The 144179-nt window shown below is 48.8% G+C and overlaps 4 protein-coding genes and 1 long non-coding RNA gene across 9 annotated transcripts in view; all 5 read right to left on the minus strand.

Annotated features, from left to right (window-relative positions):
• Positions 1 to 7238: 7238 nt before the first annotated feature.
• On the minus strand, positions 7239 to 10169 carry LOC142908007 (uncharacterized). Its single transcript, XR_012931549.1, has 2 exons — positions 9893 to 10169; positions 7239 to 9463 (listed from the first exon to the last, which is right to left on the minus strand). It is a non-coding gene; the product is annotated as an uncharacterized LOC142908007 (long non-coding RNA).
• A 9453-nt stretch (positions 10170 to 19622) lies between these two features.
• SPARC (secreted protein acidic and cysteine rich) lies at positions 19623 to 56630 on the minus strand. 2 transcript variants are annotated; one of them, XM_076058130.1, is made up of 10 exons: positions 56495 to 56630; positions 41642 to 41720; positions 40184 to 40240; positions 39574 to 39661; positions 39073 to 39203; positions 37329 to 37449; positions 32680 to 32807; positions 30319 to 30467; positions 24694 to 24842; positions 19623 to 21635 (listed from the first exon to the last, which is right to left on the minus strand). In XM_076058130.1, the coding sequence occupies exons 2-10, from the start codon at positions 41696 to 41698 to the stop codon at positions 21607 to 21609; spliced, it is 909 nt and encodes a 302-aa protein (XP_075914245.1). In that variant the 5' UTR covers positions 41699 to 41720; positions 56495 to 56630; the 3' UTR covers positions 19623 to 21606. The 2 variants fall into 2 exon arrangements, with proteins under 2 accessions (XP_075914245.1, XP_075914246.1); XM_076058131.1 differs by lacking the exon at positions 56495 to 56630 and adding an exon at positions 44705 to 44729.
• A 32246-nt stretch (positions 56631 to 88876) lies between these two features.
• Positions 88877 to 103422, minus strand: LOC116937515 (uncharacterized). The gene is made up of 2 exons (XM_032944646.2): positions 102451 to 103422; positions 88877 to 95392 (listed from the first exon to the last, which is right to left on the minus strand). Exons 1-2 carry the CDS (start codon positions 103036 to 103038, stop codon positions 95099 to 95101), a joined length of 882 nt encoding a protein of 293 aa, XP_032800537.2. The 5' UTR covers positions 103039 to 103422; the 3' UTR covers positions 88877 to 95098.
• An 11097-nt stretch (positions 103423 to 114519) lies between these two features.
• LOC142908008 (uncharacterized) lies at positions 114520 to 143105 on the minus strand. 4 transcript variants are annotated; one of them, XM_076058134.1, is made up of 3 exons: positions 139163 to 142239; positions 134289 to 135311; positions 114520 to 134233 (listed from the first exon to the last, which is right to left on the minus strand). In XM_076058134.1, exon 1 carries the CDS (start codon positions 141343 to 141345, stop codon positions 139234 to 139236), a length of 2112 nt encoding a protein of 703 aa, XP_075914249.1. In that variant the 5' UTR covers positions 141346 to 142239; the 3' UTR covers positions 114520 to 134233; positions 134289 to 135311; positions 139163 to 139233. The 4 variants fall into 4 exon arrangements, with proteins under 4 accessions (XP_075914249.1, XP_075914250.1, XP_075914248.1 ...); XM_076058135.1 differs by having other exon boundaries at positions 114520 to 133773; positions 133829 to 135311; XM_076058133.1 differs by having other exon boundaries at positions 114520 to 131315; positions 131371 to 135311.
• Positions 143106 to 143123: 18 nt separating this feature from the next.
• The window catches only part of LOC116937514 (uncharacterized), a 41552-nt gene continuing 40496 nt past the window's right edge, over positions 143124 to 144179 (minus strand). The window contains exon 6 of the mRNA XM_076058132.1: positions 143124 to 144179. This exon is cut by the window's right edge and continues 3187 nt beyond it. The gene's annotated coding sequence lies outside the window, so the exon portion shown is untranslated.

Genomic DNA, 144179 nt, shown 5'->3' on the forward strand with positions numbered 1-144179 from the left:
TGTGCCAACTTGCTGTGTTTTACCCGCCCGGCGCTCCGCTCGTTGTTGTGAGCGTCGCTCCTCCGCCCTCCGTTGTTGTTGGAGGGCGACTGCCTCCAACTGCCCAGTAGCAGCGTCCTTCACGAGCCTCCTCCACAGAGGCCGATCTTGACACCGCTGCTGCCGATCATCGGCAAGTCCACTCAGCTCCACGTCCTCCTGTACCACGTCACTCCATCTCTTCTCCAGCCCCTGCCACGTCCGTTTAGCCCCCCTCTATCCAGCTAAACAAAAGCTGTTTCGGCATGCGGTGGCTGGGCATGCGGGCTACATGACCCAGCCAACGCACCCTTGCCTGCTGGAGGAGCTCTCCGATGAAGGGGAGTGTGTCCAGATCTGTCAATGATGTGTGCGCTCCTCACATAATTCAGCCTGGTTATGTATGTTTGGATGTTGAACTTATTTCGCACCGCACAAAGCCAACCGCGCTAATCTGTTGGTCTATCTATGGGTATATGTATGGGTCTCTATGGGTCTATATATGGGTCTCTATGGGTATATGTATGGGTCTCTATCTATGGGTCTCTATGGGTTTATCTATGGGTCTATCTATGCGTCTATCTATGGGTCTATCTATGGGTCTCTATGGGTTTATCTATGGGTCAATCTATGGGTCTCTATGGGTCTATCTATGGGTCTCTATGGGTCTCTCTATGGGTCTCTATGGGTCTCTATGGGTCTCTATGGGTCTCTATGGGTCTCTATGGGTTTATCTATGGGTATATCTATGGGTCTATCTATGGGTCTATCTATGGATCTCTATGGGTCTCTATGGGTCTATCTATGGGTCTATCTAAGGGTATATCTATGGGTCTATCTATGGGTCTATCTATGGGTCTATCTATGGGTCTCTATGGGTCTCTATAAGTCTATCTATGGGTCTCTATGGGTCTATCTATGGGTCTCTATGGGTATATCTATGGGTCTATCTATGGGTCTATCTATGGGTATATCTATGGGTCTATCTATGGGTCTATCTATGGGTCTCTATGGGTCTCTATAAGTCTATCTATGGGTCTCTATGGGTCTATCTATGGGTCTCTATGGGTATATCTATGGGTCTATCTATGGGTCTATCTATGGGTTTATCTATGGTCCAATCTATGGGTCTCTCTGGAGTATCTATGGGCCTGGGTGTCTGTGGGTGGCACGTCCAGCCTGAATGCTTCTAACCGGGTCGCAGATGTTCCACTTAGAGGAATCAAAATGTTGTCACAAGCACTCACAGCGACAACCATCACTTCTCACCCCCCCTCCCCAACCATCCTCACATAGCCTTAGTAGAATATCTGGGGTGGTGGCGAGTTTCTGTTAGCGAGGCCACGCTCGTGAGAAGTCAACCAGGCACACGGCTGGGCCCGGTGGTCGATCCCAAGGCAATTGCCTCCGGGGAGATGCTCCCCTTGAACCCTCCCCCCACTTTCTTTTGCCGACTGTGAATCTCAAATACTCACGAAATCGGAAGGGACATCGTGGTGGTGGTGGTGGTGGTTTTTGTGTGTCTCGTATTTTTCGTTTCGTTTGTCTTTAGTGATTGCGTGTGTCTCTTGTGTGTGTCTTCAGTTAGTGTCTTTAGTGTGACTTAAGACACGTGCTAAATACACACACACTAAAGACACACACTCACTAAACCCACATACTCACTAAACACACTCACTAAACCCACACACTCACTAAACACACAATCCCACACACTCACTAAACACACAAACCCACACAGACAATCACTAAACACACACACTCACTAAACACACAATCCCACACACTCACTAAACACACAATCCCACACACTCACTAAACACACACACTCACTAAACACACAATCCCACACACTCACTAAACACACAAACACACACACTCACTAAACACACAATCCCACACACTCACTAAACACACAATCCCACACACTCACTAAACACACAAACCCACACAACTCACTAAACACACACACACACTCACTAAACACACAATCACTAAACCCACACACTCACTAAACACACAAACCCACACACACAATCACTAAACACACATACGCACACTAAACACACAATCACTAAACCCACACACTCACTAAACACACAAACCCACACACACACTCACTAAACACACAATCCCACACAATCACTAAACACACAATCCCACACAATCACTAAACACACAATCCCATACACTCACTAAACACACAATCCCACACAATCACTAAACACACAATCCCACACACTCACTAAACACACAAACCCACACACACAATCACTAAACCCACACACTCACTAAACACACAATCCCACACACTCACTAAACACACAAACACACACACTCACTAAACACACAATCCCACACACTCACTAAACACACAATCCCACACACTCACTAAACACACAATCCCACACACTCACTAAACACACAAACACACACACTCACTAAACACACAATCCCACACACTCACTAAACACACAATCCCACACACTCACTAAACACACAAACCCACACAACTCACTAAACACACACACACACTCACTAAACACACAATCACTAAACCCACACACTCACTAAACACACAAACCCACACACACAATCACTAAACACACATACACACACTAAACACACAATCCCACACAATCACTAAACACACAATCCCATACACTCACTAAACACACAATCCCACACAATCACTAAACACACAATCCCACACACTCACTAAACACACAATCCCACACACTCACTAAACACACAATCCCACACACTCACTAAACACACAATCCCACACACTCACTAAACACACAAACCCACACAACTCACTAAACACACACACACACTCACTAAACACACAATCACTAAACCCACACACTCACTAAACACACAAACCCACACACACAATCACTAAACACACATACACACACTAAACACACAATCCCACACAATCACTAAACACACAATCCCATACACTCACTAAACACACAATCCCACACAATCACTAAACACACAATCCCACACACTCACTAAACACACAATCCCACACACTCACTAAACACACAAACCCACACAACTCACTAAACACACACACACACTCACTAAACACACAATCACTAAACCCACACACTCACTAAACACACAAACCCACACACACAATCACTAAACACACATACACACACTAAACACACAATCCCACACAATCACTAAACACACAATCCCATACACTCACTAAACACACAATCCCACACAATCACTAAACACACAATCCCACACACTCACTAAACACACAATCCCACACACTCACTAAACACACAATCCCACACACTCACTAAACACACAATCCCACACACTCACTAAACACACAAACCCACACAACTCACTAAACACACACACACACTCACTAAACACACAATCACTAAACCCACACACTCACTAAACACACAAACCCACACACACAATCACTAAACACACATACACACACTAAACACACAATCCCACACAATCACTAAACACACAATCCCATACACTCACTAAACACACAATCCCACACAATCACTAAACACACAATCCCACACACTCACTAAACACACAATCCCACACAATCACTAAACACACAATCCCACACAATCACTAAACACACAATCCCACACACTCACTAAACACACAAACCCACACAACTCACTAAACACACAAACCCACACACACAACTCACTAAACACACACACACTCACTAAACACACAATCACTAAACCCACACACTCACTAAACACACAAACCCACACACACAATCACTAAACACACATACACACACTAAACACACAATCCCACACACTCACTAAACACATAATCCCACACAACTCACTAAACACACAAACCCACACACACAACTCACTAAACACTGTGGGGGGCCGATCTCCGCCCCCCTCCACCCCCCCTCCCCTCCTCCTCGTCGGCCGCCTCTTCCCGGGCCCCCCGCCTCTCGGGTGATCGCCCCCCCCCCCCCCCCCCCATCTTTAGCTCCCTCTCTCAGAGACATGGCGAAGTGGCTGGCTCACCACCGCCCGGGGTTACCCCGCACACTCCCACGTACACCACCTCCAAACCGACCGCGGTGGCGTGAACGCGCGCGCCGCTGCCACACAGACACACGCACACACACACATTAGCAACACCACGCCGAGGTTCTACAAAGATAAAGACAAAGATCCCCCGTGTAGCCTGTAACAGACTGTAGGGGCAAGTGCTGTTAGCGAGCGGCACCTATGAAGGCCGGGAACGGTACACGAGGGGGTGGGTTGGCTACCAGCACCACGCCCGACCGCCTTTGTCTCCCCCAGTGGCGATGTTTACTACACACCGCACCAGGGTACTCATTTGAGGCTGAGTCGACCTAGGGGAGGCCCGGGACCGGTTCAGATAATCGTCACTGGTGTTGGCCGTGAGCGGGAATCGAACCCGGGTCGCCAGGTTCATAGCAGCGTAGCGCTAACCGCTACACTATCGCTCCCCACTAGGTTCTACAAAGACAAAGACAAAGATCCCCCGTATAGCCTGTAACAGACTGTAGGGGCAAGTGCTGTTAGCGAACAGCACCTATGAAGGCCGGGAACGGTACACGAGGGGGTGGGGTGGCTACCAGCACCACGCCCGACCGCCTTTGTCTCCCCCAGTGGCGATGTTTACTACACACCGCACCAGGGTACTCATTTGAGGCTGAGTCGACCTAGGGGAGGCCCGGGACCGGTTCAGATAATCGTCACTGGTGGTGTTGGCCGTGAGCGGGAATCGAACCCGGGTCGCCAGGTTCATAGCGCAGCGTAGCGCTAACCGCTACACTATCGCTCCCCACTAGGTTCTACACACACACATACACACACACAAATTAGCAACACCACGCCGAGGTTCTACACACACACACGGGCAAATAGCGCTGTCACGATACTCTGAACTGAAGTTCATTAACGGCACGTTTAATGCAAAAAACAAAAATCCCTGTATGGGCCGGAGCAAATATTCTACTACCCAATCCCTTAGGTGTGCCCCTACTCTATCACTCACCTTGAGAAGGCGACGATCAGAGAGGGCTTTGCCTAGGGTCGTGGCCTACCACAACATTCACACTAAAGACGCACGCACACACACACACACTCAACACAAACACTAAAAACACACATTCACTAGAGACACACACACACACTAACTAAAGACACACACACTAAAGACACACACACACACTCTCAACAAAAACACTAAAAACACACATTCACTAAAGACACACACACACTAAAGACACACACACACTAAAGACACACACACACTCAACACAAACACTAAAAACACACATTCACTAGAGACACACACACACTAACTAAAGACACACACACTAAAGACACACATACACTCAACACAAACACTAAAAACACACATTCACTAAAGACACACACATTCACTAAAGACACACACGCTAAAGACACACACACTCAACACAAACACTAAAAACACACATTCACTAAAGACACACACACACTAACTAAAGACACACACACTCACTAAAGACACACACACTAACTAAAGACACACACACTAACTAAAGACACACACTAAAGACACACACACACACTCAACACAAACACTAAAGACACACATTCACTAGAGACACACACACTAACTAAAGACACACACACTCACTAAAGACACACAGTCAACACAAACACTAAAGACACACATTCACTAGAGACACACACACTAACTAAAGACACACACACACTAAAGACACACACACACACTGAAGACACACACACACTAAAGACACACTCACTAAAGACACACACACACTAAAGACACACACACTAAAGACACACACACTAAAGACACACACACACTAAAGACACACACACTCACTGAAGACACACACACACACTAAACACACACACACACACTAAAGACACACACACTAAAGACACACTCACTAAAGACACACACACACACTAAAGACACACACACTAAAGACACACACACTAAAGACACACTCACTAAAGACACACACACACACTAAAGACACACACACTAAAGACACAGACACACTCACTAAAGACACAAACACTAAAGACACACACACTAAAGACACACAGACACACTAAAGACACACAGACACACTAAAGACACACACACTAAAGACACACACACACTAAAGACACACACACTAAAGACACACACACACTAAAGACACACACACTAAAGACACACACACACTCACTAAAGACACGAACACTAAAGACACACACACTAAAGACACACTCACTAAAAACACACACATTCACTAAAGACACACACTCACTAAAGACACACATTAAACACACACACACACTAAAGACACACACACTCACTAAAGACACACACTAACTAAAGACACACACATTAAACACACACACACACTAAAGACACATACACACACTAAAGACACACACACACATTAAACACACACACACTAAAGACACACACTAACTAAAGACACACACACTCACTAAAGACACACACACAATCAAGACAAAAACACTAAATACACACACACTAAAGACACACACATTAAAGACACACACACTAAAGACACGAACACTAAAGACACACACTAAAGACACACTAAAGACACACACATTCACTAAAGACACACACTCACTAAAGACACACATTAAACACACACACACTAAAGACACACACACACTCACTAAAGACACACACTAACTAAAGACACACACATTAAACACACACACACTAAAGACACATACACACACTAAAGACACACACACACATTAAACACACACACACTAAAGACACACACTAACTAAAGACACACACACTCACTAAAGACACACACACAATCAAGACAAAAACACTAAATACACACACACTAAAGACACACACACTCACTGAAGACACACACACACTAAAGACACACACATTAAAGACACACACACTAAAGACACACACATTAAACACACACACACTAAAGACACACTAAAGACACACACACTAAAGACACACACACACTAAAGACACACACACATTAAAGACACACACACACTAAAGACACACACACATTAAAGACACACACTAAACACACACACACACTAAACACACACACATTAAAGACACACACACTAAACACACACACACACAAAAGACACACACTACAGACACACACACTAAAGACACACACACACACGATCTCCCGCTTTGCGTGTATTTGACATCAAAAGTCGGCATCAGAACGGCGCGCGGCGAAGAGACGAAGCCAGGAGGGAGAGGACCGGAGGAGATCAGACCGAGAGGGACGAGGTCAAGAGACTGACGGGGTTCAAGGGAGGATGCATCCCTCGGGGTTAATTGCCTTGAGCTTCACTCTGCGCAGCTGATGAGGAGCCAGAGACACCCCGAGAGAGGGAGGCGTCTCGGCACGACGAGCGACCGCCGTGCGAGTGTGCGTGGATTCTGAGGATTCGCTCCAAATTCACACCGCTGTGGATTGAGTCAGTTGTGAATCCTGCAGATCCACTCCACCGTGAATCCTGCAGAGTCACTCCACCGCAGATTCACTCCACCCCAGATTCACTCCACCGTGAATCCTGCAGATTCACTCGGATGTGAAATCTGCAGATTCACTCCACTCCAGATTCACACCACCGTGGAATCCCACAGATTCACTCCACTGCGGATTCACTCCACTCCAGATTCACTCCACCCCAGATTCACTCCACTGCAGATTCACACCACCGTGGAATCCCACAGATTCACTCCACTGCAGATTCACTCCACTCCAGATTCACTCAACTGCAGATTCACTCCACTGCAGATTCACTCCACTGCAGATTCACCCCACTCCAGATTCACTCCACCGTGAAATCCCACAGATTCACTCCACTGCAGATTCACCCCACTCCAGATTCACTCCACCGTGGAATCCCACAGATTCACTCCACTCCAGATTCACTCCACTCCAGATTCACTCCACTGCAGATTAATTCCACCCAGGATTCTGCAGATTCACTCCACTGCAGATTCACACTCCACCGTGGAATCCCACAGATTCACTCCACTGCAGCACGCCGAACCCGATGGGTTGTGAATGGACGCATCCCTCAGAAAGAGCACCATTGGGTCTGGAGCTCCTCGCAAGGAGCCACTTGCCCTGACAAACGCCGAGGGAGACTTCCTCCTTGCCCGCTCATTTGCACCGTGGACTTTTGGAGGAAAGTATTTATTGGTCCTTAATCCACCTACAGAGGATTTTCCTTGGCAGGAAAGTGCGCGCGCGCGTGTGTGTGTGTGAGTGAGCGAGTGTGTGAGTGAGCGTGTGAGTGAGTGAGTGAGCGTGTGAGTAAGCGAGTGAGTTATGTGTGTGAATGAGTGCGTGAGTGAGTGAGAATGTGAGTGAGCGTGTGAGTGTGTGTGTGAGTGAGCGAGTGTGTGAGTGAGCGTGTGAGTGAGTGAGTGAGCGTGTGAGTGAGCGAGTGAGTTATGTGTGTGAATGAGTGCGTGAGTGAGTGTGTGAGTGAGGGTGTGAGTGTGTGTGAGCGCCTGAGTAAGTGTGTGAATGAGTGCGTGAGTGAGTGAGTAAGTGCGTGAGTGAGAGTGTGAGTGAGTGTGTGAGTGTGTGTGTGAGTGCGTGAGTTAAGTGTGTGAATGAGTGCGTGAGTGTGTGAGTGTGTGTGAGCGCCTGAGTTAAGTGTGTGAATGAGTGAGTGAGTAAGTGTGTGAATGAGCGCCTGAGTTGTGTGTGAATGAGTGCGTGAGTTTGTGTGTGAGTGAGCGCCTGAGTTAAGTGTGTGAATGAGTGCGTGAGCGTGTGAGTAAGTGCGTGAGTGAGTGTGTGAGTGAGCGCCTGAGTTAAGTGTGTGAATGAGTGCGTGAGTGAGTGTGTGAGTGAGCGCCTGAGTTAAGTGTGTGAATGAGTGCGTGAGTGAGAGTGTGAGTGAGTGTGTGAGTGTGTGTGTGAGCGCCTGAGTTAAGTGTGTGAATGAGTGAGTGAGCGCCTGAGTAAGTGTGTGAATGAGTGCGTGAGCGTGTGAGTAAGTGCGTGAGTGAGTGAGTAAGTGCGTGAGTGAGTGTGTGAGTGAGCGCCTGAGTAAGTGAGTGAGTGTGTGAGTGAGTGCGTGAGTGAGTGTGTGAGTGAGCGCCTGAGTTAAGTGTGTGAATGAGTGCGTGAGTGAGTGTGTGAGTGAGCGCCTGAGTGAGTGTGTGAGTGAGTGTGTGAGCGCCCGTGCATACGAACGTACGTTGCGCATGTCAATAGTTACGGAGTGCGCGTGTGCCTTTGTGTTGAAATACTTGTGTACAAGTGCGTGTCAATGTATGCATTGTGGGCATGCGTGCGGGTGAGTACGCCTTGCAATGGGAGTTCTATATCCCTCTTCTCGTGTCTCCTCCTACATCAGCAGGTCTTCGCTCACATCCTCTGTACAGACGACGGGACGGGGCGGGGAGACAGACGAAGCGGAGACGTTAGTCATATAGCGGACGTGGCAATCGGTGTTATTCAGGGCCACTGTTTTGATGCTGGGATGGGAGGCTGCCTCCAATCGCCCAGTAGCGTCCTTCTTCCTCCGTCACGGCCACAACCACCATCACCACCACCACCATCACCACCACCCACCACCACCACCATCACCACCACCACCATCACCACCACCCACCACCATCACCACCACCACCATCACCACTACCCACTACCACCACCACCACCATCACCACCACCACCATCACCACCACCCACTACCACCATCACCACCACCACTACCACCACCACTACCATCACCGCCACCACCACCACCACCGCCACCACCACCATCACCACCCACCACCACTACCACCACCACCACCGTACCGGGCTTGACTCCGAAGCACGTCGCCCACTCCGCGAGGGAGACGAAGGCGTCCGAGTCGGCGTCGCACGACAGGAAGAATCGCGTGGTGCAGTGCTCCATAGGCACCAGAGGGGCCCTCAGCGGGGCCAGCTCCGAGTGGGAGAGGTACCTGAGGGTGTGGCAGAGTCAGCGGAGAGTCAGCGGAGAGTCAGAGTCAGTGGAGAGTCAGCGGAGAGTCAGCGGAGAGTCAGAGTAGAGTCAGCGGAGAGTCAGTGGAGAGTCAGTGTAGAGTCAGAGTCAGTGTAGAGTCAGAGTCAGTGCAGAGTCAGTGGAGAGTCAGTGTAGAGTCAGTGGAGAGTCAGCGGAGAGTCAGTGGAGAGTCAGTGTAGAGTCAGAGTCAGTGTAGAGTCAGTGAAGAGTCAGTGTAGAGTCAGTGGAGAGTCAGAGTCAGTGTAGAGTCAGTGGAGAGTCAGTGTAGAGTCAGTGGAGAGTCAGAGTCAGTGTAGAGTCAGTGGAGAGTCAGTGGAGAGACAGTGGAGAGTCAGTGGAGAGTCAGAGTCAGTGTAGAGTCAGTGGAGAGTCAGTGTAGAGTCAGAGTTTCTACACAAACTCACTCACCCACTCACACTCACTCACACACTCACACTCACTCACCCACTCACACTCACACACTCACCCACTCATCCACTCACACACACACTCATCCACTCACACACACACTCACATGCTCACCTACTCACACACACATACTCACCCACTCACACACACCCACTCATCCACTCACACACACACACCAACAACAACAACCGCCATTCACCACTAAGTGGCGGTGACGTCACCACGACGCTTGTGCCAGGCTATGTGCACCCTGAGGCCACGTGAAGTGTCGAACGCCCGCTGGCAGGAGGTCTCGGGGCAGACCCAGGTGCCACGGGTCGACTGACTGAGATGACTGGCTGATGCACCACCTGTGCCCCCTACTGTGCGAACCTGCTGTGCTTTAACCACCCGGCGCTCCGCTCGTTGTTGTGAGCGTCGCTCCTCCGCCCTCCGTTGTTGTTGGAGGGCGACTACCTCCAACTGCCCAGTAGCATCCTTCACGAGCCTCCTCCACAGAGGCCGATCTTGACACCGCTGGTACCAGTCATCGGCATATCCACTCAGCTCCACGTCCTCCTGTACCACATCACTCCATCTCTTCTCTAGCCCGTGCCGCGCCCGTTTAGCCCTCTCAATCCGGCCGAACAAAAGCTGTTTCGGCATGCGGTGGCTGGGCATGCGGGCTATATGACCCAGCCATCGCAGTCTTGCCCGCCGGAGGAGCTCACCAATGGGACCTTGCCTAGATCTTTCAAGGATTTGTGAGCTCCTCACACAATCCAGTCTGGTTAAACCCAGGATGGATCGTAGGCAGGCCAGCCAAAATGTTTCTAACCAGCGAATATGTTCCATTAGGAGGATCCACGTTTCGCAAACATAGAGAAGGGAGGGAATGACCGTGGCCGAGAAGACCTGAAGCTTAGTGCGGAGCGACAGACCAGGTAGCTTCCACACAGCGTTATGCAACCGATGAAAAGATATTACCGCTCGACTGATTCGGAGTGAGACCTCTGCTGTTAAACTGGAGCCGGTCATAAGCACACTGCCCAGGTATGGGAAACTCTCCACTCGCTCCACAACTGCCCCATCACCGATTTTGGAGTTGTGGGGGTGGAGTGTCCGATGGTACAAAATATCCAGGCAGGTGCTTAGTTTTGGTGGGGCTGATGGTAAGGCCCCACCTCTTAGTGGCACGCTCCAGTCTCAGCAGCAGCGTCTCCAACTCCTCCTTTGAATGAGCAGCTATTACCAAATCATCAGCATACATAACGTGGTTGAGCAATAGGGAGCGATCCCTTGACCGCACCCGGGCATCGATCAGCCTCCCATTATATCTGTACCATATGGAGATTCCCCCGGTACAGCTATTGAAGGCTTCACGAACTACGTGGTCAAAATAGATGTTAAATAATGTGGGAGCCAGAGGACATCCCTGTCGCACCCCAAGGTATACAGGGAATGGCTCTGACTTCCGGCCACGTAGTTTTACCCGGGCCCGCTCACCATCATGAAGGTCCTTAATGATCGTGAGCAGAGTGTCAGGTACTCCAAAAGCACAAAGAACAAGCCAGAGCCCAGGCCTACTGATGGTATCATAGGCCTTTACCAGGTCAATAAAGCAGAGATGTAGGTCTTGTTGGAATTCCCTACACCTCTGCTGTAGCAGACGGACAGAAAATATGGCATCTGTGCAGGACCGCCCTTTCCTGAAACCGCATTGGGGCTCCGCAAGCCTCTCCTCGGCGTGCCTGGCAAGGCGATGTTGAATAATCCTTGACAGGACCTTTCCCGGCACACTGAGGAGTGAGATGCCCCTGTAGTTGTTACAGTCTGTGCGGTCCCCCTTCTTAAAAAGGGGGACCACCAGGGCATCCTTCCAATCCTGCGGAACCCGTCCAGTGGTCCAGACTGTTGTTATGATGTCATATAGGGCAGTCTGTGCACAAACGCCACCCTCCCTCAGCATTTCGCTTGGGAGATCATCTCTGCCTGCTGCCTTTCCTAGTCTCAGACTCCGGATCGCCTTCAGTACTTCCTCAACAGATGGCACCTCAGCCAGCCACTCACAGGGGGTGACTTCTTCCAATATTTGAGGCACCGCAGCCTCAGCAGGGTCATCCTCACTTTGTGCCAAGATGTTTTCCTGGCTGAGGGATTTTCCCTCCCCCAGGACCTCACAGAAATGCTCAGAAAATCTGCAAACCTGTTCCTGGGGGTCGGAGATTGGATCACCGTTTTTTCCCCTAATGATGGTAATAGGTGTGGCGCTGCAGGTTACTTTTTGATGGAGTTAAATAGAGATTTGTGATCACGGGCCACTAAGGCAGACTCCATCTCCTCAGCAACCCGCGACCACCACCCATCCTTGCAGCGCCTCACGGCTCTCCAAACCTCCGAGCGAAGGCTGCGGTCAGCCTCCTCATTCTCTGACGTGGGATTCTGTAGCCGATGACAGTGGGCCTGTCGCTTTTTCTCAACCATCCTGAACACCTCATCTGTCAGCCAGGGTCTCTGGGGAGGTCTGGACCGCGTACCCAAAGCAGCCATTGCAGCTGCATGAGTCACAGTCCTAAACCTCGCCCATTTACCCTCGACATCAGGAGGAGTCGGGGACGATGCCAATCCCAGCCGCAAGCGATGATGAAATTCTCGCTTGCAACTTTCATCAGATAACTGAGACCAGGCCACTTTAGGTTGGAATAGGGTCCTGGGTGTACACCCACCACCGGAGTGGAAGAATGGCAGGCGCATCTTACAGATGACTAGTCGATGGTCAGAGGGCAGATCAGCTCCATGGTAGGTCCTGGTGTCCAGGACATGGGCTCGCATCCGCTGCTCCGTCACTATGTAGTCCAGCAGATGTTCTTGCTTGGACCTGGCATGCATCCATGATGTTGTGTGGATGCGCCGATGCCGGAACAGCGTGTTGGTAATTACAAACATGCACTCACCCACTTACACACACACACACACTCACCAATATCCTCACCCATAGACTCACACAAATACAAAGACACACACTCAACCACTTACCCACACTAATTCCAACACCCGCCATTCGCCACTAAGTGGCGGTGACGTCACCACGGCGCTTGTGCCAGGCCATGTGCACCTTGAGGCCACGTGAAGTGCCGAACGCCCGCTGGCAGGAGGTCACGGGGCAGACCCAGGTGCCACGGGTCGACTGACTGAGATGACTGAGATGACTGGCTGATGCACCACCTGTGCCCCCCTACTGTGCCAACTTGCTGTGTTTTAGCCGCCCGGCGCTCCGCTCGTTGTTGTGAGCGTCGCTCCTCCGCCCTCCGTTGTTGTTGGAGGGCGACTGCCTCCAACTGCCCAGTAGCAGCGTCCTTCACGAGCCTCCTCCACAGAGGCCGATCTTGACACCGCTGGTGCCGGTCATCGGCAAGTCCACTCAGCTCCACGTCCTCCTGTACCACGTCACTCCATCTCTTCTCCAGCCCCTGCCACGTCCGTTTAGCCCCCCTCTATCCAGCTAAACAAAAGCTGTTTCGGCATGCGGTGGCTGGGCATGCGGGCTAAATGACCCAGCCAACGCACCCTTGTCTGCTGGAGGAGCTCTCCGATGAAGGGGAGTGTGTCCAGATCTGTCAATGATGTGTGCGCTCCTCACATAATTCAGCCTGGTTATGTATGTTTGGATGTTGAACTTATTTCGCACCGCACAAAGCCAACCGCGCTAATCTGTTGGTCTATCTATGGGTATATGTATGGGTCTCTATGGGTCTATATATGGGTCTCTATGGGTATATGTATGGGTCTCTATCTATGGGTCTCTATGGGTTTATCTATGGGTCTATCTATGCGTCTATCTATGGGTTTATCTATGGGTTTATCTATGGGTTTATCTATGGGTCTATCTATGGGTCTCTATGGGTCTATCTATGGGTCTCTATGGGTCTCTATGGGTCTCTATGGGTCTCTATGGGTTTATCTATGGGTATATCTATGGGTCTATCTATGGGTCTATCTATGGGTCTCTATGGGTCTCTATGGGTCTATCTATGGGTCTCTATGGGTCTATCTATGGGTCTCTATGGGTATATCTATGGGTCTATCTATGGGTCTATCTATGGGTTTATCTATGGTCCAATCTATGGGTTATCTATGGGTCTCTATGGGTCTGGGTGTCTGTGGGTGGCACGGCCAGCCTGAATGCTTCTAACCGGGTCGCAGATGTTCCACTTAGAGGAGTCAAAATGTTGTCACAAGCACTCACACGACAACCATCACTTCTCACCCCTCCCCCTCCTCACCCATCCTCACATAGCCTTAGTAGAATATCTGGGGTGGTGGCGAGTTTCTGTTAGCGAGGCCACGCTCGTGAGAAGTCAACCAGGCACACGGCTGGGCCCGGTGGTCGATCCCAAGGCAATTGCATCCGGGGAGATGCTCCCCTTGAACCCTCCCCCCACATTCTGTTGCCGACTGTGAATCTCAAATACTCACGAAATCGGGAGGGACATCGTGGTGGTGGTGGTTTTTGTGTGTCTCGTATTTTTCGTTTCGTTTGTCTTTAGTGACTGCGTGTGTCTCTTGTGTGTGTCTTCAGTTAGTGTCTTTAGTGTGACTTAAGACACGTGCTAAATACACACACACTAAAGACACACACTCACTAAACCCACATACTCACTAAACACACTCACTAAACCCACACACTCACTAAACACACAATCCCACACACTCACTAAACACACAAACCCACACAGACAATCACTAAACACACACACTCACTAAACACACAATCCCACACACTCACTAAACACACAATCCCACACACTCACTAAACACACACACTCACTAAACACACAATCCCACACACTCACTAAACACACAAACACACACACTCACTAAACACACAATCCCACACACTCACTAAACACACAAACCCACACACACAATCACTAAACCCACACACTCACTAAACACACAATCCCACACACTCACTAAACACACAAACACACACACTCACTAAACACACAAACCCACACAACTCACTAAACACACACACACACTCACTAAACACACAATCACTAAACCCACACACTCACTAAACACACAAACCCACACACACAATCACTAAACACACATACACACACTAAACACACAATCCCACACACTCACTAAACACACAATCCCACACAATCACTAAACACACAATCCCACACACTCACTAAACACACAATCCCACACACTCACTAAACACACAATCCCACACAACTCACTAAACACACAAACCCACACACACAACTCACTAAATCCTGTGGGGGGCCGATCTCCGCCCCCCTCCACCCACCCCCTCTCCTCCTCGTCGGCCGCCTCTTCCCGGGCCCCCCGCCTCTCGGGTGATCGCCCCCCCCCCCCCCCCCCCCCATCTTTAGCTCCCTCTCTCAGAGACATGGCGAAGTGGCTGGCTCACCACCGCCCGGGGTTACCCCGCACACTCCCACGTACACCACCTCCAAACCGACCGCGGTGGCGTGAACGCGCGCGCCGCTGCCACGCAGACACACGCACACACACACACTAGCAACACCACGCCGAGGTTCTACAAAGATAAAGACAAAGATCCCCCGTATAGCCTGTAACAGACTGTAGGGGCAAGTGCTGTTAGCGAGCAGCACCTATGAAGGCCGGTAACGGTACACGAGGTGGTGGGTTGGCTACCAGCACCACGCCCGACCGCCTTTGTCTCCCCCAGTGGCGATGTTTACTACACACCGCACCAGGGTACTCATTTGAGGCTGAGTCGACCTAGGGGAGGTCCGGGACCGGTTCAGATAATCGTCACTGGTGGTGTTGGCCGTGAGCGGGAATCGAACCCGGGTCGCCAGGTTCATAGTGCAGCGTAGCGCTAACCGCTACACTATCGCTCCCCACTAGGTTCTACACAACAACAACAACAACCGCCATTCGCCACTAAGTGGCGGTGACGTCACCACGACGCTTGTGCCAGGCTATGTGCACCCTGAGGCCACGTGAAGTGTCGAACGCCCGCTGGCAGGAGGTCACGGGGCAGACCCTTGCAGGTGCCACGGGTCGACTGACTGAGATGACTGGCTGATGCACCACCTGTGCCCCCTACTGTGCCAACCTGCTGTGCTTTAGCCACCCGGTGCTCCGCTCGCTGTTGTGAGCGTCGCTCCTCCGCCCTCCGTTGTTGTTGGAGGGCGACTGCCTCCAACTGCCCAGTAGCATCCTTCACGAGCCTCCTCCACAGAGGCCGATCTTGACACCGCTGGTACCAGTCATCGGCAAGTCCACTCAGCTCCACGTCCTCCTGTACCACATCACTCCATCTCTTCTCTAGCCCGTGCCGCGCCTGCTTAGCCCCCTCAATCCGGCCAAACAAAAGCTGTTTCGGCATGCGGTGGCTGGGCATGCGGGCTACATGACCCAGCCATCGCAGCCTTGCCTGCCGGAGGAGCTCACCGATGGGACCCTGCCCAGATCTTTCAAGGATTTGTGAGCTCCTCACACAATCCAGTCTGGTTAAACCCAGGATGGATCGTAGGCAGGCCAGCCTAAATGTTTCTAACCGGCGAAGATGTTCCATTAGGGGGGTCCACGTTTCGCAAGCGTAGAGTAGGGAGGGAATGACCGTGGCCGAGAAGACCTGAAGCTTAGTGCGGAGCGACAGACCAGGTAGCTTCCACACAGCGTTACGCAACCGATGAAAAGATATTGCCGCTCGACTGATTCGGAGTGAGACCTCTGCTGTTAAACTGGAGCCAGTCATAAGCACACTGCCCAGGTATGGGAAACTCTCCACTCTCTCCACAACTGCCCCATCACCGATTGGGAGTTGTGGGGGTGGAGTGTCCGATGGTACAAAATACCCAGGCAGGTGCTTAGTTTTGGTGGGGCTGATGGTAAGGCCCCACCTCTTAGTGGCACGCTCCAGTCTCAGCAGCAGCGTCTCCAACTCCTCCTCTGACTGAGCAGCTATTACCAAGTCTCACACTAAAGACGCACGCACACACACACAACACAAACACTAAAAACACACATTCACTAAAGACACACACACTAAAGACACACACACTAAAGACACACACACTAACTAAAGACACACACACTAAAGACACACACACTAAAGACACACACACACACTCAACACAAACACTAAAAACACACAATCACTAAAGACACACACTAACTAAAGACACACACTCAACACAGACACTAAAAACACACATTCACTAAAGACACACACACACTAAAGACACACACACACACACTCAACACAAACACTAAAAACACACATTCACTAAAGACACACAAACACTAACTAAAGACACACACACTAAAGACACACACACTCAACACAAACACTTAAAACACACATTCACTAAAGACACACACTAACTAAAGACACACACACTCACTAAAGACACACACACTCAACACAAACACTAAAAACACACATTCACTAAAGACACACACTAACTAAAGACACACACACTAAAGACACACACACACAACAAAAACACTAAAGACACACATTCACTAAAGACACACACTAACTAAAGACACACACTAAAGACACACACACACACTCAACACAAACACTAAAAACACACATTCACTAAAGACACACACATTCACTAAAGACACACACACTCACTAAAGACACACACACTCAAGACAAAAAACACTAAAGACACACATTCACTAACGACACACACACTCACTGAAGACACACACATTAAAGACACACACACTAAAGACATACACACACATTAAAGACACACACACTAAAGACACACACACATTAAACACACACACACTAAAGACACACACTCACTACAGACACACATTAAAGACACACACACTAAAGACACACACATTAAACACACACACACACTAAAGACACACACACACACACATTAAAGACACACACATTAAACACACACACACTAAAGACACACACTCACTACAGACACACATTAAAGACACACACACTAAAGACACACACATTAAACACACACGCACACATTAAAGACACACACACTAAAGACACACACATTAAACACACACACACACACATTAAAGACACACACACTAAAGACACACACACACTAAAGACACACACACTAAAGACACACACACACTAAAGACACACACACACATTAAAGACACACACACACTAAAGACACACACACATTAAAGACACACACACATTAAAGACACACACACACATTAAAGACACACACACTAAAGACACACACACACTAAAGACACACACACTAAAGACACACACACATTAAACACACACACTAAAGACACACACACACATTAAAGACACACACACTACAGACACACACACCCACACATTAAACACACACACTAAAGACACACACACATTAAAGACACACACACACTAAAGACACACACACACTAAAGACACACACACATTAAAGACACACACACTAAAGACACACACACTAAAGACACACACACACATTAAAGACACACACACATTAAAGACACACACTAAAGACACACACACATTAAAGACACACATTAAAGACACACACACACTAAAGACACACACATTAAACACACACATTAAAGACACACACACACATTAAACACACACACACTAAAGACACACACACTCACACACTAAAGACACACACACACACACTAAAGACACACACACTAAAGACACACACACACTAAAGACACACACACTACAGACACACACACTACAGACACACACACATTAAACACACACACACACACACACTAAAAACACACACACATTAAACACACACACACTAAAGACACACACACTAAACACACACACACATTAAAGACACACACACTACAGACACACACACATTAAAGACACACACACACTAAAGACACACACACATTAAACACACACACACTAAAGACACACACACTAAAGACACACACACATTAAACACACACACACACTAAAGACACAAACACTAAAGACACACACACACATTAAACACACACACACATTAAACACACACACACACATTAAACACACACACACACTAAAGACACACACACTAAACACACACACACACATTAAAGACACACACACACATTAAACACACACACACTAAAGACACACACACACACACGATCTCCCGCTTTGCGTGTATTTGACATCAAAAGTCGGCATCAGAACGGCGCGCGGCGAAGAGACGAAGCCAGGAGGGAGAGGACCGGAGGAGATCAGACCGAGAGGGACGAGGTCAAGAGACTGACGGGGTTCAAGGGAGGACACAACCCTCGGGGTTAATTGCCTTGAGCTCCACTCTGCCCAGCTGATGAGGAGCCAGAGACACCCCGAGAGAGGGAGGCGTCTCGGCACGACGAGCGACCGCCGTGCGAGTGTGCGTGGATTCTGAGGATTCGCTCCAAATTCACACCGCTGTGGATTGAGTCCGTTGTGAATCCTGCAGATCCACTCCACCGTGAATCCTGCAGAGTCACTCCACCGCAGATTCACTCCACCCCAGATTCACTCCACCGTGAATCCTGCAGATTCACTCCACCGTGAATCCTGCAGATTCACTCGGATGTGAAATCTGCAGATTCACTCCACTCCAGATTCACTCCACTGCAGATTCACTCCACCGTGGAATCCCACAGATTCACTCCACTGCAGATTCACTCCACTCCAGATTCACTCCACTCCAGATTCACTCCACTGCAGATTCACCCCACTCCAGATTCACTCCACCGTGGAATCCCACAGATTCACTCCACTCCAGATTCACTCCACTGTGATTGAGTCCGTTGTGAATCCTGCAGATCCACTCCACCGTGAATCCTACAGATTCACTCGGAAGTGAAATCTGCAGATTCACTCCACTCCAGATTCACTCCACTGTAGATTAACTCCACTGCAGATTAATTCCACCCGGGATTCTGCAAATTCACTCCACTGCAGATTCACACCCCACCGTGGAATCCCACAGATTCACTCCACTCCAGATTCACTCCACTGCAGATTCACACCCCACCGTAAAATCCCACAGATTCACTCCACTGCAGCACGCCGAACCCGATGGGTTGTGAATGGACGCATCCCTCAGAAAGAGCACCATTGGGTCTGGAGCTCCTCGCAAGGAGCCACTTGCCCTGACAAACGCCGAGGGAGACTTCCTCCTTGCCCGCTCATTTGCACCGTGGACTTTTGGAGGAAAGTATTTATTGGTCCTTAATCCACCTACAGAATATTTTCCTTGGCAGGAAAGTGCGCGCGCGCGTGTGTGTGTGAGCGAGTGTGTGAGTGAGCGTGTGAGTGAGTGAGTGAGCGTGTGAGCGAGCGAGTGAGTTATGTGTGTGAATGAGTGCGTGAGCGAGTGAGTGAGAATGTGAGTGAGCGTGTGAGTGAGCGAGTGAGTTGTGTGTGAATGAGTGTGTGTGTGAGCGTGTGAGTGTGTGTGAGCGTGTGAGTAATTGCGTGAGTGAGTGTGTGAGTGAGCGCCTGAGTTATGTGTGTGAATGAGTGCGTGAGTGAGTGAGTGAGAATGTGAGTGAGCGTGTGAGTGAGCGTATGAGTTATGTGTGTGAATGAGTGCGTGAGTGAGTGTGTGTGAGCGTGTAAGTGCGTGAGTGAGTGTGTGAGTGAGCGCCTGAGTTAAGTGTGTGAATGAGTGCGTGAGTGAGAGTGTGAGTGAGTGTGTGAGTGTGTGTGTGAGCGCCTGAGTTAAGTGTGTGAATGAGTGAGTGAGTGTGTGAGTGAGCGCCTGAGTAAGTGTGTGAATGAGTGCGTGAGCGTGTGAGTAAGTGCGTGAGTGAGTGAGTAAGTGCGTGAGTGAGTGTGTGAGTGAGCGCCTGAGTAAGTGAGTGAGTGTGTGAGTGAGTGCGTGAGTGAGTGTGTGAGTGAGCGCCTGAGTTAAGTGTGTGAGTGAGCGCCTGAGTGAGTGTGTGAGTGAGTGTGTGAGCGCCCGTGCATACGAACGTACGTTGCGCATGTCAATAGTTACGGAGTGCGCGTGTGTGCCTTTGTGTTGAAATACTTGTGTACAAGTGCGTGTCAATGTATGCATTGTGGGCATGCGTGCGGGTGAGTACGCCTTGCAATGGGAGTTCTATATCCCTCTTCTCGTGTCTCCTCCTACATCAGCAGGTCTTCGCTCACATCCTCTGTACAGACGACGGGACGGGGGGGGAGACAGACGAAGCGGAGACGTTAGTCATATAGCGGACGTGGCAATCGGTGTTATTCAGGGCCACTGTTTTGATGCTGGGATGGGAGGCTGCCTCCAATCGCCCAGTAGCGTCCTTCTTCCTCCGTCACGGCCATCAACCACAACAAGTGGTGGTGACGTCACCACGGCGCTTGTGCCAGGCTATGTACACTTTAAGGCCACGTGAAGTGTCGAACGCCCGCTGGTAGAAGGTTATGGGACAGACCCAGGTGCTATGGGCTCACTGACTGAGATGACTGGCTGATGCACCACCTGTGACTCCTACTGTGCCAATTTGCTGTGCTTTAGCCACCCGGCGCTCCGCTCGTTGTTGTGAGCGTCGCTCCTCCGCCCTCCGTTGTTGTTGGAGGGCGACTGCCTCCAACTGCCCAGTAGCATCCTTCACGAGCCTCTTCCACAGAGGCCGATCTTGACACCGCTGGTACCGGTCATCGGCAAGTCCACTCAGCTCCACATCCTCCTGTACCACGTCACTCCATCTCCTCTCTAGCCCGTGCCACGCCCAATGAACCCCCCCTCTATCCGGCCAAACAAAAGTTGTTTAGGCATGCGGTGGCTAGGCATGCGGGCTACATGACCCAGCCATCGCAGCCTTGCCCGCCGGAGGAGCTCACTGATGGGACCTTGCCCAGATCTTTCAAGGATTTACGAGCTCCTCACACAATCCAGCCTAGTTAAATCCAGGATGGATCGTAGGCAGGCCAGCCTGAATGTTTCTAACTTACGAAGATGTTCCATTAGGGGGGTCCACGTTTCGCAAGCGTAGGGAAGGGAGGGAATGACCGTGGCTGAGAAGACCTGAAGCTTAGTGCGGAGCGACAGACCAGGTAGCTTCCAAACAGCGTTACGCAGCCACTCGACTGATACAGAGTGAGACCTCTGTTGTCAAACCGGAGCTGGTCATGAGCACACTGCTCACATATAGAAAACTCTCCACTCTCTCCACAACAACCCCACCAATGGGGAGTTGAGGAAGTGGAGTATTTAATGATACAACATACCCAGGCAGGTGCTTGGAGGGGCTAATGGTAAGACCCCACCTCTTAGTGGCATGCTCCAGGTCTAGCAGCAGCATCTGTAATTCCTCCTCAGAGTGAGCATCAATTACCAGATCATCGGCATATGCAACATGGTTGACCAATAGGGAGCCATCCCTGGACCACACCTGGGCATCGATCAGCCTCCCATTATAACTGTACCAGATGGAGATTCCCCCGGTACAGCCATTGAAGGCTTCACGAACTAAGTGGTCGAAAAATATATTAAATAATGTGGGAACCAGAGGACATCCCTGTCGCACCCCAAGTTGTACAGGGAACGGCTCCGACTCCCGGCCACGTAGTTTTACCCGGGCCCGCTCACCATCATGAAGGTCTTTAATGATCGTGAGCAGTGAGTCAGGGACTCTGAAAGCACGAAGAACAACCCAGAGCCCAGGCCCACTGATAGTATCATAGTGCCTTGACCAGGTCAATAAAGCAGAGACGTAGGTTGGAATTCCTCACACCTCTGCTGTAGCAGATGGACCATCGTACCACTACCACCATCGCCACTACCGCCACCACCGCCACCACCACCATCACCACCACCCACTACCACCATCACCACTACCCACTACCACCATCACCACTACCGCCACCATCGCCACCACCACCATCACCACCACCCACCACCACCATCACCACTACCGCCACCACCGCCACCACCACCACCATCACCACCACCCACTACCACCATCACCACCACCCACTACCACCATCACCACTACCCACTACCACCATCGCCACTATGGCCACCATCGCCACCACCACCATCACCACCACCCACTACCACCACCACCGCCACCATCACCACCACCCACTACCACCATCACTACCACCCACTACCACCGTCGCCACTACCCACTACCAACATCGCCACTACCCATCACCACCATCACCACCACCCACTACCACCATCACCAGCATCGCCACTACCACCATCGCCACTACCACCATCACCACCACCCACTACCACCATCACCACCGCCACCACCACCACCACCACCCACTACCACCATCACCACCACCCACTACCACCATCACCACTACTACCACCATCACCACCACCCACTACCACCACCCACTACCACCACCACAACCCACTACCACCACCACCACTACTACCACCACCACCACCACCATCACCACCACCATCACCACCACCATCACCACCACCCACTACCACCACCACCATCACCACCACCACCCACTACCACCACCACCCATCACCACCACCACCACCACCACCCACCACCACCACCATCACCACCACCATCACCACCACTACCATCACCACCACCACCACCACCATCACCACCACCACCACCCACTACCACCGCCGCCACCATCACCACCACCACCACCACCCACTATCACCATCACCACCACCATCACCACCACCACCACCATCACCACCCATCACCACCACCCACTATCACCATCACCACCACCATCACCACCACCCACTACCACCACCCACTACCACCATCACCACTATCACTACCACCACCATCACCACCACCCACCACCACCACCACCCACAGCCGCCACCACCACCATCACCACCATCACCACCACCACCACCACCATCACCACCACCCACCACCACCATCACCCACTACCACCACCATCACCACCACCCACCACCACTACCACCACCACTACCATCACCACTACCACCACCCACCACCACCATCACCACCAACACCACCACCGCCATCACCACCACCACCACCACCGCCATCACCACCACCATCACCACCACCCACTACCACCACCACCATCACCACCACCCACCACAACCATCACCACCACCACCCACTACCATCACTACCACCATCACCACCACCACTACTACCACCACCACCATCACCACCACCCACTACCACCACCACCACCACTACCATCACCACCACCCACTACCACCACCACCACCCACCACCACCACCGTACCGGGCTTGACTCCGAAGCACGTCGCCCACTCCGCGAGGGAGACGAAGGCGTCCGAGTCGGCGTCGCACGACAGGAAGAACCGCGTGGTGCAGTGCTCCATAGGCACCAGAGGGGCCCTCAGCGGGGCCAGCTCCGAGTGGGAGAGGTACCTGAGGGTGTGGCAGAGTCAGTGGAGAGTCAGCGGAGAGTCAGAGTCAGTGGAGAGTCAGCGGAGAGTCAGCGGAGAGTCAGAGTAGAGTCAGGGGAGAGTCAGTGGAGAGTCAGCGGAGAGTCAGAGTCAGTGGAGAGTCAGCGGAGAGTCAGTGGAGAGTCAGCGGAGAGTCAGAGTCAGTGTAGAGTCAGTGGAGAGTCAGCGGAGAGTCAGAGTCAGTGTAGAGTCAGAGTCAGTGGAGAGTCAGCGGAGAGTCAGTGGAGAGTCAGTGGAGAGTCAGTGTAGAGTCAGAGTCAGTGTAGAGTCAGTGGAGAGTCAGAGTCAGTGTAGAGTCAGTGGAGAGTCAGCGGAGAGTCAGCGGAGAGTCAGAGTCAGTGAAGAGTCAGTGGAGAGTCAGTGGAGAGTCAACGGAGAGTCAGAATCAGTGGAGAGCCAGCGGAGAGTCAGCGGAGAGTCAGTGGAGAGTCAGTGAAGAGTCAGTGGAGAGTCAGTGGAGAGTCAGTGTAGAGTCAGAGTCAGTGTAGAGTCAGTGGAGAGTCAGTGTAGAGTCAGTGGAGAGTCAGTGTAGAGTCAGTGGAGAGTCAGTGTAGATTCAATGGAGAGTCAGTGGAGAGACAGTGGAGAGTCAGTGGAGAGTCAGAGTCAGTGTAGAGTCAGTGGAGAGTCAGTGTAGAGTCAGAGTTTCTACACAAACTCACTCACCCACTCACACTCACTCACACACTCACACTCACTCACACACTCACCCACTCACACTCACACACTCACCCACTCATCCACTCACACACACACTCATCCACTCACACACACACTCACATGCTCACCTACTCACACACACATACTCACCCACTCACACACACCCACTCATCCACTCACACACACACACCAACAACAACAACCGCCATTCACCACTAAGTGGCGGTGACGTCACCACGACGCTTGTGCCAGGCTATGTGCACCCTGAGGCCACGTGAAGTGTCGAACGCCCGCTGGCAGGAGGTCTCGGGGCAGACCCAGGTGCCACGGGTCGACTGACTGAGATGACTGGCTGATGCACCACCTGTGCCCCCTACTGTGCGAACCTGCTGTGCTTTAACCACCCGGCGCTCCGCTCGTTGTTGTGAGCGTCGCTCCTCCGCCCTCCGTTGTTGTTGGAGGGCGACTACCTCCAACTGCCCAGTAGCATCCTTCACGAGCCTCCTCCACAGAGGCCGATCTTGACACCGCTGGTACCAGTCATCGGCATATCCACTCAGCTCCACGTCCTCCTGTACCACATCACTCCATCTCTTCTCTAGCCCGTGCCGCGCCCGTTTAGCCCTCTCAATCCGGCCGAACAAAAGCTGTTTCGGCATGCGGTGGCTGGGCATGCGGGCTATATGACCCAGCCATCGCAGTCTTGCCCGCCGGAGGAGCTCACCGATGGGACCTTGCCTAGATCTTTCAAGGATTTGTGAGCTCCTCACACAATCCAGTCTGGTTAAACCCAAGATGGATCGTAGGCAGGCCAGCCAAAATGTTTCTAACCAGCGAATATGTTCCATTAGGAGGATCCACGTTTCGCAAGCATAGAGAAGGGAGGGAATGACCGTGGCCGAGAAGACCTGAAGCTTAGTGCGGAGCGACAGACCAGGTAGCTTCCACACAGCGTTATGCAACCGATGAAAAGATATTACCGCTCGACTGATTCGGAGTGAGACCTCTGCTGTTAAACTGGAGCCGGTCATAAGCACACTGCCCAGGTATGGGAAACTCTCCACTCGCTCCACAACTGCCCCATCACCGATTTTGGAGTTGTGGGGGTGGAGTGTCCGATGGTACAAAATATCCAGGCAGGTGCTTAGTTTTGGTGGGGCTGATGGTAAGGCCCCACCTCTTAGTGGCACGCTCCAGTCTCAGCAGCAGCGTCTCCAACTCCTCCTCTGAATGAGCAGCTATTACCAAATCATCAGCATACATAACGTGGTTGAGCAATAGGGAGCGATCCCTTGACCGCACCCGGGCATCGATCAGCCTCCCATTATATCTGTACCATATGGAGATTCCCCCGGTACAGCTATTGAAGGCTTCACGAACTACGTGGTCAAAATAGATGTTAAATAATGTGGGAGCCAGAGGACATCCCTGTCGCACCCCAAGGTGTACAGGGAATGGCTCTGACTTCCGGCCACGCAGTTTTACCCGGGCCCGCTCACCATCATGAAGGTCCTTAATGATCGTGAGCAGAGTGTCAGGTACTCCAAAAGCACAAAGAACAAGCCAGAGCCCAGGCCTACTGATGGTATCATAGGCCTTTACCAGGTCAATAAAGCAGAGATGTAGGTCTTGTTGGAATTCCCTACACCTCTGCTGTAGCAGACGGACAGAAAATATGGCATCTCTGCAGGACCGCCCTTTCCTGAAACCGCATTGGGGCTCCGCAAGCCTCTCCTCAGCGCGCCTGGCAAGGCGATGTTGAATAATCCTTGACAGGACCTTTCCCGGCACACTGAGGAGTGAGATGCCCCTATAGTTGTTACAGTCTGTGCGGTCCCCCTTCTTAAAAAGGGGGACCACCAGGGCATCCTTCCAATCCTGCGGAACCCGTCCAGTGGTCCAGACTGTTGTTATGATGTCATATAGGGCAGTCTGTGCACAAACTCCACCCTCCCTCAGCATTTCGCTTGGGAGATCATCTCTGCCTGCTGCCTTTCCTAGTCTCAGACTCCGGATCGCCTTCAGTACTTCCTCAACAGATGGCACCTCAGCCAGCCACTCACAGGGGGTGACTTCTTCCAATATTTGAGGCACTGCAGCCTCAGCAGAGTCATCCTCACTTTGTGCCACGATGTTTTCCTGGCTGAGGGATTTTCCCTCCCCCAGGACCTCACAGAAATGCTCAGCAAATCTGCAAACCTGTTCCTGGGGGTCAGAGATTGGATCACCGTTTTTTCCCCTAATGATGGTAATAGGTGTGGCGCTGCAGGTTACTTTTTGATGGAGTTAAATAGAGATTTGTGATCATGGGCCACTGAGGCAGACTCCATCTCCTCAGCAACCCGCGACCACCACCCATCCTTGCAGCGCCTCACGGCTCTCCAAACCTCCGAGCGAAGGCTGCGGTCAGCCTCCTCATTCTCTGACGTGGGATTCTGTAGCCGATGACAGTGGGCCTGTCGCTTTTTCTCAACCATCCTGAACACCTCATCTGTCAGCCAGGGTCTCTGGGGAGGTCTGGACCGCGTACCCAAAGCAGCCATTGCAGCTGCATGAGTCACAGTCCTAAACCTCGTCCATTTACCCTCGACATCAGGAGGAGTCGGGGACGATGTCAATCCCAGCCGCAAGCGATGATGAAATTCTCGCTTGCAACTTTCATCAGATAACTGAGACCAGGCCACTTTAGGTTGGAATAGGGTCCTGGGTGTACACCCACCACCGGAGTGGAAGAATGGCAGGCGCATCTTACAGATGACTAGTCGATGGTCAGAGGGCAGATCAGCTCCATGGTAGGTCCTGGTGTCCAGGACATGGGCTCGCATCCGCTGCTCCGTCACTGTGTAGTCCAGCAGATGTTCTTGCTTGGACCTGGCATGCATCCATGATGTTGTGTGGATGCGCCGATGCCGGAACAGCGTGTTGGTAATTACAAGCACATGGGCTGCACAAAAATCTAACAGCCTCCTTCCGTTGTTATTGAGCTGATCTGGCCCATGCCCTCCAATCACTCCAGACCAGGTGCCAGCATCATGACCAACTCGGGCATTGAAGTCACCTAACATGATGACTCTATCCCGAGGGGCCACTTTAGCCAGCACCTGTGACAGGAGGTCATAGAAGGCATCTGACTCATCGGCTTTGCCTGCATTCCTCCACGGATGTTCATCTTCGGTGGGGGCATACGTAACCACGACCACCATTCCTCGCCTCCGGTTGATTGGAAGGTGAGCCCAAAGTAGCCTGGGGCTTACAGCTTCCCACACCTCACCGCCACGCTCCCACGCCCCCTGCATTCTTTTGTTCAAAAGAAGAGCCACACCCTGTTGTTTGGCAGTCTGCTGCCCCGAGTAGAGGACTGTCCACCCCTCATGGTGGTAGGAGCCAGAACCGGTTCACCGGACCTCCTGAATGCCACATAGATCCAGGCGGTACCGGTCCAGCTCCCGACAGAGGAGTGGCAGCCTCTCCTCCGCAGTGAGCGTTCGAACATTCCACGTGGCCACCCGTAGTGGTTTTTCGTTGTTTCTGGAGGAGCCCCGAGGGTAGATATTCAATCTCCTGGCTCCGCCAATTGGGGTTTGGCCAGGAGACGTCATAGACGCCTGGCCCCCCGGGGCCTCCGGCACAAGCTTATTAGTTATATACTTAATTCGCGGTTTAGTGGTAATTAATTGAAGGTGGAGGGGTTACCAGCCCCTCACACCCATCCAGAGCCCCCGTTAAGCCCCTGTGGTGGACACAGATGCCATGAGGGGAGGAGCCAATCGAAATTGGACCTCCCCCCACAGCACTGTCCACGACAGAGTTGCCCGTCCAGCACCTCGAGGAGGTAGGGGGTTGTTTTGCCACCCACTCACACACACACTCACTCACACGCACCCACTCACACGCACTCACACACTCACCCATTCACACACACACTCACCCACTCACACACTCACCCACTCACACACACACTCACCCACTCACACACACACACTCACCCACTCACACTCACCCACTCACACACACACACCCACTCAGCCACTCACACACACACTCACCCACTCATCCACTCACACACACACCCACTCACACACTCACCCACTCACACACACACTCACCCACTCACACACACACTCACCCACTCACACACACACACTCACCCACTCACACTCACCCACTCACACACACACACCCACTCATCCACTCACACACACACTCACCCACTCATCCACTCACACACACACTCACCCACCCACCCACTCACACTCCCACACACACACACTCACTCACCCACACACACACCCACCCACACACCCACTCACCCACCCACTCCCACACACACTCACTCACACACCCACACACCAACCCACTCCCACTCACACACACCCACCCACTCCCACACCCACTCACACCCTCACCCACCCACTCACTCACCCACTCACCCACTCAGACACACACACCCACTCATCCACTCACACACACACTCACCCACTCATCCACTCACACACACACTCACCCACCCACCCACTCACACTCCCACACACACACACTCACTCACCCACACACACACCCACCCACACACCCACTCACCCACCCACTCCCACACACACTCACTCACACACCCACACACCAACCCACTCCCACTCACACACACCCACCCACTCCCACACCCACTCACACCCTCACCCACCCACTCACTCACCCACTCACCCACTCACTCCCACACTCACCCACTCACCCACACACTCACTCACCCACTCACCCACCCACTCCCACACACACACACTCACTGGTCTCCCGGCGTGCCGTCGAGCTGAGCGAACTGCCAGTGCACCGGGTAGACGAACATCTTGTAGTTCTTCACGAAGTCGCGCCGCAGGATCTCCACCGAGTGGTCGCCGGCCTCCAGACGTTTCCCGTTCTCGACCATCTTCTTCACCTGCTCACCGACGAGACGAGAGGCGGGAGACAGAGACGCAGAGAGACAGAGAGACGAGAGAGAGACAGAGAGACAGAGAGACGACAGAGAGACAGAGAGACGGCGAAGTGAGTTGGTGGTTCCTCCAACGTCACTGTAGATTTGTTAGCGGAGTGTTGGGTGGTAAGAGCTGGGAGCGGCTGCTGCTGTAGACCTGCACCAGCTACACTTCACCACTACACATTACACTACACTATACACTACTATACTATACATTACACTATACACTACACTATACACTACACTATACACTACATTATACACTACACTATACACTACACTATACATTACACTATACACTACACTATACACTACACTATACACTACACTATACACTACTATACACTACACTACTATACACTACTATACACTACGCTATACACTACTATACACTACACTATACACTACTATACACTACACTATACACTACTATACTATACACTACACTATACACTACACTATACACTACATTATACACTACACTATACACTACTATACACTACACTATACACTACACTATACACTACTATACACTACACTACTATACACTACACTATAAACTACTATACACTACACTATACACTACTATACTATACACCACACTATACACTACACTATACACTACTATACTATACACTACACCATACACTATACACTACACTATACACTACACTATACACTACACATTACACTACACTATACACTACACTATATTACACTATACACTACAATGTACACTACACTATACACTACACTATACACTACTATACTATACACTACTATACTATACACTACTAAACTATACACTACACTACTATACTATACACTACTATTCTATACACTACACACTACTATACTATACACTACACTACTATACTATACACTACACTATACACCACTATACTATACATTACACTATACACTACTATACACTACACTATACACTACACTATACACTACACTATACACTACACTATACACTACACTATACACTACTATACACTACACTACTATACACTACTATACACTACACTATACACTACTATACACTACACTATACACTACTATACACTACACTATACACTACTATACACTACACTATGCACTACACTACTATATACTACACTACTATACACTACACTACTAGACACTACACCTACTATACACTACACTACTATATATAACACTATACACTACTATACACTACACTCTTCACTACTCTGTATACTACATTATACACTACACTACTATACACTACACTACTATACACTACAATATGCACTACTCTATACACTACACTACTATACACTACACTACTATATATATAACACTATACACTACTATACACTATACTACTATACACTACACAACTATACACTACAATTCTAGACACTACACCACTATACACTACACTATACACTACACTACTATACACTACACTACTATACACTACACTACTACACACTACACTACTAGACACTACACTAGTATACACTACACTACTCTATATAACACTATACACTACTATACACTGCACTATTCACTACTCTGTATACTACATTATACACTACACTACTATACACTACACGACTATAAACTACAATATGCACTACTCTATACACTACACTACTATACACTATACTACTAAATATAACACTATACACTACTATACACTGCACTATTCACTACTCTGTATACTACATTATACACTACACTACTATACACTACACTACTAGACACTACACCTACTATACACTACACTACTATATATAACACTATACACTACTATACACTGCGCTCTTCACTACTATGTATACTACATTATACACTACACTACTATACACTACACTACTATACACTACACTATACACTACACTACTATACACTACACCTACTATACACTACACTACTATACACTACACTATACACTACACTATACACTACTATACACTACACTATACACTACTATACACTACACAGACTATACACTACACTACTATACACCACATTATACACTACACTATACACTACACTACTATACACTACACTACTATACACTACACTACTATACACTACACTATACGCTACACTACTAAATATAACACTATACACTACCATACACTGCACTATTCACTACTCTGTATACTACATTATACACTACACCATACAGTACCCGGCTCTGCTGCTTGTCGGTGAGCTGGGAGGGGTTGTTGTTGTAGGTCTGCACTAGGACGTTCTTGAGCCAGTCGCGCATGCGCAGTGGGAATTCGGACAGCTCAGCATCATCACAAGGGGTGATCTCTGTACGCACAGACACAGACAGATACATCACGTGGTCACCCACCCACTCACTCACTCACCCACACACACAACAACAACAACCACTGCCATTCAACACTTAGTGGCGGTGATGTCACCAAGGCGCTTGTGCCAGGCCATGTGCACGTTAAGGCCACGCGAAGTGTCGAATGCCCGCTGGCAGGAGGTCACGGGGCAGACCCAGCAGGTGCCACGGGTCGCCTGTCTGAGATGACTGAGATGATGGCTGATGCACCACATGTGCCTTCTACTTTCCCAACTTGCTGCGTTTTAGCCACCCGGTGCTCCGCTCGTTGTTGTGAGCGTTGCTCCTGTGCCGTCCGTTATTGCTGGAGGGCGACTGCTTCCAACTGCCCAGTAGCAGCGTCCATCACGAGCCTCCTTCTCCACAGAGGTCGATCTTGACACCGCTGGTACCAGTCATCGGCAAGTCCACTCAGCTCCACATCCTCCTGTACCACGTCACTCCATCTCTTCTCTAGCCCGTGCCGTGCCCGTTTAGCCCTCTGTATCCAGCCGAACAAAATCCATTTAGGCATGTGGTGGGTGGGAATGCGGGCTACATGACCAAGCCAACTCAGCCTTACCTGTCGGAGTAGCTTATCGATGGGACTTTTTCCATATATTTCAAGGATTTGTGAGCTCCACACACAATCCAGCCTGGATACACCCAGCATGGATTGTAGGCAGGCCAACCCATATGTTTCTAACCAGCGACGATGTTCCATGAGGGGGGTCCACATTTCGCAAGCATAAAGAAGGCCTTGGCCAAGAAGACCCAAAGCCTCGTGTCGAGTGACAGACCAGGTAGCTTCCACACAGCGTTACGCAGCCGATGAAAATATAATGCCGCTTGATTGATTCGGATTGAGACCTCTGCTGCTGTCAAACTGGAGCCGGTCATGAGCACACTGCCCAGGTATGGAAAACTCTCCACTCTCTTCACAACTACCCAATCACCAATTGGGAGTTGTGGGGGTGGAGCATCTAATGGTACAGGCAGGTGCTTAGTATTGATGGGGCTGATGGTAAGGCCCCAACTCTTAGGGGCACACGCCAGGTTCAGCAGCAGAGCCTCCAACTCCTCCTGTGAGTGAGCAGCAATCACCAGATCATTGGCATACGTGACTTGGTTGATGATTAGGGAGCCATCCCTTTACCGCATCCGGGCATCGATCAGCCTCCAATTGTATCTGTACCAGATGGAAATTCCCCTGGTAAAGGCATCAAAGGCTTCAAGAACTACGTAGTCGAAATATATGTTAAATAATGTGAGAGCCAGAGGACAGCCCTGTCGCATCCCAAGGTGAACAGGGAATGGCTCCGAATCACAGCCACATAGTTTTACCCGGACCTGGTCACCATCATGAAGGTCCTTAATGATTGTGAGCAGAGGGTCAGGGACTCCGAACGCACGAATAACAACCCAGCGCCCAGGCCTACTGATGGTATCATAGGCCTTAACCAGGTCAAAGAGAGATGTGGGTCCTGTTGGAATTCCCTACACCTCTGCAGTAACAGACATACAGAAAATATGGCATCTGTGCAGGACCACCCTTTCCTGAAACCGCATTGGGGCTCCGCAAGCCTCTCCTCAGCGTACCTGGCAAGGCGATGTTGAATAATCCTTGCCAGGACCATCCAGGCACACTGAGGAGTGAGATGCCCCTGTAGTTGTTACAGTCTGTGCGGTCCCCTTTCTTAAAGATGGGGATCACTAGGGCATCCTTCCAATCCTGCGGAACCCTTCCAGTGGTCCAGACTGTTGTTATGATGTTATATATGGCAGTCTGTGCACAAACGCCACCCTCCATCAGCATTTTGCTTGCGAGATCATCTCTGCCCGGTGCCTTTCCCTGGATCGCCGTCTGTACTTTCTCAACAAATGGCACCTCAGCCAGCCACTCACAGGGGGTGACTGCTTCTTTCAATATTTGAGGCAGGCAAATACATCACACACTCACCCACCCGCTCACTCACCCCCCCTCCCCCCCCACATGCCAACAAAGACAAACAAAGATCTCCCGTGTTGCCTTAACGGACTGTTGGGGCAAGTGAAATTAGCGAGTGGCATCTAGGAAGGCCGGCAAGGCAGACGAGGGGGTGGGTGGACAACACAACGCTCCCGGCCGCATTTGTCTTGCCAGTGGCACGTACAGATATACACACATACGCTCACCCAAATGCAAAGGTGCCCCGTGTATGCTTTGACAGACTTTAAGGGCAAGTGCTCGGTGAGCATGTCGACCAAAATTGGATGTTTCGTCTCAATCCAAAATGCAACAAGTACGTTGCCGTGAAGATTCTGGCAGGTCCGTGAAGATGTGCGTACAATGTTTAACTTATTTTGCACCCACCGTACGTAGCCAATCGTGGTCGTTTGTGGATCTCTGTAGGTCTCTACATACTGTGTATCTGTGGGTCTCCTATGGGTCTCTATGGGTCCGGATGTCCGTGGGTCGCTTTGTATGTATGTGTAGAGTAGGAGGAGTTAGTGACGTCATGGCACGCTCGCCCTCTGGTACGATGACGTCACGGATGGTGACGTCACGCACAGGGCGACGGGACGGTGACGTCATGTTCCCCCCTGGGGGATTTAAGCCGGAACCCGTCACGGATTCAGGGTCATCTGGAGAGTTTCCGGGAAGGTGAAGGGTGAAAGTCGGGACTCAGGGTAGGGGGAAATTGGCACCAGGCTAGGGTAGCCTGTGGGTGTGCTAGGGACCTCCCCCAGTACCCTTCTCCCGGGGTAGCGATGGGACCCCAGGGTAGGAGGAAATTAGCACCAGGCTAGGGTAGCCTGTGGGTGTGCTAGGGACCTCCCCCAGTAACCTTACACTGGGGGAGCGATGGGACCCCGGGTAGGGGGAAATTAGCACCAGGCTAGGGTAGCCTGTGGGTGTGCTAGTGACCTCCCCAGTAACCTTCCCCCGGGGTAGCGATGGGACCCCGGGGGTAGGGGGAAATTGGCACCAGGCTAGGGTAGCCTGTGGGTGTGCTAGTGACCTCCCCCAGTACCCTTCCCCCGGGGTAGCGATGGGACCCCGGGGTAAGGGGGTAATGAGCACCAGGCTGGGGTAGCCTGTGGGTGTGCTAGGGACCTCCCCCAGTACTCTTCCCCCGGGGTAGCGATGGGACCCCGGGGTAGAGGGAAATTAGCACCAGGCTAGAGTAGCCTGTGGGTGTGCTAGTGACCTCCCCAGTACCCTTCCCCCGGGGTGGCGATGGGACCCCAGGGTAGGGGGAAATTAGCACTAGGCTAGGGTAGCCTGTGGGTGTGCTAGGGACCTCCCCCAGTAACCTTTCCCCCGGGGTGTGGAGTGTAGGCAGTGAGCGTGCAGCACACGGAGTCGCGTGCGAAGAAGGGGTCTTTAATAAAAACAACTGGCGCAAGCCCCTACACGAAGATCTGCCTCGGAGTCATCATTTACGCCTCAACATATGTACAATGTTGATCTTCTTTCACACCACTCGTGCTAATCGGAGGTGCGGGGGGAAGGACAACAAACTAAACACGCGGTGATGATGATGATGCTTCTGATGCTGCTGATGATAATGATGCTGCTGCTGCTGCTGAAGCTGAAGTCGCAACTCATCGAGACGCTGATCTTCCTCAAAAGATGCCGCGATCATAAGCTTAAAGGTCGCGATCTGAGCGTGGCTCCTTCCACTCCAGCGCTGTCCTCCAGACAGTCTCGTCCCTTCACCTGATGAAGGCCGCATGTGTTGTGGCCGAAACGTCGTGATTTATTGTTAATTTTTTTGTTATTTTATTTTCACCTACGTGACTTTACCCAATAGAACCAAAGAGTATGGATCCTAGCAGTCACGAAAGCTTTAAATCTAGAATTGATGATGTATTTTTAACTTCTTTCACACCGTAAGTAGCCAAACGTGGGAATTTGTGCATCTCTTTAGGTCTCTATGGGTGTTTCTGTGGGTCTCTGTGGATCTCTATGGATCTGGGTGTCTGTGGGCCGCTTTGTATGCATGTTGAACTTCTTTCGCACCGTACGTAGCCAACCATGCTAATTGGAGGTGTAGGGGAAGGACAATGAACTACAAACACATGATGATGATGCTGCTGCTGCTTCAGCTACTGCTGCTGAAGCTGCTGCTGATGATGACGATGATGCTGATGATGATGCTGCTGATGCTGATGATGATGCTGACTATTTCGCCGATACTGATGCTGCTTCATCTGCTGCTGCTGATGACGATGATGCTGATGATGATTTTGCTGATACCGCTGCTGCTGAAGCTGCTGCTGCTGCTGCTGCTGCTGATGATGCCGACGACATTACTGACGCTGCTGATGATGCTGCTGCTGATGATGATGACGATTTTGCTGATACCGCTGCTGCTGAAGCTGCTGCTGCTGCTGCTGCTGCTGATGATGCCGACGACATTACTGACGCTGCTGATGATGCTGCTGCTGATGCTGCTGCTGCTGCCGACGACGACGACGACGCCGAAGAAGCTTCTCCTGCCGCCGCTCCTTACCCTTGCAGGGCCCCAGGTAGTCGAGGTGCAGTCTGCGTCCTTTCTTGGTACCCTCCAGGGTGCACTTGTGAGCGTGGAAGTGGCAGCTGCTTCCGTAGGTGGCGTTGTCGGTGCCGCACACCTGCTCTCGCGCTCACGCGCCCGCAGCACAACAGAGGGGGCGGCGCGCACGTGCCACGTGTAGCCTCGGCCAAAGAGCTGCCGGTGCCAGTGCCGGTCAACGGCAAGGAGCGGCACCGCCTGACAAGGCCGCGTGGGGCACTGCTGCACTCAATTGTTGGGGTTCGACCAATGGGTAAACTCCTCCCCCCCTCCCCCCATCGCCGACCGGCGTGTTCAACCCGCGTGGGGGCACCGCCTCTAACACCGCTCGTCGTGCTAAGTCGGCCAATCGAATGGTGATTTTTTTGTTTACGCTCATTCCTTTGTCAAGGCACGTTAATTCCTCTCGCACAGCTTAAAGGTCCGCGGTCTGAGCTTGGCCGAAACGTCGTGAGGATTTAACTTTGATCATGTTTTATTACTTTATTATTTCCCCTTCTTCTACGTGGTGACTTTTACCGAAAGAGCATGAATCCCTGCAGTCACGAAAGCTTTAAATCGAAATTCAGCTTGAGGGTCGCGATCTGAGCTTGTGGCTTTTTCACTCCAGCGCTGTCGTCTTCGAGACAGCCTGGGGTCCCTTCACCTGATGAAGGCCGCTTGTGTTGTGGCCGAAACGTCGTGAGAATTTTTGTTGTTTTATTTTTTACCTACTACGTGGTGACTTTACCGAATAGAACCAAAGCGTATGGGGGTGGATGGGTGGCCGGCACCACACCCGCCCGGCCGCCTTTGTCTCTGCACCAACATGGCGATTGTGTGCCTCACTGACACGGCCATCGTGAACCCACCTACCAGACACGGACATTATGAACCCCAACCCACCCACGCGGCCATCGTGAACCCCACCCACCGACATGGCAATTGTGAACCCCACCCACACGGCCATCGTGAACCCCACCCACCCACACGGCCATCGTGAACCCACCCACCCACACGGCCATCGTGAACCCACCCACCAACACGGCCATCGTGAACCCACCCACCAACACGGCCATCGTGAACCCCACCCACCGACATGGCAATTGTGAACCCCACCCACACGGCCATCGTGAACCCACCCAGCCACACGGCCATTGTGAACCCCACCCACCAACACGGCCATCGTGAACCCACCCACCGACATGGCAATTGTGAACCCCACCCACACGGCCATTGTGAACCCCACCCACCGACACGGCAATCGTGAACCCCACCCACCAACACGGCCATCGTGAACCCCACCCACCCACACGGCCATCGTGAATCCCACCCACCCACACGGCCATCGTGAACCCCACCCACCGACACGGCAATCGTGAACCCCACCCACCAACACGGCCATCGTGAACCCCACCCACCCACACGGCCATCGTGAATCCCACCCACCCACACGGCCATCGTGAACCCACCCACCAACACGACCATCGTGAACCCACCCACCCACACAGCCATCGTGAACCCACCCAGCCACATGGCCATCGTGAACCCCACCCACCCACACGGCCATCGTGAACCCACCCACCAACACGGCCATTGTGAACCCACCCACATGGCCATCGTGAACCCACCCAGCCACACGGCCATTGTGAACCCACCCACCAACACGGCCATCGTGAACCCACCCAGCCACATGGCCATCGTGAACCCCACTGACACGGACCTTCTCGAAATCGTTGAGAGCCTTGGGGCAGGTCGAGGGGTCTTGGCAGATGCACATGGGCTGGTTGGTTTCGTCCACCTCGCACACCTTCCCCTCTTTGCAGTGGTACGACCCACACGGCCCAGAGGCGTCTGTGGGGGCGAGAATTCGGACCACACCATTAGCACCACGACAAACAGGGGGGTGGGGATTATCATTAATTCAAGAAACGTGCACAATTTCGTATCCGTCAACAACTTGCCCCCGTAAGGCTAGGAGATGTTAACTACCTCGCCTGGTTATGCAAATCACTCTAAATACGTGCTGTTGATTCTAAATGCGGAGTGGGTGGGGTACTGGAGTACCCGGACAAAAATCCACGCAGTGACCATAACAGGGAGAGAGAAAGAGAGACTCAGACTCCCAATATACAGCAGCAGGCGTCATCAGAGTTGGGATCGAACCCACGATCTCCTGTATACCAGGCGAGGTAGTTAACATCTCCGATATGTGACTCCCTACCATCTCTGGTCTCCTCCTTCCCCTCCGCCCAAGACTCATCCTCAAACTCCACCTCCTCCTCCCCTTGCACGGGATTGCCTCCTTCCATCTGAGAGAGGGCGGGATGAATGGGGGGAAATCATAAATTATGTTAATTAGTCATAAAGCCAACATTGTCATTGGTTGGCTTGAAAGTATTGGCGGTGGGCGGGGCCCAAAAACCAAATATGTTCTTGGTTCGCATTGAGTAGGCCAGTGAATGAGCGGGTGGATGAGTGGGTGAGTGGGTGAGTGAGTGGGTATGTGAGTGGGTGAGTGAGTGGGTATGTGAGTGGGTGGGTGGGTATGTGGGTGGGTACGAGGGTGAGTGAGCAGGTGGGTGAGTGAATGATTGCGTGACTGCGTGAATGAGTGAGTGACTGGGTGAGTGACTGTCTGAGTGGTTGGATGGGTGAGTGAACAGGTGAGTGAGTGGTTGGTTGGATGAGTGAGTGATTGCGTGACTGGGTGGATGCGTGAGTGACTGGGTGAGTGACTGTGTGAGTGGTTGGGTGGGTGAGTGAGTGGGTGAGCGTCACCAATCCATACATGCTAATATATGCATGTATTGTGCTAATTAGTTGCTACTTACTGGCAATTCCTCAACGACCTCGCCATCAGCTTCCAAAGCACTCTCCAGGTAACTCTCCTGTCACACGTCCAGGGAAAAGTTCAACATCAGGGCTGGTTGGAATTGTAATTCAGCACTTACACTCAACACTAACACCATAGACTCAACACTGCACCATAGACTCAACACTGCCCATAGACTCAACAATGCACCATACACTCAACACTGCCCATAGACTCAACACTGCACCATAGACTCAACACTGCACCATAGACTCAACACTACACCATAGACTCAACACTGCACCATAGACTCAACACTGTCCACAGACTCAACACTACACCATAGATTCAACACTGCACCATAGACTCAACACTGCCCACAGACTCAACACTGCACCATAGACTCAACACTTTCAATAGACTCAACACTGCACCATAGACTCAGCACTGCCCATAGACTCAACACTGCCCATAGACTCAACACTGCACCATAGACTCAACACTGCCCATAGACTCAACACTAACACCATAGACTCAACACTGCACCACAGACTCAAACTGCACCATAGACTCAACACTGCACCATAGACTCAACACTGTCAATAGACTCAACACTAACACCATAGACTCAACACTGCCCACAGACTCAACACTGCACCATAGACTCAACACTGCACCATAGACTCAACACTTTCAATAGACTCAACACTAACACCATAGACTCAACACTGCCCACAGACTCAACACTGCACCATAGACTCAACACTGCCCATAGACTCAACACTGCACCATAGACTCAACACTGCCCACAGACTCAACACTACACCATAGATTCAACACTGCACCATAGACTCAGCACTGCCCATAGACTCAACACTGCCAATAGACTCAACATTGCACCATAGACTCAACACTGCACCATAGACTCAACACTAACACCATAGACTCAACACTGCCCACAGACTCAACACTGCACCATAGACTCAACACTGCACCATAGACTCAACACTGCCCATAGACTCAACACTGCACCTAGACTCAACACTGCACCATAGACTCAACACTGCCCACAGACGCAACACTGCACCATAGACTCAACACTGCCAATAGACTCAACACTAACACCATAGACTCAGCACTGCCCATAGACTCAACACTGCACCATAGACTTAACACTGCCCCTTAGACTCAACACTACACGTAGATTCAACACTGCACCATAGACTCAGCACTGCCCATGGACTCAACACTGCCCATACTCAACACTGAACCATAGACTCAACACTGCATCATAGACTCAACACTGCACCATAGACTCAACACTGCACCATAGACTCAACACTGCACCATAGACTCAACACTGCACCAGACCAGGCACTGCCCACAGAGCCACACAGAGACACACAGACTCACACGGAGACCACAGACTCTCATCAACACACAGGCCAGGAGTTTAACCGAGGTATGTGGTACTCACGGGCAAGGCCAGAGCTGTCCCGACGAGCCCCATGCAGAGGATGATCCACAGCTTCATTCTGATTTGTCACTGAGTCAACCTAGGTGCGAGACGGTACGGGGAGACGGGACGACGTCAGTTATGAATGCAATAGGATGCAGGTTTGGGCTATAACAGAGTCATCAGCACCATCGTCATCGCCATGCCAGCAGCATCATAACCCTCATCATCATCAACAACAACAACAACCGCCATTCGCCACTAAGTGGCGGTGACGTCACCACGACGCTTGTGCCAGGCCATGTGCACCTTGAGGCCACGTGAAGTGTCGAACGCCCGCCGGCAGGAGGTCACGGGGCAGACGCAGCAGGTGCCACGGGTCGACTGACTGAGATGACTGAGATGATTGCTGGCTGGTGCACCACCTGTGCCCCCTTACTGTGCCAAACTGACGTGCCTTAGCCACCCGGCGCTCCGCTCGTTGTTGTGAGCGTCGTTCCTCATCATCATCACCACCACCACCACCAACACAACCATCACTACCACCACCATCATCGCCATGACCATCATCATCATCATCACCACCAACACAATCATCATCACAAATATCACCACCATCATCGCCATGACCATCTTCATCATCATCATCATCACCACCACCACCACAATCATCATCACAACCATCACCACCATCATCGCCATGACCATCTTCATCATCATCACCACCAACACAATCATCATCACAACCATCACCACCATCATCGCCATGACCATCTTCATCATCATCACCACCAACACAATCATCATCACAACCATCACCACCATCATCGCCATGACCATCTTCATCATCATCACAACCATCACCACCATCATCGCCATGACCATCATCACCACCACCACCACCACCACAATCATCATCACAACCACCACCACCATCATCGCCATGACCATCATCATCACCACCACCACCACCAACACAATCATCATCATCACCACCACCACAATCATCATCACAACCATCACCACCATCATCGCCATGACCATCTTCATCATCATCACAATCACCACCACCATCATCGCCATGACCATCATCATCACCACCACCACCACCAACACAATCATCATCATCACCACCACCACAATCACCACCACCACAACCATCACCACCACATCCTGCAGCCTCACTGCGTGCGACTGCGTTTTTTGCCGAGTCTCGGTCGTGGGAATGAGTCCGAGCAGAAACAAAGACAAAGACCCCACCCTCCCCCGGGTAGCCTTCAACAGACTACTGGGGCAAGTGGCTGTGAGTAGTAGCGAGTAGCATCAGCAGCAGCAGCAGCGCCTATGAAGCCTACCGGCACCGTGGCACACGAGTGAGTGTGCGTGGTAAACCAGCAACCACGCCAGGCCGCCTTTGTCTCCCCCGGCGGGGATGCTGCACACCACGCACCACCCGGCACTTATTTGAGTCTGAGTCGACCTAGGGGAGGACTCGAACTCGGCTCGTAGCCGACGGGGGTTGGGGGTTCGCAGCGCTAACCGCTGCGCCACCGCTCCCCCACACAAAGGCTCTCTCATACTCACGCACAGCCCATCTACTCCTGCGTGTGATTGCCAGCGAAACGTCACAGTACAACTCAAACTGTAAATGTTGTAGAGATTCACTCTTCAACAACAACACCGGCGAGGAGCTAAAGTAGTGAACTATTTGTGTCTTTTTGTCAACGTGACACTTTTTTTTATTTGGCTGATTGGCCGTGTCGGGTGGTGGAGGGTTACGACACATTTATAAATAACGCGATCTAACCCCCCCAAAAAACACCTTTATTATGAATAATATTGGTCGCGAAAGCGTGCTACGTGTTAAACTGAGGCTCTCTCATACTCACGCAGAGCCAATCTCCTCCTCGCACACTTGGTCACATCACACAACATACTCTTTGGTTCTATTGGGTAAAGTCACCACGTAGGTAAAAAAATAAAATAACAAAAAATCACGACGTTTCGGCCACAACACGAGCGGCCTTCATCGGGTGAAGGGGACGAGACTGTCTGGAGGACAGCGCTGGAGTGAAAAAGCCACAAGCTCAGATCGCGACCCTCAAGCTGAATTTCGATTTAAAGCTTTCGTGACTGCAGGGATTCATGCTCTTTCGGTAAAAGTCACCACGTAGAAGAAGGGGAAATAATAAAGTAATTAAACATGATCAAAGTTAAATTCTCACGACGTTTCGGCCACAACGCAAAACAGCCGTCCAAATAGAGGACGCTGTCTTTCCGGCAGCTATGTTTCTCCACCTGAGGACGGTGCTGTGGCCGAAACGTCGCGAGAATTGTATTTTGTTATGTTTGAAGACAAACCACGCAACAGGCAAACAAGCAAAAAATGGGCCCCCTCCCCTCCCCCAGTGTAGCCTTCAACAGGGGCTTGTCGGGGCGAGTCCCGTTCGCCAGTGGGTTCGTGGGTTTGGTCAAAACCACGCCTGCGACCCGGCTGGCCTTTGTCTTCCCCAGCGCCGATGTTAGGGCGCTGCGCTGGGGCTAGGAGATGTTTACTACCTCGCCAGTTACACAGGAGATCAAAAAGGGGTGAAAGTTATTTCTTACGTAATTTCAGCCAAAACGTTTTTGTTTTTTTGTGTTACTTCACCAAGGTAAGCAAGCTCTCTTTCAGATGCGACCTGGCCATCACGAACGATAGCAGCTCAACAAAATGGCAGATAACATCATCATCATCATCATGTGGAAGAAATGTACAGCCAGAAGTCCAAACACCCCAAGCGAAACGACGTTTCGAAACGAAACGTCGTGATTTAATTTATTTAAAATTTTTATTATTATATTTTTTCCCCCCACTTACGTGACTTTACCGAAAGAACCAAAGAGTACGGATCCTTGCAGTCACGAAAACTTCAAATCTAGAATGAGGGGTAACAGACTTGGTGCATTTCCTGCGGTGCCAGGGAGGATCTGCCCCACCAGAACTTACGCTGCCAGCGGCTCAAACCAACCTTCAGGCAACTGGGGGTGCCCTTCTACAACAGCGGCAGTTTCGTATATGGGGTGGTGGTGGTGGTGCCTTACCTGGCTAACAAGCGCCACGACCTCGCCAACTTCGCCTGCGCTCGGGCGAAGTTTGGCGGTGTTACAGAACGAGGTAAAAGACGCTGCAAGAGGTGACACTGGACGGCTGCTCTTGTACTGCTTCCAGTGTTCAGGGGGGGCCTGCTCAAGGCGCGGCTCCGGCCGGAGCACGCCACGTACCACACACACACGCGTGTCGGTGATGGTGCAAGAGCGTCTTCCTCGAACGCTGGGGGGTCCGGAGAAGCCCCTCTCTGTTACCAGCGTGGACGGCACCACCCCACGTGTTCACCTTCTGAAGCGCTCGCTCGTCAACGTGGCGTGCGTGAATGACCACCACCACCACCACGTGACTTTTCTTTTGAGTTGTGCGCGACGCATTTACCGCGTGGATTTATAGTATTTTATACTGGTCGGAACGAAGATTGTAAACTGAGTGTACCAGCCTGCAATAGATGAATGTGTCCGTCCGTCCGTCCCCTTTCAATGCTTTAACGAAGTGAAATCTCGTGCTGTTGGGTGTATAAAATCAGCAATAGACAGCGCAGAGACTTGATATTATGTCTTATTGCACCCAACATTTGGAAGTAACAATGTCATAAAATTGCGCAAAATTCCAATGTTCCTACCAGCCCACCCTGCAGGGACCTGTTATTTGTGTTGCTGGTGACTTGTTTTGTATTTCGCACCGGAATCGCCTCTGGCGCTGTTGCTGCTGGCGGCAATGAAAGTTGTTTTAAAAAGTCAAAAAGTCTTCGTGTCTCTTGCTCGGTCTCTATCTCTGTGTGTCTCTCTCTCTCTGCGTCTCTCTCTCTCTCTGTGTGTCTCTCTCCCTGTCTAAGTGAGGTTTGTGCCACTGCGCGTCACCGCTCCGAATTCACTCGAGCGAGGGCTTCGTCGTTCTGGCTCTGATACTCGCCACGTTCAGAGTTGGCGAATTCCTTTTTTTGTGCTTTTCTTTTCCACTCGCAAATGGAATTTTCCTCCCCGAGTGAAGTCGTAATAATAATAAAAGTAATAATGAAAGCGAAAAGAATGATGGATTCGAAAGCCTGGCCAGAATCAACAGCGAGATGTACAAATAATATATTTATAAATACGTATTTTAATATGTTATGGAATTTGTTGAGTATGCATATCAGCCTGTGGTTATATGTGTGAGTCTGTGGGTTTCTGTGTGAGTCTGTGGGTGTCTGTGTGAATCTGTATGTCTCTGTGTGAGTCTATGGGTGTCTGTGTGAGTCTGTGGGTGTCTGTGAATCTGTATGTCTCTGTGAGTCTGTGGGTGTCTGTGTGAGTCTGTGGGTGTCTGTGTGAGTCTGTGGGTGTCTGTGAGTTTGTGGGTCACTGTGTGAATCTGTATGTCTCTGTGTGAGTCTGTGGGTGTCTGTGTGAGTTCGTGGGTGTCTGTGTGAGTCTGTGGGTGTCTGTGAGTTTGTGGGTCTCTGTGTGGGTCTGTGGGTGTCTGTGTGAATCTGTATGTCTCTGTGTGAGTCTGTGGGTGTCTGTGTGAGTTCGTGGGTGTCTGTGTGAGTCTGTGGGTGTCTGTGAGTTTGTGGGTCTCTGTGTGGGTCTGTGGGTGTCTGTGTGAATCTGTATGTCTCTGTGTGAGTCTGTGGGTGTCTGTGTGAGTCTGTGGGTCTCTGTGTGAGTCTGTGGGTGTCTGTGTGAGTCTGTGGGTGTCTCTGTGAGTCTGTGGGTGTCTGTGTGAGTCTGTGGGTGTCTGTGTGAATCTGTGGGTGTCTGTGTGAGTCTGTGGGTGTCTGTGAGTTTGTGGGTCTCTGTGTGAGTCTGTGGGTATCTGTGTGAATCTGTATGTCTCTGTGTGAGTCTGTGGGTGTCTTTGTGAATCTGTATGCCTCTGTGTGAGTCTGTGGGTGTGTGTGTGAGTTCGTGGGTGTCTGTGTGAATCTGTGTGAGTCTGTGTGAATCTGTATGTCTCTGTGTGAGTCTGTGGGTGTCTGTGTGAGTCTGTGAGTGTCTGTGTGAGTCTGTGGGTCTCTGTCTTAGTCGGTGGGTGTCTGTGTGAGTTTGCGGGTGTCTTTGTGAATCTGTATGTCTCTCTGTGAGTCTGTGGGTTTGTGTGAGTCTGTTGACAGCCAGAGTTTGGCGCCTGATGATGCTGGTTGTAATTACTGGCAAAACGTCGTACTCGAATTGTAAATGCTGTCGTGGGTTTACTTTCCAACACACCGGTGTGCTGTACCAGTAACGAATTGGCAGGTTCTGTTTCCGTGACAAACCTTACTCATTGGCTGTGTCGGGTGGTGGGCGGGTGTAACGACACATTTATAATAATTGGTATTTTACCCTTTTATCTGGCAATAAAACTGATACCTTTATTTTTAAAAGGAGTCATGTTTGCATTGACCACAATACCTGCGGTCGGAATGCAAACAAAAAACAACAACTCTGATAATGTATGTGGCACTGTCCTTGAAATTGATTGGTCCACACCCGAGACGGCTTTCCTTAGAGCCTAGTCTCATGTTGGTGTTGGACCAGATGACGCATTCCGACCGCAGGTATTGTGGTCAATGGAAACATGACTCCTTGTTTAAAATAAAGGTGTCATTTTTGTTGCCAGATAGAAGGGTAAAACACCAATTATCATATTTTGATAAGTCGAACTCTCATACTCTGACGGTGCATTGCCTTTTGAGTTGTGCGCCTTTTGGCGTCAAGCTGGTCCAACACCAACGTGAGACGAGGCTCTAAGGAAAGCTGTCTCGGGTGTGGACCAATCAATGAAATCTTCACCCCGGTATGACGACGAGTTTCATGCACTGAAGGCAACTGTCCACAAGGCAGAGCGATCTTGGAGAAAATCTGATCTTACCATCCACTCGCAAATCTTAAAGCACCACCTTACAATTTAAACAAAGGGACTCGACCATGTTAGCATCAGCTATCTTTCTGCTACTCTAGCGAATGCCTGGAATGACCCTAGAATTATTTTTTCTACCTTTCATAGCCTCCTTCAGTCATCCTGTGATTATCATTTTATGGTAAAAAAGCAAATGCTGACCAGTTCCTTCAATTTTTTTTTTTTACAAAATCAACGCAATTCCCCTTTCCATTAAATCTCCCTCTTCCTACCAGTTCCAGCACCACTGCTGATATCTGACTTCTCTGTATTCTCCTAGCTCTCACAATCAGATGTTGCTTTATTGATTGCTAGTTCCAAACGAACCTATCTTTCTCTTGATCCTGTTGCTTCTAAATGTATTCATGCTAATTTTCCATCTCTTGCAGTCTTTATTATCAATGTTCATAACGAACTCACTCTAATCTGGTACTGTCCCTTCTCTTTTTTTTTAAATGTGCCGCGGTCATTCTGGTACTCAAGAAAGCTGGCCTCGATGAAGAACGCCTCAAGTAATTGTCGTCCATATTTCCTACCTGCTAGATATCACCAAGATCCTTGACCTTTCAGTAGCCTTACAGCTTAAACATTATTTGCTTGTAAATGCTCGTTTTGACCTTTTTCCAGTCCGGTTTTAGGTCCAACCACAGCGTGCAAACGGGCTCTGGTTAGGGTTGTCAATGACTCGCTGGTTGCCGCTGATGCAGGAAGGCCTAGCGTTCTTGTCCCTTTGCGCCTGAGTGCTGGTTGTGACACCATTGATCATTGCATTTTGCTCGAGCGTTTGGAAGGCTGTATGGAGCTTTCTGGCACTGCTTTGCACCGGTTCATTTCCTATCTGTCTGAGCATAAACAGAGTGTCAGCCTGGGAGGGATAACTTCAGACACGTGTTCTGTTCGTTTCAGTGTCCTCCAGGGTACAGTCCTTGGCCAACTTTAATTCTGCATATACTTGGCCCCGCTTGACCATATCATACACCAACTTGGACTTTAAATTTTTGATTTGAAGCTTTCGTGACTGCAGGGATTCACATTCTTGGTTCTTTCGGTAAAGTCACCACCACGTAGAAGGGAAATAATAAAGAGACCCACAGATTCGCACAAAGACCCACAAACTCACACGGACACCCACAGACTCACACAGATACACATAGAATCACACAGAGACATACAGACTCACACACAGACCCACAGACTCACACGCACACCCACAGACTCACACATGGACACACAGACTCACACAGAAACCCAGAGACTCGCACAGAGCCCCACAGACTCATACAGAGACGAACGGACACGTGTAAAGACCCACAGACTCACACAGACACCCTTAAATCCATAAATCTACACTCGCATACACAAAAGAAAGACAAAACTCCCCCCTTTAAGCCTGAACCACCCTGTTGTGGCAAATGCTGTTAGGAGCGAGAAACAGCGCCTACGAAGAATGAGAATTCTACGTGACTTTACCGAAAGAACCAAAGAAGATGAATCCTTGCAGTCACGAAAAGCTTTAAATCGAAATTTAACGCCTACAAAGGCCGGAACAGCACACTATGGGGTCCGGTGGCCAGCACTACGCCCGGCCGCCTTTGTCTCCCCAGTGGCGATGTTCACTGCACACCTCAGCCACCAGGGGAAAAAAAAACACATTTGAGGCCGAGTCGACCGAGGGTTAGACCCAGGACCGGATCAGATGTTCGTCACCACCGGTGTTGGTGGCCGTGAGCGGGAATGGAACTCGGGTGAGCAGTGTCCGGAGCCACGCGAGCGCTAATCGCTTCGCTCACCACTGCACCACCGCTCGCACAGAGAGGGAGGGAGCACCCAGAGATCATTCAACAGACTCCGGGATAAAGGAGGCTCAACTAATCGAGTCCCTCACGCCTCTCTGAAGAGATGCCGCGACTCTAAGCTTTAAAAGGTCGCGGTCTCGGCTTGTGGCTTTCTCACTCCAGCGCTGTCCTACCAGACAGTCTCGTCCCCTTCACCTGATGAAGGCCGGTTGTTGTTGTGGCCGAAACGTCGCGAGAATTTTATCGCGTTATTGTTATTTTATAAATGTATTATTTTATTATCATTCTACGTGGGTGGTGACTTTACCGAAAAGAACCAAAGAAGATGAATCCTTGCAGTCACGAAAGCTTTAAATCGAAATAAAAAAAATTCTCACGACGTTTCGACCAGAACACAAACGGCCGTCATCAGGTGTGTCGGTTTGCTCCAGCGCTGTCCTACCAGACAGTCTCGTCCCCTTCACCTGATGAAGGCCGCTTGTGTTGTGGCCGAAACGTCGCGAGAATTTCATCGCGTTATTGTTATTTTATCAATTTATTATTTTATTCTGATTCTACGTGGCTGGTGACTTTACCGAAAGAACCAACGAGGATGGGAGGGACCCTGTTGACTCATCCGACGGGAGAGTTGGAAAAAAAAACGAAAGTTGTATTCGCGTAACTTTTACTTGCACCCAAACGACGTTTTTGGGTTGTTTTTTTCCACCCCCCCGCCATGTATTTATACGATTTAGTTTGATGATGAAATGTCCTGGGCTGGGTTTGCACTCTTGAGCCACTGTGGTTGAGTAACTGTTTGAATCAATCTCAGTGGAGAGCCCTGTGTTGAACAAAAAAAATAAAGACGTCTCTTTACACCGAAGGACCCGAGTTCGATTCCCAGCGACAGCGATTATCTGGACCGGTGCTGGGCCTCCTCCCCTAGGTCGACTCAGCCTCAAATGAGCAGTACCTGGTGGAGCGGTGCGTAGTAAACATCGCCGCTGGGGAGACAAAGGCGGCCGGGCGTGGTGCTGGCCACCCACCCCCTTCTTGTGCCGTGCCGGCCTTCATAGGTGCTGCTCGCTAACAGCACTTGCCCCTACAGTCTGTTAAGGCTACACGGGGGATCTTTGTCTTTGGGTGGTTGAGTGAGTGGGTGAGTTGAGTGAGTGGCCAGTTAACATCTCGCCACGGCGGCTAGGAGATGTTAACTACCTCGCCTGGTGTACAGGAGGTCGTGGATTTGATCCCGACCCTGACCACGCCTGCTGCTGCTGCTGTATATTTGGAGTTTGCGGTGCCTCTCTCTCTCTCTCCCCGTGATGGTCGCGTGGCGCCAAAAAGAAAACACTGATAGGAGTCAAACTATAGGAAAGGCAAGTACACCACTTAAACAATTCAATAAATAAAAAACTACAACTTAAATTAAAATTTTGATTTAAAGCTTTCGTGACCGCAGGGATTCATATTATTGGTTCTTTCGGTAAAGTCACCACGTAGAAGGGAAACAATAAAATAATAAAAATGTCAAACAATAAAATTCTCACGACGTTTCGACTGCAACGCAAGCAATCATCATCAGGTGTGAAAACCACAGCAAGAACAATTTGAAAAAAAAGTGGCGTTTTTTCTTTTTTAAACCGCCACTTTTTTAAAATTTCTTGCTATGGGTTTCACACCTGATGATGATTGCTTGTGTTGCAGTCGAAACGTCGTGAGAATTTTATTGTTTTATATTTTTCTTATTTTATTGTTTCCCTTCTACGTGACTTTACCGAAAGAACCAAGAATATACAACTTAAATTGTTTACAATTTACCAGGTAAGGCCCCCACTAAGCTGCTGTGTCGCTCTTTTTTTTCAGACAAGCGACCTGGCCATCACAAATAATAGCAGCTCAACCAAGCGTCTGATATCATCATCACCGTGTGGAACATTTTATAGCCGCAGTCCAAATGATTAAGAACGCGTAGAGACGTTCATTCTAAATGTGTAGGAGAACAAACCGGAGGACCCGGAGACAAATCCACACGGAGTTGGCCTGTGCCTGGCTAACATGAAACCCGTTTAGTTTATAGTTTAGATTTAAATATACAGCAGCAGCAGCAGCAGGCGTCAGGGTCGGGATCGAACTCAACTACCTCCTGCATATCAGGCGAGGCAGCAGATAACATCTACCTATCCACCGTGGCACCCAATGCCAAATGATGGCTGCTAAACGAAATATTTTTGTGGCTGGTATCATATCATCGAGGTGAGCCAGGAATCACTGACATTATAGGGTCACGGTTTGAGCCCTGGGTCTGGGTGTCTCTCGCTTGGTTAATTACAAGGTATTCAGTCAATGAAGAGAAAGCAAATATCAATGGACGTCACTCAATAGAGACGATGAATCTCAATTTCAAGGAGTGGGTTTCACAGCGAGTGTCTCATCAGCACAGTAGAGGGGCACAGGTGGTGCATCAGCCCAGTCATCTCGGTCATCTCAGTCAGTCGACCCGTGGCACCTGCTGGGTCTGCCCCGTGACCTCCTGCCGGCGGGCGTTCGACACTTCACGTGGCAGCCTCAAGGTGCACGTGGCCTGGCACAAGCGTCGTGGTCACGTCACCGCTACTTAGTGGCGAATGGCGGTTGTTGTTGTTGTTGTTGTTTCACCAGCAGCAGAGCCGGGCTCTGCTTTAAACAGAGGCTGGTGAACTGCCCCAGATGTTTATAGGCAAGGGGCAGGTTTCGACATTCAGTGTTTCATCAGCAGCAGAGCCAGACATCGCTCGGTGAACTGCCGGGTCTGCATTGCAGCAAGCAACGCATCAAATTAATCCGGCCAAACGAACACACGTCACATTCGCTTTGGTCCTGTTCGGTAAAGTCACGTAAAAGTATAAAACAACAACAACAACAACAAAAATTCACGACGTTTCGGGCCACAACACAAGTGGCCTTCACATCAGGTGAAGGGACCAGACTGTCTAGAGGACAGCGCTGGAGTGAGCACGTCCATGGTGATCCCGCACTTTTGTATGCATGCATCTTGAATTTCGTTGGCACCGTGCGTAGCCAACCGTGCTCAAATGTCGGTCTCTGTGGGTCTCTACGGGTCTAGGTGTCGGTGGGTCTCTGTGTGTGATTTTAATGCCCGATTGGATTATGACGCAGACACCAGGGTTGGAGTGATGGAAGGAATGGGCCAGATCAGCCCACTAAGAATGGAAGGAGGCTGATAGACTTTATGTGCAGCCCATGGGCTTGTAATCATGAACACGCTGTTCTGGCATCGGCGCATCCACACATCATGGATGCACGCTGGGTCCAAGCAAGAGAATCTGCTGGACTATATCATTACGGACCAGCTGATACGGGCCCATGTACTTGACACCAGGACTTACTGTGGAGCTGATTTGCTCACTGACCATCGACTTATCATCTCTAAGATGCGCCTGCAATTAATCTACTCCGGTGGTGGGTGTCCATCTAGGACCCCATTCAAACCCATAGGGGCCTGGTTTCAGCTAGCTGAGGATAGTTGCAAGTGGAAATTTCAACATCGCTTGCAGCTGGGGTTATCATCGTGTACCCTCCTTCTGATGCAGAGGAGAAATGGGCGATCTCGGTGTGAGTTTGTGGGTCTCTGAGTCTGCGGGTCTCTGTGTGAGTTTGATAGTGTCTATGTGAGTCTGTGGGTCTCTGAGTCTATGGGTCTCTGTGTGAGTCTGTGGGTGTCTGTGTGAGCCGGTGAGTCTCTGTGTGAGTCTGTGGGTCTCTGCGTGAGTTTGTGGGTCTCTGAGTCTATGGGTCTCTGTGTGAGTCTGTGGGTGTCTGTGTGAGTCTGTAGGTCTCTGCGTGAGTCTGTGGGTCTCTGCGTGAGTTTGTGGGTCTCTGAGCCTGCGGGTCTCTGTGTGTGTCTGATAGTGTCTATGTGAGTCTGTAGGTCTCTGCGTGAGTCTGTGGGTCTCTGCGTGAGTTTGTGGATCTCTGAGTCTGCGAGTCTCTGTGTGAGTCTGTGGGTGTCTGTGTGAGTCTGTGGGTCTCTGCGTGAATTTGTGGGTCTCTGAGTCTGCGGGTCTCTGTTTGAGTCTGATAGTGTCTGTGTAAGTCTGTGGGTCTCCGAGTCTATGGGTCTCTGTGTGAGTCTGTGGGTGTCTGTGTGAGTCTGTGGGTCTCTGAGTCTATGGGTCTCTGTGTGAGTCTGTGGGTGTCTGTGTGAGCCGGTGGGTCTCTGTGTGAGTCTGTGGGTTTCGGTGTGAGTCTGAGGGTTTCCGTGTGAATCTTGGGTCTCTGTCTGAGTCTCTGGGTCTCTGCGTGAGTCTGTGGGTCTCCATGTAACCACTGTGTTCCGGCATGCGCGCGTACCACACAACATCATGGACACACGCCGGGTCCAAGCACCATCATCTGCTGGACTACATAGCCGAACGAAAGAGTGGATGCGGGGTCCATGTCCATGATACCAGATCCTCCCAGTTAGCTGATCTGCCCACTGACCATCGTTGGGTCATCTATAAAGATGCGCCGTCCATTCTTCCACTGTGGTAGTGGGCACACACAAACACCATCTTGTCGTGAAGGATCCCTGACACTTGGAGGTTTTGACCTTCGCACCAAGATGCTCATGGTACACGCCTAAACCGGCATCATTTTCATACCGGTCACAAACCACGGCAGCAGCAGTAGCAGCAGCAGCAGCAGCAGATGATGTTGCGGATGATACCCCGATGCACAAATGGAACATTAAAAAAAAAACTCTGGGGCAGTAGTGGTGCGACTGTGGTCATCCAGAATGGGAGATCGTAGTACGAGGTGTAGCGACACAATGCCCCGATCCACAAACACGAAGCAGGAGACATCACAGCGAGCGATGGTGATGATGATGATGATGATTCACTACTCCGCTACTGCTCCTGACGTAGCTGTCTGCTGCCTTGACCACCTGAATGTGAAATTGTAGTTGCTGTTTCTGCCATCTATGTCAACCATACGATAGGAAGAAGAGACTCATAGAGACCCATAGAGATCCAGACTCACAGACTCACAGAGACTAAGAGACCCATAGAGACTCACGGACTCACAGAGACTAAGAGACCCATAGAGACTCACAGAATCTAGATTTGAAGTTTTCGTGACTGCAGGGATCCGTATTCTTTGGTTCTTTCGGTAAAGTCATCACGGAGTAGGTATAAAATAAAATAAATTAAATCAAGACGACGTTTCGGGCGCGACACAAGCGTCCGTCATCAGGTGGGACTCACAGAAACTCAGAGACCCGTAGAGACTCACAGAGACCAATAGAGACTCAAAGAGTCTCAGATGACCCATAGAGACTCACAGAGACCCATAGAGACTCAAAGAGTCTCAGATGACCCATAGAGACTCACAGACTCACAGAGACTCAGAGACCCATGGAGACTCACAGAGACCCATAGTGACTCACAGAAACTCAGAGACCCATGGAGACTCACAGACTCACAGAGACCCATAGTGACTCACAGAAACTCAGAGACCCATAGAGACTCTCAGAGACCCCACAGAGACTCAAAGAATCTCAGATGACCCTTAGAGATTCACAGAGATCCCTAGTGACTCATAGACCCATAGTGACTCACAGAAACTCAGAGACCCATAGAGACTCACAGAGACCCCACAGAGACTCAAAGAGTCTCAGATGACCCATAGAGACTCACACACTCACAGAGACCCCTAGTGACTCACAGAAACTCAGAGACCCATAGAGACTCACAGAGACCCACAGAGACTCATAGATACCCCACAGAGACTCGTAGGCACCCAGAGAGACTCACAGAAATCTGTGGAGACTCGGACCCAACGACTCATGTACACCCCAGGCTCAGAGACCCATAGAGATCCCTAGACTCATAGAGACCAATGGAAACGCACAGACTCATAGACTGATGAAGGCATCACGTTGATGCACTACGCTTGCTCCTGATCACGGTTATCTACTGCCTTGACCACCCGAATGTGACATTGTTGCTCTGTCATCTACATCAGCAGCCGTGTGAGTGTATCAGTGTGCACGCACTGTGTATGTATCTGTATGTGTGAGTGTATCAGTGTGCACGTACTGTGTATGTATCTGTATGTGTATCAGTGTGCACGTACTGTGTATGTATCTGTATGTGTATCAGTGTGCACGTACTGTGTATGTATCTGTATGTGTATCAGTGTACACGTACTGTGTATGTATCTGTATGTGTATCAGTGTACACGTACTGTGTATGTATCTGTATGTGTGAGTGTATCAGTGTACACGTACTGTGTATGTATCTGCATGTGTATCAGTGTACACGTACTGTGTATGTATCTGTATGTGTGAGTGTGTCAGTGTACACGTACTGTGTATGTATCTGTATGTGTGAGTGTGTCAGTGTGCACGTACTGTGTATGTATCTGCATGTGTATCAGTGTACACGTACTGTGTATGTATCTGCATGTGTGAGTGTATCAGTGTACACGTACTGTGTATGTATCTGTATGTGTATCAGTGTACACGTACTGTGTATGTATCTGTATGTGTGAGTGTATAAGTGTACACGTACTGTGTATGTATCTGTATGTGTATCAGTGTACACGTACTGTGTATGTATCTGTATGTGTGAGTGTATAAGTGTACACGTACTGTGTATGTATCTGTATGTGTGAGTGTATCAGTGTGCATGTACTATGCATGCATCTGTATGTGTGAGTGTATCAGTGTACACGTACTGTGTATGTATCTGTATGTGTGAGTGTGTCAGTGTGCACGTACTGTGTATGTATCTGTATGTGTGAGTGTGTCAGTGTGCACGTACTATGTATCTATCTGTATGTGTGAGTGTATCAGTGTGCACGTACTGTGTATGTATCTGTATGTGTATCAGTGTACACGTACTGTGTATGTATCTGTATGTGTGAGTGTATCAGTGTGCACGTACTGTGTATGTATCTGTATGTGTGAGTGTATCAGTGTGCATGTACTATGTATGTATCTGCATGTGTATCAGTGTACACGTACTGTGTATGTATCTGTATGTGTATCAGTGTGCACGCACTGTGTATGTATCTGTATGTGTGAGTGTATCAGTGTGCACGTACTATGCATGCATCTGTAAGTATCCGTGCCTCGTGTGTGTCTGCTTGTAAATCCCTTACCAGGCGTAAGAGATGCGTTCCCACGTTCGTTTCAGCTCCCGGGGTCTCAATGCGAGAGTAGCGGGGAGAGGCGCAGACTCATAAAGGAAGACGCTGGGGATGGGAGGGAGGGGAAGGGAGGGGAGGGGAGGGAGGGGAGGGATGGAGGGGAGAGCGAAGGGAGGAGGGGGGGAGGTAGGAGAGACGCGTGGTGAGGAGGGAGGAGGAGGGATTAGGAGGAGGTGGAGGAGGTGGAGGAGGAGGAAGAGGAGGAGGAGGAGGGTGAGAGGGGGAAGGAGGAGGAGTGGTGAGGAAGGGGGTGGAGGGTGAGAGGGGAGATGAGTGTTGAGGAGGATGATGAGGAGGATGAGGAGGATGAGGAGGATGAGGAGGATGAGGAGGAGTGGCGAATAAGGGTAGGAGAGACCCAAACGCAAAAAAAAAATATCTGGCTCTGATCACCCACGAAACGGTCATCATCACCACGATGACTGTAATCATCAGCGTGGTGATCACCATGATCACCATAATCATCATCATCATCATCGTCGTCGTCCTCTCAGTCAACTGATCGTGCAACATACCGTGTCATGAACCAGGAGAGGGGAGGGAAGGGAATGGGAGGAGGTGGAATGAGGTGGGAGATTGAGGAGACGAAAGGGGAGATCACGCGTGTGTGTGTCGAAACTTCTTTCGCGCCGTACGTAGCCAACCGTGCTAATCCGTGGGTCTCTCTGGGTCTGCGTGTCCATGGGGGTCTCTGTGTATGCGTGTGGTATGTTCAACTTCTTTCGCAACGTGCGTAGCCAACCGCGCTAGGCGGAGGTGCGGAGCTAAGGGAGAGAGACAGATGGAATTAACTAAAACTTTGTTGAGCCGAATTTCGATTTAAAGCATTCGCGACTTGCAAGGATTCATCTTCTTTGGTTCTTTCGGTGAAGTCACCACCCACGTAGAATGACAGGTTTGTTCCTTTCACCTGAAGGAAGGCCACTTGTGTTGTGGCCGAAACGTCGTGAGAATTTCATCGTGTTATTTTATTTTCATTCAAAGTGACTTTGTACGAGCTAAGCAACGTTCAGCTCGTACAAAGTTTCAGCTCAAGTTTGGCTTCGTAGCTTCCTGTTCAGAAGCGACCTGGCCATCCACCACAGATCATCGCGGTTCGCACGAAAACGGCTTATCGCGTGAAAATCGCAGCAGCAGCAGCAGCAGCAGTCAAAGCACTCTCGAAACGCGTGATGATGTCGGTTCTAAATGTGGAGGTGGGGGGAAAAAAATAAATACCCACGAAGTGACCGCCACGGGGAGAGAGACGCAGACTCCAAATATATTCAGCAAATCGTCAGGGTCGGGATCGATGCCAACGAGACCCTCCGTACACCTGGCGAGGTGGTCAACGGCTCCTCGCCACACCACAAACTCCACATTTTACACACAGCATGTTTCGTCGGGATCGGTGGATCTAACCCACGGACCTCCTGCACACCCAGGCGAGGTAGCTATCATATCCGAGCCAGCGTGGCCAGCCCTCGCGAAGCAAACGGGTGTGGCCGCAAAAGCCCCATGGCGTCTTGGGCGTTAATCCTGGGACTCGAAACTGTCTTGCAAGACCTCTTGCTGATCTCAAAGGTTGCATTGAAAAAAATGTGATACTCCGACTGATGCTCCTGTTGGTTGTGGAGTGGCTCATGTAGCCAGCTGTGGCTCTAGGGTTTGGTGGTACATGTTATTTATGTAGTTTATTGTAAAAAAATTAAAAAAATCGGTCACAGTTCCTATGATCACTGTTACATTGCATGTACGGCTTTATTTTGGTGATTTAGAAAACGTTTTTTTTTGGTTTGGCCATGTTTTCGTTTCTTGTAGTACGGAGTTAGACTGATGGCCTTAATCTTAGTTGTCTTGTGGTTGTTGTTGTTGTTTGACTTTGCATCCCAATGGGATTTTTACACACAGCGTTGGTGGTGTAACGGTGCTATTTGAGGAATATTTTGATGTTTTTTTTCCCTGGATTTTCTGTTTGCACAGTCAACACAAAGTCACTTTAAGATGTTTTTCTTGTTCGTGTTTTTGTTTTTTTGTTTGTTGTGGTTGCACCCGATTCAAGAGCCGAATGGCTCCGTGTGTGACTGTGTGCAAACAGAAAATCCATGGGAAAAAAAAACAGCTAAAATATTCCTGAAAAAAGCACCGTTACACCACCAACGCTGCGTGCAAAAAATCCCAGTGGGATGCAAAGTCAAACAACAACAACAACAACCACAAGAAAACTTAGATTAAGGCCATCAGTCTAACTCCGTACTACAACAACAACCACAAGAAAAATAATATTAAGGACATCAGTCTAACTCCGTACTACAACAACCTTAGAATAAGGCCATCAGTCTAACTCCGTACTACAACAACAACCACAAGAACACTTAGAATAAGGCCATCAGTCTAACTCCGTACTACAACAACAACAACCACAAGAAAACTTAGAATAAGGCCATCAGTCTAACTCCGTACTACAACAACAACCACAAGAAAACTTAGATTAAGGCCATCAGTCTAACTCCGTACTACAACCACAAGACAACTTAGAATAAGGCCATCAGTCTAACGCCGTACTACAACAACCACAAGAAAACTTAGATTAAGGCCAGTCTAACTCCGTACTACAACAACAACCACAAACATACTTAGAATAAGGCCATCAGTCTAACTCCATACTACAACAACAACAACCACAAGAAAACTTAGATTAAGGCCATGAGTCTAACTCCGTACTACAACAAAACAAACATGTCCAAACCAAAAACCGTGGCGTGAGCAATATAGAAAGATGAGGCGTTTGAGGAGGTAGGAAGACGCGGTGGGTGGAGATGGAGGAGGTGGGATGGGGTGAGAGACGAGGTAGTGGGGAGGGGGAGAGACGGGGGAGAGAATGGAATGCCGAGTTGGATCGGGCTGGGCTGGGGAGGGTAAATGTGCAGGAAATTGTTGCTTTGTAAGGAGACGTGTACATGTGGCTCGCGAGCAGAGAAAGTGGGTGGGTGGGGGAGTGAGTGAGTGAGTTGGTTAGTGGGTGAGTGAGTGAGTGGGTTAGTGGGTGGGTGAGTGAGTGGGTTAGTGGGTGGGGGAGTGAGTGTGTGAGTTGGTTAGTGGGTGAGTGAGTGTGTGGGTGGGTTAGTGGGTGGGTGAGTGAGTGGGTTAGTGGGTGGGTGAGTGAGTGAGTGGGTTAGTGGGTGGGGGAGTGAGTGTGTGAGTTGGTTAGTGGGTGAGTGAGTGAGTGTGTGCGTGGGTTAGTGGGTGGGTGAGTGAGTGGGTTAGTGGGTGGGTGAGTGAGTGGGTTAGTGGGTGGGGGAGTGAGTGTGTGAGTTGGTTAGTGGGTGAGTGAGTGTGTGGGTGGGTTAGTGGGTGGGTGAGTGAGTGGGTTAGTGGGTGGGTGAGTGAGTGGGTTAGTGGGTGGGGGAGTGAGTGTGTGAGTTGGTTAGTGGGTGAGTGAGTGAGTGTGTGGTGGGTTAGTGGGTGGGTGAGTGAGTGAGTTAGTGGGTGGGGGAGTGAGTGTGTGAGTTGGTTAGTGGGTGGGTGAGTGAGTGGATTAGTGGGCGGGTGAGTGAGTGTGTGTGTGAGTGGGTAAGTGGGTGGGTGAGTGTGTGGGTGAGTGAGTGAGCAAGTGAATGAGTGGGTGGGGGAGTAAGTTGATGGGTGAGTGAGTGAGCAAATGAATGGGTGGGTGGGTGAGTGTGTGAGTGGATGGGGAGTCAGTGAGTGGGTGAGTGAGTTAGTGGGCGAGTTAGTGGATGAGTGAGAGTACGTAGGTGGGTGAGTGTGGGAGTGAGTGGATGAGTGAATTGGTAGGTGAGTGAATGGGCGAGTGAATGAGTGGGTGGGTGAGTGAGTGAGTTAGTTGGTTGGTGAGTGAGTGGGTGAGTGAATGAGTGGGTGCGTGAGCATGGGAGTGAGTGGGTGGGTCAGTGGTGGGTGAGTGTTTGTGTGAGTTGGTTAGTTGTTGGGTGATTGGATGAGTGATTGATTGTTTAAGTAAGTGGATAGGTGTGAGTGAGTTGGTGGAGGAGTGAGTTGGTGAGAAAGTAAGTGGATGGTGGGTGAGTGGGTGGGTGAGTTTGTGAGTGAGTGGGTGAGTGAGTTGGGAGATGATTGTATGGGCGAGTGATTGAGTGGGTGGATGAGTGAGTTGGTGGTTGGGTTAATGGGAAAGTGAATGAGTGGGTGGGTGAATGTGTGTGAGTTGGTTGGTGAGTGAGTGGGTGGGTTAGAGAGTGAGTTGGAGAGTGGGTTAGTGGGTGGGTGAGTGTGTGAGCGAGTGAGTGGGGAAGTGAATGAGTGGGTGAGTGAGTTGGTGGGTGAGTGATTGAGTGGGTAGGTGAATAAGTTGATGGGTGAGTGTGTGTGCGAGTGGGTGGGTGAGTGACTGTTAGTGGGTGGGTGAGCGAGTGGGTGGGTGAGTGAGTGGGTGAGTGAGTTAGTGGGTGAGTGTGTGAGTGGGGGAGTGAGTGGGTGTGCCTGAGAGTGTGAGTTGGTGAGTAGTTGAGTGAGTGAGTTAGTGAGTGGGTGAGTGGGTGGATGAGTTGGTGAGTGCATGTAGTTGGGGAGTGTTGGCGCAGTGGTTAGTGCTGAACAAACCACAGTAACCATATCACACATCAGTGACCGCGAATATCGTGCCCTGATCCGTGTGTATAAACAACATCGCTGGGAAGACAAATACAGCCGGGTGTGGTCATACCACCGACCTTATAGGTGCTACTCGCTGACAACACTTACCCCGACAGCCGGCGTAGGCCATACGGAGAATCTGTGTCTGTGTTTGGTAATGTTTAACATGTGTTTGACCATAGATGAGTGTCTCTAGGTATGTGGGTGTAGGTCTGGGGAGCGGTGGTGCAGCGGTTAGCGCTACGCTGCGCTACGAACCCGGCGAACCGACCTCGATTCCCGCTCACGGCCACCAACACCGGTGCCCATCATTTGAACCGGTCCCGGGCCTCGCCCAGGTTCGACTCAGCCTCAAACGCGTACATGGTGCGAGGTGTAAAACAAACAAACAAACAAAAATCACCACGAGGGAGAGACAAAGGCGGCCGGGCGTGGCGCTGGCCCGCCCACCGCCTCGTTCGCCGTTTCGGCCTTAAGACGTTGCTCGCTAACAGCACTTGCCCCAACAGTGTGTCAAGGCTATACGGGTGGTCTTTGTCTTTGTGTTTCTGTGTGTCTGGCCCGTGGAGCTGGCCAATCACCAGCGCCGTGTGCCGTGCCGACCTTCGTAGGCGCTGCCACTCGCTCAGAGCACTTCCTCCAACAGTCTGTTAAAGGGGTGGATCTTCGTATTTGATGTTTGGCTGCCGCTGTGTGGTCTTGCCTCCGACGATTAGCACGGTTTGGCTACGTACCGTTCGAAAGAACTTTAACATACACACACACACAGAGAGAGAGACCCACGGACACCATTGAGACCTTAAATACTCTCTCCCCTCCCTTCTCTATGCTTGTGAGAGCTTGAAAGGGCCTCATCCAGGTGGCTAGGAGATGTTAACTACCTCGCCTGGTATGCAGGAGGACGTGGGTTCAATCCCGACCCTGACCATGCCTGCTGCTGCTGCTGCTGTAGATTTGGAGTCTGCGTCTCTCTCTCATCATCATCACGGTGGCTAGGAGATGTTAACTACCTCGCCTGGTATACAGGAGGTCGTGGGTTGGATCCCCACCCTGACGATGCCTGCTGCTGCTGCTGTATATTTGGAGTCCGCGTCTCTCTCTCTCATCATCATCACGGTGGCTAGGCGATGTTGACTATCTCGCCTGGTATACAGGAGGTCGTGGGTTCAATCCCGACCCAGACTACACCTTCTGCTTTGTATTTGGAGTCTGCGTCTCTCTCTCTCTCTCTTTCTCTCTCTCCCGTGGTGGTCACTGCGTGGATTTTTCTACGGGCCCTCCGGGGTTTTCCCCTCCACATTTACAAGCAACATCACTACCCGTTGAGCGTGATTTGACTGATATCAGCCACTTCGCTGAACGTCAATCATTTGTGGATGAGTTGTTTCTGAAAATGAGCTACGGTATATAGCTCAGTGGGCCTTTACCTGATACAATGAAATAAAACTTATTTATAGTTTACAGGAGATTAATAACGGACGCGGATTAGTCCACACACTTTGAAGGGAGTGAGATGGCACAGATGGAGATTAGTCCACACACTTTGAAGGGAGTGAGATGGCACAGATGGAGATTAGTCCACACACGTTGAAGGGAGTGAGATGGCACAGATGGGGATTAGTCCACACACTTTGAAGAGAGTGACATGGGCACAGATTGGGAATAGTTCACACACTTTGAAGGGAGTGAGATGGCACAGATGGAGATTAGTACACACACTTTGAAGGGAGTGAGATGGCACAGATGGAGATTAGTACACACACTTTGAAGGGAGTGAGATGGAACAGATGGGGATTTGTCCACACACTTTGAAGGGAGTGAGATGGAACAGATGGGGATTAGTCCACACACTTTGAAGGGAGTGAGATGGAACAGATGGGGATTAGTCCACACACTTTGAAGGGAGTGAGATGGCACAGATGTAGATTAGTCCACACACTTGGAATGGCGTAAGATGGAACAGATGGGGATTAGTCCACACACTTTTAAGGGAGTGAGATGGAACAGATGGAGATTAGTCCACACACTTGGAATGGTGTAAGATGGAACAGATGGGGATTAGTCCACACAGTTTGAAGGGAGTGAGATGGCACAGATGGAGATTAGTACACACACTTTGAAGGGAGTGAGATGGCACAGATGGAGATTAGTACACACACTTTGAAGGGAGTGAGATGGAACAGATGGGGATTTGTCCACACACTTTGAAGGGAGTGAGATGGAACAGATGGGGATTAGTCCACACACTTTGAAGGGAGTGAGATGGAACAGATGGGGATTAGTCCACACACTTTGAAGGGAGTGAGATGGCACAGATGTAGATTAGTCCACACACTTGGAATGGCGTAAGATGGAACAGATGGGGATTAGTCCACACACTTTTAAGGGAGTGAGATGGAACAGATGGAGATTAGTCCACACACTTGGAATGGTGTAAGATGGAACAGATGGGGATTAGTCCACACAGTTTGAAGGGAGTGAGATGGAACAGATGGGGATTAGTCCACACACTTTGAAGGGAGTGAGATAGCACAGATGGGGAATCAGTCCACACACTTTTAAGGGAGTGAGATGGAACAGATGGAGATTAGTCCACACACTTTGAAAAGAGTGAGATGGCACAGATGGGGATCAGTCCACACACTTTGAAGGGAGTGAGATGGCACAGATGGGGATCAGTCCACACACTTTGAAGGGAGTGAGATGGAACCTATGGAGATTAGTCCACACACTTTGAAGGGGGAGAGATGGCACAGATGGGGATTAGTCCACACACTTTGAAGGGGGAGAGATGGCACAGATGGGGATTAGTCCACACACTTTGAAGGGAGTGAGATGGCACAGATGGAGATTAGTCCACACACTTTGAAGGGAGTGAGATGGAACAGATGGAGATTAGTCCACACACTTTGAAGGGGGAGAGATGGCACAGATGGGGATTAGTCCACACACTTTGAAGGGGGAGAGATGGCACAGATGGGGATTAGTCCACACACTTTGAAGGGAGTGAGATGGCACAGATGGAGATTAGTCCACACACTTTGAAGGGAGTGAGATGGCACAGATGGAGATTAGTCCACACACTTGGAATGGCGTAAGATGGCACAGATGGAGATTAGTCCACACACTTTGAAGGGAGTGAGATGGAACAGATGGGGATTTGTCCACACACTTTGAATGGCGTAAGATGGAACAGATGGGGATTATTCCACACACTTTGAAGGGAGTGAGATGGCACAGATGGGGATTAGTCCACACACTTTGAAGGGAGTGAGATGGCACAGATGGGGATTTGTCCACACACTTTGAAGGGAGTGAGATGGAACAGATGGAGATTAGTCCACACACTTTGAAGGGAGTGAGATGGCACAGATGGAGATTAGTCCACACACTTTGAAGGGAGTGAGATGGCACAGATGGGGATTAGTCCACACACTTTGAAGGGAGTGAGATGGAACAGATGGAGATTAGTCCACACACTTTGAAGGGAGTGAGATGGCACAGATGGGGATTAGTCCACACACTTTGAAGGGAGTGAGATGGAACAGATGGAGATTAGTCCACACACTTTGAAGGGAGTGAGATGGAACAGATGGAGATTAGTCCACACACTTTGAAGGGAGTGAGATGGAACAGATGGAGATTAGTCCACACACTTTGAAGGGAGTGAGATGGAACAGATGGGGATTTGTCCACACACGTTGAAGGGAGTGAGATGGCACAGATGGGGATTAGTCCACACACGTTGAAGGGAGTGAGATGGCACAGATGGGGATTTGTCCACACACTTTGAAGGGAGTGAGATGGAACAGATGGGGATTTGTCCACACACTTTGAAGGGAGTGAGATGGCACAGATGGAGATTAGTCCACACACTTGGAATGGCGTAAGATGGCACAGATGGGGATTAGTCCACACACTTTGAAGGGAGTGAGATGGAACAGATGGGGATTTGTCCACACACTTTGAAGGGAGTGAGATGGAACAGATGGGGATTTGTCCACACACTGTGCTGTACTGCCACCGCCTTCCCTTGGCTAGAGCCAGGGTTTATGGCTCCTACTTCGACGTCCACACACGGGGTAGATTAGGGAGTGAGTTCCACACCCCATCTCCGCGTGATCCACCAACCTTCGCTGCTGCTGCTGCTACTGCCTCCCACAGCGCTTCCTGACGATCACAGGCCATCCACGCAGTTGTAAATCATCTCGACTAACAACTCGTTTCTTTAAAACTGCTTCTTCCCGTTGTGTTTAGTTCATTGTCCTCTGATTAGCGCGGTCGGCTACGTACGGAGCGAAAGAAGTTTAACACAGCAACAACAACAACAACCGCCATTCGCCACTAAGTGGCGGTGACGTCACCACGACGCTTGTGCCAGGCCACGTGCACCGTGAGGCCATGTGAAGTGTCGAACGCCCGCTGGCAGGAGGTCACGGGGGCAGACCCGGCAGGTGCCACGGGTCGACTGACTGAGATGACCGAGATGATTGGCTGATGCACCACCTGCGCCCCCTACTGTGCCAAGTTTAACACACACAGAGACCCACAGACACCCAGACCCATAGAGACCCACAGACACTCATACCCAAAGAGAACAACAAGAGACACAGAAACGCCCAAGACACCTACAGAGACCCACAGATTAGCACGGTTGGCTACGATCGGTGCGAAAAAAGTTCAGCATTCATTACATACATAGAGGGCCACAGATATCTAGACATAGAGGGACCCACAGAGACCCATAGACAGCCACACCCATAAAGACCTACAGGGGCTCCCACAGACACCCATAGAGACCCACAGAAACCCACAGATTAGCAAGGTTGGCTACGTACGGTGTGAAAGAAGTCCCACACACATCCGTACGCAGAAAACCACAGACACCCAGACCCATAGGTACCCACAGATTAGCAGGATTAGCTACGTACGGTGTGAATGAAGTTCCCAACACATACGTACACGGGGACCCACAGACACCCAGACCCACAGATAACCACAGAGACTCACAGATTATCACGGTCGGCTACGTACGGTGCAAAATACCCTCAACAGAGAGAGAGACCAACAGTGACTCCCATAGAGGCACCCATAGAGACCCACAGAGACGCATTCATTAGCACGGTCGGCTACGTAAGAGGTTCAACACACAGACAGGCTGCATTCTGTAATGCTCTCAAACCTCCGCTCGCATTCCTGAAACCCAAGAGGCCCTCGACGAATATTTTCCACCGCCCTTTCCGATCGAAATAAACAATTAAAGGTGCCACGTGGTGGTTCTTCCAAACGCCGAGACAAATCTGTTGGGGCAAAGTGGCTGTTAAAGAGGAGCACCCCCGATTAGCACGGTTGGCCACATGCGGTGCGAAATGAAGTCAACACGGCACCTATCAAGGCCATCGGCACTGTGGCACACGAAGTGGGCGGGTGGCCGCCAGCACCACGCCCGGCCGCCTTTGTCTCCCGCCAGTGGCGATGTTTCGCTACAACACCGCACCGGGTTACTCATTGGAGGCTGAGTCGTCCCCAGGCGAGGCCCAGGACCGATTCAGGCAATCCACCACTGGTGTTGTCTGCCGTGCGCTGGGAATCGAACTCGGACCGCCGGGTTCGTAGCGCACCGCGAGAACCGCTACCCCATCGCGCACAAAGGGCAAAGATCCCCCCCAGCGTAGCCTTTAACAGACTGTTGGGGCCAAGTGTCGTCAACGGGCGGCACCTATGAAGACCGGCACGAGGCGGTGGGTGGCCAGCGCTGACCCACCCACCCACACACACACACACACACGCGCGCACCCATCCGCACACACAACCTGCACGCTCACCCACGTGCAAAGGGCAAAGATCCCCCCCAGCGTAGCCTTTAACAGACTGTTGGGGCCAAGTGTCGTCAACGGGCGGCACCTATGAAGACCGGCACGAGGCGGTGGGTGGCCAGCGCTGACCCACCCATCCGCACACACAACCTGCACGCTCACCCACGTGCAAAGGGCAAAGATCCCCCCCAGCGTAGCCTTTAACAGACTGTTGGGGCCAAGTGTCGTCAACGGGCGGCACCTATGAAGACCGGCACGAGGCGGTGGGTGGCCAGCGCTGACCCACCCACCCACCCGCACACACACAACCTGCACGCTCACCCACGTGCAAAGGGCAAAGATCCCCCCCCCCAGCGTAGCCTGTAACAGGCTGTAGGGGGCAAGTGCTGTCAGCGGGCGGCACCCTATGAAGGCCGGCACTGTGGCACACGAGGGGGGGTGGGTGTGTGGTGGCCGACCCCCGGACTCGCCCGCTCCCCTGTTGAGCGGGCGAGGCGCCACGTCCACCCCCTCTCCACTTCCCCCACTCCATCCTCGTCGGCAGCCCCTCGCCGGAACCCCTGCCGACCGGGTGACCGTTCCCCCCCGCCCGCGCCAGCAAACTCCCTGAGGGACATAGTCAATTGGCTGGCTCACCACCGCCCGGGGTTACTCGCCGCCACACGCCCACGTACACCACCACCACCACAAAATGCGAGCGCGGAGGCGTAGCCACGCGCGCCCCCTGCAGGCGCTCGTCTCGCACAGACGCGCCCGAGCGTTGGTTTCAATTTAATGGCGCTTTTAATTTTACCCCTCCATGACGCACGACGCACGAAGGCTAGCGCTACTCAAAAATGAACGGTGTGAATATTTGCGTGCGTAACCCCCTCCCCCCCTCCTCCCCGGGTGGTCGATCCCTAATTCAATTCCCGGAACGCAAAGGCTAACGTCAAAGGGCCGCACGGAATTGCGCGAACGTCAAAGCCACCGTCGCGGCAGTAAACACGCTCTGTAAGCACGCGTGTGTTTTGATACACACGCGTGCCTCACACACACGCACACACACACACACGCCTCACACACACACACACGCACACACACACGCACGCTGAACTTACCAACACCGTGCCGACGTTGCAGCCTCGCGTCCGCTCTCTCGCACAAATCGCAGGCACCACTCCGAGGTTCCACCCACACGCACACGCACACACAGAGAGAGAGAGAGATCACACTGCAACCGACGCTCTGAACTAAGGTTAATTAACGGCGCAAATGCACACTACCTGGAGGAAAGGGGATGATTCGCGAAGGAGAGCCGTGCCTGACTCTGCCTACGAACCCAGTCACACAAACGCCCTAGCACGTACCCCCGAAGCTCCCACGGACGCCGAGACAGAGTCGGAGGGAGGGAGGAGGAGGCCGGCGGTCGAAGGCCTCACCAATTAGCGGCACTCGCCGGCATCACACGGATGCTACGAGCGACTCGCGGGGGCATGACGGGCAGGGAGTGGGTCTCGACGGCCCGGGAGTGGGTCTCGACGGCCCGGGAGGTCGAAGACGAGTGGACTTATCGTCCCGGCACTCCTACAATTTAATCCCTCAACTTCAAAGACCCAGGGGGGGGCTGTCGAGCCACGCTGCGAATCACGCGCTCGTCCGCGGTTACCCCTCCAACCGCCCCCGTTACCGGCGGGTTGACCCTTGCCCAGGGTTCCTTCCTCCATTCTCGTGTGGTGCCTCATCGCGGTCGGCCCAGGGAACCTTTCCTTTGCAGTCGCCCATGCAAATGTTTAGACCGATTGTAGGGGCATCGCAATGTAACCTGGCCCCGCGGGACTTGTGGGGGTCCTTGGGATGAAATACCCGAGGTGCCGGGCAATCCCCCGCCAGGGCACTGCGTGGGTGCGTCGCGTGTGGGTCGTGTGCTTAGTGCAGGGTGCCCGGAGGGAATTGTGGCGCTACGCCCGACCCACACACACACACTCAACAACAACAACAACGACGACGATTCGAATGAGTTGGGTGAGTGTGCCTCTATGCATCTCGATGTATCTCCAGCGAGACTAATCGCCCTCTCTCTCTCTCTCTTTGCGTTCTCCCATCACACACAAAGACAAAGACAAAGATCCCCCATATAGCCTTAACAGACTGTAGGGGCAAGTGTAGGGGCAAGTGTAGGGGCAAGTGTAGGGGCAAGTGTAGGGGCAAGTGCTGTTAGCGAGCACCTATGAAGGCCGGAACGGTACACGAGGGGGTGGGTAGCCAGCACCACGCCCGACCGCCTTTGTCTCCCTAGTGGCGATGTCTACAGACCGCACCAGGTACTCATTTGAGGCTGAGTCGACCTAGGGGAGGCCCGGGACCGGTTCAGATAATCGTCACTGGTGTTGGCCGTGAGCGGGAATCGAACCCGGGTCGCCAGGTTCACAGCGCAGCGTAGCGCTAACCGCTACACTATCGCTCCCCACTTAGCGACACACACACACAGACACACACATTTATACACAGCTACACACATTCACACACATACATACACACATAGAGACACACACACAGACACATACATACACACAAACACACACACATTCACACACAACAACAACAACCGCCATTCGCCACTAAGTGGCGGTGACGTCACCACCACGCTTGTGCCAGGCCATGTGCACGTTGAGGCTGCCACGCGAAGTGTCGAACGCCCGCTGGAAGGAGGTCACGGGGCAGACCCAGCAGGTGCCACTGACTGAGATGCCTGGGCAATGCATCACACACACACACACCCACTCATTCACACACACACATACACACTAATACACACATACTCACACACCCACACACACACATGCACACACATACACACACACTCACACACACCCACACACCCACTCGCACACTAATACACTAACTCACCCTTACACACTCACCCGCTCACAAACACACTCACACACTCACTCACCCTCATACACTCACACACACTCTTACACACTCACCCGCGCACACACACACACATCCCACTTACACACACACACCCACTCACACACTCACTCACCCTTACACACTCACCCACACACTCACCCACTCACACTCACACACTCACTCACCCTTACACATTCACCCGCTCACAAACACACTCACACACTCACTCACCCTCATACACTCACCCACACACACACACCCACTTACACACACACACACACCCACTCACACACTCACTCACCCTTACACACTCACCCTTACACACTCACCCACACACACTCACACGCTCACTCACCCTCATACACTCACCCACACACTCACCCACACACACACACACCCACACACTCCACACTCACCCACTCACACTCACACACTCACTCACCCTTACACACTCACCCACTCACACTCACACACTCACTCACCCTTACACACTCACCCGCTCACAACCACACTCACACACTCACTCACCCTCATACACACACACACACCCACTTACACACTCTACCCGCGCACACACACACACCCACTCACACACTCACTCACCCTTACACACTCACCCACACACTCACCCACTCACACTCACTCACCCTTACACACTAACCCGCTCACAAACACACTCACACGCTCACTCACCCTCCTACACTCGCCCACACGCTCACCCACACACCCACTGCCTATGCTATCGATGTGAATGTTTGTCGGATGGACGCTACTCAATGGGCCGTGAATACCAAATTAGCGCAGCACAGCCCACTCGTATTGATTGATCGGCACGTGGCTAATTTAATAACTAGAAATGCACCTAGACACGTACGTACGTAGTGCTCCCGTATAGCCGTAACAGACTGTTGGGGCGAGTGCTGTTTGTGGCGAGTAGCACCTATTAAGGCCGTCACTATAAAGAGCGCTTAAAAAAGTGTTTTTTTAACACTTATATGGGACTATCGTTATTAATGCGAAAAAGAACGGATGATGCACTGTAACATCCTAACAAATGTAATGTTAATACAGCAAAACCGTGGCCTGCGAGCGTTTTGCAAGACGCGCAAAAAATTTTTTAAGTAAACATTAATTTGATAAACGAGCGAGGGTCTTAGCACTACGAGCAGTAGTACGCATAGACGCTTTGTACTGCCGAGCGTCACGTGATCACACAACTGATATAAAACTGAGTGCTTTGATGTACGAGTGCTTTGGAATTACAAAACACGTTTTCCGGAACGAATATATGCTTCGCAATCCCAAGGCTTTACTGTACGTTCAAAAAAGGTCTCCACTTGTTCGCCATCATTGTCAGCGCGCGTCCTGGAATTTTCTCCACGTGGTCCCCGGAGCCTGGAGGCGCATTTCCCGTGGTATTATTGCAAATTATCTGAAGTGTTACAAAAAAAAATGTTTTTTTTTTTAAGCACCCTGTACAACAGGGCACTTGCCATGGTCGGGATCCGGATCGAACCCACGACGTCCTGTATACCGGGCGAGGTACTTAACATCTCCTAGCCACAGTGGCGCAGATAATGATCACATGCAGACGAAGGGATACAGCGTCACTTGTCACAGGCGCTTGTTGGGGAGATGCATTATTGTTCATAATAAAGGTTTTTTTGGGGGGGGGGGGTTAGATCGCGTTTATTTATAAATGTGTCGTAACCCTCCACCACCCGACACGGCCAATCAGCAAAAAAAAAAGTGTCACGTTGACAAAAAAGACACAAATAGTTCACTACTTTAGCCCCTCGCCGGTGTGTTGTTGAAGAGTGAATCCACAACATTTACAGTTTGAGTTGTACTGTGACGTTTCGCTGGTAAATACATCCAGCATCATCATCGGGCAATTCGCCAGAATGGTAAAGCCCTCTCCACTTGCTCCCGGTCTTAAATAGAACAGCAGCAGGGTGACGTCATCACTTAACTCATATCAGGTGCAGTGATTAGTAATCAGTCATTGGTTATGATTAGTAATGAGTTGTAGATTAGTAATTATTTAAATCAAAATGTAACGTGTGTTATTTAATAATACGCTTCCAGGCCGCACTACGTGTTAAACTGCATTATGTTAAACTGCATTAGTATTGTTGCCTAGTCGGTTAACCAGCATATATAAACAGGCTGGGAGAGTTGTGCGTGTATGGGCGCACCGGTGTCTTATGAGATGTTAACTACCTCGTCTGGTATACCAGTGGTCGTGGGTTTCTAGCCCGATCCCGACTCTGCAAATGCCTGCGGCTGTATATTTTGGAGTTTGCGTCTCTCACTCTCTCTCTCTCTTTTCCCGTGGTCGCGTGGATTTTTTCCTCCAGGTCTTCCGGTTTTTTTTTTCCACCCTCCACTATTAGAAGCAACGTCACGCGTTTAGAGTGATTTGGCTGCCGCTATACATTTCCACGTGATGATGATGATGATGATGTCAGCCACTGCAGTGATGGCCAGGTCGCTTCTGAAAAAGAGCCACATAGCTCAGTGAACTTTTACCTGCTAAAATAACAAAAAATAGTTTAGTCCATGGGTCTCTGCGTATCTTTCTATGTGTAGAAATGGGTCTCCATGTGTGTCTGTATAGCCTCTCTACATGTATCTCTATGCGCTAACACTTGATGATAATCAGAATCAGAATCAGAAAGGGTTTTATTCGCCATGTAAGTTCACACCGACACGGAATTTACTTTGGCAGGATGGTGCATACATTCAACATATAGGAATCTAAAATCTTAAATAAGTTTTAAACAAGTCTTACTATAATAAGGGTTAAAAGTCTAACACCAAGGGGCTGAAGTATATAAAATTAAATAAATATCGAATATTAAATAGCTTTAAGATATAATTTAAAAATAAAAAATACAAATAGGGTAACATAGTTAATATCGGCAAGGTGTCGTTATGTAGATCAAATGTTAAAAACAGTGTTAGCCCTTGGCCTTGTTTTAACAGGCCAGCAGCAGATGGGAAGAAACTGTTTTTATGGCGTGAGGTTTTGGTCCTGATGGACCGAAGCCTTCTGCCGGAGGGGAGTAGCTGAAACAGAGAGTGTCCAGGGTGGGAGAAATCGGCCATAATCTTCCTATCATTTGTGATAGCCAGAGATCTACATCGTTTAGACCTCCTTTGCAAGTACCAAAATGTAATAATCTGGTCGAGCACCAATTGGGTCGAGGCTCAAAAGAAAGCCGTCCCCTTGGTACGGACCAATCAGTTTCAAGGACAATGCATCATCATATTATCATAGTATGTTTTTTGTTTGCATTTTGACTGCAGGTATTGTGGTTAATGCAGACATGCATCCTTGTAAAAAAGGTTTCAGTTTTGTTGCCAGAAAAAAGGGGAAAAACCACTATTATTATTATAGCCAGAGGTGTTGCTTCTGAAAAAGATCCACATAGCTCATTGGGCCTTACACCTGGTAAAGTGAAAGTGAGTTTAGTTATAACACTATGCAACAAAATGTTTGTTTCTGGGTACTAAGTGTAATTTTTTTATTTATTATTCCTAAAAAGCATCGAAAATGGCTATTATTATTCCCCACAAACTTTGCTTTTGTTACCAGGACTTGATGTCAACGAAAAGACACAAATTCACACCTCGTTTTCTCATTGAAAATAGGTACATTTCAAAAATATCAATGTCCTGGTCACAAAAGCAAAATCTGTGGGGAATAATAGACAATTTTCCGTACTTTTAAGGCATACGCAATTAGGAAAGAACACTTACTACCCAGGAACAAAAATAAATTGTTATACAGTGTTATTAATGGAGTGGATTATTAACTGTCCTTTTGTGTCCTGGTCACAAAAGCGAAGTTAGTGTGGGGGATAATAGCCAATTTTCTGTAGTTTTGAGGCATAAGCATTTAGGAAATAACATGTATTACCGAGGCACAATGTAATTTGTTACACAGTATCATCGACGGTGGTCAGTCTCCCCCTCGTGTACACAGCCGCTTACTGGAGTCAGCGGGTAATCCACCAAACTGTCGCGGTGATGGTGCTGATGGTGGTGGTGATGATGACGATCGTCGTAGAAATGGTATTGGTGGTGGTAATGGTGGTGATCGTGGTGCTGGTGGTGGTGGTGGTGCTGGTGACGATGGTTATCATGCTGATGAAGAAGATGATGCTGGTGGTGATGATGATGGTAGTGGTGATGATGTTGATGGTGGTAATAATGGTGATGGAGGTAGTGATGGTTATAATGGTATGGTGATGATGATAGTAGTGGTGATGATGTTGATGGTCGTAACGGTGATGGTGATGGTGGTAGTAATGGTTATAATAATGATGATGGTGGTGGTGATGATGATAGTGGTGGTGATGTTGTTGGTGGTAGTAATGGTGATAGTGATGGTTATAATATTAATGATGGTGGTGGTGATGATGATAGTGGTGGTGATGTTGTTGGTGGTAGTAATGGTGATAGTGATGGTTATAATAATAATGATGGTGGTGGTGATGATGATAGTGGTGGTGATGTTGTTGGTGGTAGTAATGGTGATAGTGATGGTTATAATATTAATGATGGTGGTGGTGGTGATGATGATAGTGGTGGTGATGTTGTTGGTGGTAGTAATGGTGATAGTGATGGTTATAATAATAATGATGATGGTGGTGGTGATGATGATAATGGTGGTGATGTTGTTGGTGGTAGTAATGGTGATAGTGATGGTTATAATATTAATGATGGTGGTGGTGATGATGATGATGATAGTGGTGGTGACGTTGTTGGTGGTAGTAATGGTGATAGTGATGGTTATAATAATAATGATGGTGGTGGTGATGATGATAGTGGTGGTAATGTTGTTGGTGGTAGTAATGGTGATAGTGATGGTTATAATATTAATGATGGTGGTGGTGATGATGATGATGATGATAGTGGTGGTGATGTTGTTGGTGGTAGTAATGGTGATAGTGATGGTTATAATATTAATGATGGTGGTGGTGGTGTTGATGATGATGATAGTGGTGGTGATGTTGTTGGTGGTGGTAGTAATGGTGATAATGATGGTTATAATATTAATGATGGTGGTGGTGATGATGATGATAGTGGTGGTGATGTTGTTGGTGGTGGTAGTAATGGTGATGGTGCCCGGAAAAAAGAAAGAAAACCCTACCTCTTCGGTGGTGCTGGATTGTAACGCTGTGGTGAGCAATGCCATGGAGGGAAGGCCATTCACAAAATCGGCCATTCCCCTGATGGCGCTCGTAGTCACCACAGCAGCCAATGGGGGGCTCTGGACAGGTGCGAGGGGCTTGCAATCCCCCCCCGCCCCCTCCTTCAATTTAATTACCACGAAACCACGCGTTGAAAAAAAATCGAACTAAGCTGATGCAGAATTCCACGGGGTGAAAGTTGTCTATGACGTCCACTGGCCAAACCTCATTTAGCGGAGCCAGGAGACTGAATCCGTACCCTCGGGGTTCCTCCGGAAACAGCCACTGCGACTGGCCACGTGGAATGTTCGCACGCTCGCTGCGGAGGAGAGGCTGCCACTCCCCTGTGTCGGGAGCTGGACCGGTACTGCTCTATGTGTCTGTATGGGTCTGCATGTATATCTAAGTATCTGTACCGGGGTTTAACACGTAGGCTTTCGCGACCAATATTATTCATATAGTGTCAACGTGACATTTTATTTTGCTGTTTGGCCGTGTCGGGTGGTGGAGGGTTACGACATATTTATAAATAAACGCGATCTAACCCAAACACCTTTATTATGAATATCTGTACTGGTCTATATGTATCTTAAGGTTGTGTCTATGTATCTCTGTGTATGGTGACACCGACTATGGTATGTGTGGAGCCTCTCTATTGAAGACACAGTCTACACTAGGCCCAGACTTGGTTCCTCATTATGGAGCTCGTCCATTAACCTCCAACGTCTCGACTCCATACATTGCGGGAGTAAGCTCACAAACTGGCTAGCGTTTTGGAAAACAAAACGAAAGACTCAGAATAAGATTTGGCACTGTACACACATCTCCAAAAACTAGTATCTTGTACTAAAGATTAATTGCCAAAGTTATCAACAAAAGGTGTGTATCGGATTAATTGGCCGTGTGGTAAATGCTACGTTGGACATACGGGACGTAACATTAGCGTAAGCCTAAAAAGAACACAAAATAAATATTAATTACTCACAGATACAACTGTCGATAGTCGCGGAACATGCTTGCCAACAAGGACATTCAATTGATTTTGATAACGTTGAAGTGTTGTGCAAAACTAATTATTACTGGCTGAGACTAATTCGAGGATCTATTTAAATTGAGAGAAATACAAATAATGTTCACCGCTCTGACAGCAACAGGCTTAGTGTGACCTGGAAGCATACAATATAATTAAAACACCTTACAATTGTATTCCTTATAAAAGGTGTCACATGCTAATCAACAGTGATTATCAATCTATTGTTATATAATTACAATAATACCCCCTCCACCCTCCGCACCTGATTGGCTCACAGTGATGAAGTCATATTGCTCTATTTAAGACCGGAAGCAGGTGTATTGCTTCACTATTCTGGAAAATTGCCGGATGATGCTGCATGTAATTACCAGCAAAACGTCGTACTCACATGTAAATGTTGTGGATATACTCTCTAACACACCGGTGGGCTAAAGTAGTGAACTATTTGACCTTTGTAAACATGACACATTTTTTACTATTTGGCCATGTTGGGTGGTGGAGGGTTACGACACATTTATAAATAACTCGATCTAACCCAAAACCTTTATTATGAATAATATTGGTCACGAAAGCCTACGTGTTAAACTGACTAACCTCTATGGGGAGGATACTTTTCTTAAAACCAGAAAGTTGAAGAAGCTCCGCATTAAGCGGATGAAATTGATATCTTCACTGGCGCTCCTCAAAAGGTGCAGAGATTCAAAGGTAATACCAGCCCGGACCACGAGCTGGGTCCTGGACCGAGTGGCTAGAGGCTTCTTTTACCCTACATGGATCTTCATCACCAGCAACACGAAGAAACCCCCAGCCCCTCACGGGGGCCCCCGTTATATCGGCCCGGGCTGGGGCTGGCTCCGCCCCTCGCCCCACCCACCTTCTAGATCTCTCTCTTGAGCTCTTTCTCGAAGGCTCCCGAGAGCTCTTTTAGACCACGTGACTGCCCAGCGGCCCCCGTCCACCGGTGGCCCCCCTCCAATATCGTCCGGTCACGTGTCAGCAGGTCAACCGGCGTATCGTGCCCCAACGTAACCCTGGCTGGCTGACGCTCTCTCTCTCGCTCCCTCACCGCGCACTGTATGTGGTAGGCCTCCACGCTTACCAGCGCTCACCCAAGCCCCGCTAGGGCCGGTACTATGCCCAGTAAGCGGGATACACATAATGCCAACACATTATCCGCCGTAAGCCTGGCACCACACAGTGACAATCACAGTCACTACATCATACCCCCCCCCCCCCCTCTGTAGCTTATAGCCGTCCCTGCTGCCAACTCCCCCCGCAAGTAACCAACCAAAGTACAATTATACAGAACAACAACCAAGTGTGCTCCAACAACAACAGAACAACGCAATAAATTCCCCAAACTCAACTGTACAATATATACACCGAGAGAGAAGAAAAACACAACAACAATCGCGTCGCACGAGAGCTCCACAATCAACATCTCCCGCCCACAACGTGTAAACAACGCCCGTGAGCTCGGTGGCGAGCAGGATCAGCCAAACACTCGCCACGGCTCTTGCGAGCGCGACAACCCGCGGCGGCGTGGGAGTGCGCAAGGCGCGGGGATCACTCGAATCGAGTCCTTGGACGAGTCCGTGACGCCGGCCCTCCAGGCGGGTTGGGCTCGACCGCCCTGGAAGGGCCCGGGGGAAACAAGAAGTCGAGCCGCCGAAGCCGGCTCATCACGAAGAGCAGCGGGCCGGATCGTTGGGCCCTTGGCGTCCTTCGCATCCAGAGCACGCGAGGCCAACACGAGAGTCCGCGTGCGAGGCATCAGTAGCGCGGCGCCTGGGGGTGGAACAAAAAAAAAAAAACTCTCCTGAGGACCCGCGTCGGCAGACGCACGCCCCAGCTCGTCGGGAACACCCGACACTCGGCCCCTGCGATATGGAGATGAAACAAACTCGCACGGTACAATAAACGGCCTAATACAAGAGGGGCGCACAAACCAGCTCCGCTTAGCAAACCGAAATCTGGACACACTGTGGCCGCATGACTCGAACCACATCCACCGACCCTCGCCATGGTTGCAGCAATTTGGTAGATGTGCCCACTGGCACCTGCGGACCGTGCAACCAGGCCCTGTCCCCCGGCGACCAATCGCACAGGGAAACACGGGCGCCTTTGAGCCGCTCGCTGGCCAACGGAAAGTTTTGGCGAGCGTGAACCGAATTGCATCAGAAATTTTGGACATCTTCGGGGCGAGCGCAGCTTGTAACTGCACATTTATGGGAGGCTCATACTCCCTCCCGTACATCGAAAAGAAGGGAGAGTAGCCGGTGGATGCGTGAGGGGTCATCCTATCAGCGGCGAGAACCCGCAGGAATATGCAAATCCCAATCGACCTGTGACTCGCTGACCAAGTGACTCAACATGGAGGTCAGAGTCCGGTGTAGGCGTTCGACCATGCCATCCGTTTGCGGGTGGTACGGCGACAGGCATACCTTTTGCATCCCCAGCGTATCACACCTCTCGCAGCAGCTTGGACGATTTTTTTTTTGCCGTGATCCATCAAGAGGCGCTTGGTAATAGTCTCCGAAGATTGATTCTGGAGCGGCCAGGCCATAGGCCAGCGTGAGAAATACTCAATGCCCACAAGCAAGTACCTATTTCCACGCGCGGAAGTAAGAAACGGCCCGAGAATATCGAGGGCAAGAATTTCATTTACACGCAACACCTGGATGGATTGAAGTGGAGGGCAACAGGATCCCGCTGGCGGCTTCTGCTGGGCGCATTGCACACAGCCCTCAAGCAGATCCTTGACGTCGGAGGCCATGGCCGGCAAATTAAAATCCAACTTAAGAGCGGCCAGCGTCTTTTGCACTCCGAGATGCAACAACCGTTTATGCACAGCCCAAGCAGCCTCGCCACGCAGGGCGGTAGGGACAACAACAGCAGCATAACGGCGCAATCCTCCATCCCAGTACATGAGCAGGCCACCCCGCAGGATGAACGAGGCGACACCCCGTGGAGCCGCGCCATCAGCGGTCTCCTTGACACGCCGTCGCAACTTAAGGAGGGGACACGTCCTCCGCCTTCCGGCGTCCCCACACCTTGCAGTCCAACCCCAAAATCGCATCCCGTGCAGCAGAGACGTCGCCCGTCCCTGCCTCCGTGTCCGCGGCGGATACAACGAGAGGAGAGGGGGAGGCGGATCCGGCCGGTCGACAATGACCCGAACCTGAACAACAAGCACACACTCCCCGCCCGCTGGCAATCGAGATAGGGCACCGGCGTTCATATGGCGAGAGCCCGCAGTATCCGACCCGGCATTAAGGACTTGCATCAATGGTGCCAGGTCCTGGGACATCAGCGTCTGAGCCACTACGAGAGACATCCCCCCGACTAAGCTTATTCGAGGGACCCAACACAATACCATCCCCCGCAGCGCGGACATCGAGCGATTTGCACGCTCGATAGGGGCACCAACACTTTGCGCGCCGGGCGGAATCCGCCCCATTCAGCACGCAGACGCTTGCACCGTGGCGTTAGCCGAATGCACGCGGGTTGGAGACGGGAGAAATGCCACGCGCCATCCCGACGGGCGATTCCAAACAGCCCTGGTCGATACAAATCTTCAGAGGCATTTTGCCGAGAAAATCAGTCCCCAGCAAGTACGGAACAGCCAGGGCCGTAGAAACCAAAATATGGCCCGACAATGTCACATCGGCAATGCGCAAGGCGACAGTAACACGGCCGATCATCCCCAAATGCTCTGCCATTGGCGGAGAAACACGGAGCATCCAACGGCTCCAAAACCTGACACTGGTGGGGGGGGGGGGGGGGATGGGGGGAAAAGTATTGTAAATGAGGTCGGAAACAACGGTTTAAGACGCGGCGGTGTCAACAAGCATGCGGATTTCAACCCCCTCAATGAAGCCAAGCACAGCCGACGACCCCGCTAGGCGCCGCAACCGCTCAATGCGCCAGCTCCGCCCACTGATCCAGTCGGAGCAGCCGCGCGGCGCGAACACGCTACGACTCCCCCCGCAACTGCACGTGACTCCGACGCAAATCGGACCCCCCCCCCCTCCCTGATGGGTGAAGTGAACCCCGGGGGTCGAGTGTGAGGTGCGCCACAGCTCGCCTTCGAGGGAAGGGAGTCGTAGGAAGGCGGACGTCCCAGGGGCCGCCGTCGAGGAACCCGGCAGCCCGATTGGATGTACCCCGGCAGGCCGCAGTTGTAGCAGGCGACCCGTCCGCTGCTGGACTGGGATGATGCAGACCTCAATCGCCGTCACCCCCCGACGATCGCCGCTCCGCTGTGGTGCCTCCGCGCTGACCGGCGCTCACCCAAGCCCCGTTAGGGCTGGTACTATGCCCAGTAAGCGGGCTACACATCATTCCAAAACATTATCCGCCATAGCTTCATAAGCCCGGCACCACACGGTGACAATCACCCTTTCTTGTTTTCCATACCTCTATTGCAGTGGTTCTTAACCTGGCTGTACGAGATGCCCTTTCTGGGGGTGCGAGACACGGCCGAATTTTCAGATACATGCAATCCAGTTCCAGATCAAAACGCTAATTAAAGGCAGGACATGTAAGTCACTACTACTTTGTTTCATCAAACCCGATGTATTTATTAACATTGTATACTTTTAGCGATTGAGACTCAAAGGGGTGCAGCCTGCAGTGAAGGTTAAGCACCACTGCACTCATGTATATGATTCATTGCTAATTTTAAGTGCTCGGTTGACATTACGCCTCCTAGATATATTCGACAGCACCCAAAGATTATCTTCCTCACCGTTCGACCCATTTATATATATATATATTTTTTTGACCCAACAGCCCCCAAACGGGCCCAATGACAATTGCACGGCAATTTTGCGCACTGTGAAGAGCGGCGCACCAAGGTGAATAAGGGATGTTAACTACCTTGCCTAGTGTATAGGAGGTCGTGGGTTCGATCCCGAACCTAAAAATGGCTGCGGTTGTATATTTGGAGTTTACACCTGTCTGTTCACGTGGGGGGTGCGTGTGGATTTTTCTCTAGATCCTCTGTTGTTTTAACTCCAAATATAGAGAAATGTATGTGTTTTGAGTATTTGGTTGCTGCTATAGATTTCCACGTAATGATTATGATGATTCATCTTCTTTGGTTCTTTCGGTAAAGTCTGGTAGGACAGCGCTGTCCTACCAGACAGTCTCGTCCCTTCACCTGATGAAGGCCGCTTGTGTTGTGGCCGAAACGTCGTGAGAATATTATTGTGTTATTTTATTTTATCAATTTATTATTTTATTCTCATTCTACGTGGTGACTTTACCGAAAGAACCAAAGAAGATGAATCATTGCAGTCACGAAAGCTTTAAATCGAAAAAGATTATGATGATATTAGCCACTTCGTTTGTGATAGCCTAGTCGCTACTGAAAAAAATATAGACTGTTCAGTGGTAAAAAAAATACTAGTTTTAGTTTTAATCACTCTTAAAAGGCCCCACCTCAGTCGCCTTTACAGACATAAATTAATTAATTATTCAAAGTTTTCAGTCTTCATAATAATTTAAATTCATGAAGCACCTTTAAACACTCGTTCTCACGGCGTGCTATGTGTGAAAAGGCGAAAATAGTTAACATCAACCGAGTAAAAAAGTGGGAAAGAAAGATACGGTTTTAGTCGAAATTTAAAGATCCGTAAGTGTCTTGGAAGTCCCCTTGACCTCGAAGAGGGCAAGGGGACTTCCAGAGTTCAGGTGCCGCAATTGCAAAGGCACCGTCAGCCCCAATTGTGAAGCCGAGACCGTGATACGGCGCACAATGCACAATCTGACTATCTTTCAGGTTCAGTTTCTTTATTTTGGTATAGCCCTGTGAGCCATTCGGCTCTTGAATCGGGTGCAACCACAACAAACAAAAAAAACAAAAACACGAACAAGAAAACATCTTATAGTGACTATGCGACTTTGTGCAAACAGAAAATCCATGAAAAAAAACAGCAAAAATATTCCTTAAACAAAAGCACTGTTACACCAACGCTGGGTGCAAAAAATCCCTGTGGGATGCAAGTCAAACAACAACAACAACAACCACAAGAAAACTTAGATTAAGGCCATCAGTCTTACTCCGTACTACAACAAAACAGAATGTCCAAACTAAAAAAAGCTTTCGAAATCACCAAAAAATAAAGCCATAATTGCAACGTAACAGTGATCATGGGGACTGTGACCGAATTTTTACAATAAACTACGTAAATAACATGTAACACCAAATCCTAGAGCCATAGCTGGCTGCATGAGTTACTCCACAACAACAAAAGCATCAGTCGGAGTATCAAATTTTTCACTGCACTTTTAAGATCAGCACGCTAAATCAAAATACAGATAATACTTTGCAGCGTCATCCGGAGAGAAAACATTTTATTTTATTTTACGCCAATGAATAGCAGTGGCAGCTAGGGGTGTACAACTCCTCTAGAGCAGTTTTGAGAGAAGATCTCATTGGTAGCGATTCAAGTTGCAGTTTATTGGCAATAGCATTCCAGACCCTGGGGGCATCAATAGCAAAGGCCCTTCCTCCAGTTTTGTACGGCAATAGGGAATGTGAAGCTGGAAAATGAGCGAAGACCTGAGGTAAAATTTGTTCTTTGAAACAGAGAGGAGATCCAGCAGGTAGTCTGCGGATTTTTTTGTAAGTACATCGTGAATAAATAAGATCTGGTGCACAAGCCGTCGAACATTAAGAGATGTTAAGTTTGACCCAATGTAGAGATCACAGTGGTGAGTCCTATATGGACAGTTCAATGCAAATCTTAAGGCCGAGTGATAGATGGAATCAAGCTTCTTCAATACAGTACTTGGGGCTGATTTATACACGATGTCACAGTAATCAAGTAGAGGCAGTATGGTAGCTTTTATCAATTCCAAACGGAAGATAGGGGGGAAGCAGTGCTTGTGTCAATACAGAAAACCAATTTTTAATTTTGTCTTTTTACCAAGATAATCAATGTGATCTTCAAAATTCAGTTTTGAATCCAGGATGACCCCAAGATACTTATAGATCTTGATTTGCTCTATTTGATAATTATTTAAGGAATGTAATTGGGGAAAAATAACTTCCTGCTGTAGTCCTGGTGAGAAGCATAGCGCCTTGGTTTTGGAGGTTTTCAGGACTAGTTTAAGGCTCCAGTTTAACAGCAGAGGTCTCACTTCGAATCAGTCGAGCGGCAATATCTTTTCATCGGTTGCGTAACGCTGTGTGGAAGCTACCTGGTCTGTCGCTCTGCACTAAACTTCAGGTCTTCTCGGCCATGGTCATTCCCTCCCTTCTCTACGCTTGTGAAACGTGGACCCCCTTAATGGAACATCTTCGCCGGTTAGAAACATTTAGGCTGGCCTGCCTACAATCCATCCTGGGTTTAACCAGGCTGGATTGTGTGAGGAGCTCACAAATCCTTGAAAGATCTGGGCAAGGTTCCATCGGTGAGCTCCTCCGGCAGGCAAGGTTGCGTTGGCTGGGTCATGTAGCCCGCATGCCCAGCCACCGCATGCCGAAACAGCTTTTGTTCGGCCGGATCGAGGGGGCTAAACAGGCGTGGCACGGGGCTAGAGAAGAGATGGAGTGATGTGGTACAGGAGGACGTGGAGCTGAGTGGACTTGGCGATGACTGGTACCAGCGGTGTCAAGATCGGCCTCTGTGGAGGAGGCTCGTGAAGGATGCTACTGGGCAGTTGGAGGCAGTCGCCCTCCAACAACAACGTAGGGCGGAGGAGCGACGCTCACAACAGCGAGCGGAGCGCCGGGTGGCTAAAGCACAGCAGGTTGGCACAGTAGGGGGCACAGGTGGTGCATCATCTCAGTCATCTCAGTCAGTCGACCCGTGGCACCTGGGTCTGCCCTGTGACCTCCTGCCAGCGGGCGTTCGACACTTCACGTGGCCTCAAGGTGCACATGGCCTGGCACAAGCGTGGTGGTGACGTCACCGCCACTTAGTGGCGAATGGCGGTTGTTGTTGTTGTTGTGTTAGTTCGGAAAATCGGTGTACAATTGTTGAAGCAATTAGTTGCAGCTTGTATTTTTGTGGGACGAAGCATCATTCTGGGTTTTTTTTTTTCATTTTTTTTCCCATGGGACTGAGTCAATCGCGCCAGGTTGTTTGGGGCCATCCAAAAGGAACATTTCTTTCACCGACGACCGTTTCTCGAGTTTCTCTCCAGCTTTGTAAATGTTTTAGTAGCCCTCATTGTATGTGTGTGTGTGTATGGTGGCTTTTGAAATCACCCCACATCTCTATCCGGGTGAGGGGGTTTCGGGCAGAGGTGGTGATGGATGTTACCTTTGTTGGCAGCTTGTGTACATTTATGATCATCGACATAAGATGACCGACTTTGATGACTATTGTCAATGTGCTTTATCGCTTACGGTGGGTGGACTTCAAAGCAGCATAATCCGTTAGGCCTTGCCTGACGAAGCTGGTAGATAGGGGCATAAAAAATGTCCATTAATTCCATAACTTTCCATTTGCGTGTCTTCTGCGAAGCGACGGAGCATCCATGTTATGTTTCCCTTGGGGTTTCTGACCTAGAAGTCACATTCAGGCCTTTAAGAGTCCTTCAAGGTTTATTTGATACACTCAGAGACCTCGTACGATCGATTTCTGGCCCTAAACAGGCCCTTTTTTGGGCATTTAGTCGCCGAGGTGATGGTACGGTAAACCCTCGCCATGTGCAGATTCTGCATTCGCGATGCATTGTCAAGAACGTAACCCTCGCGGGATATAGCGAGAGAGAGAGAGAGAGGGTGTTTACTTGTAATTAGTTGCAACGTAAAAAGAAGGCGTAATGGGCGTTGTTACGGCTACCGTGATAAGGTAATACTGTGTCGCCTCCTACGTGCAAAATAAATGAGCAAAATGGGAGGCAATGATCGCTGACATCGTTGAGAAAAGGACATTGGCGTGACGAAAGCGAGCGAGCGAAATAGCGATTTACGTTTTTACACTCACACACCGCAAGACGTGTGCCTGCCCCAGAGAATCCTTAAGACTCCCCCCTCCCCCCATATGCGTTTCGTTTTCTTGCCCTTGCGTGTTTTGAGAACAGTTCCACTCGACCGTCCTCAATATGCCACCTGATATGACGGTGTACGTTACAAACCCCGTTGTTTATCAAGCTTGAGCCAGATCCAATGACGTGTTTATCCGTGTGAAACATTCCAACAGGTTTCACTTCCTTCGGTTATTCATCGTATAAATAGTGGCTTCTGGCTTCCGTAACACCTCAGACACAACGAGCCTGCTGCTGCTGCTTCTGTTTCTGCTGCTAATTTTGCGTAGAGTCTGAATCTGTGTAGATTCAAAATGGAGCACGAGGAAGGATGGCTTTCTCGTCTTTTCCGACTCAGAGACTACCTCCCTGGCATTGCCACCATCATCACGGGCGTGATCATGCCAATCCTGTCTGCTCTAGCAGGGAACACCTTCACTTTCTCTGTCTTTAGATGTCCTTGCACCTGGCCAGAGAATGAAACGTATGCCACGACATTTTTACTTGGACCATTTTTCGTTTTGATTTTTTTGGCTTTCGTGATACAGGTACGTTCGATTTGTAGATCAACGGATTTGCTTTACCACTATCTTCCATATAACACTCGTTGGATTAGTATTTTCCCCATCGTAATACTAATGAGAAATGCAACGTATTCCCTGGCACCATTAGTTTGGCTAACAATAGCGTTCTTTCACGGCGATGCCTACGTATGTCGTCAAGTCGATTCCGTAAACCTTCAGCGCTTTCTCGCGCTGACCAACGCGAGTTTCGCGAGCAACAAGCAGCGGCACGACGTTCTGGCCAAGGTGCCCTGCGAGAACCCGGCGGACCCATTCATCAGCCTCGACTCAAACGAGACGAACGATGAGCTCCGAAAGGAAATCGTCACCTTCCTACGCGCCAAATCTCAGGTAAAAAAAAAATCACGTTCATTGCTCTATTAACCTCCAATTAGCACAGTTGGCTAAATACGGTGGGAAAAAGTTCAACATACACACATAGGTAGCAATTCCAATGCTGTTTTGTAATACACACTCGAAGCATACTTCATATACATCTAAAGGTGCATTCACATCTGAGCTATGCATTGCAAATTGGATTGCATTGATCTGAATTGCTTACATGTGGACATATCTCCAATCATAGACGTCTATATGGACAGGTTAATTAAGTTGTGATATCGGCTTTACACAAAGCTGTGACTCCAGACTCCAGTCACAAAGAAATACAATTTGAGGACCGCGTTTATTGTTCAAACAAATTGTGATACTTTATTTTGTGATTTGTAAGAAAATAAACCTGACAAGAGAATTGAATGCAGGCACGTGGGCGCTGTGGTGGCTAGGAGATGTTATCTCCCTCGCCTAGTATGCAGGAGTTCGTGGGTTCGATACCGACCCTGAATATGCCTGCTGTATATATGGAGTAGTATCTCATCATAAACATAAAGTGTTAGACTTGGGTTTGTCATTCCTTTGCCATTGCCAAACTATCCTGTACTGACGATATGAGTGACTGAGCGTGGGTGTGTGGTTGGGTTATTGAGCTCGTGGGGAGGCCAAGCAGTAGGCAATGACGGTTATTTTTGCAATGCCAATTATCAACGACGTTGAAAAATCAGTTGTCTCATCCTCCTGATGCTGCTGCCGTCTAAAAAAAACATTGACCACGAATGTTCATGCGCTTGTTTTGAGTTCGCGGTCTAAAACAAGGCTTCGTGTATTCACGCGTCGATCAGTCAGCGTGGTGGTGATGTCAACCATGCGAATGTTGTAATGTACAACAGGGTATGTTTGTTGTGCATTTTTGTTTTCAGCACGTGGCGTTATTGTCATTATTGGTCATACTATCAAATTTCATCCTCGTGGCTATTCTGCACCAATGGATCAAGAGACGCCGAGCAACAATAGAGAAGTCGTTCAAGTTCCAGTACGCTCACTGCGAGCAGATGCAGATCGACGAGAAGATGGCGGAGTTTGCAAACCGTCTGGCCGAGCTGAACGCGATCCGCCTCTTTGGGCACCTGGAGAGAGTGAGGCAAGGGAGCGAGAGCTTATCCCTCCCGCCCGGCTACGAACACCTGGACCAGGGCCATTGCGGCAGCCGCCTTGACAGCCACCGATTTCCATCGGAGCGACAGCGGCAGCCACCGTCACCGAGAGAGCCGGGCGAAGCGTTGCCACTCCTCGCCACGGAAAAGAGAGAAGCCGACATTAACCAGGCGACTTAAACGTGGCCCCCCCCAGAGTCCCCTGGAGGCGATGTGCAGGTGGCTCGGGAACAGGGGTGCGGGAGATGCAGCGGGGTGGGGTTCACAATGGCCATATCCGTGACATTGAGCCGGCACCACGAAAGATTCTGAGTTTGAGTCGGGCGCCATTGATTTCACCAAAAAGGAACGTAAGCAAGTGGCAAATGCACCGCAGCAAGGCCACGTCATCAGTTTATAGTTCGAAGGACAGCGGCTTACCGTATGCTGATTGGATGTCTATTTGAAGTGAGCTCAGAAACACGTCATTAAGGACCCTCGACGTTACCTTCGACTGTGGTGCTCACCGACGTCGCCCCCTTCCCACTCTCGCCTTCCAGTGTTGTGTGAATGCAGAGTCGGGGGCTAAATGAGACATCACCTCGATCAACGGAGCACTGGTCTTGTCAGGGCAAAAAGGCTTGAGCGACCGGTAGTGTTTTGATTTAAGGCTTTCGTGACTGCAGGGATTCATATTCTTGGTTCTTTCGGTAAAGTCACCACGTAGAAGGGAAACAATAAAATAATACAAATATAAAACAATAAAATTCTCACGACGTTTCGACTGCAACACGAGCAGCAATCATCATCATTTCTTGTTCGTGGTTTTCACACCTGATGATGATTGCTGCTTGTGTTGCAGTCGAAACGTCGTGAGAATTTTATTGTTTTATATTTTTTATTATTTTATTGTTTCCCTTCTACGTGGTGACTTTACCGAAAAAACCAAGAAAACGACTTGTAGTAGCAGTAATCGTCTTAATGTTGGAGCGCTTTTCATGTTGTTTATCTCTTAACCGTGCTTCTTAAGATGTCATTGTTATCTATGGGGGCCCTTTTTGCCAATATCAAAAAGGGTATCCCACAGATATGACTGCTCAGACCGAGTTATAAATGCTGTCTGATACTTGTGTAATAAATCACTTTGACGACGATCTGTAGTCTGTGTCTTCTTCATTATTTATTCCCGGCCGGCCGGACAGCTCCGCGTCCATCTTCACACCGGCACCGCTCCGCTCTCGTTCCGCGCACGGCTCCCTCACGCTCCCCCCCCTGCTCCCGCGCATCGCTGGCAGACGGCGTGCAAGTGACCCCGAGCTTCTTCCTACTTCCCCTTATATCCCTTCGCCTGCGTCACTAAGCCCCGCCTATAGCCACGCCCCCCCCCTTGCGAACCTTCTGGATGGTTACCCGCAAGAGCCCTTGGGCTCCGCCCTTGAACTTAGCACATCCGTCTAATTGGCTGATGGCTGAGGCGGCGGAGCCTGTCTCACCGATCGGCGACCGTCGGTAAACCCTCGTATTACACTTGCGTTGCCTTGTACTGTTCGCCTTTTGACGTACTTCTCTGGTGTACTAACACGAGTGCACAGACAACGGCCATGAAGATGACTGCTGTCTCTGGTGTAGGCCAATCAGCTTAAAAAGCCACGTTTGCTTGGCATGTTTTGCCAACAAGTACGATGTGTAGTTAATGCAGTACTTGATGGTGCCTTACAATAGTGGGTGTTGTCTATTTGGTGTTTGAACATCTTAACACAACTCCTGTCGCGAGAATTAAAGTGTATTTTGTTTCATTTTTATTATTTTATTTCCATTCTACGTGACTTTACCGGAAGAACCAAGAAGATAAAGACAACTCCTGTTTTAATATTGCCGGAAAAAAACAATTATTATGTTTTCATCACGTTTTTGTGAGTTGCAATGTTAGGTTAGAACACACTTACAGTAAATTTTGATTTAAAGCTTTCGTGACTGCAGTAATTCATATTCTTAGTTTTTTCGGTAAAGTCACGTTAAAGAGAAACAACAAAATAATAAAATATATATATAAAACAATAAAAAAATTCTCACGACGTTTCGACCATAACTCAAACGAACCAACACACCTGAAGATGACCGTTTGAGTTATGGTCGAAACGTCGTGAGAATTTTTTATTGTTTTATATATATTATTATTTTGTTGTTTCTCTTTAACGTGACTTTACCGAAAAAACTAAGAATACACTTACAGTAGTCTGTACTAAGCGTGTCCAGTTGCCTCGGTGAAAAGTGGGCAAAGCTTTGCCCAATGCTGGCTTGGCTAAACTCGCAACGTAACAAATATTAATGAATGCGCCTTTATCCATAATAAAGTTTTTGTTGTTGTTGCCGGGTTAGATCGCCTAAATATAAGTGCGTCAAATTTTGATTTAAAGCTTTCGTGACTGCAGTAATTCGTATTCTTAGCTCTTTCGGTAAAGTCACGTTGCCTTTCACACCTGACGATGACCGTTTGTGTTATGGTCGAAAGGTCGTGAGAATTTTTTTAATTGTATTATATATATTTTAATTATTTTATTGTTTCCCTTTAACGTGACCTTACCGAGAGAGCTAAGAATATATAAGTGCGTCGTTAAACCCGCCACCACCCGACACGGAACAATTAGTAACGTTTCACACGTAAACAAGACGTGCCAATCAGTTACTAGTACAGCACCCCGGTTGTGTGTCGGAGAGCCAACCCCCAACATTTTCAACGTGAGTACCGTGACGTTTGGCTGGTGATTACAACGAGAACTAAATCGAATCTGGCGGGTTTAACGACGCATTTATATTCACGCTACTCATTGGTTTTTTTTTTCGGTAAAGTCGCGTATGTAGAAATACAATAAAATTATGTTCAAACAAAAAAAAGCACAATCACGACGTTTCGATCACAACGCAAGCGATCTTCATCAGGTGTCAAGAAAAAAAATCACGGAGGTGAAGTACAAACAACAAAAAGATTAAGAGACGAGAATTCAACAAACCTAAGAAAAAAACATCACGTGAAGCCACATCCAGTCAGGCCAACAACACAGTTAAGACACTTCCTGGCGGACCGCGAATTTCAGAAGAGTGTTACATTTCGTGTTCAACCTTTGGATTGCACAAATTCGTGGTCCGCCAGGAAGTGTCTAACTGTGTTGTTGGCCTGACTTGGATGTGGCTTCGCATAATGTTTTTTTTCAGCTTTGTTGAAGAATTCTCGTCTCTTAATCGTTTTTGTTGTTTGTATTGACCTCCGCGATTTTTTTCTTGATGAAGATCGCTCGCGTTGTGATCGAAACGTCGTGATTGTGGTTTTTTTGTTTTAATACAATTTTATTGTATGTCTACAAACGCGACTTTTACCGAAAAAAAAACCTAATGAGTCATTTCACGCAGTCACGAAAGCTCCACTACTTCATTACATTTCACGCTGTCTAACCAAAAAAAAACAAAAGTTAACAGTGGATAATATCGGTCGCGAAAGCTAACCGCTACTGCGCGTTTACAGCGCCTTGATACATTGAATGACCACAAGTGTTTTCTCCTTTCAAATTCCCCGGCCAATCGGAAGCCCACACACACACACACACGCGTGTCGATGTTTTTTTTTCTTCCGCCGATAAGTTCGTACATCTGTGAGCGAGCCAACTGTGCCTGCTGCCAGCAGTTCGGTACTAGGGTAATGGATCTTCACGAATAATCACCCAAACACCACCCACTCACAATATATATATACTTCTTTGGTTCTTTCGGTAAAGTCACGTAGAATGAGAATAAAATAATAAATTGATAAAATAAAATAACATAAGAATATTATTGTGTTATTTTATTTTATCAATTTATTATTTTATTCTCATTCTACGTGACTTTACCGAAAGAACCAAAGAAGATGAATCATTGCAGTCACGAAAGCTTTAAATCGAAATATATATATACGTAACTCGCCATCTCTGTGTATATCTTACGCTTACACTGACCGCACAATTCGTTTGTGGGTTTTTTTCTGCATCTTTCCACACTTGCCCGCTTGGAATGTGCTGTGATGAGCGGGACAAAATAAAGACACGTTAAGAGAATCTAAATTAAACGAATAACTATTTTTAGTTTTATTTTTATTTTACCAGGTAAGGCCCACTGAGCTATGGATCTCTTTTCCAGATGCAACTTGGCCCACAAATGATAGGTCCAACGAAGTGGCTTATCATCATCATCACGTGGACATTTACGGCACCCAAGTACTCTCTAAGGGGCTGTCCATAAATGACGTCACGCGATTTTGGACGATTTTTGACCCCGCCCCCCCCCCATCGTCACTCACACGGCGTCACAAAAAGTCAGACCCCCCTCAAATATGACGTCAAAAAGCTCTGCCTCCCCTCCCCCCTACAAATCTCTTTTAAACTATTGCCATTGTAATGCGTATTTAATGTGGCGCTGCACTCTGATGTTGTAGGATAAAACATTTATTAAAAAAAAGTCTAATCAAGTAGAACGTTAAATTTTGATTTAAAGCTTTCGTGACTGCAGTAATTCATATTCTTAGTTTTTTTCGGTAAAGTCACGTTGAAGAGAAACAACAAAATAATAAAATATATATAAAACAATAAAAAATTCTCACGACGTTTCGACCATAACTCAAACCAACACACCTGAAGATGACCGTTTGAGTTATGGTCGAAACGTCGTGAGAATGTTTTATTGTTTTATATATATATTTTATTATTTTGTTGTTTCCCTTCAACGTGGTGACTTTACCGAAAAAACTAAGAATACAAGTAGAACGTGTTGTCTATATTTATTTAAAGTTGCGCATTTCGATGTGACGTCACATTTCTAAACCCCTCCCCCCCTCGTCACACATCGTCACAAATGTCTGACCACCACCCCCTCCCCCCCTAGGTGCGTGACGTCATTTATGGATGGCCCCCTAAACGCGTGACGTTCACTCTAAATGTGGAGGAAAACACCGGAACACTCAGAGAATAATCTGCTCTACCATTGGAGCAAAGAGAGAGAGAGCGAGAGAGACGCATACTCCAAATATACAGCGGCAGGCATTGTCAGGGTCGTGATCGGGATCGACCCAACGACCACCTGTACACCGGTCGAGCTAGTTAACATCTACCTAAGCCACCGTAGCTAATCGCTATGGGTCTGACACGCAGACTCAAAAGTTTCGACATTCCAAATTACGGGTTCTAGCTTGGGGACCGATAATTCACCCTACCCCCCACCCCCCATGCCCCGACACGTTGAGCTTCCTCATTACATGACAGATGACATCACAATTGGTTTACTGTGAGGTCATAATCCTGCACCATTATGTGGTACCATCACTAACAACTATTTTCTTTTCAGAAAACAACTGGCTGTGATTTAAGTTTTCTTTGGATTTGACAAAAATGAAATTATAGACACCGTTTTTACCCCCATCATTTCGGACGCGTATTATTTAATCATGGATGTGGAATGTAGAGAGTTGTATGTGTATTGTACACAGTACCACATAGTCATACAAGCTACTAGGACATCATTACTCTATATAGTTATCGTTTGACTGTATAAAGATAGACTGTTAGGTTTGATAACGAAAACATGTTTTACAATCATTAAATATAGTATGGAACGCAGCATCATAATTGCTGGCAGTGAAATGGGAAGAAAAGCATCCATCTCGTGTATCGATCTATCGTTAAAAAACTGTATCTTCATTTGCAGGTCGCTTTTTATGCATTTATTAACGAGATACAGTTGTCAACAGCTTCCATTCTGAATTATCTTCGTGAATAATGCTTGTTTGTCGATATAACCAATTGTTGTTATATTTGAAAATATTTTAAAGGGTTAAACATAATCGTACCATATACTGTGTGTGCTCAGTAAACCAGTTCTTGACTTGAAATAAACGTACATCATTTTTTCGATTTAAAGCTTTCGTGACTGCAATGATTCATCTTCTTTGGTTCTTTCGGTAAAGTCACCACGTAGAATGAGACTAAAATAATAAATTGATAAAATAAAATTATATTATTGTATTATTTTATTTTATCAATTGATTATTTTATTCTCATTCTACGTGACTTTACCGAAAGAACCAAAGAAAAAAAAAACGTACACATGTTTCAGAACCTCATTGCTTTAGCTCCGACTGCTTTTATTGTCATTATATAATGTTAACACTGCTGGTGCCAGTCATTACCAAGACCAATCATCTCCACATTTTCCTGTGCCATATCAGTCCACCTCTTCTCGAGCCCATCTATTCGTCCAGACAGATGTTCATAGAGAAGGAAGGGCATGACCGTGGCCGAGAAGACCCGAAGTTTCGTGTAGAGCGACAGACCCAGGTAGCTTCCACACAGCTTTACGCAGCCGATAAAAAGTGTCTGCCACTCGATTGATTAGGGAATGAGTCCTCTGCTGTCTAACCGGAGCTGGTAATAAGCACACGACCCAGATATGTAAAACTCTCCAATCTCTCCACAACTGCCCCATCGCCAATCGGGGAGTTAAGGGGGTGGAGTGTCCGATTTCACAAAATATCCAGCAAATTATTCGTTGTAGTTCGGCTGATGGTAAGGCCACAATGCTTAGTGGCACTCTCCAGGTCTCGAAGCAGCGCGTCCAACTCCTTCTCTGAGTGAGCAGCCATCACCAGATCATCAGCGTACATAACATGGTTGACCAATAGGGAATCGACCATCGACCTCACCCTGGCATTGATCAGCCTCCCATTGTATCTTTGCCAGATGGAGATTCCTCCGGTATAGACATGGACAGCTTCTCGAACTACATGGTCAAACATATGTTAAATAATGTGGGAGCCAGAGGACATCCCTGTCGCACCTCAAGATGAAGAGGGAATGGCTCTGACTCCCAGCCGCGTAGTTTTTACCCGGGCCCGCTCGCCATTATCAAGGTCCTTAAGATTGTGAGCAAAAAGTCAGGGACTCGGAAAGCACGAAAAACGACCCAGAGCCCAAACCTATTAATTATATCATAGGCCTTGACCAGGTCACTAAAGCAGAGATGTATGTGCTGTTGGAATGCCTACAACTATGCTGTAGAAGACAGATGGAAAATGTCACTTTTTTCTGGACCACTTTGGCCTGAAACCACATTGGGGCTCCGCAAGCCTCTCCTCAGCATGCCTGGCAAGGTGATTTGAATAATCCTGGCCAGGACCTTTCCCAACACATTGAGGAGTGAAATACTCCTGTAGTTTTTTTTTTTTTTTACCGTCCGTGCAAGCACCCTTCTGAAAGAGGGGGACCACCAGGGCATCATTCATATCCTGCAGAACCACCTGTCTAGTGGTCCAGCCTGTTATTATGATGTCATATAGGGCGGTCTGCACACACATACTAACCCAACCCCACACACACACACAGCATTCGCCTGGGAGATCATCTCTGCCCGTCACTTTCCCTGGTCTCAGACTCTGGATCATATTCCGTACTTCCTCAACAGATGGCACTTCAGCCAGCCACTCACAGGTGGTGACTTAAATTTTGATTTAAAGCTTTCGTGACTGCAGTAATTTATATTCTTAGCTCTTTCGGCAAAGTCACGTTGAAGGGAAACAATACAATTATAAAATATATATAAAACAATAAAAAATAATGCATTTTATTATTTTATTGTTTCCCTTCAACGTGACTTTACCGAAAGAGCTAAGAATATAATATAGGTGGTGACTTCTTCTTCCAATATTTGAGGCACCACAGCCTCAGTAGGGCAATCCCCAATACTTCTGCCGTGGCTGATCATTACGGTGTTTCCTGTACCAGCGTAGTTTGATATCTTGCAAGTAGTCTGGTGGTAGTTGAATTGAAGCTGGAAGGGTTCACCAGCCCACTACACCCATCTAGAGACCCCAATTTTACCTCTGCGGTGGCCACAGTCACCATGGGCGGTACCGCCAATTGGAATTGGCCTTCCCCTTCCTGGAATTGCTCACATCCACCGCAGCATTGCCGTCCGGATTTAAGGCATGTGTTGGTTCCCTTGCTCGTCCTGTTCTTGTCTCTCGTTGCCGCTGCACTGAAGCCGCGGCATCTCAGTCTCCTCTGCACCTCTCGGCCGGGGTGGTCGCCCCGGCATCGACTTGCCCAGGTGCGGAGAGGGCTGCAGCTCCTCCGTCTTCTCTCTGAGTGGCTGCTCCTCACGCTGCACGCATTTGTCCCGATCCTGAGCGATATTCTTGAAGATGAGCTTCTGGACGGAGAGCATGAGGAGTATGTCGACTGTAATGGCTAGCAGAAATAGCCATGCCGTGTCCTGAGACAGAAACAAAAACAGACATCAAAATAGCAAAAGGAACCAACTTGGTTGTACTCTGATTAGCACAGTTGGCTATGTACGGTGGAGGAAGAAGTTCAACATGCATACACAGAGACCCAGAAACGCCCGGACCCATAGAGACACCAGTAAAAGACCTACAGAGACACACAGATCAGCACGGGTGGCTTCATATGGTTACGACATAATTTCAACATACATATGCAGTGACTTGCAGTGTCACTCGTGTGTGAGCCTGCACGCACATGACGTCACTAAGGTCGGGTATATTGGAATGACGTCACGGCCGGGTCGGGGAGCCGGGAGGCTGTCGTCAGTGCCACGGTGGGGGGTTGGGTCAGGCCATGGCACTCTGTACGAACCCCGGCCGGACACGTGACCGGATAAAGGTGGGGAGCCGGGGACCCCAAGGGGACCTTGTGGGTCGCGTGGCAAGGGGCTGAACCTTCTCGAGGATTCGAGAAGGTGGGCGTGGCCTGGGCGTGGCCCGGGAACGCCGAGGCTATATAAGCGGGCTCCACACCGGGTCCGGGATGAAGATGCCTCGTGAAGACGAAGAAGAAGAAGAAGACTCAAGCCTCAAGTCAGCGTGGCCAACCAGTAGCCCTCCTGGCTTGGCCACGCTAGTCGTATGAGAGTGTCAGTGCTAGCGAGAGATTGGTTGGTGGTCGCCACCCTATGTGTAATGTTAAGAGTTACCCGTTGTGTTAATAATAAATAGTGTTGCCTCCCAAAATGTCCAGTGTGCGCCTGAATTGAACCCATAACACATACACAGAGACCCACGGACGCCCATAAGCATAAAGACACCCGTAAAGACATACAGAAACCCACAGATTAGCACAGTTACATTCGTACAGTGCAAAATAATTTCAACATACGTGCATACACAGAGACCTACAGGCACCCAGACCCACAGAGACATCCATAAAGACCTACAGAGGTGCACAGATTAGCATGATTGGCTATGTACAGTGCGACAGAATTTCAACATACTTACAGAGAGACCCAGACACCCAGAGACACCCACAGAGACACCCATAGAGACACCCAGACACCCATAGACACCCATAGAGACACCCATAGAGACACCCACAGAGACACCCATATAGACACCCACAGAGACACAGAGACACCCATAGAGACACAGAGACACCCACAGAGACACCCATAGAGACACCCAGACCCCCATAGACACCCATAGAGACACCAATAGAGACACCCACAGAGACACCCATAGAGACACCCAGACACCCATAGAGACACCCAGACACCCATAGACACCCATAGAGACACCCACAGAGACACAAAGACACCCATAGAGACACCCACAGAGACACCCATAGAGACACCCACAGAGACACCCATAGAGACACCCACAGACACCCAGAAACACCCATAGAGACCTACAGATACCCACAGATTAGCACGGTTGGCTAAGTACAGTGCTAAAGATGTTCGACATATTCTTGGTTCTTTCGGTAAAGTCACCACGTAGAAGGGAAACAATAAAATAATACCAATATAAAACAACAAAATTCTCACAGCAAGAAAATGTTATTGCTGTGGTTTTTTCACACCTGATGATGATTGCTTGTGTTGCAGTCGAAACGTCGTGATAATTTTATTGTTTTATATTTTTATTATTTTAATGTTTCCCTTCTACGTGACTTTACCGAAAGAACCAAGAATATGAATCCCTGCAGTCACGAAAGCTTGAAATCAAAAGTTCAACATAGATACATATACTGAGACCCACAGACACCCAAAACTATAGAGATCCACAGAGACACATATAAACACCCATAGACCCATAGGGGCCCACAGACACCCACAGATTGGCACGATTGGATACGTACGGTGTGAAATAATACATACACTGCGACCCACAGCCACCCGGAACCATAGTCAATGTGTATCTCTATGAGCCTTTATTAGTCTCTATGTACCTCTATTTATCGCTCAGTGTTATTAGTGTACTGCGTTTTTGAGCCCAGATGGCTATGATTGAGAAAAAAAACTTGCTTACTTTACACCCAGGCAACTGGAAACGGCAGCAGAGACTAATTGTTTTTGACTCAACATTTAAGAATCACAATTAAGAGACGGACGACATCACATCATCGTCACGATCTATGGGGGCGGATAGCCCATAGGAGTAAGCGTCCACGGCACGCTTCGTCATTTGATGTTTCCACTTTCCTCTCTCTGTCTTGCAGTGCCGATCTGCTCAAGTAGTGCCACATCATAGTCGTGTAGTGTATAGTGGGACGGTGTATATTAGTGGCGTGTATAGTGCAGTGTATAGTGCAGTGTATAGCTTAGTGTATAGTGTGTAGTGTATAGTGTAGTGTATAGTGTAGTGTGTAATGTAGTGTATAGTGTGTGTAGTGTATAGTGTAGTGTATAGTGTAGTGTACAGTGTAGTGTATAGTGTCATGTATAGTGTAGTGTATAGTGTAGTGTATAGTGTAGTGTATAGTGTCGTGTATAGTAGTGTATAGTGCAGTGTATAGTGTAGTGTATAGTACACTACACATTTTCTCACCTGAAGACGGACGCTTGTGATGCGACCGAAACGTCGTGTTTTCTTTTATTATTATTTTTCTATCTACATGACTTTACCGAAAGAAGCAGAGAGTATAGTGTCTAGTAGTGTAGTGTATAGTAGCGTAATGTATATTAGTGCTGTGTATAGTGGTGTATAGTGGTGTAGTATATAGTAGTGCAGTATACAATAGTGTAGTGTATAGTAAAGTAGTGCATAATAGTGCACTGTATCGTAGTATCGTGCATAATAGTGTAGTGCTCAGTAGTGTAGTGTATAATAGTGTAGTGTTTAGTAGTGTAGTGTATAATAGTGTATAGTGTGGTGTATTATCATCCATGGGCAGATATCCCGTAGTAGTAGTAGTATGTGTGACCACTAGACATTTCGTCATTTGATGTTTCCACTTTCCTCTCTCTGTCTTGTAGTGCCAATCAGCTCTAGCAGTGGTCACATCTATCTGTCACCAATCTCTTGCGATGCCGTCATCAAGCCATTTACTCTGCGAGGTCTCCCCTCGATATTCTCTCCGTCTCTGTCTCATTCCTTCCATGTAAATATATTTAACAACACTTTTAATTGTCCTATTGTTGTTCCATCCTACATATGGTGTCGACATCAGTGCCAATGTCCTTCTCATCACTGCCTGCATCAGGTCTTCTTCTACGTGCAGCATTTTTCTTGCATTGTACACGTGTAGAGGTGTTACGGGAGGGTGACACGCGGTTGTAGGGCGGTGGCCACAACCACGTCCGCTACGGCCACCACCCTTGGTGGGGCCTTTGGGGGGACGCTGTGATCCCTCCCAGCCCCGTCCCTCGCTGAGGGGCAGTATAAAAGCTGGGATCAGGGGAGCTGAGAGTTCAGTTCGACTCGAGCAAGATGAAGAGCCTGGTGAAGAAAGAAGAAGAAAAAAAGATCGACTAGCCAGACCCTGGAACTCCTTTAGGCCCGCCGCCCTTCTGAGGGCCGGGCAGAGCAAGCCAGGGGGTGCGGCACCGGAGCCGCTGAGGGCCGACGTCCTCCTGAGGGCCGACGTCCTCCTGAGGGCCGGACTCGTGGGGCCGGTGGTCGGGGCCTGCGCCGAAGCTGGGCCAGGTCAGAAAGCCTCCTGAGAGAGGGCCGGGATAGAGGGAACCAGGGAGCTAGCGTGGCCTAAGGCTCGGGGGAACGTTCCCTCTGTAGGGTACGGGCGAAGAGGCCGCTTACCTCTTCAAGTATCAGATTCGCCACTGTAATTGAAGCGTCTGTAATAAATACGTGTTGCCTCCAAAGAACAGTCTCCGATGTCAATAAGGCCACTACTACATGTACCTGTGTGTATGTACCTGTATGTACCTGTGTGTATGTACCTGTGTGTGAATGTATGTGTATGTACCTGTGTGTATGTACCTGTGTGTATGTACCTGTGTGTATGTATGTGTATGTACCTGTGTGTATGTATGTGTATGTACCTGTGTGTATGTATGTGTATGTACCTGTGTGTGAATGTATGTGTATGTACCTGTGTGTATGTACCTGTGTGTGTATGTATGTGTATGTACCTGTGTGTGTATGTACCTGTATGTACCTGTGTGTATGTACCTGTGTGTATATGTATGTGTATGTACCTGTGTGTATGTACCTGTATGTACCTGTGTGTATGTACCTGTATGTACCTGTGTGTATGTACCTGTGTGTGTATGTATGTGTATGTACCTGTGTGTATGTACCTGTGCCACTACATATATACAGATAGTCCTCGAGTTACGACGGTCCGACTTACGATATTTCGATCTCACGACGGCGATAGCGACAGCGACAAAATTGTAAAATATATTTTTTAATTTATCACGGCAGGCTACCGCAGCAGCGTACGAAGGGGTACGATACAGTACGTTGGGTCGCCGCTGGGATGTACGCGTCTCACGCCTTTCTACTAAATTGCAGTTCACATAGGCAGGCTAAGAATTGACCTCGTCTCTTTTTTTAACTTCACATTCTACTGTGCAATACAGCATTGCAATTAAATTTCGATTTAAAGCTTTCGTGACTGCAATGATTCATCTTCTTTGGTTCTTTCGGTAAAGTCACCACGTAGAATGAGAATAAAATAATAAATTGAAAAAAATAAAAAAAATTATTGTGTTATTTTATTTTATCAATTTATTATTTTATTCTCATTCTACGTGGTGACTTTACCGAAAGAACCAAAGAAGATGAAGCATTCCAATTAATAAACACATACAGCATATAGTTTATACAGTACGGTAGTGTAAATTGCTCTGTTTCGCTAAATTATCACCCGTTCTTTAAGACTCCTGGGTTAGGCTAGGGCCGTCTTCGACTTACGATATTTTTCGACTTACGATCGTGGTCGTCTTAACCCATCTCCATCGTAAGCAAACCGAGGCAACAGACCAATCGCGCGAAGCGAACGCATGGGCAGACAGACAGCCAGGAAGCAGCCCATGGCTTCCCATTGGTGCGTAGAGGACTCCACGGCGATTGGTCGGGAGGCGAAGGTTTAAAGGGATTGGAGGAGAGGATCGAGGTGGAAAAAGGCGTGGAGCGGAGGGTTGAGCGCTAAGGAGTGGAGCGAGGGAAGCTTTCCAGAGACGGGGGGCTCGAAAAGAATTAAAGTGAGAGAAGCACACCGGGAAGGGGAACGTACCGAGCTTCAAAAGGCAAACAAGATGACGGGCCCAGTGTGGGTTCTGTGTCAAAATAAAAAGGCTCCGGGTACACCGCGTGTGTCGGCGTCATTGCACTCTTAACTTGAATATTTCAGACCACATTTCATTTTTACCTTTGAATCTCATCGATGTGTCCTCATACTCCCGCGGTTGTAGAAGATGTTCCAACAAACCTCGCCTGAAATTTTGATTTAAAGCTTTCGTGACCGCAGGGATTCATATTCTTGGTTCTTTCGGTAAAGTCACCACCACGTAAGAAGGGAAACAATAAAATAATAAAAATATCAAACCAATAAAATTCTCACGACGTTTCGACTGCAACACAATAAGCAATCATCATCAGGTGTGAAAACGACAGCAAATTTTCTTGCTGTGGTTTTCACACCTGATGATGATTGCTTGCGTGGCAGTCGAAACGTCGTGAGAATTGTATTGTTTTATATTTGTATTATTTTATTGTTTCCCTTCGACGTGGTGACTTTACCGAAAGAACCAAGAATATAAACCTCGCCTGGTATACTGGAGGTTCTGGGTTTGATCCCGACCCTGATGCCTGTTGCATATTTAGAGTTTGCGGTGTCTCTCTCTCACCATGGTCGCATGGATTTTCTCCACGTCCTCCCGGTTTTTCCCTCCACATTTGGAATCAACGTCACGCGTTTAGAATATTCGGCTGCTGCTATAAATGTTCACGTGACGATAAGCCGCTTCTTCGAGCTATCATGGCTCGGTCGCTTCTGAAAGAGAGCTATGTAGAAGCTCATTGGGCCCTTACCTGGTAAAATTAAAATAGTTGGAGTTCATAGTTTATATTCGGGACGCTGTTGCTGTTGTTGTTCCAGCGCACAACCAGGCTGCGTTTTTTTATTTTCATTGAAAAAGCCGCAAACCACAAACTGGGGCGCCGCATTGGCGAGATGTTATCCTCCCGTTGTTTCTCTCCACATTTGGAATCCTTGTTCTCACACGCTTAGATTATTTGGCTGCTGCAAAATAAAAGATATCCACGCTACGATGAAATCAGACACGTAGTTGAGCCACCATCTGTGATGACCAGGTTGCTTCTTAAAACGAGCTACACCGCTCAGTGGAGCTTGACGCCTGGTAGAATAAAATACAAATTAACAACGCGGCGAGGAAGATGTTTGAAATTTTAACAGCACAGGACTTGAACGCCACCGGTGTGGGGGGAGGGAAAGCAAGGGAAGGTACATTTTCCCGGCCGTGTCAACTTTCACGACAAGATACGTATGGCTGTAGTGGAGGAAGACGGCAACAGCTTTTTACGCGACCAACTCTGTCGACGAACATTGATTATCATCGAATCTCCTGGTCCCCAGAGTAACACCACCTGATGATGATTGTCACTAAACTAAGGGCCCCTAAGCTGGGCTTCATGGCTCTTTATCAGAAGCGACCTGGCTATATCACAAATGGTAGCTTAGCGAAGCGGCTTAAATAAATATTCTGAACGCATGACGTCGATTCTAAACGTGGATTGGAAAAACCAGAGGTCCTAGAGAAAAATCCACGTGGCCACATTGAGAGCGATCCGCTAACTCCAACTCCAAATAAACAGTGGCAGGAATCAGGATCGCGATCGAACCCACGCACTCTTGTGTAGCAGGCAAGGTAGGTCAACACTTCCTAGCCACCGCGAACAACACGCGCGACCATCGCACCGACAAACCAACCGTGGTGATCCACACGTCGCATTCCCGCTCATTGCCTTCCCGTGTGCTTTGCTCAAAGAGCACGAAGCAAAACGACTGCCGATAGATTGCCCGCAACAACCCCCCTACCAAAGCGCGTACCTGAGCGGTCGCGTGCAGGAAGTTGACGATAACCAACTGCACCTCCTTGCTGGTGCCGTTGGCGACGAGTCCTCGCAGGGGATCCTGATTCGCGCAGGGCACCTTGGCAAGCACCCCGCGTCTCTCCTCCTCGCTCATGCGCGAGAAGCTCGGGGCGAGCACCGAGAAGCGGTAGCGCCAGTCCAGGCTCATGACCTCGATGCAGATCGGCACACTGCCGTGGAAGTAGGCGACGACGATCCAAGCGAGCGACGCGACGACGAAGGCCCCGTGCTTCATGAACGCCGTGAACGGGAAGAGGCACAGGCGGGGGCACTTGGAGTCGCGGCACAAGGATCCGTTCGCCACCGCGATCGACCTCAGCTGGATGGCGAACGACACCATGAGAATGATGGCGAACGGGATGAACAAAGCTTTCCAGCCGTACTCGACATTCTCGGCGGGCGCGCAGGGACAGCGGAAGGCGAGCATGTTAAAGTAGACACCCGTGAGGCTAGACACGATGGGTATGAGCACGCCCGTGATGAGCGTTTCGAAGGTGGGCAGGAGGTCCTTTTGGCCCGAAAGGAAAGACGTCAAGGACGGCATCGTCGTCAAATTCTGCTCGGCTTGCAGGTTCGGATAGCCTATCAGTGCCCCGATCTTTTCCACAGACCAATTCAGACCTTAATGGTCACCCCGTGCCCCTTATAAATCGCGACGTTCATCCCGCGAGGTCCCGTTAACGAGGGAGAAACACAAGCAATACAGAGAAATATTTCCCTTGCCCGTATTGAAACGGCTGTATGCCGCATGGACCTGCAAACTCAATTTCCCCGTATAGAAATACGGGGAAAACCGTACGGGTTGACACGGTGTGAGATCGGCCTCGATGCGGACTCAAGTAAGCGATAGCAGCAGTAGGAGCAGCAGCAGCACTCGAATTCAAAGCCAAGCCACAACGCAGTGCAAGCATCTCGTTTTAAAAATATAATAAATGGGGAACAAGGAAGTTACCCCACCCACCCACCCCCAGCAAGTTCCAACGGACTTGGCTGCTACACATTTCCCACGTGATGATGATAATTCACTTTGTTGTTGAGCTTTGACCATGGCTTGTAGATGTTAACTCCCTCGACTGGTATGCAGGAGGCCGTGGGTTCGTTCCCGACCCTGACGCCTGCTGCTGTATATTTGGAGTGTGCGTGTTCTCCCTCTCCCCGCGGTCGCGTGGATTTTTCTCCGGGTCCTCCAGTTTTCCCTCACAATCTTTGGATCTTTCGGTTAAAGTCATATGGGTAGAAAAATAAATAAAAAAATAAAATAAAAAATCACATTTCACGACGTTTCGATCGCAACACAACAGCGGTCGTCCTCAGGCAGAAAAAAAAATATCCAGCAGTCGAACTGCTGAACCAGCGAGAGAGCTGTTACAACACGAGGTTTTTATGTGGCGATGGGCAAGCAAGCTAGCTCTTACCGCTCGACTAATTCGGTGTGAGACCTCTGCTGTCAAACCGGAGCCAGTCATGGGCACACTGCCCAGGTATGGGAAACTGTCCACTCTCTCCACAACTGCCCCATAACCATTGGGAAGTTATGGGGGTGGAGTGTCTGATGGTTCAAAATATCCAGGCAGGTTCTTAGTTTTGGTGGGGCTGATGGTAAGGCCCCACCTCTTAGTGGCATGCTCCAAGTTCAGCAGCAGTGCCTCCAACTCCTCCTCTGAATGAGCAGCAATTACCAGATCATCGGCATACATAACATAGTTGAACAATAGGGCGCCATCCCTTGACATGCTCACGGGGATCGATCATCCTCCTATTGTATCTTTAGCAGATGGAAATTCCTCCGCTAAAGCCACCGAAGGTTTCACGAACTAAGTGGTCGAAATAGATGTTAAATTATGCAAAAAAATGTGGTAGCCAGAGGACATCCCTGTCGCACCCCAAGGTGAACAGGGAACGGCTCTGACTCCCGGCCACGTAGTTTTACCCGGGCCCGCACACCATCATGAAGGTCCTTAATGATCGTGAGCAGAGGGTCAGGGAGTCCTAAAGCATGAAGAACAACCCAGAGCCCAGGCCTACTGATTGTATCATAGGCCTTCACCAGGTCAATAAAGCAGAGATGTAGGTCTTGTTGGAATTCCCTACACCTCTGCTGTAGCAGAGGGACAGAAAATATAGCATCTGTGCAGGACCACCCTTTCCTGAAACCGCATTGGGGCTCTGCAAACCTCTCCTCAGTGTGCCTGGCAAGGCGATGTTGAATAATCCTTGCTAGGATCTTCCCCGGCACACTGAGGAGTGAGATGCCCGTGTAATTGTTACAGTCTGTGCGGTCCCCCTTCTTAAAGAGGGGGACCACCAGGGCATCCTTCCAATCCTGCAGAACCCGTCCAGTGGTCCAGACTTGTTTTGATGTCATGAAGGGCAGTCTGTGCACAAACGCCGCCCTCCCTCAGCATTTCGCTTGGGAGATCATCTCTGCCCGCTGCCTTTCCTGGTCTCAGACTCCGGATCGCCTTCAGTATTTCCTAAACAGATGGCACCTCAGCCAGCCACTTACAGGGGGTGACTTCTCCTTTCAAAATTTGAGATACCGCAGCCTCAGCATGGTCATCCCCACTTTGTGCTACGATGTTTTCCAGGCTGAGGGATTTCCCTCCCCAGGACCTCGCAGAAATGCTCAGCAAATCTGCAAACCTATTCTTGGGGGTCTGAGAATGGATCACCGTTTTTTCCCTTAATGATGGCAACAGGTGAGGTAACGGAAGGTTACTTTTTTATGGAGTTAAAGAGCGATTTGTTATCGCAGGCCATTGAGGCAGACTCCATATCCTCAGCAACCCACCACCAATCCTCGCCGTGCCTCATGTCTCTCCGAATTTCTGAGCAAAGACTGCGGTAAGCCTCCTCATTCTCTGATGTGCGATGCTGTAGACGATGAGAGTGGGCCTGCCGCTTTTTCTTAGCCAGCCTGAACACCTCCTCTGTCAGCCATTGTCTCTGGGGAGGTCTGGACTGTGTACCCAAAGCAGCCATTGCAGCTGCATGAGCCTCAGTCAAAAACCTCGCCCATGTCACCTCAACATCAGAAGGACGATGCCAACCCCAGCCGCAAGCGATGATGAAATTCTCGCTTACAACTTTCATCAGCTAGCTGAGACCATGCCACTATGGGTTTGAATGGGGTCCTCGGTGTACACCCACCACCGGAGAGGAAGAATGGCAGGCGCATCTTTCAGATGACAAGTCGATTGTCAGTGGGCAGATCAACTCCACGGTAGGTCCTGATGTCAAGGACATGGGCCCGCATCCTCTGTTCCACCACTATGTAGTCTATAAGATGTTCTTGCTTGGACCCGGCATGCATCCATGATGTTGTGTGGATGCGCTGATGCCGGAACAATGTGTTAGTAATTGCAAGCCCATGGGCTGCACAAAAATCTAACAGCCTCCTACCGTTGTTATTGAGCTTATCCGGCCCATGCCTTCCAATCACTCCAGACCAGGTGCCAGCATCATGACCAACTCGGGAATTGAAGTCACCCAACATGATGACTCTATCCTGAGGGGCCACTTTAGCCAGCACCTGTGACAGGAGGTCATATAAGGCATCTGACTCATCGGCCTTGCCTGCATCCCTCCACGGATGTTCATCTTCGGTGGGGGCATAAGTAATCACGACCACCACTCCTCGCCTCTGGTTGATGGGAAGGCGAGCCCAAAGTTGCCTGGGGCAGACAGCTTCCCACACCTCACTGCCATGCTCCCACACCCCCTTTATTATTTTGTTCAGAAGAAGAGCCACTCCCTGCTGTTTGGCAGTCTCCTGCCCCGAGTAGAGGACTGTCCACCCCTCATGGTGGCAGGAGCCAGAACCGGTCCACCGGACCTCCTGAATGCCACATAGATACAGGCGGTACCGGTCCAGCTCCCAACAGAGGAGTGGCAGCCTCTCCTCCGCAGTGAGCGTTCTAACATTCCACGTGGCCACCCGTAGTGGTTTTTCGTTGTTTCTGGAGGAGCCCTGAGGGTAGTTATTCAATCTCCTGGCTCCGCCAATTGGGGTTTGGCCAGGAGACGTCATAGACGCCTGGCCCCCCGGGGCCTCCGGCACAAGCTTATTAGTTATATATTTCAGTCTTAGTTTAGTGGTAATTAATTGAAGGTGGAGGGGTTACCAGCCCCTCGCACCCGTCCACTCATACACACACTAACACAGACACACACACACTCCTACACACTCACACGCACTCACACACACACACACTCACAAACTCACACACACTCATACACTCACCCACATCAGACACACTCATACACACACTCACACACACACTCCTACACACTCACACACACTCACACACACACACACTCTCAAACTCACACACACTCATACACTCACCCACGCAATCAGACACATTCATACACCCACTCACACACACACACTCCATACACACTCACACGCACTTACACACACACACTCACAAACTCACACACACTCACAAACTCACACACTCACAAACTCACACACTCACAAACTCACACACTCACACACACACTCCTACACACTCTCACACACACACACTCCTACACACTCACACACACTCATACACACACTGACACACACACACACTCCTACACACTCACACGCACTCACACACACACTAACAAACTCACACACACACTCACACACACACTAACACAATCAGACACACTCCTACACACTCACACGCACTCACTCACACACACATTAACAAACTCACACACACTCAACCACACAATCAGACAGCGACATCCCTCCACTGGAGTCCGAGGAAGAACCTGAGAGCGACAAGCAGAATCGTACATGCCTCTTTGGGAAAAAAAAGCACGAGTGAGACACAAAAAACGCCGGTATAACAGCGGCCACCCCTGCCCAGGAAGTGCATTATTCGTATGAACTTGAGTCCTCAATCACTCAAGATGAAAAGCCAACGTGTGTGAAGGAACCGATGTGCAAGATGACGAGGCCACATCAACAGGAGGGAATGACCTTAATGTGTTGGGATGGTGTTCTTGGGGTCATAGGCAGCATTCCTCCTCCTCCTACAAATACGGCGAGTTGAGTTGATGCCAAAGAGCTCCATTTTGGTCTCATCTGACCACAACAATTTCACCCAGTTGTCCTCTGGATCATTCAGATGTTCATTGGCAAACTTCAGACGGGCATGTATATGTGCTTTCTTGAGCAGGGGGACCTTGCGGGCGCTGCAGGATTTCAGTCCTTCACGGCGTAGTGTGTTACCAATTGTTTTCTTGGTGACTATGGTCCCAGCTGCCTTGAGATTATTGACAAGATCCTCCCGTGTAGTTCTGGGCTGATTCCTTACCGTTCTCATGATCATTGCAACTCCACGAGGTGAGATCTTGCATGGAGCCCCAGGCCGAGGGAGATTGACAGTTCCTTTGTGTTTCTTCCATTTGCGAATAATCGCACCAACTGTTGTCACCTTCTCACCAAGCTGCTTGGCAATGGTCTTGTAGCCCATTCCAGCCTTGTGTAGGTCTATTATCCTGTCCCTGACATCCTTAGAGAGCTCTTTGGTCTTGGCCATGGTGGAGAGTTTGGAATCTGATTGATTGATTGCTTCTGTGGACAGGTGCCTTTTATACAGGTAACAAGCTGAGATTAGGAGCCCTCCCTTTAAGAGTGTGCTCCTAATCTCAGCTCGTTACCTGTATAAAAGACACCCGGGAGCCAGAAATCTTTCTGATTGAGAGGGGGTCAAATACTTATTTGCCTCATTAAAATGCAAATCAATTTATAACATTTTTGACATGCATTTTTTTCTGGATGTTGTTGTTATTCTGTCTCTCACTGTTCAAATAAACCTACCATTAAAATTATAGACTGATCATTTCTTTGCCAGTGGGCAAACGTACAAAATCAGCAGGGGATCAAATACTTTTTTTCCCTCACTGTACATCAAGCAGTAGATTGACCATGGCCGATAAGAAATGATAATAGGGTTGGTTTTTTTGTTTGTTTAATTTTAGAAAATGGTACCAAACACAGCGTTTTCATGGTATCACCGCCAGACTCAATTCACTTCCTATCTTGCGGTGACGGAAATTATTGCGCTGTGTGTGTGCGACTGATAACACTCATACACTGTCGTGGTTCGAGTCGTTACGGGAAGTATTACAAAATAGGCGGGCAGAACATTTTCGACACCCTTCACATTCGCGCATATCCGGTCTGCGGACGTAACAAAAAATTAACGGAATTTTTACTTACATTTTTTATTTAAAGCTTTCGTGACTGCAGTAATTCATATTCTTAGTTTGTTTTTCGGTAAAGTCACGTTGAAGGGAAACAACAAAATAATAATATATAAAATATATAAATATATTTCATTATTTTATTGTTTCCCTTCAACGTGACTTTACCGAAAGAGCTAAGAATCCTGCGTAGATTTTGATTTAAAGCTTTTGTGACTGCAGTAATTCATATTCTTAGCTCTTTCGGTAAAGTCACGTTGAAGGGAAACAACAAAATAATAAAATATAAAATAATGAAATATATAAATATAAAAATATTTCATATATAAATATATTTTATTATTTTATTGTTTCCCTTCAACGTGGTGACTTTACCGAAAGAGCTAAGAATCCTGCATAGATTTTGATTTAAAGCTTTCGTGACTGCAGTATAATTCATATTCTTAGCTCTTTCGGTAAAGTCACGTTGAAGGGAAACAACAACAAAATAATAAAATACATATAAAACAATAAAAAAAATTCTCACGACGTTTCGACCATAAATAAATAAATGCGCCGTTTAAAAATAAATTTATGCAAACCAACACACCTGAAGACGACCGTTTGAGTTATGGTCGAAACGTCGTGAGAATGTTTTTATTGTTTTATATATATTTTATTATTTTGTTGTTTCTCTTTAACGTGACTTTACCGAAAAAACTAAGAATACACTTACAGTAGTCTGTACTAAGCGTGTCCAGTTGCCTCGGTGAAAAGTGGGCAAAGCTTTGCCCAATGCTGGCTTGGCTAAACTCGCAACGTAACAAATATTAATGAATGCACCTTTATCCATAATAAAGTTTTTGTTGTTGTTGCTGGGTTAGATCGCCTAAATATAAGTGCGTCAAATTTTGATTTAAAGCTTTTGTGACTGCAGTAATTCGTATTCTTAGCTCTTTCGGTAAAGTCACGTTGCCTTTCACACCTGACGATGACCGTTTGTGTTATGGTCGAAAGGTCGTGAGAATTTTTTTTATTGTTTTATATATATTTTATTATTTTGTTGTTTCCCTTCAACGTGGTGACTTTACCGAAAAAAACTAAGAATAGGAATTTTTACTGTCAACCCTGTCCTGCGAGGGGGTCTTATGGGCGGCATTGATTAGACGGTTTCGGCATTAGCTCTCATCGGCAGCCCAGGATTTCTTGAGCCAAATCCTGAACTCCCAGATGATATATTATCATTATTATTATTTCCGCACCTCGGATTAACATGGTTATGATTTGTTCATAAAGGCTGTCTTCGCCAGGCAAAATTTTCAATGAATATAATAATTAACCTAAATTGTATTATTTCTTTTTTTATCTACCATCAGACTACTAACAACTATTCCAAGATTTCGATTAAAAGCTTTCGTGACTGCAAGGATTCATCTTCTTTGGTTCTTTCGGTAAAGTCACCACGTAGAATGAGAATAAAATAATAAATTGATAAAATAAAATAACACAATAATATTCTCACGACGTTTCGGCCACAACACAAGCGGCCCTCATCAGGTGAAGGGACGAGATAGTCTCGTAGAGACTGTCTCGTCTCTACGAGACTATATTGTGTTATTTTATTTGATCAATTTATTATTTTATTCTCATTCTACGTGACTTTACCGAAAGAACCAAAGAAGAACTATTCCAAGAATTTGTATGTTTCCGCAAAAAAGCACAAAAATTGTTTACAACATGATTCAACTTCTTACATTTAAAGACGTACCCATTGGAAACCACTCAATTTAAATATTCCGTTCGTCAATAAGAAAGAACAAAATTAAGGAACTTAATACTTTGCGAGGGGAAGCTCTCTAATGTGCTACCGTTTTCAAATTATGTTTGAACATCATAAAAATAAAATATATAAAAGTTGCTCTCGATTAAATTTAATTTGCCTTCTAACGCTCTATCATAGGAAAAACATCGCAATCTCATACTTTGAACGGGTTCTGAATGACACCATTCACAATCGTGTTCATGGCGCACTAAAAAAAATGGAAAATCTTGGGACTTTAAGATGTGTTGTTACTGTTGTGTTCCAAAAGCTAAATGTGCAGCAAATTTTGGCTTTCTCCCTTGCCGGGAAGTGCCCTACAGGTTTTTGAGGTGTACAGGATAAGTTCTTTATTTATACAGATTACTTCGGAAGCCACTGGGAGATATGAACTTTTGAAGATAGATTGACAAACCAATTTCTTGAGAACTGCTTTTTCGTTGATTGTCTCACTTCCGCACCTCGGATTAGCAGGGTTGGCTACGTACGGTGTGAAAGAAGTTCACGACACATACGTATACAGAGACCCACAGATTAGCAGTGTTCGCTGCGTACGGTGCAAAAGAAGTTCAGTATACATACATACATGCAAAGACCCACAGACAATCCAGACCCATACACACCCATGTGTAAATACACACATTTTCATGATAATATATTTTCACATACGTACAAGTCTTCACACTGACACATATTTTCACGTGCTTTTTTCATTCACACATATACGTATCTGGAGCGCTGTATTACACTTAGCGTACAGACAAAAACACACAATTACACAGACACACAATTCACATGAACTTTACCATGCATTGGCACACATTCTGAAACATACTGTATTCATATTAACAATTAAATTCTCACGACGTTTCGACTGCAACACAAGCAGTCGAAACGTCGTGATAATTTTTAGTGTTTTATATATATTTGTATTATTTTATTGTTTCCCTTCAACGTGGCTTTTTTACCGAAAGAACCAAGAATATGAATCACTGCAGTCACGAAAGCTTTAAATCAAAACATACTGTATTCATGTTTTTTTTTAATATGCGCATAAATACTGACACGCGTACACACATTTAGTATTTACACACACACACACACGAATAAACACACATACAGTGTGCAAACATAATCTTATTCCGTAATATACGCCACGTGCAGTGACATAAATGATGTCACTAGAGCGGTAGCGACAGTACCGAGCGCAGAGTGGTGCATCTGGAGTGCTGTGTTACACGTGTGTGTGTGTGCGGAGCCTCTCTCTCTAGCACCAGAGTGTGCCACGGACGGGCTCGATAGTGGGCGTAGTCCTGGTGGCAGCGTGGAGAGAGAGAGAGAGATAGAGAGAGAGAGAGTCGGGTGAGGTCATAACAGTCTGGGTGAACCCGTCGGGGGGCACGTGACCGGATGGGGGGCGGTAACGAGGGCCAGAGAGGAGGAGGCGAGAGGGACACGTGATGTGGGCCCTCGATCTTCGAGAAGGAATTATGCGAAAAAAGGGGGGTGCCGTGGCCAAGGTTAGGGGTCCTGGCCATCTCTGGGAAGAAATCCGCCGCCTTCGTCCTTGGGTGTCTCGGTCTCCGGTCTTCGCGCAAGTGTACCAGGCAGCGTGTTGGCTGTCCTGCTCCGATTCAGTAGTTGTCCCATGAAGTGTGTACATAGTCACCCGTGGTGGTCACCACCCGTAATTCATTATCCGGTTAAGCAGAGAGTTAGCCTGTAGGGATTAGCAAATCAACGCGTTGCATCCAAGATCCAATAGTAGTGTTCCGCCTCAAATTTAAGCCACTACACATGCACAGCTCACATTCCTACCTACACACACACACACATTTACACCGACAAACGCACATACAGGCTTATACTACGTGAACATACACAAGTGTACATAAATACACTCAGATACGCGTACACCATGACATGGATATTTAGACTTTTACTCGCGCAGCTAAACCGCACGCGTTCAGTCGCATTTGCCCGTGGCACTTTTTAACACGGACACTTACACGCAGGATACCAACACTACGGACCGCCGCTGTCACAAATCATCACCTGTCCTGCCCCCCTCCCCTGCCGCCACCTGGCCACAATAAATCTGCTGCCATAACTGCTGCCACCACGATTGGGCATCATCCTTTTTTAATTTTGCGTAACGGGAAAAAAAAAATAATCTGCCACTTGCGGCACCTGCAGAATCGACTGGTGCGGCCCGGCAAAACGGAGCACGGCATCGGCGTCTTAATCCCCCTGGCATTGGCTACCGGTCGTCGGCCCGGGTCTTTTGGGTGTCCGTCGGCAAGCCCCCTGTGCTGACCGGCATGCTGGTTCGCCTACCCGACGCTATCCACCGGAGCCACGGGGCCTGCCTGCTCAGGCTGGCGTGGTTGGTCAGGCCGTTTTGTGCCCCCCGTTGTGGCGAGAGCCTCGCCACCTCTCTCTCTCTCTCCCTCTCTCTCGTGCTGGGACGCTTGGGAATGACATCGCTGTCTGTCTACAACCTGACGCTGCCGGCTGGCGTGCCATCCCGCCTTGGTTCCTATGGTCACCGTTACGTTGCTTTTATGGCTTTATTTTGGTGATTTCGAAAACGTTTTTTTTTTTTTGGGGGGGGGGGTGGGGGGTTTGGCCATGTTTGTTTGTTGTTGTACGGAGTTAAACTGGTGGATTTAAGCTAAGTTGTCTTGTGGTTGTTGTTGTTGTTGTTTGATTTGCATCCCGCTGGGATTTTTTGCACACAGCCTTGGTGTACGGTGCTTTTTCTGCAGGATTTTGCTGTTTTTTTCAGGATTTTTCTGTTTGCACAAAGTCACTTTAAGATGTTTTTCTTGTTCATGTTTTTTTTGTTTGTTGCGGTTGCACTCCGATTCAAGAGCCCAATGGCTCACAGGGCTCTATACCAAATAAATGAAACTGAAAACTGGTCCGTGGCGGTGGTGGTGGTGGCTTTGCGTTGTCGCGGTACCCGGCCGGATCGCCAAGGCCCAGAGCAGCCATCGGGCGTTCCACTGCATCTGGCTGCTTCCCTGCGAAGACGCTGTGTGTGAAGACGCTGTGTGTGGTGACGCTGTGTGTGAAGACACTGTGTGTGAAGACGCTGTGTGTGAAGACGCTGTGTGTGAAGACGCTGTGTGTGTAGACGCTGTGTGTGAAGACGCTGTGTGTGAAGACGCTGTGTGTGTAGTCACTGTGTGTGGTGACGCTGTGTGTGAAGACGCTGTGTGTGAAGACGCTGTGTGTGAAGACGCTGTGTGTGAAGACGCTGTGTGTGAAGACGCTGTGTGTGAAGACACTGTGTGTGTAGACGCTGTGTGTGTAGACGCTGTGTGTGAAGTCGCTGTGTGTGAAGTCGCTGTGTGTGAAGACGCTGTGTGTGTAGACGCTGTGTGTGTAGACGCTGTGTGTGAAGACGCTGTGTGTGAAGACACTGTGTGTGAAGACGCTGTGTGTGAAGACGCTGTGTGTGTAGACGCTGTGTGTGTAGACGCTGTGTGTGTAGACGCTGTGTGTGAAGACGCTGTGTGTGTAGACGCTGTGTGTGTAGACGCTGTGTGTGAAGACGCTGTGTGTGAAGACGCTGTGTGTGTAGACGCTGTGTGTGAAGACGCTGTGTGTGTAGACGCTGTGTGTGTAGACGCTGTGTGTGTAGACGCTGTGTGTGAAGACGCTGTGTGTGACGACGCTGTGTGTGAAGACGCTGTGTGTGAAGACGCTGTGTGTGTAGACGCTGTGTGTGAAGACGCTGTGTGTGAAGACGCTGTGTGTGTAGACGCTGTATGTGTAGACGCTGTGTGTGAAGACACTGTGTGTGTAGACGCTGTGTGTTAAGACGCTGTGTACGGAGCAAGCGAAGTAATCGTGGGGAGTGGAGAGACAAAGGCGGCGAGCGAGCCGTGGCGACCAGGATACCGTGGAATGTGGAGGACGTGCTGAGAGTTGTAACTAAAGCGGTGTTCGAAGAAAGACAGAAGTTGTCTGGGTGAATTCGAACATTACATTACGATGGCGATAGCGACAACATTGTAGAAAAATATTTTTAATTTCGCGCGGCAGGCAAACGCAGCAGCGTACTACGGGGTACGATACTGTAACTTTATCATCGCCATCCTCCTCGTCCGACAACTAAGTTAATGTGGCCATCAACAACCTAAACATCGTTCAAGTGTGCAGACGACGGACAAAATCTTGGCGAGTACAGTAGAATATGATACGTTACGTTCAATGCATGTGTGATGCGTAGCTTCAGCGATTTCATTTTAGGGTTACCACGCTATGATACGTTACGTTCAATGCATGTTAAAAGTTTTTTATAGCAGATATAGGATTGTTTCCTGAAAAAAATACTTTCTATGAAATTGCAGTTCGCATAGGCAGGCTAAGAATTTTACTATGTTTTTTTTTACTTTAAATTTTACTATCCAATACAGGATTGCAATTAATAAATACATACAGTATATAGTTTATACAGGACGGTACTGTAAATTGCTCTGTTTTGCTAAATTATCACCGTTCTTTAAGACTCCTGGGTTAGGCTAAGGCCATCTTCGACTTAGGATATTTTCGACTTACGATGGGGTCGTCGTAATGCATCTCCATCGTAAGTCGGGGGACTACCCTGTAGAGACATTGTCTTTGAAACTGATTGGCCCACACCAGAGACAGCCTTCTTCAGAGTCTAGTCTCACTACCAGCGTCAGACCAGAGAACGCCAAAAGGTGAACAGGACAAGGACACTGCAGAGCATGTATAGCTCGGGGTGAGCAGCTACAAAATGGGACCCTTTTTTGCCAGTATCATTTGATACTGGCAAAAAAGGGCCCCATTTTATGATGTTGATGGTTGAGTCACCACTCTCCTTCCTCCTGACGCAGTTGTGTCTACCGCCTTGACCCACCTGAATGTGAAATCGTCGTCGTCGTTGTCTCGGTCATCTCCATCTGGGGCCGTACGAAAGAAGAGACTCAAAGATACCCATAGAGATCCACTCATAGAGACCCACAGAGATGCATAGACCGAGAGACTGATAGACTCACAGAGACACATAGACACTCACGTAGACTGATAGACCCATAGATACCCAGAGAGACCCACAGAGACTCATAGACTGAGAGACTGATATACTCACAGAGACACATAGAGACTCACGTAGACTGATAGACCCATAGATACCCAGAGAGACACACAGAGACTCATAGACTGAGAGACTGAGAGCCTCACAGAGACACAGAGACTCACGTAGACTGATAGACCCATAGAGACCCAGAGAGACACACAGAGACGCATAGACTGAGAGACTGATAGACCCATAGAGACACATAGAGACTCACGTAGACTGATAGACCCATAGATACCCACAGAGACGCACAGAGACTGAGAGAGTGAGAGGCTGAGAGCCTCACAGAGACACATAGAGACTCACGTAGACTGATAGACCCATAGATACCCACAGAGACGCATAGAGATGCAGAGACTGAGAGACTGAGAGCCTATCAGAGACCCATAGAGATGCAGAGACTGAGAGACTGAGAGCCTATCAGAGACCCATAGAGACGCAGAGACTGAGAGACTGATAGACTCACAGAGACACATAGACACTCACATAGACTGATAGACCCATAGAGATCCACTAATAGATACCCACAGACATGCATAGACTGAGAGACTGATATACTCACAGAGCCACATAGAGACTCACGTAGACTGATAGATCCATAGATACCCAGAGAGACACAGAGACTCATAGACTGAGAGGCTTACAGAGTGCCATAGTGACTCACGTAGCCTGATAGACCCATAGATACCCAGAGAGACCCACAGAGACGCAGAGACTGAGAGCCTCACAGAGACACAGAGACTCACGTAGAATGATAGACCCATAGAGATCCACTCATAGGGACCCACAGAGACTCATAGACCGAGAGACTGAGAGACTCACAGAGACCCATAGAGACTCACGTAGACTGATAGACCCATAGAGACCCAGAGAGATACACAGAGACGCATAGACTGAGAGACTGATAGACCCATAGAGACAGATAGAGACTCACGTAGACTGATAGACCCATAGATACCCAGAGAGACACACAGAGACTCATAGACTGAGAGACTGAGAGCCTCACAGAGACCCATAGAGACTCACGTAGACTGATAGACCCATAGATACCCAGAGAGACGCACAGAGACGCATAGACTGAGAGACTGATAGACTCACAGAGACACATAGAGACTCACGTAGACTGATAGACCCATAGATACCCAGAGAGACACACAGAGACGCATACACTGAGAGACTGAGAGCCTCACAGAGACCCATAGAGACTCACGTAGACTGATAGACCCATAGATACCCAGAGAGACGCACAGAGACGCATAGACTGAGAGACTGATAGACTCACAGAGACACATAGAGACTCACGTAGACTGATAGACCCATAGATACCCAGAGAGACCAACAGAGATGCATAGACTGAGAGACTGAGAGCCTCACAGAGACACATAGAGACGCAGGTAGACTGATAGACCCATAGATACCCAGAGACCCACAGAGACTGAGAGACTGATAGACTCACAGAGACACAGAGACTCACGTAGACTGATAGGTCCATACATACCCAGAGAGACCCACAGAGACTGAGAGACACGTAGAGATTCACAGAGACACATACTCACGTAGACTGATAGACCCATAATTACCCACAGAGACGCATAGACTGAGAGACTGATAGACTCACAGAGACACATAGAGACTCACGTAGACTGATAGACCCATAGATACCCAGAGAGACACACAGAGACGCATAGACTGAGAGACTGAGAGCCTCACAGAGACCCATAGAGACTCACGTAGACTGATAGACCCATAATTACCCACAGAGACCCACAGAGACTGAGAGACACGTAGAGATTCACAGAGACTGGTGGGACCCACAGAGACCAAAAAACCCTCATAGACCCAAGGTGAGGGACCGAAAGAGAGGAGGAGGAGAAGGGGCTGAGCCCACCCTCTCCTCCTCCGGGCCACAGACCCAAATCACTCACTCACTCCTTCGCCACTTTGCCATTGGTCCATGATTCAGGGGGAAACAATGCATGCGCACTCTACACTACCGTGCAACAAAGGAGACCGGCAGCCGATTGGCTAAAGCAGCGCCATTGCCCCCGAGGGAATTTGCAATGACGTCGTTACGCAGTGCAACGACGTCACGCACAACTGTCAACCCATACGGTTTACCCCGTATTTTTGTACAGGGAAATTGAGTTTTCAGGGCCATACGGCGTACAGCCGTTTCGATACGGGGTGGGGGGTGGGGGGAACACGTTTGTCTATTTGTTTGTGTTTCTCCCTAGTGATGGGACTTTGTAGGACGAACGTTGAGATTTAAATGTGCAGCGAGGGTGATCAATAAGTTCTGAATTGGTTTGCAATAATGTAGGGCATTGATAATGGTTCACAGGTATGTAGTGGTGAGTGTAGTGGTGAGTGTAATAGTGTTGATTATCTATTTGTGTTTCTCCCTAGTGATGGGACTTTGTTGGACGAACGTTGAGATTTAAATGGGCACGGGAGTGACCAATAAGTTCTGAATTGGTTTGCAATAAGGTAGGGCATTGATAATGGTTCACAGGTATGTAGTGGTGAGTGTAATAGTGTTGATTATCTATTTGTGTTTCTCCCTAGTGATGGGACTTTGTAGGACGAACGTTGAGATTTAAATGGGCACGGGAGTGACCAATAAGTTCTGAATTGGTTTGCAATAAGGTAGGGCATTGATAATGGTTCACAGGTATATAGTGGTGAGTGTAGTGGCGAGTGTACTAGTGGTGAGTGTCATAGTGTTGATTATCTATTTGTGTTTCTCCCTTGTGATGGGGCTGTGTAGGACGAACGTTGAGATATATAAGGGGCACAGGGTGACTCATGAGGTTTGAATTGGTTTGCAATAAGGTAGGGCATTGATAATGGTTCACAGGTATGTAGTGGTGAGTGTAGTGGTGAGTGTAATAGTGTTGATTATCTATTTGTGTTTCTCCCTTATGATGGGGCTTTGTAGGACGAACGTTGAGATTTAAATGGGCACGGGAGTGACCAATAAGTTCTGAATTGGTTTGTAATAAGGTAGGGCATTGATAATGGTTCACAGGAATGTAGTGGTGAGTGTAGTGGCGAGTGTACTAGTGGTGAGTGTCATAGTGTTGATTATCTATTTGTGTTTCTCCCTTGTGATGGGGCTGTGTAGGACGAACGTTGAGATATATAAGGGGCACGGGGGTGACCCATGAGGTTTGAATGAGTCAGTAATAAGGTAGGGCATTGCTACGGAGTTGACAGGTATGTAGTGGTGAATGTAGTGGTGAGTGTAATAGTGTTGATTATCTATTTGTGTTTCTCCCTTGTGATGGGGCTTTGTAGGACGAACGTTGAGATATATAAGGGGCACGGGGGTGACCCATGAGGTTTGAATGAGTCAGTAATAAGGTAGGGCATTGATAAGGAGTTGACAGGTATGTAGTGGTGAGTGTAGTGGCGAGTGTACTAGTGGTGAGTGTCATAGTGTTGATTATCTATTTGTGTTTCTCCCTTGTGATGGGGCTTTGTAGGACGAACGTTGAGATATATAAGGGGCACGGGGGTGACCCATGAGGTTTGAATTGGTCAGTAATAAGGTAGGGCATTGATAAGGAGTTGACAGGTATGTAGTGGTGAGTGTAGTGGCGAGTGTACTAGTGGTGAGTGTCATAGTGTTGATTATCTATTTGTGTTTCTCCATTGTGATGGGGCTTTGTAGGACGAACGTTGAGATATATAAGGGGCACGGGGTGACCCATGAGGTTTGAATGAGTCAGTACTAAGGTAAGGCATTGATAATGGTTCACAGGTATGTAGTGGTGAGTGTAATAGTGTTGATTATCTATTTGTGTTTCTCCCTAGTGATGGGGCTTTGTAGGACGAACGTTGAAATTTAAATGGGCACGGGGGTGACCCATGAGGTTTGAATTGGTCAGTAATAAGGTAGGGCATTGATAAGGAGTTGACAGGTATGTAGTGGTGAATGTAGTGGTGAGTGTAATAGTGTTGATTATCTATTTGTGTTTCTCCCTAGTGATGGGGCTTTGTAGGACGAACGTTGAAATTTAAATGGGCACGGGGGTGACCCATGAGGTTTGAATTGGTCAGTAATAAGGTAGGGCATTGCTAAGGAGTTGACAGGTATGTAGTGGTGAGTGTAGTGGTGGGTGTGTAGTGACATCGCTGGATGTCAACATGCTGGGTGCAGTGCCGGGCCTAGAGGGGGCACGGCGTGAGCTGAATGATAGCGCTGGACGGCACCGCACGCTTCACGTGCAGAGCCGACCCTACAGGACATGGTTGTGCGGGTGCCAGCCGAGGGATTGACATCGGGATGACACGTCACCGGTTAAGTTAACAAAGGGGCCCCAATAGGAGGCTAGGGGGGGGGGGTGGGGGTCACGTGATTAGGACCCAGATGCTTCCCGAGGATTCTGGAAGGTGGATGTGGCCAAGGGCGGAGCCGACTATGCCACAGAGAATATAAGCCGGGTCCCCCCCGGGAGGGACCGGGGTTGTTGTTGTTGTTCATCCTGGAAGAAACCCTTCATCGACGTTCTCCGTTCAACGAGCCTCCAACGCGTGGACCCGGGCCGAAGTCGTTGGTTCCCGGTCTGTAGTAGTAGTTACGTTGTAACTAGTGTAGTAGCTAGTGTAGTAGCTAGTGTAGTAACTAGTGTAGTAGCTAGTGTAGTAGCTAGTGTAGTAACTAGTGTAGTAGCTAGTGTAGTAACTAGTGTAGTAACGAGTGTGGTAACTAGTGTAGTAGCTAGTGTAGTAACTAGTGTAGTAACGAGTGTGGTAACTAGTGTAGTAACTAGTGTAGTAGCTAGTGTAGTAGCTAGTGTAGTAACTAGTGTAGTAACTAGTGTAGTAACTGGTGTAGTAACTAGTGTAGTAACTAGTGTAGTAGCTAGTGTGGTAGCTAGTGTGGTAACTAGTGTAGTAGCTAGTGTAGTAGCTAGTGTGGTAGCTAGTGTAGTAGCTAGTGTAGTAGCTAGTGTAGTAGTGTAATAACTAGTGTAGTAACTAGTGTAATGACTAGTGTAGTAACTAGTGTAGTAACTAGTGTAGTAGTGTAATAACTAGTGTAGTAACTAGTGTAATGACTAGTGTAGTAGCTAGTGTAGTAACTAGAGTAGTGACTAGTGTGGTAACTAGTGTATTAGCTAGTGTAGTAACTAGTGTAGTAACTAGTGTAGTAGCTAGTGTAGTAACTAGTGTAGTAACTAGTGTAGTAGCTAGTGTAGTAACTAGTGTAGTAGCTAGTGTAGTAACTAGTGTAGTAGATAGTGTAGTAGTGTAATAACTAGTGTAGTAACTAGTGTAATAACTAGTGTAGTAGCTAGTGTAGTAACGAGTGTGGTAACTAGTGTAGTAACTAGTGTAGTAGCTAGTGTAGTAGCTAGTGTAGTAACTAGTGTAGTAGCTAGTGTAGTAACTAGTGTAGTAGCTAGTGTAGTAGTGTAATAACTAGTGTAGTAACTAGTGTAATAACTAGTGTAGTAGCTAGTGTAGTAACGAGTGTGGTAACTAGTGTAGTAACTAGTGTAGTAACTAGTGTAGTAGCTAGTGTAGTAGCTAATGTAGTAACTAGTGTAGTGACTAGTGTAGTAACTAGTGTAGTAACTATTGTAGTAACTAGTGTAGTAACGAGTGTAGTAACTAGTGTAGTAACTAGTGTAGTAGCTAGTGTAGTAGCTAGTGTAGTAACTAGTGTAGTAACTAGTGTAGTAACTAGTGTAGTAACTAGTGTAGTAGTGTAATAACTAGTGTAGTAACTAGTGTAATGACTAGTGTAGTAGCTAGTGTAGTAACTAGAGTAGTGACTAGTGTGGTAACTAGTGTATTAGCTAGTGTAGTAACTAGTGTAGTAACTAGTGTAGTAGCTAGTGTAGTAACTAGTGTAGTAACTAGTGTAGTAGCTAGTGTAGTAACTAGTGTAGTAGCTAGTGTAGTAACTAGTGTAGTAGATAGTGTAGTAGTGTAATAACTAGTGTAGTAACTAGTGTAATAACTAGTGTAGTAGCTAGTGTAGTAACGAGTGTGGTAACTAGTGTAGTAACTAGTGTAGTAGCTAGTGTAGTAGCTAGTGTAGTAACTAGTGTAGTAGCTAGTGTAGTAACTAGTGTAGTAGCTAGTGTAGTAGTGTAATAACTAGTGTAGTAACTAGTGTAATAACTAGTGTAGTAGCTAGTGTAGTAACGAGTGTGGTAACTAGTGTAGTAACTAGTGTAGTAACTAGTGTAGTAGCTAGTGTAGTAGCTAATGTAGTAACTAGTGTAGTGACTAGTGTAGTAACTAGTGTAGTAACTATTGTAGTAACTAGTGTAGTAACGAGTGTAGTAACTAGTGTAGTAACTAGTGTAGTAGCTAGTGTAGTAGCTAGTGTAGTAACTAGTGTAGTAGCTAGTGTAGTAGCTAGTGTAGTAACTAGTGTAGTAGCTAGTGTGGTAACTAGTGAAGTAACTAGTGTGGTAACTAGTGTAGTAGCTAGTGTAGTAGCTAGTGTAGTAGCTAGTGTAGTAACTAGCGTAGTAGCTAGTGTAGTAGCTAGTGTAGTAACTAGTGTAGTAGCTAGTGTAGTAACTAGTGTAGTAACGAGTGTGGTAACTAGTGTAGTAACTAGTGTAGTAGCTAGTGTAGTAACTAGTGTAGTAACGAGTGTGGTAACTAGTGTAGTAACTAGTGTAGTAGCTAGTGTAGTAGCGAGTGTAGTAACTAGTGTAGTAACTGGTGTAGTAACTAGTGTAGTAACTAGTGTAGTAGCTAGTGTGGTAGCTAGTGTGGTAACTAGTGTAGTAGCTAGTGTGGTAGCTAGTGTAGTAGCTAGTGTAGTAGTGTAATAACTAGTGTAGTAACTAGTGTAATGACTAGTGTAGTAACTAGTGTAGTAACTAGTGTAGTAGTGTAATAACTAGTGTAGTAACTAGTGTAATGACTAGTGTAGTAGCTAGTGTAGTAACTAGAGTAGTGACTAGTGTGGTAACTAGTGTATTAGCTAGTGTAGTAACTAGTGTAGTAACTAGTGTAGTAGCTAGTGTAGTAACTAGTGTAGTAACTAGTGTAGTAACTAGTGTAGTAGCTAGTGTAGTAGCTAGTGTAGTAACTAGTGTAGTAGCTAGTGTAGTAACTAGTGTAGTAGCTAGTGTAGTAGTGTAATAACTAGTGTAGTAACTAGTGTAATAACTAGTGTAGTAGCTAGTGTAGTAACGAGTGTGGTAACTAGTGTAGTAACTAGTGTAGTAGCTAGTGTAGTAGCTAGTGTAGTAACTAGTGTAGTAGCTAGTGTAGTAACTAGTGTAGTAGCTAGTGTAGTAGTGTAATAACTAGTGTAGTAACTAGTGTAATAACTAGTGTAGTAGCTAGTGTAGTAACGAGTGTGGTAACTAGTGTAGTAACTAGTGTAGTAACTAGTGTAGTAGCTAGTGTAGTAGCTAATGTAGTAACTAGTGTAGTGACTAGTGTAGTAACTAGTGTAGTAACTATTGTAGTAACTAGTGTAGTAACGAGTGTAGTAACTAGTGTAGTAACTAGTGTAGTAACTAGTGTAGTAGCTAGTGTAGTAGCTAGTGTAGTAACTAGTGTAGTAACTAGTATAATGACTAGTGTAGTAACTAGTGTAGTAACTAGTGTGGTAACTAGTGTAGTAGCTAGTGTAGTAACTAGTGTAGTAGCTAGTGTAGTAGCTAGTGTAGTAACTAGTGTAGTAGCTAGTGTAGTAGCTAGTGTAGTAACTATTGTAGTAGCTAGTGTAGTAACTAGTGTAGTAGCTAGTGTAGTAGCTAGTGTAGTAACTAGTGTAGTAGCTAGTGTATTAGCTAGTGTAGTAGCTAGTGTAGTAACTAGTGTAGTAACTAGTGTAGTAGCTAGTGTAGTAACTAGTGTAGTAGCTAGTGTAGTAACTAGTGTAGTAGCTATTGTAGTAGCTAGTGTAGTAGCTAGTGTAGTAGCTAGTGTAGTTAGTTAGCCTGGCGGTCACCACCATAGGTTGTTATTCTATTAAGGGGAAGTTACCCAATGTGTTCGAATCGAATAAATGTGCTGTCTCCAAGTCTACGTCTGCGACTCAGTTGAACCCATGAAAGATGTACTAGTGGTGAGTGCAGTAGTGCTGATTGTCTGTTCGTTCGTGCTTCTCTCTTGTGATGGGACTTTGCAGGATGAACGCTGTGATTTATAAGGGCACGGGGTGACCAACAAGGTCTGAATTGGTCTGCCATAAGGCACGCACTGATAAGGTGTTGACAGGCATATCACTGGATAGCGGCTTAATTGTGCATGGATATCATGAACCCCATAACCGCCACTAGGCGGCGCCACTGCATGACAGCCCGGATGCGGATTGCTGGATGGTGATTGGTTGGAAGGTTCGAAAGTGGGAGGTGGGAATATTCGTAAGAGGCGCAAGGGAGGATTCCGTAGGGGACTCTTAGAAGGGGAGCAGAGGAATCGTTCAGAAGAGGCTTGAGCGGGGATTGGAGAGGGGGAGAGAGGAGGATAAGAGCGAGGATGGGAGGGGGAAGCAGAGGAAGTGGTGTTGGCCGGCAGTGGACACTGGACGTTGTTATCGAGGACGATAAAACATATCCAAAAAGTGTCGCCTTTGCAATCCTTCATTACACGCGCATACACAGAAGTCAAGATTGCGTAATACTCAAATCTCGTGGTTGGTGAATTCGCGGGTTGGCAAGAGATTACAGTGGTCACTCGGTTCAACGTTGTTTTTTTTGTTTGTTCATCCGTTCTACTAAAACGGCTGTAGACCGAAATAACTGTCGATAGAATTCACTTATATGATTCCAGCGCTGTCCTACCAGACAGTCTCGTCCCTTCACCTGATGAAGGCCGCTTGTGTTGTGGCCGAAACGTCGTGAGAATATTATTGTGTTATTTTATTTAATCAATTTATTATTTCATTCTCATTCTACGTGGTGACTTTACCGAAAGAACCAAAGGAGATGAATCACTTATATGAGTTAGAAAATTAGTAACACAAAATATCACGGAGCCCTGCAAGAAGAGAGAGAGCTGTTTTCCACTGGCCAAAACAGAAAGCGTGCGATGTAAAAAAAAGCCCAGTCGAGGTCTAAACCGCTCATGAATGGCGAGTCGCCAATTGGTCGAGGGCATGGCTCAGCTCCACTTATGAGCACTCGGATTGGCTGAAATTAGCGCCACAGTGTGCATAACCTAAACCAAGCATAACGTTGGTGCTGTGAAAAGCGAGTCGCAACCCATGGGGGGTCCAATTGGTGAAACATTAACGGAAAAAAAAAACACTGACCGATGTCACTGTTAACCGAGGGACCACTGCACTGGATATGCATTGTCTTAGAAACTGATTGCCATACCTGTCGACCCATACGGTTTACCCCGTGTTCTTCTTACACAAGGAAATTGAGTTTTCAGATCCACACAGTATAGTGACATTTCAATACAGGTAACAAAAACGTCTGTGTTTCTCCCCTTGCGATGGGACTTTGTAGGATGAACGTTGAGATGTATAAGGGGCACGGGCTGAACAATAAGGTCTTAATTAGTCTGTAATAAGGTAGGGAGGGGCACTGATAAGGAGTTAACAGGCATGTAGCGGTGTGTGTACTAGTGGTTAGTGCAGTGGTGGTGATTGTCTATTTGTTTGCGTTTCTCCCCTTGCGATGGGACTTTGTAGGATGAACGTTGAGATTTATATGGGGCACGGGCTGAACAATAAGGTCTTAATTAGTCTGTAATAAGGTAAGTAGGGGCACTGATAAGGAGTTGATGCAGGCAGTAGCGGTGTGTGTACTAGTTGTGAGTGCAGTGGTGGTGATTGTCTATTTGTTTGCGTTTCTCCCCTTGCGATGGGACTTTGTAGGATGAACGTTGAGATTTATAAGGGGCACGGGGGTTGACCAATAGGGTCTTAATTAGTCTGTAATAAGGTAGGTAGGGGTACTGATAAGGAGTTGATGCAGGCAGTAGCGGTGTGTGTACTAGTGGTTAGTGCAGTGGTGGTGATTGTCTAGTTGTTTGTGTTTCTCCCCTTGCGATGGGACTTTGTAGGATGAACGTTGAGATTTATAAGTGCACGGGCTGAACAATAAGGTCTTAATTAGTCTGTAATAAGGTAGGGGCACTGCTAAGGAGTTAACAGGCATGTAGCGGTGTGTGTACTAGTTGTGAGTGCAGTGTTGGTGATTGTCTATTTGTTTGCGTTTCTCCCTTGCGATGGGACTTTGTAGGATGAACGTTGAGATTTATAAGGGGCACGTGGTGACCAATGAGGTCTTAATTAGTCTGTAATAAGGTAGGTAGGGGTACTGATAAGGAGTTGATGCAGGCAGTAGCGGTGTGTGTACTAGTTGTGAGTGCAGTGGTGGTGATTGTCTATTTGTTTGTGTTTCTCCCCTTGCGATGGGACTTTGTAGGATGAACGTTGAGATTTATAAGGGGCACGTGGTGACCAATGAGGTCTTAATTAGTCTGTAATACGGTAGGTAGTGGCACTGATTAGGAGTTGATGCAGGCAGTAGCGGTGTGTGTACTAGTTGTGAGTGAAGTGGTGGTGATTGTCTATTTGTTTGCGTTTCTCCCTTTGCGATGGGACTTTGTAGGATGAACGTTGAGATTTATAAGGGCACGGGGTGACCAATAAGGTCTTAATTAGTCTGTAATAAGGTAGGTAGGGGTACTGATAAGGAGTTGATGCAGGCAGTAGCGGTGTGTGTACTAGTGGTTAGTGCAGTGGTGGTGATTGTCTAGTTGTTTGTGTTTCTCCCTTTGCGATGGGACTTTGTAGGATGAACGTTGAGATTTATAAGTGCACGGGCTGAACAATAAGGTCTTAATTAGTCTGTAATAAGGTAGGGGCACTGCTAAGGAGTTAACAGGCATGTAGCGGTGTGTGTACTAGTTGTGAGTGCAGTGTTGGTGATTGTCTATTTGTTTGCGTTTCTCCCTTGCGATGGGACTTTGTAGGATGAACGTTGAGATTTATAAGGGGCACGGGGTTGACCAATAGGGTCTTAATTAGTCTGTAATAAGGTAAGTAGTGGCACTGATTAGGAGTTGATGCAGGCAGTAGCGGTGTGTGTACTAGTGGTTAGTGCAGTGGTGGTGATTGTCTATTTGTTTGCGTTTCTCCCCTTGCGATGGGACTTTGTAGGATGAACGTTGAGATTTATAAGGGCACGGGGTGACCAATAAGGTATGAATTGCTCTGTAATAAGGTAGGGGCACTGATAAAGGGTTGACAGGTATGTAGTGGTAGTAGTAGTAGTAGGGCTTTCGCGACCAACAGTATTGCATGATAGATGTGTTCTGCTATGAATGCCCACGTGATGATAATCCACTTGATTGAGCTATTATAATTTGCGATTTCCAGGTCGAGTCTAAAAAAGCGCTTCCACATATCTCAGTGGGCCTTACCTGGTGAAAATAAAAAAATGAAAATTAGTTTGGTTCAACACGGAAGGCTTTCGCGACCAATGCTATGCATCACCGAGGTGTTTTTGTGTTAGATCGTGTAAATATATATATATAATTAACCCCCGCCACCACGTGACACAGGCAAAATTATTAAGGTTTGTCACGTCAACAAAACATGTCACAAATGGGCACGTTCTGTTTACGTGACAAACCTTACTAATTGGCTGTGTCGGACGTTGGCGGCTTTAACGACACATTTAAACTTACACGATCCTACTAAAAAAAAAAAGCTCGATTACGGATACAAAACCACCCCTCTAGCGGAAGGGGTACTGATGACCCCTTTTCTCTCGGTTTGCTACCAAGGACCCACTCGTTAATTTTATGAACCACCCATCCACTCGTCCCCTCAACCAACTCACTCACCTTCCCCCATTCACTCAACTCGCTCGTCCAGGAGCTCACCCATATACCCATTCACTCGTTTATTAGCTTACACACCTAATGCATTCACTTACTCACGATTCCATTCTTGCGTATGCCAGCAATATTTTCGGAAACTGAGTGCAATGTCGAGGTCTGCTAGCTATGATGTATGTACATCGAAATTCTTTCGCACCGTACGTGGCCCCAACCGCGCTAATCTGTGGGTCTCCTGTGGGTCTGCGTATCTGTGGGTCCCTGTGTATGCGTGTACAGTGTGTTGAACTCCTTTCACGCACCGTACATACCCCCAACCGCGCTAATCTGTGGGTCTCTTGTGGGTCTGCGTATCTGTGGGTCTCTCTGTATGCGTGTACAGTGTGTTGAACTCCTTTCACACACCGTACATACCCCCAACCGCGCTAATCTGTGGGTCTCCTGTGGGTCTGCGTATCTGTGGGTCTCTGTGTATGCGTGTACAGTGTGTTGAACTCCTTTCGCAACGTAAGTGGCCCCAACCGCGCTAATCTGTGGGTCTCTGTGGGTCTGGGTATCTGTGGGTCTCTGTGTATGCGTGTACAGTGTGTGAACTCCTTTCACGCAACGTACATACCCCCAACCGCGCTAATCTGTGGGTCTCCTGTGGGTCAGCGTATCTGTGGGTCTCCTGTGGGTCTGCGTATGCAGCGTGTTGAACTCCTTTCACGCACCGTACATACTCCCAACCGCGCTAATCTGTGGGTCTGGGTATCTGTGGGTCTCTGTGTATGCGTGTACAGTGTGTTGAACTCCTTTCACACACCGTACATACTCCCAACCGCGCTAATCTGTGGGTCTCTCTGTGGGTCTGCGTATCTGTGGGTCTCCTGTGGGCCTGCGTATGCAGCGTGTTGAACTCCTTTCACGCACCGTACATACCCCCAACCGCGCTAATCTGTGGGTCTCTCTGTGGGTCTGCGTATCTGTGGGTCTCTGTGTATGCGTGTAAAATGTGTTGAAATTATTTCGCACCGCACATACTCCCAACCGCGCTAATCTGTGGGTCTCTCTGTGGGTCTGCGTATCTGTGGGTCTCTCTGTGGGTCTGTGTATGCAGCGTGTTGAACTCCTTTCACGCACCGTACATACCCCCAACCGCGCTAATCTGTGGGTCTCTCTGTGGGTCTGCGTATCTGTGGGTCTCTGTGTATGCGTGTAAAATGTGTTGAAATTATTTCGCACCGCACATACTCCCAACCGCGCTAATCTGTGGGTCTCTCTGTGGGTCTGCGTATCTGTGGGTCTCTCTGTGGGTCTGTGTATGCAGCGTGTTGAACTCCTTTCACGCGCCGTACATACTCCCAACCGCGCTAATCTGTGGGTCTCTCTGTGGGTCTGCGTATCTGTGGGTCTCTGTGTATGCGTGTAAAATGTGTTGAAATTATTTCGCACCGCACATACTCCCAACCGCGCTAATCTGTGGGTCTCTCTGTGGGTCTGCGTATCTGTGGGTCTCCTGTGGGCCTGCGTATGCAGCGTCTTGAACTCCTTTCACGCGCCGTACATACCCCCAACCGCGCTAATCTGTGGGTCTCTCTGTGGGTCTGCGTATCTGTGGGTCTCTGTGTATGCGTGTAAAATGTGTTGAAATTATTTCGCACCGCACATACTCCCAACCGCGCTAATCTGTGGGTCTCTTGTGGGCCTGCGTATCTGTGGGTCTCTGTGGGTCTGGGTATTTGTGGGTCTCTGTGTATGCGTGTACAGTGTGTTGAACTCCTTTCACGCGCCGTACATACCCCCAACCGCGCTAATCTGTGGGTCTCTCTGTGGGTCTGCGTATCTGTGGGTCTCTGTGTATGCGTGTACAGTGTGTTGAACTCCTTTCACGCGCCGTACATACCCCCAACCGCGCTAATCTGTGGGTCTCCTGTGGGTCTGCGTATCTGTGGGTCTCCTGTGGGTCTGCGTATGCAGCGTGTTGAACTCCTTTCACGCACCGTACATACTCCCAACCGCGCTAATCTGTGGGTCTGGGTATCTGTGGGTCTCTGTGTATGCGTGTACAGTGTGTTGAACTCCTTTCACACACCGTACATACTCCCAACCGCGCTAATCTGTGCGTCTCTCTGTGGGTCTGCGTATCTGTGGGTCTCTGTGTATGCGTGTAAAATGTGTTGAAATTATTTCGCACCGTACATACCCCCAACCGCGCTAATCTGTGGGTCTCTCTGTGGGTCTGCGTATCTGTGGGTCTCTGTGTATGCGTGTAAAATGTGTTGAAATTATTTCGCACCGCACATACTCCCAACCGCGCTAATCTGTGGGTCTCTCTGTGGGTCTGCGTATCTGTGGGTCTCTGTGGGTCTGGGTATCTGTGGGTCTCTGTGTATACGTGTACAGTGAGTTGAACTCCTTTCGCACCGCACATACCCCCAACCGTAGTAATCTGTGGGTCTCTCTGTGGGTCTGCGTATCTGTGGGTCTCTCCGTGGGCCTGCGTATGCAGCGTGTTGAACTCCTTTCACGCACCGTACGTCGCCCCCCCCCCCTAACCGTGCCGATTCAGCGTCCTCAGGAGAGTTTGTGCAGCTTTGCTATTACTCCTCCTCCTCCTCCTGTCGAAGGAGCTCGAACCCACGGAGGGCGAGCCTGCGCGAACGGCAACGGTCCACAGGCTCGGGGAGGGGGGCTGCGCGGCCGGGGGCGGCGAGGTGTCGAACGTCGACAGGAGCCAGGGGGTTGCCCCCTCGATGCCCCGGGTCCCGAAGGGCAGCGCGACGGCGGGCTAGGAAATGTCGACTACCTCGCCCTGGTGCACGGGAGGAGGCCGTGGGTTTCAGTCCCTACCCTACCCCTACCCCCCTACCCACCGACGCCTGTTGCTGTATATTTGGAGTTGGCGGTGTCTCCCTCCTCCGAGGTGGTCGCGTAGATTTTTCTCCGGGGGGTGGGTCCACCGTTTTTGTTTTTCTTTTTCCTTCCCCCTCCACTTTTCAGAGACAACGTCTCCAACGCGTTCAGAGTTATTTGGCTGCTGCTAGAAAATCTCCACGCGATGATGATTATTATGACAACGACGACGATGACGACGATGATGATGATGATGATGATAAACAGCCACTTGTGTTGAGCTGCTATCATTTGCGACAGCCAGGTCACATCTAAAAAAAAAAAAAGAGCTACTACGAAGTAGCTCGGCGTGGCCTTACGCCTGGCAAAGTAAAAATAAAAAGATCCGAGTACTTTTCGGTTTAGTTCATTCTGGACGTCCACGTCGTTCCACTCCGGTCGCGCAGGGGCAGCGTTCTTCCAGATCTGCTGCTGCCAACGAAGGGTTCGTTGACAGCGGAACACGGTCACCAGAAGGTGGATGGGGATTCGTGAATCCAGCGCACCCCAAACCCGCTCATTAACCCACCCCCTGACCCAGTAGTCACCCACCAACTCACTCACCCACCTGCTCATTAACCGACCCACTGAACCAGTAGTCACCCACTAACTAACTCACTCACACCACCCATCCGCTCATTAACCGACCCACTGAACCAGTAGTCACCCACTAACTCACTCACTCACTCACCCATCCGCTCATTAACCCACCCCCTGACCCAGTAGTCACCCACTAACTCACTCACCCACCTGCTCATTAACCGACCTACTGAACCAGTAGTCACCCACCAACTCACTCACCCACCTGCTCATTAACCGACCTACTGAACCAGTAGTCACCCACTAACTAACTCACTCACTCACCCATCCGCTCATTAACCGACCCACTGAACCAGTAGTCACCCACTAACTCACTCACCCACCTGCTCATTAACCGACCTACTGAACCAGTAGTCACCCACTAACTAACTCACTCACACCACCCATCCGCTCATTAACCGACCCACTGAACCAGTAGTCACCCACTAACTCACTCACTCACCTGCTCATTAACCCACCCACTGAACCAGTAGTCACCCACTAACTCACTCACTCACTCACCCATCCGCTCATTAACCCACCCCCTGACCCAGTAGTCACCCACTAACTCACTCACCCACCTGCTCATTAACCGACCTACTGAACCAGTAGTCACCCACTAACTCACTCACCCACCTGCTCATTAACCGACCTACTGAACCAGTAGTCACCCACTAACTCACTCACCCATCCGCTCATTAACCCACCCACTGACCCAGTAGTCACCCACTAACTCACTCACCCACCTGCTCATTAACCGACCTACTGAACAAGTAGTCACCCACTAACTAACTCACTCACTCACCCATCCGCTCATTAACCCACCCACTGAACCAGTAGTCACCCACTAACTAACTCACTCACTCACCCATCCGCTCATTAACCCACCCCCTGACCCAGTAGTCACCCACTAACTCACTCACCCACCTGCTCATTAACCGACCTACTGAACCAGTAGCCACCCACTAACTAACTCACTCACTCACCCATCCGCTCATTAACCCAGCCACTGACCCAGTAGTCACCCACTAACTCACTCACCCACCTGCTCATTAACCGACCTACTGAACCAGTAGTCACCCACTAACTAACTTACTCACTCACCCATCCGCTCATTAACCCACCCCCTGACCCAGTAGTCACCCACTAACTCACTCACCCACCTGCTCATTAACCGACCGACTGAACCAGTAGTCACCCACTAACTAACTCACTCACTCACCCATCCGCTCATTAACCCACCCCCTGACCCAGTAGTCACCCACTAACTCACTCACCCACCTGCTCATTAACCGACCTACTGAACCAGTACTCACCCACTAACTAACTCAATCACTCCCCCATCCGCTCATTAACCCACCCCCTGTCCCAGTAGTAACCCACTAACTCACTCACCCATCCGCTCATTAACCCACCCCCCGACCCAGTAGTCACCCACTAACTCACTCACCCACCTGCTCATTAACCGACCCACTGACCCAGTAGTAACCCACTAACTCACTCACCCACCTGCTCATTAACCGACCTACTGAACCAGTCGTCACCCACTAACTAACTCACTCACTCACCCATCCGCTCATTAACCCAGCCACTGACCCAGTAGTCACCCACTAACTCACTCACCCACCTGCTCACTAACCGACCTACTGAACCAGTAGTCACCCACTAACTAACTCACTCACTCACCCATCCGCTCATTAACCCAGCCACTGACCCAGTAGTCACCCACTAACTCACTCACCCACCTGCTCATTAACCGACCTACTGAACCAGTAGTCACCCACTAACTAACTCACTCACCCATCCGCTCATTAACCCACCCCCTGACCCAGTAGTCACCCACTAACTCACCCACCCACCTGCTAATTAACCGACCCACTGAACCAGTAGTCACCCACTAACTAACTCACTCACTCACCCATCCGCTCATTAACCCACCCCCTGACCCAGTAGTCACCCACTAACTCACTCACCCACCTGCTCATTAACCGACCTACTGAACCAGTAGTCACCCACTAACTAACTCACTCACTCACCCATCCGCTCATTAACCCACCCCCTGACAAAGTAGTCACCCACTAACTCACTCACCCACCTGCTCATTAACCGACCTACTGAACCAGTAGTCACCCACTAACTCACTCACTCACTCACCCATCCGCTCATTAACCCACCCACTGACCCAGTAGTCACCCACTAACTCACTCACCCACCTGCTCATTAACCGACCTACTGAACCAGTAGTCACCCACTAACTCACTCACCCATCCGCTCATTAACCCACCCACTGACCCAGTAGTCACCCACTAACTCACTCACCCACCTGCTCATTAACCGACCTACTGAACCAGTACTCACCCACTAACTAACTCACTCACTCACCCATCCGCTCATTAACCCACCCACTGAACCAGTAGTCACCCACTAACTCACTCACGAGCTCACCCATTCACTCATTAACCCACCCACTGACCCAGTAGTCACCCAATAACTCACTCACCCACCTGCTCATTAACCGACCTACTGAACCAGTAGTCACCCACTAACTCACTCACTCACCCATCCGCTCATTAACCCACCCCCTGACCCAGTAGTCACCCACTAACTCACTCACCCACCTGCTCATTAACCGACCTACTGAACCAGTAGTCACCCACTAACTCACTCACCCACCTGCTCATTAACAGAACTACTGAACCAGTAGTCACCCACTAACTAACTCACTCACCCATCCGCTCATTAACCCACCCACTGACCCAGTAGTCACCCACTAACTCACTCACCCACCTGCTCATTAACCGACCTACTGAACCAGTAGCCACCCACTAACTAACTCACTCACTCACCCATCCGCTCATTAACCCAGCCACTGACCCAGTAGTCACCCACTAACTCACTCACCCACCTGCTCATTAACCGACCTACTGACCCAGTAGTCACCCACTAACTCACTCACCCACCTGCTCATTAACCAACCTACTGAACCAGTAGTCACCCACTAACTAACTCACTCACTCACCCATCCGCTCATTAACCCACCCCCTGACCCAGTAGTCACCCACTAACTCACTCACCCACCTGCTCATTAACCGACCTACTGAACCAGTAGTCACCCACTAACTCACTCACCCACCTGCTCATTAACAGACCTACTGAACCAGTAGTCACCCACTAACTAACTCACTCACCCATCCGCTCATTAACCCACCCACTGACCCAGTAGTCACCCACTAACTCACTCACCCACCTGCTCATTAACCGACCTACTGAACCAGTAGCCACCCACTAACTAACTCACTCACTCACCCATCCGCTCATTAACCCAGCCACTGACCCAGTAGTCACCCACTAACTCACTCACCCACCTGCTCATTAACCGACCTACTGACCCAGTAGTCACCCACTAACTCACTCACCCACCTGCTCATTAACCAACCTACTGAACCAGTAGTCACCCACTAACTAACTCACTCACTCACACATCCGCTCATTAACCCACCCACTGACCCAGTAGTCACCCACTAACTCACTCACCCACCTGCTCATTAACCGACCTACTGAACCAGTAGTCACCCACTAACTAACTCACTCACTCACCCATCCGCTCATCAACCCACCCACTGACCCAGTAGTCACCCACTAACTCACTCACCCACCTGCTCATTAACCGACCTACTGAACCAGTAGCCACCCACTAACTAACTAACTCACTCACTCACCCATCCGCTCATTAACCCAGCCACTGACCCAGTAGTCACCCACTAACTCACTCACCCACCTGCTCATTAACCGACCTACTGAACCAGTAGTCTCCCACTAACTAACTTACTCACTCACCCATCCGCTCATTAACCCACCCCCTGACCCAGTAGTCACCCACTAACTCACTCACCCACCTGCTCATTAACCGACTGACTGAACCAGTCGTCACCCACTAACTAACTCACTCACCCATCCGCTCATTAACCCACCCACTGACCCAGTAGTCACCCACTAACTCACTCACTCACCCATCCGCTCATTAACCCACCCACTGAACCAGTAGTCACACACTAACTAACTAACTCACTTACTCACCCATCCGCTCATTAACCCACCCACTGACCCAGTAGTCACCCACTAACTCACTCACAAGCTCACCCACCCACTCACGAGCTCACCCACCTACCCCCACCTCACTAACTCACCCACCCAAGGTCTCGCCCGGTTATTCTTTGGACTTTGCCGGTCGGCCTCGTCTGGCTTTGGATGGCGGGGCGGGACGTCGCTTAGCAGAGGGTGGTTTGGAATCTTCCACCTCCTCCTGACTCTGCTCTTCTTCCTCGACTTTCACCTTCACCACCGCCTCTTCCTCCTCCTCCTCCTCCCGCCTTGCCTCCTCATCGTCGATGGGGAGTTGGGCCGAGTCGAACGGCTTCCCGGCCGTGTGAGATCGCTTGTGAGCTATCATGTGTCGCTCCTGGCCGACGCAGAGAGGCACATATTGAAAATAATAAAACACACACGCACGCACGCAGGCACGCACGCAAAGGTCAAACGCGGGGAAAAAAAAGTTCCCCCAATGTGGCCGACAAAGGCTGTTGGGAAGCAAGTAGCATATGCTACCAGTAGCGTGTACAGTACGTACCTGTGCGTACGCACCTGTGTGTATGTACCTGTAGAGTGTGGCTATACCTGTAGCGCGTGTCTTGTGTGTGTACCTGTGTGGGGAGCGGTAGTGTAGGGATCAGCGCGCTGTGCTACGAACCCGGCGACCCGAGTTCGATTCCCCACTCGCGGCCAATGCCGGTGACGATTATTTGAACCGGTCCCGGGCCTCCCCTAGGTTCACTCAGCCCGAAATGAGTACCTGGGGCGGTGCATAAACATCGCCACTTGGGAGACAAAGGCGGCCGGGCGTGGTACTGGCCACCCACCCCCTCGTGTGCCGTGTCGGCCTTCATAGGTGCTCGCGAACAGCACTTGACCCAAAAGTCTGTTCAGGCTATACAGGGAATCTTTGTCTATTTCATTGTTGTGTGCGTATGCATTTGTCTGTCTGTATGTATGAGTGCATGCTTGTACCTGCTTGCAGGCATACTGCTAATGTATGTATGTATTTGTCTTTGCATATCTGCATGTGTGTACCTGTGTGTATGTACCTGTGTGTGTGTACCTGTGTGTATGTACCTGTGTGTATGTACGTGGACCCCCTTAATGGAGCATCTTCGCCGATTAGAAACATTTAGGCTAGCCTGCCTACGATCCATCCTGGGTTTAACCAGACTGGATTGTGTGAGGAGCTCACAAATCCTTGAAAGATCTGGGCGGGGTCCCATCGGTGAGCTCCTCCGGCGGGGAAGGCTGCGATGGCTGGGTCATGTAGCCCGCATGCCCAGCCACCGCATGCCGAAACAGCTTTTGTTCGGCCGGATCGAGGGGGCTAAGCGGGCGCGGCACGGGCTAGAGAAGAGATGGAGTGATGTGGTACAGGAGGACATGGAGCTGAGTGGACTTGCCGATGACTGGTACCAGCAGTGTCAAGATCGGCCTCTGTGGAGGAGGCTCGTGAAGGATGCTACTGGGCAGTTGGAGGCAGTCGCCCTCCAACAACAACGGAGGGCGGAGGAGCGACGCTCACAACAGCGAGCGGAGCGCCGGGTGGCTAAAGCACAGCAGGTTGGCACAGTAGGGGGCACAGGTGGTGCATCAGCCAGTCATCTCAGTCAGTCGACCCGTGGCACCTGGGTCTGCCCCGTGACCTCCTGCCAGCGGGCGTTCGACACTTCACGTGGCCTCAGGGTGCACATAGCCTGGCACAAGCGTCGTGGTGACGTCACCGCCACTTAGTGGCGAATGGCGGTTGTTGTTGTTGTTGTGTATGTGTGTACCTGTGTGTATATACCTGTATGTGTATGTACCTGTGTGTGTATGTGTGTGTGTATGTATGTATGTGTGTATGTGTATGTACCTGTGTGTATCTACCTGTGTGTGTGTGTACCTGTGTATGTGTGTGTGTACCTGTGTGTGTGTACCTGTGTGTGTATGTGTGTGTATGTATCTGTGTGTGTGTACCTGTGTGTATGTGTGTGTATGTATGTGTGTATGTACCTGTGTGTGTGTGTGTGTATCTGTGTGTATGTACCTGTGTGTGTATGTGTGTATGTGTGTGTGTACCTGTGTACAGGCGTACTGGCAGCGGTCGCACTTGAAGTGCTTCTTGTGGTGGTGGCAGCGCTGGTGCTGCATCAGGGCAAAGTGTGTACCTGTGTGTGTGTATGTGTATGTACCTGTGTGTGTATGTACCTGTGTGTATGTACCTGTGTGTGTGTGTACCTGTGTGTATGTGTGTGTATGTACCTGTGTGTGTGTACCTGTGTGTGTGTATGTATGTGTGTATGTATGTGTGTGTGTATGTATGTGTGTATGTGTGTATGTACCTGTGTGTATGTGTGTGTGTATGTATGTGTGTATGTGTATGTACCTGTGTGTGTGTGTGTATGTGTGTACCTGTGTGTATGTGTGTGTGTACCTGTATGTATGTGTGTATGTACCTGTGTGTGTGTACCTGTGTGTATGTGTGTATGTATGTGTATGTATCTGTGTGTGTGTACCTGTGTGTGTATGTGTGTATGTATGTATGTGTGTATGTGTGTGTATGTGTGTATGTGTGTACCTGTATGTACCTGTGTGTGTGTACCTGTGTGTGTGTATGTATGTGTGTATGTATGTGTGTGTGTATGTATGTGTGTATGTGTGTATGTACCTGTGTGTATGTGTGTGTGTATGTATGTGTGTATGTGTATGTACCTGTGTGTGTGTGTGTATGTGTGTACCTGTGTGTATGTGTGTGTGTACCTGTATGTATGTGTGTATGTACCTGTGTGTGTGTACCTGTGTGTGTGTATGTATGTGTGTATGTATGTGTGTGTGTATGTATGTGTGTATGTGTGTATGTACCTGTGTGTATGTGTGTGTGTATGTATGTGTGTATGTGTATGTACCTGTGTGTGTGTGTGTATGTGTGTACCTGTGTGTATGTGTGTGTGTACCTGTATGTATGTGTGTATGTACCTGTGTGTGTGTACCTGTGTGTACCTGTGTATGTGTGTGTGTCTCTGTGTGTGTGTACCTGTGTGTATGTATGTGTATGTGTGTGTGTATGTATGTGTGTGTATGTGTGTGTGTGTATCTGTGTGTGTATGTATGTATATCTGTGTGTGTACCTGTGTGTATCTGTGTATGTGTGTGTGTGTACTTGTGTATGTGTGTACCTGTGTATGTGTGTATGTACCTGTATGTGTATGTGTGTGTATACCTGCGTGCAGGCGTACTGGCAGCGGTCGCACTTGAAGTGCTTCTCGTGGTGGTGGCAGCGCTGGTGCTGCATCAGGGCAAAGTGTGTACCTGTGTGTGTGTATGTGTGTGTGTATGTGTATGTGTGTACCTGTATGTGTGTATGTGTATGTACCTGTGTATGTATCTGTGTGTACCTGTGTGTATGTGTGTATGTATCTGTGTGTGTACCTGTATGTATGTGTGTATCTGTGTATCTGTGTATGTGTGTATGTATGTATGTATCTGTGTGTGTATGTATGTACCTGTGTGTATGTATGTGTGTGTATACCTGTATGTATGTGTGTATGTGTGTATGTATGTGTGTATGTGTGTGTATGTATGTACCTGTGTATGTGTTTATGTATCTGTGTGTGTATGTACCTGTGTGTGTGTACCTGTGTGTGTATGTACCTGTGTGTACCTGTGTGTGTGTACCTGTGTGTATGTATGTGTATGTGTGTGTGTGTATGTATGTGTGTGTATGTGTGTGTATGTATGTGTATGTGTGTGTATGTGTGTGTGTACCTGTGTATGTACGTGAATGTGTGTATGTATGTGTATGTATGTGTGTATGTATCTGTGTGTGTGTACCTGTGTGTGTATGTGTGTATGTGTGTGTGTGTACCTGTATGTACCTGTGTATGTGTGTGTGTGTACTTGTGTATGTACCTGTGTGTGTACCTGTATGTATCTGTGTATGTGTGTGTGTCTCTGTGTGTGTGTACCTGTGTGTATGTATGTGTATGTGTGTGTGTATGTATGTGTGTGTATGTGTGTGTGTGTGTATCTGTGTGTGTATGTATGTATATCTGTGTGTGTGTACCTGTATGTGTATGTGTATCTGTGTGTGTGTACCTGTATGTGTGTATGTGTGTGTATGTGTATGTGTGTACCTGTGTGTGTGTATGTACCTGTGTGTGTGTGTGTACCTGTGTGTGTGTGTATGTACCTGTGTATGTGTGTGTGTGTACTTGTGTATGTGTATGTGTGTACCTGTGTACAGGCGTACTGGCAGCGGTCGCACTTGAAGTGCTTCTCGTGGTGGTGGCAGCGCTGGTGCTGCATCAGGGCAAAGTGTGTACCTGTGTGTATGTGTATCTGTGTATGTGTATGTGTGTGTATGTGTGTGTACCTGTATGTGTGTGTACCTGTGTATGTGTGTGTATGTGTATGTACCTGTGTATGTGTGTGTGTATGTGTATGTACCTGTGTGTGTACCTGTATGTATGTGTGTATGTACCTGTGTATGTATCTGTGTGTGTGTGTGTGTACCTGTGTATGTATGTATGTGTGTACCTGTATGTGTATGTACCTGTGTGTGTGTATGTGTGTGTGTATGTATCTGTGTGTATGTGTATATATGTGTGTACCTGTGTATGTGTATGTATGTGTGTGTATGTGTATGTGTGTACCTGTATGTGTGTGTATGTATCTGTGTGTATGTGTATCTGTGTGTGTATGTGTGTGTGTGTACCTGTATGTGTGTGTGTATCTGTGTGTGTGTATGTGTGTGTATGTACCTGTGTGTATGTGTGTGTATGTGTGTGTGTGTACCTGTATGTGTGTGTATGTATGTGTGTATGTACCTGGGTGTGTATGTATGTGTGTATGTATGTGTGTGTACCTGTGTGTATGTATCTGTGTGTGTATGTGTATGTACCTGTATGTGTGTATGTGTGTATGTACCTGTATGTGTATGTGTGTATGTACCTGTGTGTATCTGTGTGTGTGTATGTACCTGTATGTGTATGTGTATGTATGTGTGTACCTGTATGTGTATGTGTGCATGTACCTGTATGTGTGTGTGTACCTGTGTACAGGCGTACTGGCAGCGGTCGCACTTGAAGTGCTTCTCGTGGTGGTGGCAGCGCTGGTGCTGCATCAGGGCAAAGTGTGTACCTGTGTGTGTGTACCTGTGTGTATGTAGGTGTATGTGTGTGTATGTGTACCTGTGTGTATGTACCTGTGTGTGTGTGTGTATGTATGTGTGTGTGTACCTGTGTGTGTGTCTCTGTGTGTGTGTGTACCTGTATGTGTATGTATGTGTGTGTATGTATGTGTGTATGTGTATGTACCTGTGTGTATCTACCTGTGTGTGTGTGTACCTGTGTATGTGTGTATGTGTGTGTGTGTATGTGTGTGTGTACCTGTGTGTGTGTGTATGTGTGTGTACCTGTGTGTGTGTGTATGTGTGTGTGTATGTACCTGTATGTGTGTGTGTGTATGTGTGTGTATGTGTGTGTACCTGTGTGTGTGTGTGTGTACCTGTGTGTGTGTATGTGTGTACCTGTATGTACCTGTGTATGTGTGTGTACTTGTGTATGTGTGTGTGTGTACCTGTGTGTATGTGTGTGTATGTGTGTGTACCTGTGTGTGTATGTGTGTGTATGTATGTATGTGTGTATGTGTGTGTGTATGTATGTGTGTGTGTGTACCTGTGTGTGTGTGTATGTGTATGTGTGTATGTACCTGTATGTGTATGTGTGTATGTACCTGTATGTGTATGTGTGTGTGTGTATGTGTATGTGTGTATGTACCTGTGTGTGCGTGTATGTGTGTGTGTACCTGTGTGTGTGTATGTATGTACCTGTGTGTATGTGTATGTGTGTGTATGTGTATCTGTATGTATGTGTGTGTGTACCTGCGTGCAGGCGTACTGGCAGCGGTCGCACTTGAAGTGCTTCTCGTGGTGGTGGCAGCGCTGGTGCTGCATCAGGGCAAAGTGTGTACCTGTGTGTGTGTATGTGTGTGTGTATGTATGTGTATGTGTACCTGTGTGTGTGTATGTATGTGTGTGTATGTATGTGTATGTGTACCTGTGTGTGTGTATGTATGTGTGTATGTACCTGTGTGTGCGTGTATGTGTATGTGTGTATCTGTGTGTGTGTACCTGTGTGTACCTGTGTGTACCTGTGTGTGTGTATGTACCTGTATGTGTATGTGTGTATGTACCTGTATGTGTATGTGTGTGTGTACCTGTATGTGTATGTGTGTATGTATATGTATGTGTGTGTGTACCTGTATGTGTATGTGTGTGTGTACCTGTGTGTGTGTATGTACCTGTGTATGTGTGTGTGTGTACTTGTGTATGTGTATGTGTGTACCTGTGTACAGGCGTACTGGCAGCGGTCGCACTTGAAGTGCTTCTCGTGGTGGTGGCAGCGCTGGTGCTGCATCAGGGCAAAGTGTGTACCTGTGTGTGTGTGTGTACCTGTATGTGTATGTGTGTATGTACCTGTATGTGTATGTGTGTATGTACCTGTATGTGTATGTGTGTATGTACCTGTATGTGTATGTGTATGTGTGTATGTACCTGTATGTGTATGTGTGTATGTACCTGTATGTGTATGTGTATGTGTGTATGTACCTGTATGTGTATGTGTGTATGTACCTGTATGTGTGTGTATGTGTGTATGTACCTGTATGTGTATGTGTGTGTATGTACCTGCGTGCAGGCGTACTGGCAGCGGTCGCACTTGAAGTGCTTCTCGTGGTGGTGGCAGCGCTGGTGCTGCATCAGGGCAAAGTGTGTACCTGTGTGTGTGTACCTGTATGTGTGTGTAGGTGTATGTGTGTGTATGTGTACCTGTGTGTGTGTATGTACCTGTATGTGTATGTGTGTATGTGTGTATGTACCTGTATGTGTATGTGTGTGTGTACCTGTGTGTGTATGTACCTGTGTGTGTGTGTACCTGTGTGTACCTGTGTGTGTGTATGTACCTGTGTGTACCTGTGTGTACCTGTGTGTATGCATGTACCTGTGTGTACCTGTGTGTGTGTGTACCTGTGTATGTGTATGTACCTGTGTGTGTGTGTATGTGTGTGTATGTGTGTGTATGTATGTGTGAGTCTGTGTATGTGTACCTGTGTGTGTATGTGTGTGTGTGTGTTTGTGTATGTACCTGTATGTGTGTATGTGTGTGTCTCTGTGTGTGTGTATGTATGTGTCTCTCTGTATGTGTGTACCTGTGTGTGTGTATCTGTGTGTGTGTATCTGTGTGTGTGTATCTGTGTGTGTGTATCTGTGTGTGTGTATCTGTGTGTGTGTATCTGTGTGCTGAGGCTGCGGTGCCTCAAATATTGGATGAAGTCACCCCCTGTGAGTGGCTGGCTGAGGTGCCATCTGCTGAGGAAGTATTGAAGGCGATCCGGAGTCTGAGACCAGGAAAGGCAGCGGGCAGAGATGATCTCCCAAGCGAAATGCTGAGGGAGGGTGGCGTTTGTGCACAGACTGCCCTATATGACATCATAACAACAGAGTGGACCACTGGACGGGTTCCGCAGGATTGGAAGGATGCCCTGGTGGTCCCCCTTTTTAAGAAGGGGGACCGCACAGACTGTAACAACTACAGGGGCATCTCACTCCTCAGTGTGCCGGGAAAGGTCCTGGCAAGGATTATTCAGCATCGCCTTGCCAGGCACGCTGAGGAGAGGCTTGCGGAGCCCCAATGCGGTTTCAGGAAAGGGCGGTCCTGCACAGATGCCATATTTTCTGTCCGTCTGCTACAGCAGAGGTGTAGGGAATTCCAACAAGACCTACATCTCTGCTTTATTGACCTGGTCAAGGCCTATGATACCATCAGTAGGCCTGGGCTCTGGGTCGTTCTTCGTGCTTTTGGAGTACCTGACCCTCTGCTCACGATCATTAAGGACCTTCATGATGGTGAGCGGGCCCGGGTAAAACTACGTGGCCGGGAGTCAGAGCCATTCCCTGTACACCTTGGGGTGCGACAGGGATGTCCTCTGGCTCCCACATTATTTAACATCTATTTTGACCACGTAGTTCGTGAAGCCTTCAATAGCTGTACCGGGGGAATCTCCATATGGTACAGATATAATGGGAGGCTAATCGATGCCCGGGTGCGGTCAAGGGATGGCTCCCTATTGCTCAACCACGTTATGTATGCTGATGACTTGGTAATAGCTGCTCAGTCAGAGGAGGAGTTGCAGACGCTGCTGCTGAGACTGGAGCGTGCCACTAAGAGGTGGGGCCTTACCATCAGCCCCACCAAAACTAAGCACCTGCCTGGGTATTTTGTACCATCGGACACTCCACCCCCACAACTCCCAATCGGTGATGGGGCAGTTGTGGAGAGAGTGGAGAGTTTCCCATACCTGGGCAGTGTGCTTATGACTGGCTCCAGTTTAACAGCAGAGGTCTCACTCCGAATCAGTCGAGCGGCAATATCTTTTCATCGGTTGCGTAACGCTGTGTGGAAGCTACCTGGTCTGTCGCTCCGCACTAAGCTTCAGGTCTTCTCGGCCACGGTCATTCCCTCCCTTCTCTACGCTTGCGAAACGTGGACCCCCCTAATGGAACATCTTCGCCGGTTAGAAACATTTAGGCTGACCTGCCTACGATCCATCCTGGGTTTAACCAGACTGGATTGTGTGAGGAGCTCACAAATCCTTGAAAGATCTGGGCAGGGTCCCATCGGTGAGCTCCTCCGGCAGGCAAGGCTGCGATGGCTGGGTCATGTAGCCCGCATGCCCAGCCACCGCATGCCGAAACAGCTTTTGTTTGGCCGGATTGAGGGGGCTAAGCGGGCGCGGCACGGGCTAGAGAAGAGATGGAGTGATGTGGTACAGGAGGACGTGGAGCTGAGTGGACTTGCCGATGACTGGTACCAGCGGTGTCAAGATCGGCCTCTGTGGAGGAGGCTCGTGAAGGATGCTACTGGGCAGTTGGAGGCAGTCGCCCTCCAACAACAACGGAGGGCGGAGGAGCGACGCTCACAACAGCGAGCGGAGCGCCGGGTGGCTAAAGCACAGCAGGTTGGCACAGTAGGGGGCACAGGTGGTGCATCAGCCAGTCATCTCAGTCAGTCGACCCGTGGCACCTGGGTCTGCCCCGTGACCTCCTGCCAGCGGGCGTTCGACACTTCACGTGGCCTCAGGGTGCACATAGCCTGGCACAAGCGTCGTGGTGACGTCACCGCCACTTAGTGGCGAATGGCGGTTGTTGTTGTGTATCTGTATGTGTATGTGTGTGTGTATGTATGTGTATGTA

Source organism: Petromyzon marinus (assembly GCF_048934315.1).
Source record: "Petromyzon marinus isolate PM22_M1 ecotype Great Lakes invasive population chromosome 68 unlocalized genomic scaffold, UKy_Petmar_22M1.pri1.0 chr68_unloc.1, whole genome shotgun sequence".
Classification (NCBI taxonomy): Eukaryota; Metazoa; Chordata; class Hyperoartia; order Petromyzontiformes; family Petromyzontidae; genus Petromyzon; species Petromyzon marinus.

Coding starts and splice junctions, on each gene's coding strand:
- SPARC (XM_076058130.1), bottom strand. CDS start 41,698: ATGAAGCTGTGGATCATCCTCTGCATGGGGCTCGTCGGGACAGCTCTG. Junction 24,843..30,318: donor GACGGCACGCCGGGAGACCA/GTGAGTGTGTGT, acceptor CCACACCCTCAG/GTACCTCTCCCACTCGGAGC. Junction 21,636..24,693: donor GTGCTTCGGAGTCAAGCCCG/GTACGGTGGTGG, acceptor TCGTCTGTACAG/AGGATGTGAGCGAAGACCTG.
- LOC116937515 (XM_032944646.2), bottom strand. CDS start 103,038: ATGCCGTCCTTGACGTCTTTCCTTTCGGGCCAAAAGGACCTCCTGCCC. Junction 95,393..102,450: donor TCCTGCACGCGACCGCTCAG/GTACGCGCTTTG, acceptor TTTCTGTCTCAG/GACACGGCATGGCTATTTCT.
- LOC142908008 (XM_076058136.1), bottom strand. CDS start 141,345: ATGCAGCACCAGCGCTGCCACCACCACGAGAAGCACTTCAAGTGCGAC.